The following is a 116160-nucleotide window of genomic DNA, read 5'->3' on the forward strand; positions in this document are numbered from 1 at the left end:
TGTACATTGATTGAATTATTGATTTCATGCTACAGAAAGATACATACTTTGCCAACCAGCATAATGTGATTTGCGGGCCTGATGTGGCTTGAAAGCCAACAATTTCAGACCGCTGTGTTAGGGAGAAACTAGGCCATCAAAGAAAGGCCATAACATATATGTAATGTATTGTCATAAAGTGTTTAATCTTAATTAAATGATAACACTTAGGCACTCACTTCGTAAAGGCTACAGACCTGGAAGTGAATGAACGAATGCAACAACCTCTGTCACTAACAAACACAGTCATGGGTTGTAACTCGATCATTCCCTCAAAAGGCACACTGGTAAATATACAAATAAGGCTTTACACCCTACAGTGTTTAAATATAATAAACTGTGAGAGTAAAAACTTTCAAAACTGTTATTTTAACACCAGTTAAGTTGTACTCATACATACATTATGATATAGTACAATGTACAATCTCAGAGTTCAATGTACACTGGTGATTTCGCTGTGTACAGTTAAATAATAACAATGTATGCCATTAAGCAGATTATTTTATCCAAAGTCACTTACAGTCATGCGTGCATACATTTTTCGTATGTATTGGTGGCCCCAGCTCTCACAAAAACATATTGTATATGGCAAACATGTACAAATTGGTGAAAGTCCACAAACACAAAAACATTGTGTTCACTCAGATTAACTCATTGAACTCTCCCTCTCATCAAGGGATTCTATGTTAATGATCGCATCTGTCAAATAATTGATATGGGTATGTCTGTTTACGTGTTTAAACAGAAACAATGTAAATGTTAACAAGCCCGCTAAAGTACACTGAGTGTACAAGACATTAGGAGCACCTTCCTAATATTGACTTGCCATTTTGCCCTCAGAATAGCCTTTAATTTGTCAGGGGATGGACTCTACAAGGTGTCGAAAGCATTCCACAGGGATGCTCGTCCATGTTGACTCCAGTGCTTCCCACAGTTGTGTCAAGTTGGCTGGATGTCCTTTGGATGGGGGACCATTCTTGAAACAAACTGTTGAGCGTGAAAATCCCAGCTGTAATATGTCACTTTTTGGGCGACCCGACAAAATTCACTATTCAGATATGTAAGTTATAGATGACACTCAAACCGGGGCACCCGAATCCTACTACCAAACCCTGTTCAAAGGCACTTAAATATTTTGTCTTGCCCATTCACCCTATGAATGGCACACATACACAATCCATGTCTCAATTCTCCCAAGGCTTCAAAGTCCTTATTTGACCTGTCTCTTCCCCTACATCTACACTGATTGAAGTGGATTTAACAAATTACATCAATAAGGGATCCTAGCTTTCACCTCGATTCACCTAGTCAGTTGATCTCAAGGAAAAAACAGCTGTTTCTAATGTTTTGTACACTTAAGTGGGCTCCTGAGCGGTGCAGCGGTCTAAGGCACTGCATCTCAGTGCAAGAGGTGTCTACAAATCCAGGCTGTATCACATCCGGCTGTGAATGGGAGTCCCATAGGGCGGTGCAAAATTGTCCCAGCGTTGCCAGGGTAGGCCGTCATTGTAAATAAGAATTTGTGCTTAACTGACTTGCCTAGTTAAAAAAAAAAGTGTATATTCTTTAATGATATTCTATCCCTGGAGGAGAGCCAGTTAGACATGGTGCTGACTGACCCAGCATGGGGGACTGGTATTTTGGTGGCTCATTATCTTCAGCTACCTCTAGTCTAAAATGTATGGTAGATAACAAGTGGAGAGGGACATTTCACCCTTGCACCATCCCCCATGTCTTATATTCCAATGACTGGATCATTGCTCTCACAAAAAAATGACTTTCACAGGTAGAATAAAGATCGAGTAAAGAATATGCTTTTCTATTTTCATTGGGAAGCTCAGGGTAGATTTTTAATTCAGCCACATTACCAAGATGTTTGTAATGGGTTTGTCCAACCAGGTGTGGAATTCAATGAGTTATTACAGGGGGCTGGTCTTTGACTCATGAGAGTTGACTTTGTGTTTGAGTTCCCTCGTCCCACCATGCCTAGTTGTATCTATAGAGGGTTCCAATTTTTTGGTAGGGTTCCAATTCTCCCTATCGTGTGGGGTAGAAAAAGCATCAGGCAGTTCTATACAGGCAATTCCGAGAGGGTTTCATTGACATGTTTGGACCAGCAAATCTTGTTGTATGACATTGTGAAATGTGTCTCCTATGTTAAACAATATTTTAATATCATACAACCATATTATATGATACATCCATCGTAATAATATACATCCATATTATAATCATGTTTACTCACTGAGTGTTGAGTAACCATCACTGTGACTTTAACAAATGGAAAGGAAATGATAAAAGCAGTACTTTGACCTTTACTTAACCCCTATAAACCAACATGCCACACAAAAGCCAAAGTGAGCTACACATTTGACATGTAAGTAACATTTCACTTCATCTTACCTCCAGACTGACTAAAGTAATAATAATTACATTAAGTTAATGGGCAAGGATGTAATGTATTGTGTTTACATACTGTATCAAAAGTGAATCTAAAAGTTTGACCTTTATTTAACTAGGCAAGTCTTAACAATGACGGCCTAGGATTAACTGCCTTGTTCAGGGGAAGAACAACAGATTTTTACGTTATCAGCTCAGGGATTTGATCTTGCAACCTTCCAGATACTAGTCCAACTCTCTAACCACTAAGTTACCAGCCTAGTGGTTAGAAAATAATAAAGTTTCATCTTCATTGTCTCAATCTCTCAAAGCCCTATAGAGAATTAATTACGCCCTATTGAGAACAGCTTTCATGGTCTTTCATGATTTGTATCACATCAATGGTCGCATACGCATATTTAGCAGATATTTTCGCGGGTGTATCGAAATGCTTGTACATAAATGAGAATATATAGTCAGCTAACTGACTATATGTCAATATCCGTTCAACGTGTCATACAAACTGAATATGATTTCCTAGCTCTGTTTGTTTTATATTTCAGATAATTGATTTCAGATAATTGATAATTGATAATTGATATTGGAAGCATGACTTGTGCCTATTTATAATGATGTTGATTGTGTCTGGTTCAGTTTGCCATGGTGGGATGTTGCTGGTCTTTCCCAGGGAGGGAAGTCAATGGGTTAACATGGACATTCTGATCAAGGCTCTTCACTCTCAGGGACACACCATCAGAGTGGTACCGAACGACAAAAAGTTGGTACATCAAACAAGAGTCATCCTACTACAGTTCTTTTACAATACCTGTCACTGATGCTATGGATTAGGAATTTGTAAAGCCAATCATAAAGAAAGTAATTGATATAGAGGGAGGAACAATCTTTGTATTAAACGTCATACATTTGCAAATGGTGCATTCAATATGGTTCATTAAAACTAAAAGAAGATTTACCTAGCTTTGGAAACCCTAGGAACCTCAACAGTTAACCAATCCTGTGAACGGGTTAGGCAACTCAAGTGTGTAAACTTCAACAGCGAAGTTAGATAAGATGGAAGTTTATGAAGTAGGGCTTTGTAAACATAAAGGGAGTAATGTAGAGATCTACAGGTCTTTAGCGACGTTCAGCCAACCTTGTGATACAGGATACAGGGATGAGTATCAAAACTGTCACCTGTAACAAAACAAAGCCCACTATGGTATATGGCATCTGAAGGTTTAAGAGTAGTAGCAGCTGCACTTTGATAAATAATATAACCATAATCAAGAACAGATCAAAGGATGACTAATGATCTGCTTCCTACTGCTTAGAGAAAGGCACCATCTGTTTCTGTAGAAAAAGCCAACTTTAAATCTTAACTTCTTAACAAGCTCATCTACCTGTGCCTTTTATGTCAAATCCATACATATCCAGGAACACATTAGATTGGAGAATGAGTGAACATGTAGTTCATCTGTAACATTCTTATGAGAGTTTAAAAACAACATGAAGGTGAAAGTCCAAACACAGGAACATTGATTCACTAAAAGGTTGACTGAATAACCTGCTTCCTACTGCTTCGAGAAAGACATCTGTTTCTGTAGAAAAGGCCAACTTTAAAACTTCTTAACCAGCTCATCTACTTATTTTTTTTAATGTCAAATCCATACATATCCAAATGCCTAAGTATTTATATCCGGGAACACATTAGATTGGAGAATGAGGGAACATGTAGTTCATCTGTAACATTCTTATGAGAGTTTAAAAACAACATGAAGGTGAAAGTCCACAAACACAGGAACATTGATTCACTCAGATGAGCTCAGTGAACTCTACCTCTGATTGTGGGATTTTCTGTTTATTGTTACAAGGTCTGTCAAATAATTGAGTAGGATAGGTCCATTTATATGTTTAAACAAAAACAAGGTCAATGTTAACAAGGCCACTCTAAAGTTTTGTCTCTAAGGCATCCTGTCCCTACAGGAGACCCAGTATGACCTGGTGCTTACTGACCCAGCATCGGGGACTGGTTTTTTGGTGGCTCACTATCTTCAGCTACCTCTAGTCTACAATGTAATGTGGGTAAACAGTGGAGAGGGACATTTAACTTTTGCGCCATCACCAATGTCGTACATTTCAATAACTTTATCAGGGCACTCAGACAAAATGACGTTCACAGAGAGAGAGAGTAAAGGATATGCTTTTATATTTGCTATTTACTGTTTACGACAGGTTGACTCTCCAGCCACATTACCAGGCTGTTTGTGACGAGTTTTTCCAACCAGGTTTGGACCTCTATGAGTTATTACAGGGGGCTGATCTATGGCGAGATGAGAGATGACTTTGTGTTTAAGCTCCCTCTCACCATGCATATTGTTATCTACATGACAAGGTTTCAATTTATCCAATTCTCCCTATCATGTGGGCAGACAAAAGCACTTGAATTTGGGGCGGCATTTTGACAATTGGCTGCGGTCCTCCTGCGCCCCTGATCTGTTATTACACCGCCTGCGGCACCCCAGCCACAAACTCATAGCCACCCCACACCATTCCACCCCAGCCACCCCACCCCTCCCTAAATTCACTCCCACTAGCTTGGTAGCTAGGGTGATGTGTGTGTTTATATGGGATGATCCAATTGTGAAACATTAATACAAATTAATCTGCCAATAAAATGATTGTATTTTTTGTCATGTTTGTGTGTGAAGAAGACGATTAATGTTAGCTAGCTACTACTAGTGGATATCATTTTAGTTTAAAGTAATCTATAGAGATTTGAAACAATTTTCTACCATGTCTAAGAGACACAAACTATCAGGAAGCGATTTTTTTAACAATGAGAAGAGAGGCACAATCTCTTAACCAAAGAAATTTGCTGGTGAAATGTATCCGCGTGCAGCAATGTCCATCAGCCGGTGAAGAAAATGACAAGCCTAGGAGGATAGGCCTTTCATTTACCGAGGACGAGCCCCAGTTCGCTGATTCTGGCAAACCGGAGGAGTCCGAGCCATGCACTTCCACCGATGATGAAAGCTCTCAAACAATGACGGCGAAGACCCTACTATCTTGGGCAACGAAAGTTTTCGGTGGCCCACTACAATAGGAGAATGGCGAACGGGGAGAGAGTGGAGAGACCAAGCCGTATCAATTCCAAGCAAAACGATGCAGCCTTCTGTTTTTGCTGCAAACTTTAATCACACGACTGCACATCTGCGCTGGTCAGGGATGGAAGCAGGGACTGGAACAATCTGTGCCACCTACTCAGCTTGCATGAGAAGTCGCATGAACACCTTGATAGTTTCCAGAGGTGGAAGGAGCTGGAGATCAGGCTGGTGTCCAAGCAAACTCAGATTATTTGATTCCAGGCCCATGGACAGAGACGGAGAGAAAACATCGCTGACTGCAATGCAGCACCACAGCAGTGGAAAGATGCCACTCTAGCTGGATATTAAATAAATACATGTTTGAAACTGATGTTGGACAATCAAATTCAACATGTAACTAAACGAAATTCGTTCCGGCTGGGTCATTGACATGAAGCTTATTTTACACTGCTCCAGCGAAACGAGGCCCGCCATGCAATTATGACAGCAGTTGTTTTCAAAGCTCAAATTATCTTACTCTGTTTTACGGTTCTACAGAAATATTAAAATATATGTCAAACACGTTATATAAAAGTGTTATTTTTATTGTAATTGTAACAATTATGGGGTCATGTTTGCTAACTTATTAACAATAAAAAACAGAAATACCTTATTCACATAGGTATTGATACCCTTTGCTGTGAGACTCAAAATTGAGCTCAGGTACATCCTATTTCCATTAATCATCCTTGAGATGTTTCTACAACTTTGAGTCCACCTGTGGTAAATCCAATTGATTGGACATGATTTGGAAGGCACACACCTGTCTGTATAAGGTCCCACAGTTGACAGTGCATGTCAGATCAAAAACCAAGTCATGAGGTCGAAGGAATTGTCTGTAAAGTGCAGAGACAAGATTGTGTCACGGCACAGATCTGGGGAAGGGTACCAAACAGCATTTGCAGCATTAAAGGTCTCCAAGAACACAGTGGCCTCCATCATTCTTAAATGGAAGAAGTTGAGAACCACCAAGACACTTCCTAGAGCTGGCCGCCCGGCCAAACTAAGCAATCGGGGGAGAAGGTCCTTGGTCAGGGAGGTGACCAAGAACCCGATGGTCGCTCTGACAAAGCTCTAGAGTTCCTCTGTGGAGATGGGAGATACAACAAATTGGAATTCATAACATATCATACACAAATTCGTAACATATCATCCGAATTGTAATTCATAACATATCATACGAAATGGAGGATGGACATCCACAAATGAATGCATGCCATACAAAACGTAACATATCATACGAAATGGATGATGGACATCCACAAATGAATGCATGCCATACAAAACGTAACATATGGACTGTCTTGGATTTATGTACAGAATAATACAACATGCTCTGAGACCAGGTTGCAGCCTGGGAAATCCCAGAACTGGTGCAACATCACTGGAACATTGCTAATGTGGAAATCAACCCGTCTGCCTAGGATGACTAAAATGATCCTGAATTAATCGTGAATATTGATGAGTAAGAAAGTTACACAGGGTCAAAGATCATACCTCCAGACATGCTAACCAATAACAGTGGAGGTCAGCATGTCTTAAGGGTATGATCTTGCATAAAGTATGTTATGTTGAACTGGGTGAATAGAATGTGAATAAGTCATCCAATATGCTGTAATAGAAATAAAGCCATGCACGTCAACAAAAAAATGTAGCTCCCTAATCTTAAACTGCATCAATGATTGCCAATATAGAACTAACTCATGTTTAAATCTACCCCACATGATAGGGAGAATTGGATAAATTGGAATCTTTCCATGTAGATAACATTATGCATAGTGGGAGGGAGCTTACACACAAAGTCATCTCTCATGAGCCATAGATCAGCCCCCTGTAATAACTCATAGAAGTCCAAACCTGGTTGGAAAAACTCATCACAAACAGCCTGGTAATGTGGCTGGAGAGTCAACCTGTCATAAACAGTAAATAGCAAATAGAAAAACATATTCTTACTCTCTCTCTGTGAAAGTCATTTTATATGAGTGCCCTGATAAAGTTATTGAAATGTACGGCATTGGTGATGGCGCAAAAGTTAAATGTCCCTCTCCACTGGTTATCCACCATACATTGTAGACTCAATTATTTTACAGACCTTGTAACCATGAACAGAAAATCTCTCAATGAGAGAGAGAGTTCAATAAACACATCTGAGTGAATCAATGTTCCTGTGTTTGTGGACTTTCACCTTCATGTTGTTTTTAAACTCTCATAATAATGTTACATATGAACTACATGTTCCCTCATTCTCCAATCTAATGTGTTCCCGGATATAAATACTTAGGCATTTGGATATGTATGGATTTGACATTAAAAAAAATAAGTAGATGAGCTGGTTAAGAAGTTTTAAAGTTGGCTTTTTCTACAGAAACAGATGTCTTTCTCGAAGCAGTAGGAAGCAGGTTATTCAGTCAACCTTTTAGTGAATCAATGTTCCTGTGTTTGGACTTTCACCTTCATGTTGTTTTTAAACTCTCATAAGAATGTTACAGATTAACTACATGTTCACTCATTCTCCAATCTAATGTGTTCCTGGATATGTATGGATTTGACATAAAAGGCACAGGTAGATGAGCTTGTTAAGAAGTTAAGATTTAAAGTTGGCTTTTTCTACAGAAACAGATGGTGCCTTTCTCTAAGCAGTAGGAAGCAGATCATTAGTCATCCTTTTATCTGTTCTTGATTATGGTGATATTATTTATCAAAGTGCAGCTGCTACTACTCTTAAACCTTCAGATGTCATATACCATAGTGCACTGCGTTTTGTTACAGGTGACAGTTTTGATACTCATCACTCTGTCCTGTATCACAAGGTTGGCTGAATGTCGCTAAAGACCTGTAGATCTCTACATTAGTCCCTTTATGTTTACAAAGCCCTACTTCATAAACTTCCATCTTATCTAACTTCGCTGTTGAAGTTTACACACCTGAGTTACCTAACCCGTTCACAGGATTGGTTAACTGTTGAGGTTCCTAGGGTCTCCAAAGCTAGGTAAATCTTCTTTTAGTTTTAATGAACCATATTGAATGCACCATTTGCAAATGTATGACGTTTAATACAAAGATTGTTCCTCCCTCTATATCAATTACTTTCTTTATGATTGGCTTTACAAATTCCTAATCCATAGCATCAGTGACAGGTATTGTAAAAGAACTGTAGTAGGATGACTCTTGTTTGATGTACCAACTTTTTGTCGTTCGATACCACTCTGATGGTGTGTCCCTGAGAGTGAAGAGCCTTGATCAGAATGTCCATGTTAACCCATTGACTTCCCTCCCTGGGAAAGACCAGCAACATCCCACCATGGCAAACTGAACCAGACACAATCAACATAATTATAAATAGGCACAAGTCATGCTTCCAATATCAATTATCAATTATCAATTATCTGAAATCAATTATCTGAAATATAAAACAAACAGAGCTAGGAAATCATATTCAGTTTGTATGACACGTTGAACGGATATTTACATATAGTCAGTTAGCTGACTATATATTCTCATTTATGTACAAGCATTTCGATACACCCGTGAAAATATCTGCTAAATATGCGTACGCGACCATTGATGTGATACAAATCATGAAAGACCATGAAAGCTGTTCTCAATATGGCGTAATTAATTCTCTATAGGGTTTTGAGATTGAGACAATGAAGATGAAACTCTATTCTTCATTTAGATTCACATTGATACAGTACGTAAACAATATCTCACAATACATTACATCTTTGCCTATGAACATTAACTTAACGTAATTATTATTACTTTAGTCAGTCTGGAGGTAAGATGAAGTGAAATGTTACTTACATGTCAAATGTGTAGCTCACTTTGGCTTTTGTGTGGAATGTTGGTTTATAAGCGTTAAGTAAATGTCAAAGTACTGCTTTTATGAGAACCTTTCCATTTGTAAAATTTACCAATGATTTTAGGCTTTTCTGAGGGCAAAAGGAGGGAAATATACTCTCTGTATTTCTAAGTGACCAAAAAACTAAGTGAGGCTTCCAAGCAGAGTCCTTTAGAGAAAAGTCAGACAATAGAAACCCTTCTTCTGCTCTATGCAGACCACCTTGGTTGGCTTATTTATTGCAGATCAATGCTGTCATTTTATAAGCATCAGTATGAAAATCCCTTCACATTCCTCCTCAGATCTCATATTACCTCTGAATTATCAACCCTTCTAGAATGAATGAAGAATGATGTTGTCGTTAAAGTCTGTATAAAGACAAACTGAAAGTTCTTTGTTGTTTTGAAATGACCTCCACAATAGATGTGGAAGAAATTAAAGAACAAACCAATGAGGGACAAAGTGTTTTTGGCAAACATCTAAGCTGCATGATATCTTTATTAAAAAACAGAGCTCCTTTAACGGTCTTCTGGAGAATCAACATCTACATCAGTTTAACTATTACACACAAAGAAAGCAGCCACACACAACTATAACAGCATTCATATTTAAAGTGCACATTTGGACTTTCCTATTCAAACCTTTGATTAAATGGGCTGAACAGTTAAAGTACAGTTGTAAGTTTAGCAAAATCTTCAAAAGCAAATAGATAAAACATCTGTCAACAATTCTGTATGTCTACATCAATGCCACATATATTTGTCATGTGAACAAAAAGTATAATGAGTGAGACAAGTAAAAACATATTGTTGTACCACACTGTGTACAGATGAAAGCCATAATCATTCCTCTTTCATTTTCAAACATGACCTGCAACAGAAACATCTGATAATGCCAATGAAAGCCAGCAGAGTAAATAACACAACAGTCAGTAAAAAGACCATTACATCTACAGAGTGGTACGAGTACCAGGGCATTCTGTAGGACTCTGTACGCAGGTGAGCAGCACCTTTGTGTCTCATGACAAACTCAATCCAGAAGAGGGCAGTGTCCAGGGGCTCCATTGGCACGTCCCTGTGTAGCCTGGAGAGTCTCTGCATGTTCGTCCTGTAGGATGGCTCATCCAGAACTTCCTGTAAGGCCTGGGAGAATATGTTTCTATCTAGTGTTGCTAAATCCACAACCTTTGCTACACCCTTCACTTTCATTCTAGAAAGATTGTCAGTTTGGTCGAACACCAGAGGAAGGCCTACTATTGGAACACTGTGGTAGATCGCCTCGAAGATCCCATTTGTTCCTCCGTGAGCTACAAACAGCCTTGTCATAGGGTGTCCTAAAAGATCATTCTGAGGCATCCAGTCAACTAGTAAGGTATTGTTGCCCAGAGTAGCTGGCCTGTCTCCTTTATACCTCCAGATTACCTTCTGAGGCAGTTGGGCAAAAGCAACAGCTATCTCATCAGCTATATCATGTGGAAGCTGCCCAATAAAAGTTCCCAAAGACATGATAATGACTCCATGCACCCCAGAACTCTGAACAAACTCCTCCAATTTTGGGGGAAGAGGCTTGGCAGGTTTACATTGGAACCCTCCAATATAGATAATGTTAGGCATGGTGGGACGAGGGAACTCAAACACAAAGTCAACTCTCATGAGCCATAAATCAGCAGCTTGAAACAATGAGAAGTAGTCGACCTCAGGACCAAAGTAACGACTAACTAGAGCAGAATAATGAGGTCTAATTGCCTGTCTGTACAGATACTGCCTGATGACATAAACAAGGAAGTTAAGGACACGCTCAAAAAAACTCATCTTGTCTGTTAACTCTGCAACAGGAAATGGAACATAAGATAGCGGAGAGGGAGCAATAACAAAATGACCCTCACCACCTATAGTCCATCTAACATTGTAAACAAGTGGCACATTTAAATAGTGCGCCAGCACAATGCCTCCCCCATTTAATGGGTCTGTCAGAACCAAGTCATACTTGGTTTCTCTAATAGACTGCATCAACTGTTTATTCTCTAACATTTTGATTATCATCTCACACACTTTGCGGTGAACTTCAAATAACCCGTCCTTCAACTCCATGTCCAAACTAAAACGAGTCCAAGCAGAGTTTCCCTCTCTCTTTATCTGTATTAGTCTTGACACAAATGAGCGAAAGAATTCCTCATCAGCTCCACCTGGAATATCAATTGTGATTGAACTGTAGTGAGGGGAGGTTTCCCTGATGTACCAGCTGTCTGATGGCCGTACTACTGACACACTGTGACCTCTTGAATGCAGCGCTTCAATAATGACCTTCATGTTGACCCAGTGGCTGCCGTCTTGAGGAAACACCAGGACTTTCCCACCATGGACAGCAGGAATAGAGAGGGTCAACAGGGTAACAATGAAGATACCAGGGAGACACATCTTCACTAGCTGCTTCACATAAGCATGCATCAATTTTACCTGAAATATACAAAAATAAGGTCAAATAAATCTAATGAAATTATGTTTTGACATGAGAAGAATTAAAACAGGCCTATGTTTTTTTTCTTTAGGCTACAAATAAGTACAAACACTGTCCACAATATGATTGGCCTACTTTAAAGTTTAGCCAAGTTATGTCAAAAGGTTGCTTACGTAATACAGTATAATCTTTGACTCTAAGAGAGAAATACTTTTGTTTTACATGAGAAAAATTAAAACAGGCTTGATTATGACGCCTAACTATATTTTTCGCTACAAATAAGTCTCTACACTATCCACAATATTGATACTTTAAAGTTGAAACATATTTTCATAACAAAAGGTTGATTACGTAATTCAGTATAATATTTCATTCTGAGAGAGAAATACTTTTTTCACCGATGTAAATGTCTCTTGAAGGTTAGGAAATTGTCAAATGCTGTAGATTTTGCCGAAGTGAAACCTATTTCACATCCTAATGTTAGGCTACACGTTAACATTGTATTATTGTAGCTCCGAATCAACAAGCTATCGTGAGTGTGAACAAACAACGTCACGACAAAATCCATGCATGCGGACCTAATTTAATTGAAGGCTTACGTTCCGGTTTTCATCCAAAGAACAAAGAATTTGAAATGAAGGCTATTTCAGAGCCAGTCTGTCTGTAAATCAGTTCGAAGGTATTTGTAATAATCTCGGAAATCAGAGAGGAAGATGCGAAATCAGTATAGTCTCTAGACATCCGCATTGGCTCCCACAATTTTCAAATGCTCCTTCTATTTCTGTTTTTCAAGACCGTAGACTTGTCAGCACATTGAATTGGTGCGTTCGAGCCGATCGCTTTTATCAAGTCGCTCACCGCCTTTCAAAGCTTATTGCGTAATGAATGGCAGTGTCGGTCCTGGACAAATCTGCCACTCCCCCTATTTTTTATCAGCTAATAGTTGGAGGAACAGAACATAACAGCAGCCCAATTAATAAGCCTATGCTACAAATTAAACACAGTTTTTAACACACCTGGTTAGTAGGCTGTATAATCAGTACAATGTCAATAACATAGCCTCATATTTTCAATCTGATTACATTGATAAAATCACCAATGCCCTAGACGTTCTGCCGCCCTAGGCGAGGCAAAAATAATTACAACTTAGACATTCTTCTGAAACTAAGCATGGCACTTTCAAAAGTTACCTTTCCTACCCAGACAGAGGCTCTACTGATGCAGAAAACGGTAAGCTTCAACTGCTGGTTACTAGGCCATTGTACAGTGGCTTGCGAAAGTTTTCACCCCCCTTGGAATTTTTCCAATTTTGTTGCCTTACAAAGTATTTACTTTTTCGTTTTTTGAAACAAACTAGAAATAAAACTTTCTTTCAAAAAAAACTTGAGCGCCCCTAATGGATTTAATGGTGCTCTTTGGGATGTTCAAAGTTTCTGATTCTATTTTATCCCCCAACCCTGATCTGTACTTCTCCACAACATTGTCCCTGACCTGTTTGGAGAGCTCCTTGGTCTTCATGGTGCCACTTGCTTGGTGGTGTCCCTTGCAAAGTGGTGTTGCAGACTGAGGCCTTTCAGAACAGGTGTGTATATATACTTAGATAATGTGACAGATCAGGTGACACTTAGATTGCACACAGGTGGACTTTATTTAACTAATTATGTGACTTCTGAAGGTAATTGATGGCACCAGATCTTATTTAGGGGCTTCATAGCAAAGGGGGTGAATACATATTCACACACCACTTTTCCATTTTTTTAGAATTATTTGAAACAAGTTATTTTTTCAATTTCACTTCACCAATTTAAACTATTTTGTGTATGTCCATTACATTAAATCCAAATTACAACCTATTTAAATTACAGGCTGTAATGCAACACAATAGGACAAACGCCAAGGGGGATGAATACTTTTGCAAGGCACTGTATAACCCAACAGAAGTGCTTCCCTAAAAGCTGCCTGCGTTTAAACAAACATCTTCTCTTTTCAGAAAGAGAAAAGCTCAATTAATAAAGATAGAATAGCAAAGTCTATTTTTTTATCTCCTCGAATATTATAGGCTGCAGTTTAGCTTCAGATTGTCATAGAGAGGAATCAATATATCACCATATGCATCGGAGTCACGTCTTTAGAACTTGTTTCTACCATAAGGCATCACCGAGTTAAGAATTGTTATAGAACGCTTGATATAATTTGGAATCGTTTTATGTATTTATTTCAAAATATAAAGCAAACAATATATATCATTTTCATTAACAAAGGGTATGTGATACCCTCACTCAACTCGAGCCCAAGTTTTAGTCAAACACACCAAGCCCTTCCCAGACACGGAGGTATTTAATCAGTGCATGCGACAGTATTTTAGTTTTTGGCTATACCGACATTGTAACGGCTTTCTTCGGTAGAAGGAGAGTCGGACCAAAATGTGGCGTGTAGATTGCGATCCATGTTTATTAAACTGAAGCAACATTAATCTAAATAGAAACACTACAAAACAATAAACGTAACGAAAACCGAAACAGCCTAATACTCGTGCACATAAACACAGAATACGGACACTAAGGACAATCACCCACGAAACACCCAAAGAATATGAATATGGCTGCCTAAATATGGTTCCCAATCAGAGACAACGATAAACACCTGCCTCTGATTGAGAACCACTTCAGACAGCCATAGACTTCACTAGAACACGCCACTAAGCTACAATCCCAACACACCACATACAAAAACCCATGCCACACCCTGGCCTGACCAAATAAATGAAAATAAACACAAAATACTTTGACCAGGGCGTGACAGAACCCCCCCCCCCCCCCCCCCAAGGTGCGGACTCCCGGACGCACACCAAAAACCATAGGGGAGGGTCCGGGTGGGCGTCTGTCCATGGTGGCGGCTCCGGCGCGGGACGTGGACCCCACTCTATCAAAGTCTTAGTCCCTCCTCCTCGCGTCCTTGGATAGTCCACCCTCGCCGCCGACCATGGCCTAGTAGTCCTCACCCAGAACCCCACTGGACTGAGGGACAGCTCGGGACTGAGGGGCAGCTCGGGACTGAGGGGCAGCTCGGGACTGAGGGGCAGCTCGGGACTGAGGGGCAGCTCGGCACTGAGAGGAAGCTCGGCACTGAGAGGAAGCTCAGGCAGGTAGTTGGATCTGACAGATCCTGGCTGGCTGGTGGTTCTGGCAGATCCTGGCTGACTGGCAGATCTGGAAGAGTCTGGCTGACTGGCAGATCTGGAAGAGTCTGGCTGACTGGCAGATCTGGAAGAGTCTGGCTGACTGGCAGATCTGGAAGAGTCTGGCTGACTGGCGGGATCTGGAAGAGTCTTGCTGACTGGCTGCTCTGGCTGCTCCATGCTGACTGGCTGCTCCATGCTGACTGGCAGCTCCATGCTGACTGGCTGCTCTGGCTGCTCCATGCTGACTGGCTGCTCTGGCTGCTCCATGCTGACTGGCTGCTCCATGCTGACTGGCAGCTCTGGCGGCATTCTGCAGACTGGCAGCTCTGGCGGCATCCTGCAGACTGGCAGCTCTGGCGGCATCCTGCAGACTGGCAGCTCTGGCGGCATCCTGCAGACTGGCAGCTCTGGCGGCATCCTGCAGACTGGCAGCTCTGGCGGCATCCTGCAGACTGGCAGCTCTGGCGGCATCCTGCAGACTGGCAGCTCTGGCGGCATCCTGCAGACTGGCAGCTCTGGCGGCATTCCTGCAGACTGGCAGCTCTGGCGGCATTCCTGCAGACTGGCAGCTCTTTGCAGACTGGCAGCTCTATGCAGACTGGCAGCTCTATGCAGACTGGCAGCTCTATGCAGACTGGCAGTTCTGAACAGGCGGGAGACTCCGGCAGCGCTGTATAGGCGGAAGGCTCTGGCAGCGCTAAACAGGCGGGAGACTCCGGCAGCGCTGAAAAGGAGGAAGGCTCCAACTGCGCTGAACAGGCGGGAGACTCCGGCAGCGCTGTAGAGGAGGAAGGCTCTGACAGCGCTAGATAGGCGGGAGACTCCGGCAGCGCTGAAAAGGAGGAAGGCTCCAACTGCGCTGAACAGGCGGGAGACTCCGGCAGCGCTGTAGAGGAGGAAGGCTCTGACAGCGCTAGATAGGTGGGAGACTCCGGCAGCGCTGAAGAGGAGGAAGGCTCTGGCAGCGCTGGACAGGCGAGGCGCACTGTAGGCCTGATGCGTGGTGCTGGCACTGGTGGTACTGGGCCGAGGACACGCACAGGAAGCCTGGTGCGGGGAGCTGCTACCGCAGGGCTGGGGTGTGGAGGTGGTACTGGGTAGACCGGACCGTGCAGGCGCACTGGAGCTCTTGAGCACTGCCCAACCTTACCCGGTTGAATGGTCCCGGTCGCCCTGCCAGTGCGGCGAGGTGGAATAGCCCGCACTGGGCTATGCAGGCGAACCGGAGACACAGTGCGCAAGGCTGGTGCCATGTAAGCCGGCCCAAGGAGACGCACTGGGGACCAGATGCGTAGAGCCGGCTTCATGGCACTTGGCTCGACGCTCACTCTAGCCCGGCCGATACGCGGAGCTGGAATGTACCGCACCGGGCTATGCACCCGCACTGGAGACACCGGGCGCACCACAGCATAACACGGTGCCTGCCCGGTCTCTCTAGCCCCCCGGTAAGCACAGGGAGTTTGCGCAGGTCTCCTACCTGGCGTAGCCATACTCCCTGTTAGCCCCCCCCCAAGAAATGTTTGGGGCTGACTTTCAGGCTTCCATCCGCTCTGCCGTGCTAGCGCCTCATAATGCCGCCTCTCCGCTTTCGCCGCCTCCAGCTCCTCTTTGGGGCGGCGATATTCTCCTGGCTGAACCCAGGGTCCTCTTCCGTCTAATTCGTCCTCCCAAGTCCATTTCTCCAAGTAGTGCAGCCTCTCCCACTGCTGCTGCTGCTCCTGCCTGTCACCACGCCGCTTGGTCCTGTTGTGGTGGGTGATTCTGTAACGGCTTTCTTCGGTAGAAGGAGAGTCGGACCAAAATGCGGCGTGTAGATTGCGATCCATGTTTATTAAACTGAAGCAACATGAATCTAAATACAAACACTACAAAACAATAAACGTAACGAAAACCGAAACAGCCTAATACTCGTGCACATAAACACAGAATACGGACACTAAGGACAATCACCCACGAAACACCCAAAGAATATGGCTGCCTAAATATGGTTCCCAATCAGAGACAACGATAAACACCTGCCTCTGATTGAGAACCACTTCAGACAGCCATAGACTTCACTAGAACACCTCACTAAGCTACAATCCCAACACACCACATACAAAAACCCATGCCACACCCTGGCCTGACCAAATAAATGAAAATAAACACAAAATACTTTGACCAGGGCGTGACAGACATCTATGGATTTGATAAGTGTGTCTGTCAAACAGGTAGACTTACCACTTATTTATTGGAAGATGAACAAATAAGCTCCAATTATATTTAACCCCATGCATCGGAGAGTTACAATGTTGCTATCACTATGCTACCTACTACCTATAGTAGAAAACGAGTTCCTTATTAATATCACACCGGTTATCACACATGGCACATCCCCATAATTGTTACAATTACAATAAAAAGAAAACTTTTATGTAACGTGTTTGACATATATTTTAATATTTCTGTAGAACCGTAAAACAGAGTAAGATCATTTGAGCTTTGGAAACAATTGCTGTCATAAATGCATGGCGGGCCTCGTTTCGCTGGAGCAGTGTAAAATAAGCTTCATGTCAATGACCCAGCCGGAACGAATTTCGTTTAGTTACATGTTGAATTTGATTGTTCAAAATCAGTTTCAAACATGTATTTATTTAATCTCCAGCTAGTGTCATCTTTCCACTGCTGTGGTGCTGCATTGCAGTCAGCGATGTTTTCTCTCCGTCTCTGTCCATGGTCCTGGAATCAAATCAGGAGGAGGCTAACACTGTAGCAAGAGGGGCACAGATAAGGTGCATCGCAGGACAGTGGTGCAGGAGGCTAACACATACTGTAGCAAGAGGGGCACAGATAAGGTGCATCGCAGGACAGTGGTGCAGGAGGCTAACACATACTGTAGCAAGAGGGGAACAAATAAGATGCATCGCAGGACAGTGGTGCAGGAGGCTAACACACTGTAGCAAGAGACCTGAAGTTTTAACATAGTTATAGTACTGGAAATAAAGTTGTTACACAAAGTGTTGTAACAAAATGTAACATAGTTAACCTGAAGTCATACATTGGTAAAGCTGAGTATAATTTATTGTTACCCTGCCAAAGAAGTCAGTTTGCTGCTCCAAAATCCACATAAATGCCAGACGGGACATTCCTGGGGCTGACACTTTCAGCTCCTTAAAAGAGCTGAACAGATCTACCTGGTATATGGTGTCACAGTTGACAGTGGCAGGCCAGTACCCATTCTTTATCAGATCTGCCAAGTTTGCTGTTACATTGCAGCAGGCACTGTGACATTGCATCGAGCTTGAGGAAAAAAATGTAGTCTGAATTAAGTTTGTTTTACATTGCATTGCTACATCACTGTTTGGTTCTTGTAGAAATTGCACATACCATTTATTACTACGAGGACTATATGTTTCCAGGGGCCAACATGGATGGTGCTTGTCAGGCAACCACATATCACCTCTGGTACATCCAATGGTAAGAAACAATCTAGGGACAATATTTATTTACAACAATATACAAGAATACATTTGAACTTTGATATAATACATTCAGCCGCAAAAAAAATGAAAACACACCCTGTTCATGAAGTGCATATTTGCCATCACTGTGGAGAGATATGGCTGTAGTTGGAGGAAGGGGCGTGTAGAACCCCTCGATGATGGACTGTCTGTTGTGCAGGGGGAACTTTGCATGTGTAGAGACATCGCTGTCTTCGCAGTAAAGCTGTTTCGGCAGACAGTCTCTACATCGCAGAGAATCTACCATCTCAGGCCTGGACTCCCTCCACCTATCCTGTGAGAGTTCCTTCCTCACACTCCAACTGTGCGATGCACCAGGCACAGTAGGATTTGAACACTCAGGGTCTTCTAAGTCAGCTAGGAGGATGTTAATTTCTCTATGAAGTATTGTTTTTTGAAAACACAAAAATGGGAAAAGGATTCAATTAAGAATATTATATAATGAATCTATTAAAACGCACACAGGGCTGTAAGTAGATGACAGCAAATATATCTCTGCACAATCTATGGCGTGACAAGCCAAAAACCTCAGTTTTGATTCTACAGTAAATTCAATTAGAGGGCAGACCAAAATGTTGAGTAAAGTCTAAATTGGAATATCAAACAATAGAACTTGATCCCATCGTCGAATAGAAATTCTGAATGTTTTTAAAACAGCAACAACACACTGAGTAAAAAACATTCTCTTTCCCTGACAGACTGACCAGGTGAAAGCTATAATCCCTTATTGATGTCACCTGTTTAATCCACTTCAGTGTAGATAAAAGGGAGGACACAGATTAAAGGAGGATGTTTAAGCCAAGAGACAATTGAGACATGGATTGTGTATGTGTGCCATTCAAAGGGTGACTGGGCAAGACAAAATATTTAAGTGCCTTTGAAAGGGGTATGGTAGTAGGTGCCAGGCACACCGGTTTGAGTGCGTCAAGAACTGTAACACTGCTGGGTTTTTCATGATCTACATTTACCCGTGTGTATCAAGAATGGTCCACCACCCAAAGGACATCCAGCCAACTTGACACGACTGTGGGAAGCATTTGAGTCAACATGGGCCAGCATCCCTGTGGAACACTTTCGACACCTTGTAGAGTCCATGCCCTGACGAATTGAGGTTGTTCTGAGGGCAAAAGGGAGTGCAACTCAATATTAGGAATATTTTGTACACTCAGTGTATTTTGACTACAGAGTAAACTCTCCTCAAAGGCAAATGCTTCCAGCTTCCACAATTACAGACAGTGGTTACAAAAGGAACGACTCTGTATAAACATTCCAATAGTGGATTTGAATGAATTCAACTAAGACTAATTCCATAATGTGGAATGGCAGATTGCTTCATATTAAAGGAAATGTGGAGGAAAAATCTCTGCCAGGATGTTGTTATTATACTCCCCTACAGAAGTATTTGGATGTTGTTATTGCCCTACAGAACTATATGGATGTTGTTATTACACTCCCCTACAGAAGTATTTGGATGTTGTTATTGCACTCCCCTACAGAACTATATGGATGTTGTTATTATACTCCCCTACAGAAGTATTTGGATGTTGTTATTGCACTCCCCTACAGAAGTATTTGGATGTTTCTTATTACACTCCCCTACAGAAGTATTTGGATGTTGTTATTACACTCCCCTACAGAAGTATTTGGATGTTGTTATTACACTCCCCTACAGAAGTATTTGGATGTTGTTATTGCACTCCCCTACAGAACTATATGGATGTTGTTATTACACTCCCCTACAGAAGTATTTGGATGTTGTTATTGCACTCCCCTACAGAAGTATTTGGATGTTGTTATTACACTCCCCTACAGAAGTATTTGGATGTTGTTATTACACTCCCCTACAGAAGTATTTGGATGTTGTTATTACACTCCCCTACAGAAGTGTTTGGATGTTGTTATTGCACTCCCCTACAGAAGTATTTGGATGTTGTTATTGCATTCCCCTACAGAAGTATTTGGATGTTGTTATTACACTCCCCTACAGAAGTATTTGGATGTTGTTATTACACTCCCCTACAGAAGTATTTGGATGTTGTTATTACACTCCCCTACAGAAGTATTTGGATGTTGTTATTACACTCCCCTACAGAAGTATTTGGATGTTGTTATTCCCCTACAGAACTATATGGATGTTGTTATTGCCCTCCCCTACAGAAGTATATGGATGTTGTTATTATACTACCCTACATAACTATATGGATGTTGTTATTACACTCCCCTACAGAAGTATATGGATGTTGTTATTACACTCCCCTACATAACTATTTGGTTGTTGTTATTGCACTCTCCTACAGAAGTATTTGGATGTTGTTATTGCCTTCCCCTACAGAAGTATTTGGATGTTGTTATTGCCCTCCCCTACAGAAGTATTTGGATGTTGTTATTACACTCCCCTACATAAGTATTTGGATGTTGTTATTGCCCTCGCCTACAGAAGTATTTGGATGTTGTTATTGCACTCCCCTACAGAAGTATTTGGATGTTGTTATTGCACTCCCCTACAGAAGTATTTGGATGTTGTTATTGCACTCCCCTACAGAAGTATTTGGATGTTGATATTGCACTCCCCTACGTAACTATTTGGATGCTGTTATTGCCCTCCCCTACAGAAGTATTTGGATGTTGTTATTGCACTCCCCTACAGAACTATTTGGATGTTGTTATTGCACTCCCCTACATAAGTATTTGGATGTTGTTATTGCCCTACAGAGAATTATTTGGATGTTGTTATTACACTCCCCTACAGAACTATATGGATGTTGTTATTACACTCCCCTACAGAAGTATTTGGATGTTGTTATTACACTCCCCTACAGAAGTATTTGGATGTTGTTATTGCACTCCCCTACAGAAGTATTTGGATGTTGTTATTACACTCACCTACAGAAGTATTTGGATGTTGTTATTATACTCCCCTACAGAAGTATATGGATGTTGTTATTACACTCCCCTACAGAACTATATGGATGTTGTTATTACACTCCCCTACAGAAGTATATGGATGTTGTTATTACACTCCCCTACAGAAGTATTTGGATGTTGTTATTGCACTCCCCTACAGAACTATATGGATGTTGTTATTACACTCCCCTACAGAAGTATTTGGATGTTGTTATTGCACTCCCCTACAGAAGTATTTGGATGTTGTTATTACACTCCCCTACAGAAGTATTTGGATGTTGTTATTGCCCTACAGAACTATATGGATGTTGTTATTGCCCTCCCCTACAGAAGTATATGGATGTTGTTATTACACTCCCCTACATAACTATTTGGATGTTGTTATTGCCCTCGCCTACAGAAGTATTTGGATGTTGTTATTGCACTCCCCTACAGAAGTATTTGGATGTTGTTATTGCACTCCCCTACAGAAGTATTTGGATGTTGTTATTGCACTCTCCTACAGAAGTATTTGGATGTTGTTATTGCACTCCCCTACGTAACTATTTGGATGCTGTTATTCCCCTCCCCTACAGAAGTATTTGGATGTTGTTATTGCACTCCCCTACAGAACTATTTGGATGTTGTTATTGCACTCCCCTACATAAGTATTTGGATGTTGTTATTGCCCTACAAATAACTATTTGGATGCTGTTATTGCCCTCCCCTACAGAAGTATTTGGATGTTGTTATTGCACTCCCCTACAGAACTATTTGGATGTTGTTATTGCACTCCCCTACATAAGTATTTGGATGTTGTTATTGCCCTACAGAGAAGTATTTGGATGTTGTTATTACACTCCCCTACAGAAGTATTTGGATGTTGTTATTACACTCCCCTACAGAAGTATTTGGATGTTGTTATTGCACTCCCCTACAGAACTATATGGATGTTGTTATTACACTCCCCTACAGAAGTATATGGATGTTGTTATTATACTCCCCTACAGAACTATATGGATGTTGTTATTACACTCCCCTACAGAAGTATTTGGATGTTGTTATTGCCCTACAGAAGTATATGGATGTTGTTATTACACTCACCTACAGAAGTATATGGATGTTGTTATTACACTCCCCTACAGAACTATATGGATGTTGTTATTACACTCCCCTACAGAAGTATTTGGATGTTGTTATTACACTCCCCTACAGAAGTATTTGGATGTTGTTATTACACTCCCCTACAGAAGTATTTGGATGTTGTTATTACACTCCCCTACAGAAGTATTTGGATGTTGTTATTGCACTCCCCTACAGAACTATATGGATGTTGTTATTACACTCCCCTACAGAAGTATTTGGATGTTGTTATTGCACTCCCCTACAGAAGTATTTGGATGTTGTTATTACACTCCCCTACAGAAGTATTTGGATGTTGTTATTACACTCCCCTACAGAAGTATTTGGATGTTGTTATTACACTCCCCTACAGAAGTATTTGGATGTTGTTATTGCACTCCCCTACAGAACTATATGGATGTTGTTATTACACTCCCCTACATAAGTTTTTGGATGTTGTTATTGCACTCCCCTACAGAAGTATTTGGATGTTGTTATTGCACTCCCCTACAGAAGTATTTGGATGTTGTTATTACACTCCCCTACAGAAGTATTTGGATGTTGTTATTACACTCCCCTACAGAAGTATTTGGATGTTGTTATTACACTCCCCTACAGAAGTATTTGGATGTTGTTATTGCACTCCCCTACAGAACTATATGGATGTTGTTATTACACTCCCCTACAGAAGTATTTGGATGTTGTTATTGCACTCCCCTACAGAAGTATTTGGATGTTGTTATTACACTCCCCTACAGAAGTATTTGGATGTTGTTATTACACTCCCCTACAGAAGTATTTGGATGTTGTTATTGCCCTAAAGAACTATATGGATGTTGTTATTGCCCTCCCCTACAGAAGTATATGGATGTTGTTATTATACTACCCTACATAACTATATGGATGTTGTTATTACACTCCCCTACAGAAGTATATGGATGTTGTTATTACACTCCCCTACAGAACTATTTGGATGTTGTTATTGCCCTCCCCTACAGAAGTATTTGGATGTTGTTATTACACTCCCCTACATAAGTATTTGGATGTTGTTATTGCCCTCGCCTACAGAAGTATTTGGATGTTGTTATTGCACTCCCCTACAGAAGTATTTGGATGTTGTTATTGCACTCCCCTACAGAAGTATTTGGATGTTGTTATTGCACTCCCCTACAGAAGTATTTGGATGTTGTTATTGCACTCCCCTACGTAACTATTTGGATGCTGTTATTGCCCTCCCCTACAGAAGTATTTGGATGTTGTTATTGCACTCCCCTACAGAACTATTTGGATGTTGTTATTGCACTCCCCTACATAAGTATTTGGATGTTGTTATTGCCCTACAGAGAATTATTTGGATGTTGTTATTACACTCCCCTACAGAACTATATGGATGTTGTTATTACACTCCCCTACAGAAGTATTTGGATGTTGTTATTACACTCCCCTACAGAAGTATTTGGATGTTGTTATTGCACTCCCCTACAGAAGTATTTGGATGTTGTTATTACACTCCCCTACAGAAGTATATGGATGTTGTTATTATACTACCCTACATAACTATATGGATGTTGTTATTACACTCCCCTACAGAAGTATATGGATGTTGTTATTACACTCCCCTACAGAAGTATTTGGATGTTGTTATTGCACTCCCCTACAGAACTATATGGATGTTGTTATTACACTCCCCTACAGAAGTATTTGGATGTTGTTATTGCACTCCCCTACAGAAGTATTTGGATGTTGTTATTACACTCCCCTACAGAAGTATTTGGATGTTGTTATTACACTCCCCTACAGAAGTATTTGGATGTTGTTATTGCCCTACAGAACTATATGGATGTTGTTATTGCCCTCCCCTACAGAAGTATATGGATGTTGTTATTATACTACCCTAAATAACTATATGGATGTTGTTATTGCACTCCCCTACAGAAGTATTTGGATGTTGTTATTACACTCCCCTACAGAAGTATTTGGATGTTGTTATTACACTCCCCTACAGAAGTATTTGGATGTTGTTATTGCCCTACAGAACTATATGGATGTTGTTATTGCCCTCCCCTACAGAAGTATATGGATGTTGTTATTATACTACCCTAAATAACTATATGGATGTTGTTATTACACTCCCGTACAGAAGTATATGGATGTTGTTATTACACTCCCCTACAGAACTATTTGGATGTTGTTATTGCACTCTCCTACAGAAGTATTTGGATGTTGTTATTGCCTTCCCCTACAGAAGTATTTGGATGTTGTTATTGCCCTCCCCTACAGAAGTATTTGGATGTTGTTATTACACTCCCCTACAGAAGTATTTGGATGTTGTTATTACACTCCCCTACAGAAGTATTTGGATGTTGTTATTGCACTCCCCTACAGAACTATATGGATGTTGTTATTACACTCCCCTACAGAAGTATATGGATGTTGTTATTATACTCCCCTACAGAACTATATGGATGTTGTTATTACACTCCCCTACAGAAGTATTTGGATGTTGTTATTGCCCTACAGAAGTATTTGGATGTTGTTATTACACTCCCCTACAGAAGTATTTGGATGTTGTTATTACACTCCCCTACAGAAGTATTTGGATGTTGTTATTGCACTCCCCTACAGAAGTATTTGGATGTTGTTATTGCACTCCCCTACAGAAGTATTTGGATGTTGTTATTGCACTCCCCTACAGAAGTATTTGGATGTTGTTATTGCACTCCCCTACAGAAGTATTTGGATGTTGTTATTGCACTCCCCTACGTAACTATTTGGATGCTGTTATTGCCCTCCCCTACAGAAGTATTTGGATGTTGTTATTGCACTCCCCTACAGAACTATTTGGTTGTTGTTATTGCACTCCCCTACATAAGTATTTGGATGTTGTTATTGCACTCCCCTACAGAGAAGTATTTGGATGTTGTTATTATACTCCCCTACAGAACTATATAGATGTTGTTATTACACTCCCCTACAGAACTATATGGATGTTGTTATTACACTCCCCTACAGAAGTATATGGATGTTGTTATTGTCCTACAGAAGTATATGGATGTTGTTATTATACTCCCCTACAGAACTATATGGATGTTGTTATTACACTCCCCTACAGAACTATATGGATGTTGTTATTACACTCCCCTACAGAAGTATATGGATGTTGTTATTGCCCTACAGAAGTATATGGATGTTGTTATTATACTCCCCTACAGAACTATATGGATGTTGTTCTTACACTCCCCTACAGAAGTATTTGGATGTTGTTATTACACTCCCCTACAGAAGTATATGGATGTTGTTATTGCACTCCCCTACAGAAGTATTTGGATGTTGTTATTGCACTCTCCTACAGAAGTATTTGGATGTTGTTATTGCCCTCCCCTACAGAAGTATTTGGATGTTGTTATTGCCCTCCCCTACAGAAGTATTTGGATGTTGTTATTACACTCCCCTACAGAAGTATTTGGATGTTGTTATTACACTCCCCTACAGAAGTATTTGGATGTTGTTATTACACTCCCCTACAGAAGTATATGGATGTTGTTATTACACTCCCCTACAGAACTATTTGGATGTTGTTATTGCACTCCCCTACAGAACTATATGGATGTTGTTATTGCACTCTCCTACAGAAGTATTTGGATGTTGTTATTGCACTCTCCTACAGAAGTATTTGGATGTTGTTATTGCCCTCGCCTACAGAAGTATTTGGATGTTGTTATTACACTCCCCTACAGAAGTATATGGATGTTGTTATTACACTACCCTGCAGAACTATTTGGATGTTGTTATTGCACTCCCCTACAGAAGTATTTGGATGTTGTTATTGCACTCTCCTACAGAAGTATTTGGATGTTGTTATTGCCCTCGCCTACAGAAGTATTTGGATGTTGTTATTGCACTCCCCTACAGAAGTATTTGGATGTTGTTATTGCACTCCCCTACAGAAGTATTTGGATGTTGTTATTGCCCTCCACCACAGAAGTATTTGGATGTTGTTATTGCCCTCCACCACAGAAGTATTTGGATGTTGTTATTGCCCTCCCCTACAGAAGTATTTGGATGTTGTTATTGCACTCCCCTACAGAAGTATTTGGATGTTGTTATTGCACTCCCCTACAGAAGTATTTGGATGTTGTTATTGCACTCCCCTACAGAAGTATTTGGATGTTGTTATTGCACTCCCCTACATAACTATTTGGATGCTGTTATTGCCCTCCCCTACAGAAGTATTTGGATGTTGTTATTGCACTCCCCTACAGAACTATTTGGATGTTGTTATTGCACTCCCCTACAGAAGTATTTGGATGTTGTTATTGCACTCCCCTACAGAAGTATTTGGATGTTGTTATTGCACTCTCCTACAGAAGTATTTGGATGTTGTTATTGCCCTCGCCTACAGAAGTATTTGGATGTTGTTATTACACTCCCCTACAGAAGTATATGGATGTTGTTATTACACTACCCTGCAGAACTATTTGGATGTTGTTATTGCACTCCCCTACAGAAGTATTTGGATGTTGTTATTGCACTCTCCTACAGAAGTATTTGGATGTTGTTATTGCCCTCGCCTACAGAAGTATTTGGATGTTGTTATTGCACTCCCCTACAGAAGTATTTGGATGTTGTTATTGCACTCCCCTACAGAAGTATTTGGATGTTGTTATTGCCCTCCATCACAGAAGTATTTGGATGTTGTTATTGCCCTCCACCACAGAAGTATTTGGATGTTGTTATTGCCCTCCCCTACAGAAGTATTTGGATGTTGTTATTGCACTCCCCTACAGAAGTATTTGGATGTTGTTATTGCACTCCCCTACAGAAGTATTTGGATGTTGTTATTGCACTCCCCTACAGAAGTATTTGGATGTTGTTATTGCACTCCCCTACATAACTATTTGGATGCTGTTATTGCCCTCCCCTACAGAAGTATTTGGATGTTGTTATTGCACTCCCCTACAGAACTATTTGGATGTTGTTATTGCACTCCCCTACAGAAGTATTTGGATGTTGTTATTGCACTCCCCTACAGAAGTATTTGGATGTTGTTATTGCCTTCCCCTACATAACTATTTGGATGCTGTTATTGCCCTCCCCTACATAAGTATTTGGATGTTGTTATTGCACTCCCCTACATAAGTATTTGGATGTTGTTATTGCACTCCCCTACAGAAGTATTTGGACAGTGATGCTAAAATGTTGAATTAGTCTCTATACTCTATGCATTTTCAATTGCTTTGTCGAGAAGCAACCTGTCACGCCCAGACCTGAGTATTCTTTGTTTTCTTTATTGTTTTGGTTAGGTCAGGGGGTGACATGGGTGATGTATGTATTTTTGTACTGTCTAGGGGTTTTGTAGGTTTATGGGGTTGTTTATCATGCAGGTGTTTATATATGTCTATGGTTGCCTAGATTGGTTCTCAATTAGAGGCAGGTGTTTATCGTTGTCTCTGATTGGGAACAATATTTAGGCAGCCATCTTCTTTGGGTATTTCGTGGGTTATTGTCTATGTCTAGTTGCCTGTGTATGCACATTTATAGTATAGCTTCACTTTCGTTTTGTTGTTTTGTAGTTTGTTTAGTGTCCGTCTTTATTAAAATATATACTATGTATTCTAATCACGCTGCGCTTTGGTCTCCTCTTTATGACGAACGTGACACAACCTGCAAGTAAGCATTTCGTTGGATCGTGTTACCATCAGTATCCTGTACATACGACTAATAAAACTTGACAAGTGCTTTCATTTCGAAACGGTAAATCAGAAATGTCTGAAAATACCCTGACATAAAAGGTGACATTCTGTACTGTAACCTCATATCAAACATTTGATCTCAAATCCGAAATTCTGGAGACTTGAGACACATCTAAAATGTTACATCGCTGTCAAAATAAAGATGAAGTGCAGTATAATTCAGTAACACCAAGATGACCCCAATTTTGAAAGTAAAACAATTTAAACATACCTATTTCTTCATCAATGTTTAAAACTGGAGTGGATTCCAATCCACTGGTCCTCCTCTCTAAAATAAGATATGCAAAAAAGGAAAGGATTAGACTTCAAGGGACATTCAGAAGTTGATAAAGCCATTTTTGGATTTATATTAATGATATATGGTTAAACCTATTATTTTAATAACATTGATGGTAAGTTATTGCAATAATAGCTCTGTCAATAAATTGAAAGTGGTTACATTTCGCCAACGCCATCACTCAGCTTTTAACCAAAACAGGGGAGGGGAGTGTGCTTTGTTATTGTTTCAACTACACATGACAGATTTAATAAAAATAGAATAAATTAATTACAAGGCCACTGAATAACAAGAAATTGTATAGATTAATATATTCAATATCTCATCAATACCTGATTCTTCCTCCTCTGTGACTGACCCAAAATGTTGCACTAGTCTGGCTCTTGATGTACTGGCCCTTGGAGCTGAAAAAATTGGTAGGTTTCTGTACCAAATATTAAGGTCTGCCTTTCTGATGTATCAAATACTTAGGTCATGCAATAAAATGCAAATGAATTACTTAAAAATCATACAATGTGATTTTCTGGATTTTTGTTTTAGATTCTGTCTCTCACAGTTGAAGTGTACCTATGATAAAAATTACAGACCTCTACATGCTTTGTAAGTAGGAAAACCTGCAAAACCGGCAGTGTATAAAATACTTGTTCTCCCCACTGTATGTGCTGTGGGTAGATGGTACTAGACCGGCCTATGGCACGGCAACAAACGTTTGATATGCCATGATACAGTATGTTTGAAAGGAAAAAGTCAGATCAGGGACCAATAAAATTAAACACCTAGAGGGCATGAAACTTACCAACAGAAATGGACGTAGTTGCCGTCCTGGTTTGAGGAATAATCTGCTTGGAAGCCTCACTTAGTTTTTTGGTCACTTAGAAATACAGAGAGTATATTTCCCTCCTTTTGCCCTCAGAAAAGCCTAAAATCATTGGTAAATTTAACAAATGGAAAGGTTCTCATAAAAGCAGTACTTTGACATTTACTTAACGCTTATAAACCAACATTCCACACAAAAGCCAAAGTGAGCTACATATTTTACATGTAAGTAACATTTCACTACATCTTACCTCCAGACTGAATAAGCTAATTATAATTACGTTAAGTTAATGTTCATAGGCAAGGATGTAATGTATTGTGAGATATTGTTTACATACTGTATCAAATGTGAATCTAAATGAAGAATAGAGTTTCATCTTCATTGTCTCAATCTCAAAACCCTATAGAGAATTAATTACGCCATATTGAGAACAGCTTTCATGGTCTTTCATGATTTGTATCACATCAATGGTCGCATACGCATATTTAGCAGATATTTTCGCGGGTGTATCGAAATGCTTGTACATAAATGAGAATATATAGTCAGCTAACTGACTATATGTCAATATCCGTTCAACGTGTCATACAAACTGAATATGATTTCCTAGCTCTGTTTGTTTATACTTCAGATAAATGATAACATACATTGGAAACATGACTTTGTGCCTATTTATAATTATGTTGATTACGTGTGTTTCAGTTTGCCATGGTGGGATGTTGCTGGTCTTTCCCGGGGATGGAAGTCACTGGGTTAACATGGACATTCTGATCAATGCTCTTCACTCTCAGGGACACACCAACAAAAAGTTGGTACATCAAACAAGAGTCGTCCTACTACAGTTCTATTATAATACCTGCGTTAGGGAGAAACTCAAAGTTTCTCAAAGAAAGGCCATAACATATATGTAATGTATTGTCATAAAGTGTTTAATCTTAATTAAATGATAACACTTAGGCACTCACTTCGTAAAGGCTACAGGCCTGGAAGTGAATGAACAATTGCAACAACCTATGTCACTAACAAACACAGTCCTGTACAAAACACCTTCCTAATATTGAGTTACCATTTTGTCCTCAGAATAGCCTCAATTTGTCAGGGGATGGACTCTACAAGGTGTCGAAAGCATTCCACAGGGATGCTCGTCCATGTTGACCCCAGTGCTTCCCACAGTTGTGTCAAGTTGGCTGCATGTCCTTTGGATGGGGGACCATTCTTGAAACAAACTGTTGAGCGTGAAAATCCCAGCTGTAATATGTCACTTTTTGGGCGACCCGACAAAATTCACAATTCAGATATGTAAGTTATAGATGACACTCAAACCGGGGCACCCGAATCCTACTACCATACCCCGTTCAAAGGCGCTTAAATCTTTTGTCTTGCCCATTCACCCTATGAATGGCACACATACACAATCCATGTCTCAATTCTCTCAAGGCTTCAAAGTCCTTATTTGACCTGCCTACATCTACACTGATTGAAGTGAATTTAACAAATTACATCAATAGTGGATCATAGCTTTCACCTCGATTCACCTGGTCAGTCTTTGTCAAGGAATCACCAGGTGTTTCTAATGTTTTGTGCACTTAAGTGGGCTCCTGAGTGGTGCAGCGTTCTAAGGCACTGCATCTCAGGGCAAGAGGTGTCACTATAGTCCCTGGTTCAAATCCAGGCTGTATCACATCTGGCTGGGATAAGGATTCCCATAGGCTGGTGCACAATTGTGCTAGGGTAGGCCGTCATTGTAAATGAGAATTTTTTCTTAACTGACTTGCCTAGTTAAAAAAATAAGAAGTGATATCCTATCCCTAGAGGAGAGCCAGTTAGACATGGTGCTTACTGACCCAGTGTAACGGCTTTCTTCTGCTGAAGGAGAGGAGGACCAAAAAGCAGCGTGGTTAGAGTTCAACATGTTTAATAAAGACCATACATGAGAACACTACAAAATACAAAACAACAAATGTAAAACCAGTCCTATCTGGTGCAATGACACAAAGACAGAAGACAAACACCCACAAAGTACCCACAGAATATGGCTGCCTAAATATGGTTCCCAGTCAGAGACAACGATAGACAGCTGCCTCTAATTGAGAACCAATCTAGGCAACCATAGACCTACAAACTACCTAGAAAAGAAACAGCCCCATAAACATACAAAAAACCCTAGACCAGACAAAACACGTAATTCCCGATGTCCCAGCCTGACCTAACCAAAAGAAAAAAGAAAACAAAGATAACTAAGGCCAGGGCATGACACCCAGCATGGGGGACTGGTATTTTGGTGGCTCATTATCTTCAGCTACCTCTAGTCTAAAATGTATGGTAGATAACAAGTGGAGAGGGACATTTCACCCTTGCACCATCCCCCATGTCTTATATTCCAATGACTGGATCATTGCTCTCACAAAAAAATGACTTTCACAGGTAGAATAAAGATCGAGTAAAGAATATGCTTTTCTATTTTCATTGGGAAGCTCAGGGTAGATTTTTAATTCAGCCACATTACCAAGATGTTTGTAATGGGTTTGTCCAACCAGGTGTGGAATTCAATGAGTTATTACAGGGGGCTGGTCTTTGACTCATGAGAGTTGACTTTGTGTTTGAGTTCCCTCGTCCCACCATGCCTAGTTGTATCTATAGAGGGTTCCAATTTATGGGAGGGTTACAATTCTCCCTATCGTGTGGGGTAGAAAAAGCATCAGGCAGTTCTATACAGGCAATTCCGAGAGGGTTTCATTGACATGTTTGGACCAGAAGATCTTGTTGTATGACATTGTGAAATGTGTCTGCTATGTTAAACAATATTTTAATATCATACATCCATCGTAATAACATACATCCATATTATAATCATGTTCACTCACTGAGTTTTGAGTAACCATCACTGTGACTTTAACAAATGGAAAGGAAATGATAAAAGCAGTACTTTGACCTTTACTTAACCCCTATAAACCAACAAGCCACACAAAAGCCAAAGTGAGCTACACATTTGACATGTAAGTAACATTTCACTACATCTTAACACCAGAATGAATAAGCTAATTATAATTACGTTAAGTTAATGTTCATAGGCAAGGATGTAATGTATTGTGAGATATTGTTTACATACTGTATCAAATGTGAATCTAAATGAAGAATAAAGTTTCATCTTCATTGTCTCAATCTCTCAAAACCCTATAGAGAATTAATTACGCCCTATTGAGAACAGCTTTCATGGTCTTTCATGATTTGTATCACATCAAACTGTATTTATTGTTCACATGCGCATATTTAGCAGATATTATCGCGGGTGTAGCGAAATGCTTGTGCATAAATGAGAATATATAGTCAGCTAACTGACTATATGTCAAAATCCGTTCAACGTGTCATACAAACTGAATATGATTTCCTAGCTCTGTTTGTTTATACTTCAGATAAATGATAACATACATTGGAAACATGACTTTGTGCCTATTCATAATTGTTTTAATTGTGTGTGGTTCAGTTTGCCATGGTGGGATGTTGCTGGTCTTTCCCAGGGAGGGAAGTCAATGGGTTAACATGGACATTCTGATCAAGGCTCTTCACTCTCAGGGACACACAGTCAGAGTGGTACGAACGACAAAAAGTTGGTACATCAAACAAGAGTCATCCTACTACAGTGATTTTACAATACCTGTCACTGATGCTATGGATGAGGAATTTGTAAAGCCAATCATAAAGAAAGTAATTGATATAGAGAGAAACAATCTCTGTATTAAACGTTATACATTTGCAAATGGTGCATTCAATATGGTTCATTAAAACTAAAAGCAGATTTACCTAGCTTTGGAAACCCTAGGAACCTCAACAGTTAACCAATCCTGTGAACGGGTTAGGCAACTCAGGTGTCTATTCTTCAACAGCGAAGTTAGATAAGATGGAAGTTTATGAAGTAGGGCTTTGTAAATATAAAGGGAGTAATGTAGAGATCTACGGGTCTTTAGCGACGTTCAGCCAACCTTGTGATACAGGATACAGGGATGAGTATCAAAACTGTCACCTGTAACAAAACAAAGCCCACTATGGTATATGGCATCTGAAGGTTTAAGAGTAGTAGCAGCTGCACTTTGATAAATAATATAACCATAATCAAGAACAGATCAAAGGATGACTAATGATCTGCTTCTTACTGCTTAGAGAAAGACACCATCTGTTTCTGTAGAATAGCCAACTTTGAAACTTCTTAACCAGCTCATCTACCTGTGCCTTTTATGTCAAATCCATACATATCCAGGAACACATTAGATTGGAGAATGAGTGAACATGTAGTTCATATGTAACATTCTTATGAGAGTCTAAAAACAACATGAAGGTGAAAGTCCAAACACAGGAACGAACATTGATTCACTCAGATGAGTTTACTGAACTCTCTCTCTTATTGAGAGATTTTCTGTTCATAGTTACAAGGTCTGTCAAACAATTGAGTCTACAATGTATGGTGGATAACCAGTGGAGAGGGACATTTAACTTTTGCGCCATCACCAATGCCGTACATTTCAATAACTTTATCAGGGCACTCAGACAAAATGACTTTCACAGAGAGAGAGTAAGAATATGTTTTTCTATTTGCTATTTACTGTTTATGACAGGTTGACTCTCCAGCCACATTACCAGGCTGTTTGTGATGAGTTTTTCCAACCAGGTTTGGACTTCTATGAGTTATTACAGGGGGCTGATCTATGGCTCATGAGAGATGACTTTGTGTGTAAGCTCCCTCCCACTATGCATTATGTTATCTATTTGGCAAGATTCCAATTTATCCAATTCTCCCTATCATGTGGGGTAGATTTAAACACGAGTTAGTTCTATATTGGCAATCATTGATGCAGTTTAAGATTAGGGAGCTACACTTTATTTCTATTACAGCATAATGGATGACTTATTCACATTCTATTCACCCAGTTCAACATAACATACTTTATGCTTAAAACATGCTGACCTCCACTGTTATTGGTTAGCATGTCTGGAGGTATGATCTTTGACCCTGTGTAACTTTCTTACTCATCAATATTCACGATTAATTCAGGATCATTTTAGTCATCCTAGGCAGACGGGTTGATTTCCACATTAGCAATGTTCCAGTGATGTTGCACCAGTTATGGGATTTCCCAGGCTGCAACCTGGTCTCAGAGCATGTTGTATTATTCTGTACATAAATCCAAGACAGTCCATTTAGTATGATATGTTACGTTTTGTATGGCATGCATTCATTTGTGGATGTCCATCATCCATTTCGTATGATATGTTATGAATTCCAATTCGGATGATATGTTACGAATTTGTCCAATATATTACAAGTTTGTAACCGTATGATATGTTACAAATTCCAATTTGTTGTATCTCCCATCTCAACAGAGGAACTCTAGAGCTTTGTCAGAGCGACCATCGGGTTCTTGGTCACCTCCCTGACCAAGGCCCTTCTCCCCCGATTGCTCAGTTTGGCCGGGCGGCCAGCTCTAGGAAGTGTCTTGGTGGTTCTAAACTTCTTCCATTTAAGAATGATGGAGCTCTCAAGGATGATTAATGGAAATAAGATGCACCTGAGCTCAATTTTGAGTCTCACAGCAAAGGGTATGAATTCTTATGTGAATAAGGTATTTCTGTTTTTTAGTGTTAATAAGTTAGCAAACATTTCTAAAAACCTGTTTTCACTTTGTTATTATGGGGTATTTTGTGTAGCTTGCTGAGTATTTATTATATTTAATCCATTTTAGAATAAGGCTTTTCTCCATCCTGTCACGACTCCTACCGAAGGTGGCTCCTCTCCCTGTTCGGGTGGTGCTCGGCGGTCGTCGTCACCGGCCTACTAGCTGCCACCGATCCCTTTTCCCTTTTCTGTTTGTTTTGTCTGTTTAGTTTCACCTGTTCCTTGTTGAGGTTGATTAGTTGGGCTCTTTAAGCCGGTAGGCTCGCCTGCTCTTTGTGCGGGCTTAACTATTTTTCCCACTGTGTTTCTTTGTGGCAGCAATACCAAGAAAGGCCAATAGGTGGCAATGGTACTGTACACTGTATATGGGTGCAGTTTTCATAAATACAATGAACATGGTGTGATCTCATCTAAAATAATCTCCATTGAGAACCATCATAAAGTTGGAACCCATCCAACTTGAAGGAGCTAGAGCAGTTTTGCCTTGACGAATGGGCAAAAATCACAGTGGCTAGATGTGCCAAACTTACAGAGACAAACCCTAAGAGACTTGCAGCTGTAATTGTTGCTAAAGGTGTCTCTACAAAGTATTGACTTTGGGGGGTGCATAGTTATGCACGCTCAAGTTTTCAGTTTTTTTGTCTTATTTCTTGTTTGCTTCACAATAAAAAATATTTTGCATCTTCAAATGATACGAACCCTCACCAAAAATCTATTTTAATTCCAGGTTGTAAGACAGCAAAATAGGAAAAATGTCAAGGGGGGTGAATACTTTTGCAAGCCACTGTACAACGGATGAGTAGCCAGCAGTTGAAGCTTACAGTTTTCTGCATCTGGGTAGGAAAAGTAACTTTTGAAAGTGCCATGGGAGAACCTTCCAGAAGGACAACTTAGTTGGTATCCGTATTGAATTGACCTTTTTATTTGACTTTTTCTGATACATTTATATAGTCATTAAATATGTGCTACTGTCCTGAGTCTACTACAATAGCTTGAAAAGAACAAAAAGCTACAAATAAGAACAATTATAAAAGCGAAATAACTACTTCAAGGAATAACCCAAATAAATCAACCAAAATATCCTTCAAAAATATGTATTTATTGTTCAGTCAGTGTCTCAACTCTTCAAACAGCAGCTATGGACAAGTATGTCACACAAAGTCTGCAATTTGAAATAAAATAACAAAATAAATAATTAGTAAGTGTACTGTCATGTACTAAAAACCACTAAACAAAATAACAAATATCTTACTATACAACAAGGGTTCTGAAACAGTGGTCCGTGGACCCCTAGGGGTCCCTGGTGTAATTGAAAGGGGTTCGTGAAATAAAAATGTGAATGTATTCAGCACCACAAGGATTCCAGTAACTTTACATATAATATAGAGGGGGTGGAGGTCTCGAGGACCGCTCAAAACCTTGCCTCAAAATATGCAGGGGTTCCTGTACCCAAAAAAGGTTGAGAACCACTACTATACACACTACTGAACAAAAGAATCAAACATATGTTTGTGGGTTTCAATGATCCAACAAATTGCTGGCAGATATTTTCCCTCTTGACTGTCCAGCCTGTCTTTATGTACATTACAGACAACTACACCGTTCAGTCTCTCTTGGCCCATGCTGGCCCGTAACCAAGTCTTTAAACTATGGAGTGCACTTAAACTCCTCTCAGCCTCACATGAAGACACTGGCACCACAAACCAAATTCTGATCAGCACCTCAACTTGGTCAACCAACCCCCGCACCTCCACTGGAAGCCTCCTGAGGACCTCTGCTGCCTCTCCACGGCTGCTATAGGGGTATTTGTTGCAAAAGAGAGGCAACTTCACTGAAAGAGAATCTATGTTCAACTTAGGGTACTAATCTAGAGACTCATCCAACTCCCCCGTAAGAAGCGCTCTTTCCAACTTTTGCAGGACATTTAGACTGTCCTCGTCAAAATGGTCACCAAACTGAACCTGCACACCATGCAACACTTAAAAGAATTATGCCCTATAGTGATCCACTGCTTTGCCAGCAAATCGTCTTGAGTGTGTCTCAATGGATTCATTGGAGTCAATCAATGCCGTTGCTTTCTCATACAGTGCAAGGTAGCTTTCGTCATTTCTGCTGTTTACCCCACGCGCTGGATAACTGGACACTGATTAGATTTAGCTGGTGTGCTGTTACAGTTACAAAGTGGCGGTGGGTTTGGCAGTTTTGATGGGCTGTGAATTTTACAATGGCTTTTCTCCACTTCCTAAATCCTGCACTAATGAAGGCTCTTTGGCCAAAAGATGGTTGGCTTGAAAACCCTTGGCTACAGTTAAAACACATTTATAATGTAGCCAGAGGAAATCACAAAACCATCTCTCTTGAAAGGTCAACACTCTGTTGGCAAGAGTTTGCAGATCTATAAATTGTGGGTGTGGCTGATATGGTTTTGTGCCATCACTGAGGTAACTGGACAATGCTGTGCCACTGTCCCCTATACTGATGCTGCTGGCAACAAGGTTGACACCTGGTCCTGCCGTGGCTGTGCCACTGTCCCCTATACTGGTGCTGCTGGCAACAAGGTTGACACCTGGTCCTGCCGTGGCTGTGCCACTGTCCCCTATACTGGTGCTGCTGGCAACAAAGTTGACACCTGGTCCTGCCGTGGCTGTGTCACTGTCACCTATACTGGTGCAGCTGGTAACAAGGGTGACACCTGGTCCTGCCGTGGCTGTGACACTGTCCCCTATACTGGTGCAGCTGGCAACAAGGTTGACACCTGGTCCTGCCGTGGCTGTGTCACTGTCCCCTATACTGGTGCTGCTGGCAACAAGGTTGACACCTGGTCCTGCCGTGGCTGTGCCACTGTCACCTATACTAGTGCTGCTGGCAACAAGGTTGACACCTGGTCCTGCCGTGGCTGTGCCACTGTCCCCTATACTAGTGCTGCTGGCAACAAGGTTGACACCTGGACCTGCCGTGGCTGTGACACTGTCCCCTATACTAGTGCTGCTGGCAACAAGGTTGACACCTGGTCCTGCCGTGGCTGTGTCACTGTCCCCTATACTGGTGCTGCTGGCAACAAGGTTGACACCTGGTCCTGCCGTGGCTGTGACACTGTCCCCTATACTGGTGCAGCTGGCAACAAGGGTGACACCTGGTCCTGCCGTGGCTGTGCCACTGTCCCCTATACTGGTGCAGCTGGCAACAAGGGTGACACCTGGTCCTGCCGTGGCTGTGACACTGTCCGCTATACTGGTGCAGCTGGCAACAAGGGTGACACCTGGTCCTGCCGTGGCTGTGCCACTGTCCCCTATACTGGTGCAGCTGGCAACAAGGGTGACACCTGGTCCTGCTGTGGCTGTGACACTGTCCTCTGAAGTCTCTCTCCCTGGCTCTTTCCCTTTCACCACCCTCACTGCCTCACAGTCTGTCTCCTAGAAATGAAATAAGGTGTTTGCCGTACTCCTACCTACCGGTACCAAAAACTACACAATTAATCACACCAGCAATACCATTGGCTTAAACAAATCTTAGTTCAGTCACCAGTTTAAGTTGAGAGTGGGGGGTATCCATGGCATTGTCTCTGCCAGTCTGTCCCTGCCCATCTGTCCCTGCCTATCAGTCCCTGCCAGTCTGTCCCTGCCCATCTGTCCCCAGCTCTGCTGTCTGTTGCCTGCTCTGCCTAATGACATCATTTTGAAACATTTCCATTTCACTTCTTTCTTATGAGCATTTTATCAACTAGTCTTTGAGATATTAGGCTACTAGGGTTCTTACCTTGCGTTTTGGTGTACTGAAAAAAATACTCTGATGTCTGTCTTTTTTTTCATTTTTCTACCTGGCTGGCTGGCTACACACACAGTGTGCAGGTTATTTACAGTAGGAGATGGGCATCTCATTTCTGTGGTGTTTGCTATATAATCTTTGCTATCGTCAGTTTACTCCAAGATCCGCACACAGGTACTTCAAAGTCAGTCCCCTAGCGACAATTTTAGCTTTTGCAATGAGACCATTACAGATATTTAAGACAACGGTAGAAAATAGTGTAGTGCAGTTCTGTTCAGTTTGGAGTTCAGTTTATCGCTAACCTTATCACAGGGACTTTGAAGCACTACAGCTGCATGCTGATCTTGGAATAAACAGACAATAGCAAAGATTCCATCTTTGACTACGCCACATAAAATGGAATAGGTACTATCTAGCTTGATAGTTAATGTTTGCATTAGTTTGCTCGCTAGCTCTGCAAATTCAGCTATTGTGTGTGTGTGAACCCTGCCAACACAAAACAACATCGCTATGGTGCGATTGACTGGATTAACCTCACGTTAGTTACGTGCATTGAATGCCTTTCAGACGGTAGACACGAACCCTCTGTTACCTTGCCAGCTAAGGAACACTACATTGCATTGCTAACTTCTCTCATTGACTCAAATTCAAATAGCTGCAAACACTGGTTGATGTTACTGTAGATAGCTAGCAAACTGTTGCTAACCGCTAGCTAACATAGAGAGTGACCTGCAATTTAATGTTGCTAACCGCTAGCTAACATAGAGAGTGACCTGTAATTTAATGTTGCTAACCGCTAGCTAACATAGAGAGTGACCTGTAATTTAATGTTGCTAACCGCTAGCTAACATAGAGAGTGACCTGTAATTTAATGTTGCTAACCGCTAGCTAACATAGAGAGTGACCTGTAATTTAATGTTTCTAACCACTAGCTAACATAGAGAGTGACCTGTAATTTAATGCAGCGATAATTAAAATTGGTGATGGTTATAAATGTGTTTTCTTGTATTGAGTGGTAGAAGTAAAGAAATGTCTAACATATCCTCTGTTTGAACTACTTACTGGATGTCAGCCACCAACGGCAGACAGACTGTCAGATTCCCACACATGCACAGTACCTGCATCTTGTGCCATTGCTCAGTGCTGGGAGGCAGTGGATCAAACCATTGTGAGGCAAAGGGCGGGGGTCTCATTATTTTGAAACTTAAAAACGCGCTATTAAGTGTCTATAACCAGCACAAGTGCTTTCATTGCGTATTATTGATATTATTGAAATTACAGTTATGTTTCCAGTGCTATATTGGGGGGGGGGGGGGGCAAATCATATTTTTCCCAGGATGGGGGAGGACGAGGGATTTCCGCCAATGCTAAAATGTAATTATTCTTGTCTAGCCTAGGGCGGCAGAACATCCAGGGCATTGGTGATTTTATTAATGTAATCAGATTGAAAATATTAGGCTATGTTATTGACATTGAACTGATAATATAGCCTACTAACCAGATGTGTTAAAAATGGTGTTTAATTTGTAGCATAGGCTTATTATTTGGACTGCTATTATGTTCTGTTCCTCCAACTTTTAGCTGATGAAAAATAGGGGGGGGGGGGGGGGGGACCGGACCGGTCCTGTCATTACGCAATACGCGTTGAAAGGTGGTGAGCGACTTGATAAAAGCGATCGGCTCGAACCCACCCATTCTATATGCTGACAAGTCTACGGTCTTGAAAAACAGAAATAGCAGGAGAATTTGAAAATTGTGGGAGCCAACGCGGATGTCTAGAGACTATACTGATTTCGCCTCTTCCTTTCTGATTTCCGAGATTATTACAAAAACTTTCGAACTGATTTATAGACAGACGGGCTCTGAAATAGCCTTCATTTCAAATTCTTTGTTCTTTGGATGAAAACCGGAACGTAAGCCTTCAATTAAATTAGGTCCGCATTAATTGATTCTGTCGTGACGTTGTTTGGATGAAAACCGGAACGTAAGCCTTCAATTAAATTAGGTCCGCATTAATTGATTCTGTCGTGACGTTGTTTGTTCACACTCACGATAGCTTGTTGATTCGGAGCTACTGCTAAATATAATACAATGTTAACGTGTAGTCTAACATTAGGATGTGAAATAGGTTTCACCTCGGCAAAATCTACAGAATTTGACTATTTCCTAACGTTCAAGAGACATTTATATCGGAAAAGAAAATAATTGATCTCTCAGAATGAAAGATTATATTGTATTACGTGATCAATCTTTTCTTATGAAAAGTTGTTTAAACTTGAAAGTATCAGTATTGTGGATAGTGTAGGGACTTATTTGTAGCGAAAAATATATAATTAAGCGGTCACAATCAAGCCTGTTTTAAAATTTTCTCATGTAAAAAAAGTATTTATGTGACAGAGTGAAATATTATACTGTATTACTTAATCAACCTTTTGACATAACTTGGCTAAACTTTAAAGTAGGTCAATCAATATTGTGGACAGTGTAGGAATTTATTTGTAGCCTAAAGAAAAAAAAACATAGGCCTGTTTTAATTATTCTTATGTCAAAACATAATTTTATTAGATTTATTTGACCTTATTTTTGTATATTTCAGGTAAAATTGATGCATGCTTATGTGAAGCAGCTAGTGAAGATGTGTCTCCCTGGTATCTTCATTGTTACCCTGTTGACCCTCTCTATTCCTGCTGTCCATGGTGGGAAAGTCCTGGTGTTTCCTCAAGACGGCAGCCACTGGGTCAACATGAAGATCATTATTGAAGCGCTGCATTCAAGAGGTCACAGTGTGTCAGTAGTACGGCCATCAGACAGCTGGTACATCAAGGAAACCTCCCCTCACTACAGTTCAATCACAATTGATATTCCAGGTGGAGCTGATGAGGAATTCTTTCGCTCATTTGTGTCAAGACTAATACAGATAAAGAGAGAGGGAAACTCTGCTTGGACTCGTTTTAGTTTGGACATGGAGTTGAAGGACGGGTTTTTTGAAATTCACCGCAAAGTGTGTGAGATGATAATCAAAATGTTAGAAAATAAACAGTTGATGCAGTCTATTAGAGAAACCAAGTATGACTTGGTTCTGACAGACCCATTAAATGGGGGAGGCATTGTGCTGGCGCACTATTTAAATGTGCCACTTGTTTTCAATGTTAGATGGACTATAGGTGGTGAGGGTCATTTTGTTATTGCTCCCTCTCCGCTATCTTATGTTCCAATTCCTGCTGCAGAGTTAACAGACAAGATGAGTTTTTTTCAGAGGGTTCGTAACTTCCTTGTTTATATCATCAGGCAGTATCTGTACAGACAGACAATGGGACCTCATTATTCTGCTTTAGTTAGTCGTTACTTTGGTCCTGAGGTCGACTACTTCTCATTGTTTCAAGCTGCTGATTTATGGCTCATGAGAGTTGACTTTGTGTTTGAGTTCCCTCGTCCCACCATGCCTAATGTTATATATATGGGAGGCTTCCAATGTAAACCTGCCAAGCCTCTTCCCCAAGAACTAGAGGAGTTTGTTCAGAGTTCTGGGGTACATGGAGTCATTATCATGTCTTTGGGGACTTTAATTGGGCAGCTTCCACATGATATAGCTGATGAGATAGCTGTTGCTTTTGCCCAACTGCCTCAGAAGGTAATCTGGAGGTATAAAGGAGACAGGCCAGCTACTCTGGGCAACAATACCTTACTAGTTGACTGGATGCCTCAGAATGATCTTTTAGGACACCCTAAGACAAGGCTGTTTGTAGCTCACGGAGGAACAAATGGGATTTTCGAGGCGATCTACCACGGTGTTCCAATAGTAGGCCTTCCTCTGGTGTTCGACCAAACTGACAATCTTTCTAGAATGAAAGTGAAGGGTGTAGCAATGGTTGTGGATTTAGCAACACTAGATAGAAACATATTCTCCCAGGCCTTACAGGAAGTTCTGGATGAGCCATCCTACAGGACGAACATGCAGAGACTCTCCAGGCTACACAGGGACGTGCCAATGGAGCCCCTGGACACTGCCCTCTTCTGGATTGAGTTTGTCATGAGACACAAAGGTGCTGCTCACCTGCGTACAGAGTCCTACAGAATGCCCTGGTACTCGTACCACTCTGTAGATGTAATGGTCTTTTTACTGACTGTTGTGTTATTTACTCTGCTGGCTTTCATTGGCATTATCAGATGTTTCTGTTGCAGGTCATGTTTGAAAATGAAAGAGGAATGATTATGGCTTTCATCTGTACACAGTGTGGTACAACAATATGTTTTTACTTGTCTCACTCATTATACTTTTTGTTCACATGACAAATATATGTGGCATTGATGTAGACATACAGTATTGTTGACAGATGTTTTATCTATTTGCTTTTGAAGATTTTGCTAAACTTACAACTGTACTTTAACTGTTCAGCCCATTTAATCAAAGGTTTGAATAGGAAAGTCCAAATGTGCACTTTAAAAATTAATGCTGTTATAGTTGTGTGTGGCTGCTTTCTTTGTGTGTAATAGTTAAACTGATGTAGATGTTGATTCTCCAGAAGACCGTTAAAGGAGCTCTGTTTTTTAATAAAGATATCATGCAGCTTAGATGTTTGCCAAAAACACTTTGTCCCTCATTGGTTTGTTCTTTAATTTCTTCCACATCTATTGTGGAGGTCATTTCAAAACAACAAAGAACTTTCAGTTTGTCTTTATACAGACTTTAACGACAACATCATTCTTCATTCATTCTGGAAGGGTTGATAATTCAGAGGTAATATAATCCTATGAGATCTGAGGAGGAATGTGAAGGGATTTTCATACTGATGCTTATAAAATGACAGCATTGATCTGCAATAAATAAGCCAACCAAGGTGGTCTGCATAGAGCAGAAGAAGGGTTTCTATTGTCTGACTTTTCTCTAAAGGACTCTGCTTGGAAGCCTCATTTAGATTTAGTTCACTCAGAAATACAGAGTGTATATTTCACTCCTTTTGCCCTCAGAACAGCCTAAATTCATTGGGGTATGGACTCTACAAGGTGTTGTAAGCATTCCACAGGGATGCTGGCCCATGTTGACTCCAATGCTTTCCATAGTTGTGTCAAGTCGGCTGGATGTCCTTTGGGTTGTGGACCATTCTTGATACATGGGAAACTGTTGGCTGTGAAAAAACCCAGCAACACTCATTGTATAATAGGACCTTAGCATTTTAAGCAATGCCAGTGGCGATTTCAGCATTTAAATGTTGGTGGGGTAAACTCCACTGTGGAAATGGGAGAACCTTCCAGAAGGACAACCATCTGCAGCACTCCACCAATTAGGCCTTTATGGAAGAGTGGCCAGATGGAAGTCACTCCTCCGTAAAAGGCATCACAGCCTGCTTGGATTTTGCCAAAATGCACCTAAAGACACTCGGACCATGAGAAACAAGATTATCTGGTCTGATGAAACCAAAATTGAACTCTTTGGCCTGAATGCCAAGCGTCACGTCTGGATGAAATCTGGCACCATCCCTATGGTGAAGAATAGTGGTGGCAACATCATGCTGTGGGGATGTTTTTCAGCGGCAGGGACTGGGAAACTAGTCAGGATCGAGGGTAAGATTAACGGAGCAAAGTACAGAGAGATCCTTGATGAAAACCTACTCCAGAGCGCTCAGGACCTCAGACTGGGTCGAAGGTTCACCTTCCAACAGGACAACGACCCTAAGCACACAGCCAAGACAACGCAGGAGTGGCTTTGGGACAAGTCTCTGAATGTCCTTGAGTGGCCCAGCCAGAGCCTGGACTTGAACCCAATCAAACATCTCTGGATAGATCTGAAAATAGCTGTACATCAACGCTCCCCATCCAAGAAGACTCAATGCTGTAATCGCTGCCAAAGGTGCTTCAACGTTCAAAGTACTGAGTTAAGGGTCTGAATATTTATGTAAATGTGTGTTTTTTAATGCATATTCAAACATTTCTAAAAACCTGTTATTGCTTTGTCATTATGGTGTATTGTGTGTTGATTGTGTGTTTAGAATAAGGCTGTAACATAACAAAATCTGGAAAAAGTCAAGGGGTCTGAATACTTTCCAAAGGTACAGTACCATACTCTGGAATTGTTATCTTCACATTGCCAAAACATCATCATCCCTCAACAACTTCAAGCGAAGACTGGGGGTCAGCCTGATGAACCAATCTACTCAGTAATCTCCTCCATATTGCCTAACTCTCATATAAGCCTTTGGGCTTCCAGCACCACCTGCACACTGTTCTTTTTTTATTGTTTTTTATCTGTATTGTTATCTATCACTTTTTTTCCATTGTGCAAATAAATGAAAGCACCAGTGGCCTCATGGTAACATCCATGAGCAGTTTCATTCCTGTCCTGCAGTTTACAAGGATTATCGTATCTTTGATGTGTCTGGGTGGTTTAATACATCATCCACAGCGTTACTATTAAAGAGATATTCAATCTCTGATTTGTTATTGTTACCCATCTACCAATCACTGCCCTTCATTATGAGGCTTTCGAAAAGCTCCCTGGTCTTTGTAGTTGAATCTGTGCTTGAAATTCAATTCTTGCCTGAGGGACCTTGCAGATGTTCTATGTATTATTTTATCTAACTTTTTATTTAATTAGGCAAGTTAATTAAGAACAAATTCTTATTTACAATGACTGCCTACCCTGGCCAAACCCTCCCCTAACCCGGACGACGCTGGGCCAATTGTGCACCGCCCTATGGGACTTCCAATCAAGGCCAGTTGTGATAAAGCCCGGGATCGAACCCGGGTCTGAAGTGACGCACTTCAATGCAGTGCCTTAGACCGCTGCGCCATTCAGAAGGCCCATGTATGGGGACAGAGGAAGTGTTAGTCATAGAAAAATCATGTCAACCCCTTTTAATATATGATTTGTTAAGACACGTTTTTACTCCTGAACTAATTTAGGCTTGCCTAAACAAAGAATACTGAATATTTATGCAACAACTATATTTTGGTCATGATTTTTTTTCTTTTTCCCCCCCACTTTGACATTACAGAGTATTTTGTGTGGATTGCTGACAAAAAAATATATTTAAATCCATTTTAATCCCACTTTAACACAGTAAAATGTGAGGGGTCTGAATACTTTTGCAAGGCACTGTATATAAATTTTAGGGCTGTCAGAGTTAACTTTTTGTAATTTTAGTGCACACATTGTTTTGGTTTGACATACCAATTTTTTCTTTCTTTTTTTCTTTTTTTAACACAAAACATTTTTGGGGGTCTTCATTCCAGGTTAGGGTTAGGCATAAGGTTATCAGTATGTATCAAATCAAATCAAATGTATTGGTCACATACACATATTTAGCAGATGTAATTGCGGGTGTGGCGAAATGCTTGTGTTCCTAGCTCCAACAGTGCAGTAGTTTCTAACAATTCACATTGGCATTGACTAAATACATTAGACTAGAATACAGTATATACATATGAGATGAGTAAAGCAGTATGTAAACATTATTAAAGTGGCCAGTGATTCCATGTCTATCTATATCGGGCAGCAGCCTCTAAGGTGCAGGGTTGTGTAGCTGGGTGGTAGCTGGCTAGTGATGGCTATTTAACAGTCTGATGGCCTTGAGATAGAAGCTGTTTTTCATTCTAGTGTACCTTGCCTTATGGATGATAGTGGGGTGAACAGGCTGTGGCTTGGGTGGATGATGTCCTTGATGATCTTTTTGGCATTCCTGTGACATCGGGTGCTGTAGGTGTCCTGGAGGGCAAGCAGTGTGCCCTCTGTGATGCGTTGGGCAGACCGTACCACTCTTTGGAGAGCCCTGCGGTTGCGAACGGTGCAGTTGCCGTACAAGGTGGTGATACAGCCAACAGGATGCTCTAAATTGTGCATCTGTAAAAGTTTCTGAGGGTCTTAGCAGCCAAGCCAGATTTCTTCAGCCTCCTGAGGTTGAAGAGGCGCTGATGCCTTCTTCATCACACTGTCTGTGTGGGTGGACCAATTCAGACTGTCAGTGATGTGTACGCCAAGGAACTTGAAGCTTTCCACCTTCTCCACTGCAGTCCCGTCGATGTGGATAGGGGCGTTCTCCCTCTGCCATTTTCTGAATTCCACGATCAGCTCCTTCGTTTTGTTGACATTGAGGGAGAGGTTATTTTCCTGGCACAACTCCGCCAGGGCCCTCCTCCCTGTAGGCTGTCTCGTCATTGTTGGTAATCAGGCCTACTACTGTTGTGTCGTCTGCAAACTTGATGATTGAGTTGGAGGCGTGCGTGGCCACGCAGTTATGGGTGAACAGGGAGTACAGGAGGAGGCTGAGCACGCACCCTTGTGAGGCCCCTGTGTTGATGATCAGCAAAGTGGAAGTGTTGTTTCCTACCTTCACCACCTCAGGCCAGCCCATCAGGAAGTCCAGGACCCAGTTTCACAGGGCGGGGTTCAGACCCAGGGCCCGAGCTTAATGATGAGCTTGGATGGTACTATGGCGTTGAAGGCTGAACTATAGTCAATGAACAGCATTCTGATGTAGATATTCCTCGTCCCGATGGGATAGGGCAGTGTGCAGTGCGATGGCGATTGCATCGTCTGTGGATCTATTGGGGCGGTAAGCAAATTGAAGTGGGTCTACGGTGTTAGGTAATGTAGAGGTGAGATTATCCTTAACTAGCCTCTCAAAGAACTTCATGATGGCAGAAGTGAGTGCTACGGGCGATAGTCATTTGGTTCAGTTACCTTTTTTTGGGTACAGGAACAATGGTGGACTTCTTTTAGCAAGTGGGGACAGCAGTCTGGGACAGGGCGAGATTGAATATGTCCCTAAACACTCCAGCCAGCTGGTGTGCGCATGCTCTGAGAACGCGGCTAGGGATACCGTCTGGGCTGGCAGCCTTGCGATGGTTAACAAGCTTAAATGTCTTACCCATGACGGCCACGGAGAACGAGAGCCCACAGTAATAGCCTCTGTCTGTAAGATTTCAAGTAGTTAGCACAACTACCTTACCATAAAGACAAAGAAATGAATGACACATTTCTTTGGGTTGTATACAACACAGACAGATGCGGTAAAATATATGGGCACTTTGCACAATTCATTATTCTAAAATAAATTGAAATAAAGAGAGCATCTCCAGTTTTAAGTATTCCATTTTCTTATTCTTCTACTTCTATGAGTTGATAAACAAACTAAAAGGGTGCATACTGCCACCAGTAGTGGGTTGTTTGAACAGGTATAAAGTCAAGGTTGGCGATTTACTGCCACCTGCAGTTATGGAACATTTTCTCACAAGTATAATTAATTGGCTGATCCCTCTTGATGACCTGGATTAAATTATGTGATCCTTCCTTACGCTTCAAACACACCGACTGCGTTTTGCATCACTGCTGCATAACATTTTGCGCAGCTAGGCAGGTACCTTTTGCAAATGGTCGCATGCGGTTGGACACATGGAGGAGAGAATCATTTTCGCAGTATCCTCAAAACCGTGTCTTTTTTGACACAACTGCCGACAGCTACAGGGACGTGAACACAAAACAATGCTGCTTGGAGACAAGTGTCCACGATAGTAGGATTGCCAGGTTAGTTTAGTAGTGAGCTTGTGCTAGATGTGGCTAGTTAGCGTTAGCTAGCTAGCTAACCTAGCCAATGAGGTGTGTGTGAAAGAAATAGTCAAATAAATTATGCTAGTTACTACCCCTGATAACTTTACCAAATAATAATGTTTGAAAGAGTGAGAGTGTGTATGCTATGTAAATAGTAATCGAAATGGTAGATACTACTGTACCCCTGATAATTTGGTCAGATAACTGTGTGTGTGTCTATGTGTACAGTAGGTGACATGTCCATGATAGCTATCTAATAACTATAGTTATGCTAGGTAATGGTTTGGCTTATCATGTTCATGTCTATGTAGAAGAAGACTGTAGGAGGAAGTGGAGAGGACTCGGGGACAGGTATCAGAGCGAGAGAAGGGCAGAGAAAGAGAAGAAGAGGTCTGGGTCAGCAGCTTCAGGCCAGCAGCCTTGGCGCTTCTGCCACATTCTTTATTTTCTGGATCCACAAGTGTTGTTGCCACCGGTGCATCAAGACCCTCAACGTCACCTACAAATGCGACCACCGGTGGAGTGAGACCCTCTACAACATCATCCACGAGTACGACCACTACCGGTGCAGCTATGGAAGATGATGAAATGGAGGAAGCACCTCTGGATCTAGGACCACCTGAGATTATTATGAACCTCACGGAAGTGACCACTGAGGACCTCGTTGAGCAGGATGTGGCCGTGGATAGAAACAGAGAGAGAATTGAAGAGGAACAATGTCACACCAGGTGTCATCAGAGGTACCAGCCCCCAGATCCACTCAACTCATTTCAGCAGAGGCTCCTCCAAGCCGTCGAGAGGGATGCAGCCCAACCTGACAGGAAGGGACCCTCTTTGCCATGAGCTTGGTGCCAACCCTGAGGAGGCTGCCTCAGCAAAGAGAAGCAAATGTATCAGCTGCTTTTTGAAGCCGAATTCAATGGTACGTTTTTTTTTCTCCACATCACAGGTAGTGTCATAAGTGTGCGACAGTGAAGTAAAGTAGGTCATTTTTACAGTATAGTCATGTAGGTTAATTGGTATTTCAGATCAAAGTATTAATATGAGGCAAATGTATAGCTGTTGTTTCTGGGTTAGAAAATATCCTAAAACAGTTTGCTATCGAAATATCTGCCTGTCATATTCATCTTTTGATCTGAAATACAAATTCCATGAGTAAACAGCAAGTATTACCAACTTTACCACACTGTTCCTATATTTATGCCACTAACTACACTATGCAAGCAGTATTTAGTTAACATAAATCTCACCTTTTATGGTGTCATATTATGTTAAGCTTGTATGTGTTGTTTTTCTCTCCCCTTTCAGAAATTGAGTCAATTTAGCCGACCAGCTCACAGGAAGGACAGGAAGAGGAGTTGTCTGGTTGTTGTTTTGACCTCCCTCATTGTACCTTTCTTTTCACACACGTCAGTTCCGTTTAAATTCAGTCAATTCATAAAGTAATTTGTTTAAGTCTTAGGATAGCATTCATTATTAGTGTTGCATAGATTTCTGAATTGAAACTCATACAGAGTTTTCACAGATGCTCTTGGTCTCTTACGAGACTAAAGGTCAATATATTTATTTCATTTAAAACCACTTGAAAACCAGGGTGTTGAATCTTTTTGTGAAGTTATGTTCCATCGACTGGTCCGTGACGTCCAGGGGCCATTTGTTTGTTTAGCTGTGTTATGGCTACATATTATTCCCTTTTTTTCAGAGACAGAGACACACACCTCTTCGTACCTCAGATCTCCAGTGCCCTGCCCTCTCTCTCTTTATGGCCATGTCTGCAGTTCCCCTACTACGTCTAGGCTTTATGAGTAGTCCCTGTATCGGTCTGCAGTTGTGCCATGCCAGGTGTGTATAATACTGATGTTAATGGGAGAGGGAAGGGGTTAAGGTGTGGTCTTTACTCCCAAATTGAAAAATGCAATTTTATGGACAACGGTGGATGGTTCTTAAAATAACCTTTTGTGTTATGGGGCTCTTCAAAGAGCCGTTTCACTCCACGGCATACTGCTATGGGACTTCACCTGCTGGCGATGAGAAGTAGGTGGTCAGCTTTCTCCATCACCTGGAGTGCCTGTCTGGGGGCGTTGTTGGCACATGCCCTGGTGACATCAGGAAGGTGACCATTTGGCGTGGCCATCTCCATCCGGAGCGGCTCCTGACCTCCGCAGGTAGTTGTGGAGAACACACGTGGCCTTCACGCAGGTATCGACATTTGAGGGGCTGTGATCAAGCACTTTCCGATACATTCTCCACCGGGCTGCCAGAATCCCAAAGGCGCATTCAACAACTAACCTTGCCCTGGACAGTCGTTTGTTAAAGATCCTTACAGGCTTTGGCAATGGCAGCTGGCGTCCAGCGTAGGGCCTCATGAGGTTGGGTCTTAGAGGGAAGGCCTCGTCGCCGACGAAGACGTGGGGAACAGGTCCCAGGTCTTCAGCCCCAGGGAGTGATGCACGTGGTGGAATCTCTAGGGTGCCATCCTGAAGTGCCTGGCCAAAGGCAGTCTCGGAGGGTCATACCATCACTTCCCTTGCCATAAGCACCAACATCGACAACATGGAAACAGTAGACGGCATCTACTACAGCCAAGAGTACAACTGAATATGTACCCTTGTAGTTGTAGAATTGCGAACTTGAGCACGGTGGAGCCTGGATTACTACATGTTTCCCGTCAATGGAGCCAAGACAGTTGGGGAAATTCCACCTCTCCAGGAACTTGGCAGCGATGGCCCTCCAGTCTTCCTCCTTGGGGACAGGCATGTATTCACCAACCAGACAGTCCCAAATGGCTTGTGCCACAGAGGGGACAATGCCTGCCACCGTGGACCGTCCAACTCGGAAGCTGAATCCTATGGTCCTGTAGGAGTCCCCTGTCGCCAAGAATCTAAAATATAATCCAAAGTAATGATCAATATTGTATATAACTTGAATTCCACCCACATATTATATCTACTCATATAGCTACCTCATTACTGTTTATTATGCTTTACTAATTATATTGTAATACTCATCAACCATCATTAACAATGCCTTGAAACAGTACAATTCAGTCTATGACTATATCAATAAACTGTAGTCCAGGCCAACTCTACTCTTAGAAAGAATGGTACTATCTACTTAAAATGGTTCTCTGGCTGTCCCCATAGGAGATACATTTTAGGTTCCAGGTAGTACCCCTTTTGGTTCCAAATAGAACCCTATTAGGTTCCATGTATTAAGTATTATACCTGGAACCTATGGAGAAAGCAGAAGGACACTTTTGGAACCTTTTTCTCTATGAGTGTATGTGAGTCCAATAAGAATGTAATGAATGACTGTAACTGTCTTGAACAACAATGGGTCCTGGAGAAGACTAGCCTACCTTCATCAGGGCAGAAGGCACCTTTCTTTTCATTTGGTAACATTGCATAATTAAAAAAGGATTATAAACCAACTTTGGGAAAAGTTATAGTCCCAATGAACATTCCGTAAAAGTACATCTGATGTCAAATAGGGACTATTAACTAGAGCCCTTTAGCTAGCTAGGTTGCACATAAAAACAACATCAAATATCAATCAATTATGGTATCAAATGCTTTAAAAATTTACTAGAATGTAGCTTACCGGAGACAAATCGCCAGGCGTTCAGCTGGGCTGATGGACTCCCGGTAATTGTTATCCATCCGGGTGATCCTGGCTCCAACCATCTGGAGCAGGTGATCGAACTGGCTTCGATCCAGACGAAAGTAACTTCGGAATTCCTCTCCAAACAGTCGAAGCTCTTAAATTAAGCTTCGAACACACCGACTGTGTCTTTGCGTTTTGATACACCAGAAGTACATTCACTTCCAATGGAACGCTGCATTTTCCTTGCAGCATTGCGTTGCATCAGGCAGTTGCAGTGCGTTCTGTGTAAATCGAATTTATGCACCAAATTGTATGCGTAGACTTGACAGAAAGTAGCAAAATATGAATGTAGATTTTTTTTTGCACACATATTCAGTAAAAATGTGCGATTACGTAAAAAGTTTGATTGCATAATTTCTTCACATTTTTTATTAATTTATTTGCCAAGTATATTATTTATTCGATGACATCCACACATTAATTGTGAGAGCCTATAATATAATTTCCCTCCAAAATGCAGTTTTGGAGCGAAATGCAATAATAAATAGTCAAGATAGCAGAGTAGGCTCTTTCAACAATGAGACCAACGTTGAGGAAGGTGGTCTTGATCGCGCTGTTGGACCGGGACCAGCCCCGCCGAAAGCGCAGGTCTGTGTGGGTCCAGAGATGGTTAAAGTCCCGAAAGCAGGCAGGGGAGTTCCACCTTCTATAAGGCTAAAGCAACCGACTGTAGACGAAAGACGCAGAGTGAAGTCAGGGAAGGTTAATCTGCAACAACTGAAAAATCGGACAGAAAAATAGCAAGGCGCAGATCAGCATGGCAGTTGCCATTATAAACGTTTTTCTTTATAATGTTGAAATAGAATGTCTCCAACCCCCATATCACAAATCGAAATCATATGTATGTACATTGTAGTCCTACAATGAATTGAGAGAGCCTCAAATATAATTATTTTGTATATACCCACTGTTTGGCATGAATAGCGGCAAAGTTGCCTGTTTTAGTCATGTCTTTGGTCACGTTTGCTGTGGGTCAAACAAAAACACCCCAATGAGTGGTTGATAATGGAGGCGATGGCTGTAGGATGAGGTTGGTGAAGAGTAACTGCAGAAACTTGCGGTCAAAACTTGTTATCCCTACAATGCAATAAGGCGGTGACCGACTTGACAAAAGTGATCAGCTCGAACGCGCCCATTCTCTATACCGACATGTGTCCTCTCTTGAAAAACCGGAGCGTTTGAAAATTGCGGATGGGGCAACACGGATGTCTAGAGACAATTCTCTCTCGGAGTGAAAGATTATACTGTATTCAACCTTTTGACATAACTTGACTAAACTTTAAAGTAGGCCAATCAATATTCTGTAGGGTGTAGACTTATTTGTAGCCTAAAGAAGAAAAAAATAGGCCTGTTTTAATTCTTCTCATGTCAAAACATAATTTCATTAGATTTATTTGACCTTATACAAAAATATTTCAGGTAAAATTGATGCATGCTTATGTGAAGCAGCTAGTGAAGATGTGTCTCCCTGGTATCTTCATTGTTACCCTGTTGACCCTCTCTATTCCTGCTGTCCATGGTGGGAAAGTCCTGGTGTTTCCTCAAGACGGCAGCCACTGGGTCAACATGAAGGTCATTATTGAAGCGCTGCATTCAAGAGGTCACAGTGTGTCAGTAGTACGGCCATCAGATAGCTGGTACATCAAAGAAACATCCTCTCACTACAGTTCAATCACAATTGATATTCCAGGTGTAGCTGATGAGGAATTATTTCGCTCATTTGTGTCAAGACTAATACAGATAAAGAGGGAGGGAAACTGTCAGCATATCGGACTGTTAGCTAATAGGCCTATTGGCCAATTTCTTGGGCCACTATACCTATTTTGCCAATTGGCCTGGGCCCTTTTACTCAACGAAGTCCTGCTTATCCATCACGACTGGACTACCGACGTTATCTGCCCAAGGTTTTATTTTCCAACAGGCCCCTCCGCCGCGACATCCACTGAATGCCCATCTACTAGCTTGCTAGCCGTGGCCCGCTAGCTGTCTTGAGCATATTGGACTGTTAGCTGAATAGATCCATTGGCCAATTTCTTGGGCCACAATACCTATTTTGCCAATTGAACTTGGACCCCTCTGCGACTCAGGCGAAACCTACTAATCCATCACGACTGGTCTATCAACGTCACCGCACGAGGCTAAAACAGACTTTCCTCCGTCGCAACGTCCCTCTAAGGCCCTTCTGCTAGTTTGCTATCCCCGGCCTGCTAGCTGTCTGAATCGCCGTGTCTCCAGCCAGCCCAACCACTCACTGGACCCCTATGATCACTCGGCTATACATGCCTCTCCCTAATATCAATATGCCTTGTCCATTATTGTCCTGGTTAGTGATTGTCTTATTTCACTGTAGAGCCTCTAGCCCTGCTCAATATGCCTTAACCAACCATTTAGTTCCACCTAAATGGTATGCGGTGATATCACCTGATTTAAACGTCTCTAGAGACAATATCTCTCCCATCATTACTCAATGCCTAGGTTTACCTCCAATGTACTCACATCCTACCATACCTTTGTCTGTACATTATGCCTTGAATCTATTCTATTGTGCCCAGAAACCTGCTCCTTTTACTCTCTGTTCCAAACGTACTAGACAACCAGTTCTTATAGCCTTTAGCTGTACCCTTATCCTACTCCACCTCTGTCCCTCTGGTGATGTAGATGTTAATCCAGGCCCTGCAGTGCCTAGCTCCACTCCGATTCCCCAGGTGCTCTCATTGTTGACTTCTGTAACCGTAAAAGCCTTGGTTTCAGGCACGTTAACATTAGAAGCCTCCTCCCTAAGTTTGTTTTATTCACTGCTTTAACACACTCTGCCAACCCAGAGGTCCTAGCCGTGTCTGAATCCTGGCTTAGGAAGACCACCAAAGACCCTGAAATTTCGATCCCTAACTATAACATTTTCCAACAAGATAGAACTGCCAAATGGAGCGGTGTTGCAATCTTCTGCAGAGATAGCCTGCAGACTTCTGTCTTACTACCCAAACAATTCGAGCTTCTACTTTTAAAAATCCACCTTTCCAGAAACAAGTCTCTCACTGTTGCCGCTCGCTATAGACCACCCTCTGCCCCCAGCTGTGCCCTGGACACCATATGTGAATTGATTGCCCCCCATCTATCTTCAGAGTTTGTGCTGCTAGGTGACCTAAACTTGGACATACTTAACACCCCGGCCATCCTACAATCTAAGCTTGATGCCCTCAATCTCACACAAATGATCAATGAACCCACCAGGTACAACTCCAAAACGGTAAACACAGGCACCCTCATAGATATCATCCTAACCAACTTGCACCCCAAATACACCTCTGCTGTTTTCAACCAATCTCAGCAATCACCGCCTCATTGCCTGCATCCGTAAAGGGTCTGCAGTCAAACGACCACCCCTCATCACTGTCAAATGCTCCCTAAAACACTTCAGTGAGCAGGCCTTTCTAATCGACCTGGCCCAGGTTTCCTGGAAGGATATTGACCTCATCCCGTCAGTAGAAGATTCCTGGTTATTCTTTAAAAGTGCCTTCCTCACCATCTTAAATAAGCATGCCCCATTCAAAAAATGTAGAACCAGGAACAGATATAGATAGCCCTTGGTTCTCTCCAGACCTGACTGCACTTGACCAGCAAAAAAACACCCTGTGGCGTTCTGCATTAGCATCGAATAGCCCCCGTGATATGCAACTTTTCAGGGAAGTTAGGAACCAATATACACAGGCAGTTAGGAAAGCGAAGGCTAGCTTTTTCAAGCAGAAATTTGCATCCTGTAGCACAAACTCAAAAAAGTTCTGGGACACTGTAAAGTCCATTCAGAATAAGAGCACCTCCTCCCAGCTGCCCACTGCACTGAGGCTAGGAAACACTGTCACCACTGATAAATCCACTATAATTGAGAATTTCAACAAGCATTGTTTTATGGCTGGCCATGCTTTCCACCTGGCTACCCCTACTCCGGTCAACAGCCCTGCACCCCCCACAGCAACTCGCCCAAGCCTCCCCCATTTCTCCTTCACCCAAGTCCAGATAGCTGATGTTCTGAAAGAGCTGCAAAATCTGGACCCCTACAAATCAGCCGGGCTAGACAATCTGGACCCTCTCCTTATAAAATGACCTGCCGAAATTGTTGCAACCCCTATTACTAACCTGTTCAACCTCTTTCTTTCGTATCGTCTGAGATTCCCAAAGATTTGAAAGCTGCCGCGGTCATCCCTCTCTTCAAAGGGGGAGACACTCTAGAACCAAACTGCTACAGACCTATATCTATCCTAACCTGCCTTTCTAAGGTCTTCGAAAGCCAAGTTAACAAACAGATTACCGACAATTTCGAATCCCACCGTACCTTCTCCGCTATGCAATCTGGTTTCAGAGCTGGTCATGGGTGCACCTCAGCCACACTCAAGGTCCTAAACGATATCATAACCGCCATCGATAAGAGACATTACTGTGCAGCTGTATTCATTGACCTGGCCAAGGCTTTCGACTCTGTCAATCACCACATTCTTATCGGCAGACTCAACAGCCTTGGTTTCTCAAATGATTACCTCGTCTGGTTCACCAACTACTTCTCTGATAGAGTTCAGTGTGTCAAATCGGAGGGCCTGTTGTCCGGACCTCTGGCAGTCTCTATGGGGGTGCCACATGGTTCAATTCTCGGGCCGACTCTCTTCTCTGTATACATCAATGATGTCGCTCTTGCTGCTGGTGATTCTCTGATCCACCTCTACGCAGACGACACCTCTACGCCTACCGATCCTCGACTTTGGCGATGTCATTTACAAACTAGCCTCCAACACTCTACGCAACAAATTGGATGCAGTCTCTCACAGTGCCATCCGTTTTGTCACCAAAGCCCCATATACTACCCACCACTGCGACCTGTGCAGTCTCGTTGGCTGGCCCTCGCTTCATACTCGTCGCCAAACCCACTGACTCCAGGTCATGTACAAGTCTCGGTAAAGCCCCGGCGTATCTCAGCTCACTGGTCACCATAGCAGCACGCACCCGTAGCACACGCTCCAGCAAGTATATCTCACTGGTCACCCCCAAAGCCAATTCTTACTTTGGCCCCCTTTCCTTCCAGTTCTCTGCTGCCAATGACTGGAACGAACTTCAAAAATCACTGAAGCTGGAGACTCATATCTCCCTCACTAGCTTTAAGCACCAGCTGTCAGAGCAGCTCACAGATCACTGCACCTGTACATAGCCCATCTGTAAATAACCCATCCCCATACTGTATTTATTTATCTTGCTCCTTTTCACCCCAGTATCTCTACTTGCACATTCATCTTCTGCACATCTACCATTCCAGTGTTTAATTGCTATATTGTAATTACTTCGCCACCATGGCCTATTTATTGCCTTACCTCCCTTATCCTACCTCATTTGCACATGCTGTATATAGACTTTTTCCACTGTATTATTGACTGTATGTTTGTTAATTCCATGTGTTGTTGTATGTGTCGAATTGCTTTGCTTTATCTTGGCCAGGTCGCAGTTGTAAACTTGTTCTCAACTAGCCTACCTGGTTAAATAATGGTGAAATACAATAAAATAAAATACAAATTTCATTGAGAAAGAAAACATTTAAATACATTATTTACTGGCAAGAGAGATTGATACCACTTGTTAGCATAATGGATAGTTGCCTACTTGACAGTGATGGATAATAGCGTTGTTTTATTACATCTGCAGCCAAAAACATTTCATATGTATTATATTTCATCATGTAAATGATGGCATAACTTCTGTTTTGATAGTAATAGTCATAATATTGTATTCTGCATGTGTTACAGAACTGTACAAAAGCCTGAGCTTTTTTCATTAAATAAATAATTTATGTTATAACAAATGCATTGTACAGACAGACCAGTTGTTACAATTTAATTTGTCCCTGGTTAAACCTAATATCCAGTGTTACACACGAGACGACACATAACACGACTCCTTTTCAACAGTGCTACATGTACATATTCTGCTTAGTATGAGAGATATCCCTTTTCTCTGAATAATGTCAACTACTGTATGTAGTTTAGCTGGGCCTGGGTTTGAGCCTGGAACTCAGTGGTCTGGGAGTGATGGGATGTGCCTCACAACAGAATGAGAAGGCCAGTCCAGAGAGGTACACCTCCCAGCCAGGGTAAAGACCAGTCCTTTAGTATATACCTGCAGATGGCCAGAATGGGAAACCATAGGAAGTGAAGTGCAGCGTAGCCCAGCCCAGCTGCAAAATGGCCGTCATTTACAGTACCAGACACAATTTTGGATACACCTACTCATTCAAGGGTTTTTCTTATTTTTTAAAAACTATTTTCTACATTGTAGAATAATAGCAAAGACATCAAAACTATGAAATAACAGATATGGAATCATGTAGTAACCAAAAAGTGTTAAACAAATCAAAATATATTTTAGATTCTTCAAAGTAGCCACCCTTTGCCTTGATGACAGCTTTGCACACTCTTGGCATTCTCTCAATCAGCTTCACCTGGAATGCTTTTCCAACAGTCTTTAAGGAGTTCCCACATATGCTAAGCACTTGTTAGCTGCTTTTGCTTCACTCTGTGGTCCAACTCATCCCAAACCATCTCAATTGGGTTGAGGTCGGGTGATTGTGGAGGCCAGGCCATCTGATGCAGCACTCCATCACTCTCCTTCTTGGTCAAATAGTTTTGAAATCTTCACTATTATTTTACAATGTAGAAAATATAAAAAAATAAGAAAAACCATGGAATGAGTAGGTATGTCCAAACTTTTGACTGGTACTGTACATTCTATTTGACCTAGAACTGGGTCTGAAATTAGTCAAAATGTCTTAAGTAGAAAATATACATGAGGTACTGACATCATGAAGCAACAAATTAAAACTGGCTCAACCAGTTAGTATAAAATTGCCTGTATGACTGTATAAACGTATATTTCATTGAAGGCAGGTCCATGACATGACAGTGTGTAAGTGGATCCCCACTGTTGCTGGGCCAAATGCGGTTGATGATAATGAAAGAAAAGCCTGCACATGGTATACACGTATGTTCATGGTTTACACGTATGTTGCTCTCATATACATTCCATGGGTGCCGCATGCAACCGTTTGTGGGCATTTCTGTCATTAGTTTCATGAAATGCACTCACTCTCTGAATGATGGGGTCATTGAAAATGCAAAAGGTAAATCCCAAAAATGGTAAAAGAAATCCCCCCCCCCCAAAAAAATCCTTATTTACAAATAGAAAGAGTACTTTCAAACGAAGCTGTCAATTCAGGTAATTTACAAAGTCTCTACACAAGGCATGGGCTATGGCAAGGGCCTCAGAGCCATCAGAACCATCTGAGAGCTGCCTCAGCGGGCAGGCCAGCCAGGTGAGAGGATGGGTGGGGTGGAGGAGCCTGTCCTCTCACGTTGTCCTGGTTCTCAGAGAGCTCATCCTGAGCACGGTGAGCTCTGCTACATCTGCATCCTGCATCTCAGACTCCTGCTGGCAGCTCTCTCTGATCACATACACTATGAGTCCCACACAGATGATTATGAGAAGAAATATACCTATAACCTGATATATCAGGGGGCAGAAATAAAGATTGAATAAGGTGAATAACATCCTAAATGTGACTGCAATGCATAGACTAGACATCTTTGTCATTGATAACCCACAACTCCGTCACTCCACATAGGTAGAGTGATTTGTAACAGGTAAGAGCTGTGCAGTAACATAAGGAGCTAGGGGCCATATGTATCAAGTGTTTCCAAGTAGGAGTGCTGACTTAGGATCAGTTTAGCCTTTTAGATCTTAATGAATAAGATTACATGGACGGGGGAACCTGATTCTAGATCAGCTCTCCCTCTCTGAATCGTTTGATACACATGGCCCCTAGCTCCTCATTCCACCTCATATAATGAAACATATGCATGTAACAATGTAGTATTTATGTGATATGCATGAAATGAGACTCACCTGAGACACAACAAATAGCTGCTGTGAGCGGAGCATTAGTTCTTGCGGTGTGACATCTCCCTCACTAGTTGGCTCACACCATTTCTGCGGTGCTGCTTTATCAACTATGACAAATCTGCCCTTCCAGTCTGTCATTGCACAAGCAAAGTACTGGCCATCGAGGAACAACAAGATCAGCCAGACGATTGCAGGAACAAAACTGGAAAAAGACACAGTCTTCTGGCACCATGTATCGCACCTGCATCCTTGAAAGATCAGCATCAACGTGAAGGCCATGACAGCAGGAATGATGAAGAAGGCAGATGAAAACACTCCGTTCCATTTAGGATTGCAAGGACACTCAAACTCCAGCTCCACCAGCTTCTCTAGTCCCATGAGGATAAATCCAAAAGCCACATTTGAGACCAGAGGACTGTTGCTAAGTTCATTTTTCAGTCTGGTAAGCCATTGTTGTCTACTATCCATACTAAATATACCAAAAAATGAGAGTAGTAGAGGTAAAAAGCCCAACAGAGGGTGTACCGTTGTGAACACATTGGCAACAGTTAAGTGATGCGTGATTAACAGTTCTAGGGGTAAGTTTTTCCCTCGGGCAAAATGCCACACTTCCTCTCTCATTGGTTTTGAACAAAGGAGGGTGTGTCATCGGCTCTGACCTTTCCCTAGCTGATTGGCTGGTGGGGGGTTTCAGATGGGGTTACATTTTAAACGTACTCTTCCACAGATAAACTAGAGGGAGGAGAGTAAAGTGGAGGGAAGTCCAGTTTGTTCTGCCATTGGGTGAGAAGACTAGCCATTTACAATACTTCTTCTAGCACACAAATACTCACAGTGCAATGGCTGGTGGATACTGTAGTGCGGCAGCAGTTGGCAGCAACTTTGGAATCAATTTCTCAGATACATTTGGCCACAGAAGCAGATTGTGGACAGTACTACTTAAAAAAGTGTCCCTCAAATAGATATTACATGTGTACTGTATACACACTGACTGAATGGGTTGCCATAGTCTGGCCTTTCATTTATCATAGTGTGTTTTCCACTTGTTTACAAAAAAAATCATTAATATATACCCATTCAGTATATTGATTTCCCCACTGCTAATGTTCACACAACACAATATACCCAGTATGATTCAGTTGAATTATGGCTTCTATAATGAACCACCAGATGTCGCCCATGTAACACCACTGCACAGCTCTGGAATACAGGGATTAATGGGAGGCCATGTTAGTTAGGGTCAGTCTAATTGATACACAGTCCAGTCCAGTCCAGTACAGTAACCAGGGTTCACTGTGTCCTGGGTTATGTCTTCTGGTGAAATTAGCTGCTATGTGTGGTTCATGGCAGGGTTGTTACCACCCAGTGACCTGTTTCCTATGTATTTACAGTATTATGATGGGGCATGGCATTTGGGAAGATTAAACCACAGCCTATAATTACTTACCCTCAGCCATGATTTACCTGAATTCCTTGCAATTATAGCAATTATCCGTGTCTCTATAATTGTAATTGGTCAAGAGGTCTACTTAGAGATAAACCACCTAAAGTGGCCACTTTCTTTCTCTGTGTGCGTATGTGTGTTTGCGCGCTCGCGTTGGTGGTTGCTCGCGTTTGTGGATGTGCGTCTTGCGATCAAGCTTTCCTGCGCCACATTTCGATGCTAAAATTCCATATGTCCATAGACTGTCTGTCAATAAAAACGATTGACTCAATAAATGTGCAAAGGTAATCAAATTGATATAGGCAATAATTCGCGCATGTTCAGAATGACTGTTTGTAAAATGTACACTTTTATTTTGGGCTCTGAAGCGCCTCGTTTCTATGATCGCCAATGCGCATCGGTCTGCGCATCTCTGATCCTTCGGAACTACAACCGTGGACGCTCGCACTGACATCGAAAGACCTCCTCCGCAATCCGACGAAGGAGGCTCCGTTTATGGCCCTACTACATCGGCATCCCTGACGGAACTATCGGCCTGTCCTGGAATATTCCTTGCTGCCTTCATTTCGTTATTTGCAGGAGGACTTTACCTTTATAGCCTTCGTAGATCATTCTAAAGAACTCCGCATCCCCTCTGCTATGCACTTTTAGACCAGATCTATAATTCCCGCGATCAATATCTCATCTCCCACAATCGCCTTGTCTCGTCCCTGCCTCGTCCTCTCTTCGAACCCCAAGAATGCAGCCTAATGCTGTAATGTTGGCTGTGGTCCTTTTTGGAAACTTGGTGCTGCATTACGTCTCGGCTCAAAACGGTAAGAATGAAGATGTGACCATGCCCGAGACTGTACACAATCGCAGTCAGACACAGTGTTTTGCTAATTGTTCCAATTAGGAGCCTACTGTGACTCGAGAACATGTATTTTATTACGATTTGAGGAAGGGGGCGTCTGTCATTTTACATAATGTCAAATATGAGGGGCATGGGTGCACTTACGCATCGCAATAAAGTGTTTATTTAGAACACATTTGTTTACATAACTCTGTTCACAGTATTTAGGGTGCTCATATTTTTTTAGACAATTTCCCTACGCACACGATTCTCACTTGTACAGATTAAGGAAATGGATTGAAACGAGATAAATATGCTATCGAAAACCAGAGCAAAATATGGTACTGCAAACCAGAGCATCGTTGTGTTTGCTTGGTGTTTCCTAATATAAACTCTATTAGCTATTTCGTTCTGTTTGGAGTTAGTATTGTATTATTATTATTTGATGGATACATTGGAATTCCTTAGTCTCCACGAAGTCAGCTGGATTTGAATGATTTGTCTTCATTGATAAATAGGTTACTGAATGCACAGATTGTTGACACTCTTTGATCGTAGCATATTTAGTGTTTGGGATGTAAGTATTGTTATGTTGTGAAGAAGAGCAGCGTAATGCATTCCTAGCGTAATGGACTGGACTGTTGAAGAACCTGCCAAACAGTCTGCACGATTCACGACTGTTAAACCCATAGTCTCTCTCTGGCTAAAACACAACAAACAAATCATCGGGCTTTCATATTAAAAAGGTCAACGTTACACTGGAATGTGTGTGTGTGTGTGTGTGTGTGTGTGTGTGTGTGTGTGTGTGTGTGTGTGCGTCACTTCTACATCTCATGTGAATTAATAGGCAACCATTGTCATTGATATCATTTTTAGTGACAGTGTTGATATTTGGAAAGGTCATTACTCGTTTTCTGCCCTCAAAATACAATCTGCCTTATTGTAAACAGCATCTTTTGTTTCCTGGAAATATTTAGACCCATTGGTTTCTCTCTGTGTGTCAGTGGAGTTGAGATTCTATTACATAATTGAGGCTTCTGAATCCCACTGTTGGCTCAAAGCAGAGTGTTGATAACCTCAACACATATACACAAGTTCCAACAAAACACATTTACACTATCTGTGTGTAGCCTACATGTTTGAAGGCTATAATATCTTGTCCCGCAATATGATGGATAACCTTTCAAATGATTATCACCAATTTGTTTCCATATTTTGTTGATTTCAATTGTCTCTCCATGGGCCATCCAAGTTTATGTCTTCCAGTCTTTGATGAACACACAGTCACAAGGGGCAGGATTGAGGGAGGCATCATTTGCTTGACATGAAGGATGTCTGAGCCTCCTCATCATTGCGTGCTAAGGGTTGCCTTCCCTGACATGCCCCTGATGGATGGCCAATCCCAGTGAATCACTTCTGCCACCCAGAGGGGGCACACCAATCAGACGCAGTCTCTACACAAACACATGTTCTCAGAGCTGAGCTACTACTAGCTATTGGTATATTTTATGACAATAATTGTTTCAATGACGAAACTTGCAATTTTGGATCGTGTTATAGGCCTATAGAAAGCTAATAAAAATCCACTAGTCTATTCCTGCAAGCACTGAATTTGTGTGATAACTACTTTGTTGAGGGAAAATCTACTTGCTACGATTGTGATATGTTGTTGTTTCACCTAAATATTTTAAGATTAATGCACAAATGTAAGTCGCTCCGGATAAGAGCGTCTGCTAAAGGACTGTTAGCACTGTGAATACAGAAAGATTGTAATATGAAATTGTACAGCAATAGTTGGACTTGTAACCGGAAGGTAGCAAGATCAAATCCCCAAGCTGACAAGATAAAAATCTGTCGTTCTGCCCCAGAACAAGGCAGTTAACCCACTGTTCCTATTGAATTGACTTTGTTTAAATGGAATTGACACCAACCCTGCTTACTACTAGTGTACAATGTGTAGTGTACCAAACATTAGGAATGCCTTCATAATATTGAGTTGCACCCCCTTTTGCCCTCAGAACAGCCTCAATTCATTGGGGTATGGACTCTACAAGGCTTGACATTTTTCCACAGGGATGCTGGCCCATGTTGACACCAATTCTTCCCACAGTTGTGTCAAGTTGGCTGGATGTCCTTAGGGTGGTGGACACACGGGAAATTATTGAGCGTGAAAATCCCAGTAGCGTTGCAGTTATTGGACACTCAAACCGGTGCACCTGGAACCTAATACCATACCCTGTTCAAAGGCACTTCAATATTTTGTCTTGCCCATTCACCCTCGGAATGGCACACAGACAATCCATGTCTCAAATGTCTCAAAGCTTAAAAATCCTTCTTTAATCTGTCTCCGCCCCTTCATCTACACTGATTGAAGTGTATATAACAAGTAACATCAATAAGGGATCATAGGTTTCACCTGGATTCACCTGGTCAGTCTGTCATGGAAAGAGCAGGTGTTCCTAATGTTTTGTACACTCAGTGTACATTAATTAATTGATCTGGTGGATGAATTATGTGTGCATGAGGACACGCTTTGATGGTCCCCATCCACAAAGTCAGATCTACGCCCTCTATTGTTTGGTAAAGCCCAAGTGAAGGCATTCCAGTCTTTGCCCAGTGTAGTGCCCACTCCCTGGATCTCATAGCGACACACAGGGCTCCCTCCACCATGGGCTCTGCTGCTGTGCTGAGACTCCCGGGGGGCTGTGGGAGACAGACTGGTGCTACCTTGTCACTCTGTGTCTGTCTGAGCCTCACTGTAACTGGTGAAGACTGATACAACTCTTTTCTTTATTAGCCTACTGATGTATTACAGTTTATTCAAGTGATATTGGATTTTAGACACTAGTGAGATACAGTTCTGAACCTAGATACTGTAAAACACATTTATGAGGCTGTTATATAAACACAGTAATCATATTTTAATGGATGGTATACTGATGCTATTTGGTCACACAAATATGGGTATACCCTCCAAACAAATTAATTCATATTTCACAGTCTGGATTTAGTGTGAGTGATGTAACGTGGCAGGCTTCACTATGTCACGTTTGATTTCCTCAGCAATATTTCAGATTCGGGGCAATGGCGTGTAAAGACGTGTAATTATAAGGGCACGGCATTTAATCACAGTACAGTATCTGTGAAGCAGTGGAGGGAGCTGAGCTGAGACTATTATACCTCTATATGCTTGGGGAGCCTGACCAACCATAGATGGCTGAGATTCAGCAACAGATACCTGGAGGACTGTAAATAGCATTGGGCCATTCTGCCGCCAGTCGCTATTTATAGAGGGGAGACACAGCACCCTGAGCACAGAGAACTGTGGCTTTAACATCCTTTTGCGAAAGTGAGTCCATTAACTCTTAATGGGTAGCAGCATCCCTGTGCACAGCTGCTTGGCTCTCTGAAGACTCACTAGATGCATGTGAACCATTTAAGCTCTTAATGGGCCTCGTTCTTTTATGCATGACGAATATGAAGAGGGGTTCTCTCCTGTCCCTAACCTGACGATGCTGCTTATGGCAATGCGCCATGGATAATCTCCCCCTAATGAACAATTGAACAGCCACAACAGCCGTAATCAAGTTCAGGACATTTGTGTATATAATATCTTTTTTTGAGTTGACATAGAATACAGACCACAATGTGAATTCCTTTGATGTGAGTTACCAATAGAATCATGAACCAAGTCAAGCATCAACTCAATGCTGCTCTAAATGCATCTGTTATTTTTCTATAAGATAGAGCTATGACTCATTATTTCTTCATGTAACACAGTATTAGTAGGTTTGTGTGGCTCAAAGCCACAGACAGACAGTTTATCGACACAGTCCCAGTTTCTATCACTAAACACGTTTCATGATCAAATCCCCTGAATCAGGGCCAGGCAACATTATAAAAATAAATCAAAAATGGCATATCTCTTACAATTAATAAGGGATTCAATCAATGTAACTGCAAGGTACAGAGTAGCTTGGTAATTGTGAGGTAATTAATTGTAAGTCCATGCTGTATCACTGCCCATGTTCTGAGTAGCAGAGGACACATCTGTGAGACCGGAAAATGTGCTGTGGGACGTAAGCCAGTTCTTTCACTGAGTCACACTAGCCCACTGTGAAACATGATACATACTGCACCGATGGCAACAGCATCAGGCACCCCACAGCCTCCAACACAGTACACACCAGACATACTGTAGCTACTGATGATGATACCCAAATGGAAGATGCTAGAGGGGATTTTAAACAAAATGGAGACTTAATGTTGATATGTGGTTGTGTGGAATATTCGTTCTGGGAGATTTGTTTGTGGTTACAATATGTGTTGTCACAGTGTGTCCAGTGAAGAAAACACCTAATTTGATAGTCATTGTCACAAACTGTTATGGTGACATGGATGAGTGTCAACTAGTCCTGTGGCATATGGTATCCTAACCATGCTAGCTTTGCACAGTGACAGAGGGCCTGGGTTGTCTGTCATCTTGACCCCTGAAAGGGTTAATCGGGGAGCAATGTTTGCTGGTTGAGGGGGATAAGCCCATTTCAACCGGGGATGGGGGGGTGGGGGGATTTAACTCTCATGAAAGCTGTGGCTCCCCTCTATGACCTGAATGGCTGTCCCTGAGTAGTTACAGTAAGATGGCAGAAGTCACCTACTCCCTCTCATCTCAGCTGCTGTTGCTAACTGCCATTTATCCACAACACCACTCTAATGCATGCAGGCATCAAGGTTTATTGTTGATTTGTTCAAACAAATGAGGAAATCTATACCCGCCCACCCATCGATGTGTTAAGAGCAGCTCAGAAACAAATACATCATCCTTCAACCCACAGCAGTGACTTATTTACAACTGTCAGAGCAGGAGGCTTTGTGAAACCTTGGGCAATCGGCCAAGTGTAACACCTCTTAACCAGATGCTGGAAGCCAGCTTAGTTGGCACTCCTACAAAAGTCAGATATACTGGCTAAGACAATGGAGCATCACACCACAGTACACTGATACTACAGCTACAGTGCCTTGCAAAAGTCTTCATCCCCCTTTGCGTTTGTCCTATTTTGTTGCATTACAACCTGTAATTTAAATGTATTTTTAATTGGATTCCATGTGAATTTGAAATTGGTGAAGTGAAATGAAAAAAATTACTTGTTTCTAAAAATAAAAAAAATCTTGGAAAAGTGGTGTGTGCATATGTATTCACCCCCTTTGCTATGAAGCCCCGCAAATCTGGTGCAACAAATTACCTTCAAAAGTCACATAATTAGTTAAATAAAGTCAACCTGTGTGCAATCTAAGTGTCACATGATCTGTCACATTATCTCAGAATATATACACACACCTGTTCTGAAAGGCCCCAGAAACTGCAACACCACCAAGCAAGCGGCACCATGAAGACCAAGGAGCTCTCCAAAAAGGTCAGGTACATAGTTGTGGAGAAGTACAGATCAGGGTTGGATTATAAAAAAATATCCAAAACTTTGAACATCCCACGGAGCACCATTAAATCCATTATAAAATAAAATGGAAAGAATATGGCACCACACCAAACCTGCCAAGAGAGGTCCGCCCACCAAAACTCACGGACCAGGCATGGAGGGCATTAATCAGAGCGGCAACAAAGAGACCAAAGATAACCCTGACGGAGCTGCAAAGAGCCACAGCGGAGATTGGAGTATCTGTCCATAGGACCACTTTTTAAACCGTACACTCCACAGAGCTAGGCTTTACGGAAGAGTGGACAGAAAAAAGCTTGAAGAAAAAAATAAGCCAAAAGGCAGACTCCCCAAACATATGGAAGAAGGTACTCTGGTCAGATGAGACTAAAATTGAGCTTTTTGGCCATCAAGGAAAACGCTATGTCTGGCGCAAACCCAACACCTCTCATCACCCCGAGAATACCATCACAGTGAAGCATGGTGGTGGCAGCATCATGCTGTGGGGATGTTTTTCATCGGCAGGGACTGGGAAACTGGTCAGAATTGAAGGAACGATGGATGGCGCTAAATACAGGGAAATTCTTGAGGGAAACCTCTTTCAGTCTTCCAGAGATTTGAGACTGGGACAGAGGTTCACCTTCCAGCAGGACAATGACCCTAAGCATACTGCTAAAGCAACAGTTGAGTGGTTTAAGGGGAAACATTTAAATGTCTTGGAATGGCCTAGTCAAAGCCCAGACCTCAATCCAACTGAGAATCTGTGGTATGACTTAAAGATTGCTGTACACCAGCGGAACCCATCCAACTTGAAGGAGCTGGAGCAGTTTTGCCTTGAAGAATGGGCAAAAATCCCAGTGGCTAGATGTGCCAAGCTTATAGAGACATACCCCAAGAGACTTGCAGTTGTAATTGCTGCAAAAGGTGTCTCTACAAAGTATTGACTTAGGGGGGTGAATAGTTATGCACGCTCAAGTTTTCTTGTCTTATTTCTTGTTTGTTTCACAATAAAAAATATTTTGCATCTTCAAAGTGGTAGGCATGTTGTGTAAATCAAATGATACAAACCCCACAAAAATCAATTTTAATTCCAGGTTGTAAGCCAACAAAATAGGAAAAACACCAGTACACAGAGGTGACACTCATATCTCCATTCCCAAACATAAATAAATGCCCTGCACGTAGCCAGTGCAGTGGCCCTTGGGGTTATCTAGCTGCGGTCTGTCTGTGTTGTGGGACTGGGAGGCAGGTTACAGGCGGTTGACTCAGAGCCACTGCCTGCCTGCCTGGTGATGTGTGCTCTGCAGTCCTCAGGGAAGAGAGCTCCCCAACTCACTCAGTTGGCCGAGCACATGTGTGATGGGCCACCACACAGACTCAGAGGGGATCTATTCACCACAGTATACTCTATATGATGCTATATAACATTATAATGAAGTGCCTCGCAGAATAAACAGAGATTAATGGATGCTTGTGACTCATTGTGCTGTAAATGAATCCCTCCTCATTATGGTATCATTTCATTCAGATCACCTATGTAATTGTGGTAGTATCCCTTTAGCAACATTACAGGCTACTCTCTTCTATGAAAACCTCCTTGTCCTCTTCACTTTCTGTTGCCCTCCAAAAGAGTTGAGGATGAGAGGCCGGTCCAGTTCTTTGATCTCAGCGGATGCTTTAGTTCAGAGGCAGCCTGAGCAGAGTCAGTGGGCGTCCAGGCTGGGCTTTACCCTCTGTGATGATGGGGGGTGGAGGTTCAAGCTAGATGGACCCAGATGTTTCAGGAGAAAGACACAAGCACTAATTACTCTGCATGTATCTGGGCTTCAGGCAAGATGGCACAAGGTCTGTTTAGGCTCTGGTCTGTGTAAATCAAGACAGGCTGGATCATGTCCACAGCCAAATCATTTACCCTTTTCCTATTGCTTTATTATTTACAGCTGCCTGTGACTCACTTCTAACTGTTGCTGCCAGGGTATGGTACGGTATGATCCCACCCATGTATTGTTCCGTCTCTGGAATATCTTGCTCTGGGTGGACCAGACCAAAGAGTATTTGGCTTCAGTTGTGTACAGAACATATTGTCTCTAGCTGTGGAAACACAGTGGTGTTTGACCTAAAATTGAAAATTATAGCCTACAATATAAACTCAGTCTCTTGGTTACAAACTGATACAGCACACAGTACATTATTTGCCCAAAACCAAAACGCAAAGTATCTAGGTTAAATTGCAATAATGAAATGTTATGCACAGCTCATTTTAACCCAGTACTGACAGCTATGCGTAGGCGCCTAGTAACCTCCCCCCACTACTAACCTCCCCCCACTAGGCAGCTAGTAACCTCCGCCCACTAGGCAGCTAGTAACCTCTGCCCACTAGGCAGCTAGTAACCTCCCCACACTAGTAACCTCCCCCCACTAGGCTGCTAGTAATCTCCGCCCACTAGGCAGCTAGTAACCTCCCCACACTAGTAACTTCCCCCTACTAGGCAGAAAGTAACCTCCGCCCACTTGGCAGCTAGTAACTTCTCCCCACTAGTAACCTCCCCCCACTAGGCTGCTAGTAATCTCCGCCCACTAGGCAGCTAGTAACCTCCCCACACTAGTAACTTCCCCCTACTAGGCAGAAAGTAACCTCCGCCCACTTGGCAGCTAGTAACCTCTCCCCACTAGTAACCTCCCCCCACTAGTAACCTCCCTCCACTAGGCAGCTAGTAAACTCCACCTACTAGGCAGCTATTAACCTCCCCCCACTAGGCAGCACTAGGCAGCTAGTAACCTCCCCCCACTAGTAACTTGCCCCCACTAGGCAGCTAGTTACCTCCCCCCACAATTAACCTCCCCCCACTAGTAAACTTCCCCCACTAGGCAGCTAGTAACTTCCGCCCACTAGGCAGCTAGTAACCTCCCCCCACTAGTAACCTGCCCCCACTAGGCAGCTAGTAACCTCCCCCCACAATTAACCTCCCCCCACTAGTAAACTTCCCCCACTAGGCAGCTAGTAATCTCCCCCCACTAGGCAGCTATTAACCTCCCCCACTAGGCATCTAGTAACCTCCCCCCACTAGTAACCTCCCCCCACTAGGCAGCTATTCACCTCCACCCACTAGGCAGCTAGTAACCTCCCCCCACTAGTAACCTGCCCCAACTAGGCAGCTAGTAACCTCCCCCCACAATTAACCTCCCCCCACTAGTAAACTTCCCCCACTAGGCAGCTAGTAACTTCCGCCCACTAGGCAGCTAGTAACCTCCCCCCACTAGGCAGCTATTAACCTCCGCCCACTAGGCAGCTAGTAACCTCCCTCCACTAGTAACCTCCCCCCACTAGTATCCTCCCCCCACTAGTAAACTCCCCCCACTTGTAACCTCCCCCTTACTAGGCAGCTAGTAACCTCACCCCACTAGTAATCTCCCCTCACAAGGCAGCTAGTAACCTCCCCCCACTAGTATCCTTCCCCCACTAGTAAACTCCCCGTACTAGGCAGCTAGTAACCTCCCCCCACCAAGGCAGCTAGTAATCTCCACCCACTAGGCAGCTAGTGACCTCCCCCCACTAGGCATCTAGTAACCTCCCCCCACTAGTAAACTCTCCCCACTAGTAACCTCTCCCTACTAATAACCTCCCCCCACTAGGCAGCTAGTATCTCCCCCCACTAGTAACCTCCCCCCACTAGGCATCTAGTAACCTCCCCCCACTAGTAACCTCCCCCCACTAGGCAGCTAGTAATCTCCCCCCACTAGTTATCTCCCCCCACTAGGCAACTAGTAACCTCCCCCCACTAGTAACCTCCCTCCACTAGGCAGCTAGTAAACTCCACCTACTAGGCAGCTAGTAACCTCCCCCCACTAGGCAGCTAGTAACCTCCCCCCACTAGTAACCTCCCCCCACTAGTTATCTCCCCCCACTAGGCAGCTAGTAACCTCCCCCTACTAGGCAGCTAGTAACCTACCCCCACTAGGCAGCTAGTAACCTCCCCCACTAGGCAGCTAGTAACCTCCCCCCCACTAGTAACCTCTCCCCACTAGGCAGATAGTAACCTCCCCCACTAGGCAGCTAGTAACATCCCCCCACTAGTAACCTCCCCCCACTCGTAACCTCTCCCCACTAGGCAGCTAGTAACCTCCCCCCACTAGTAACCTTCCCCCACTAGTAACCTCCCCCCACTAGGCAGCTAGTAACTTCCACCCACTAGGCAGCTAGTAACCTCCCCCACTAGGCAGCTAGTAACCTCCCCCCACTAGGCAGCTAGTAACCTACCCCCACTAGGCAGCTAGTAACCTCCCCCACTAGGCAGCTAGTAACCTCCCCCCACTAGTAACCTCCCCCCACTCGTAACCTCTCCCCACTAGGCAGCTAGTAACCTCCCCCCACTAGTAACCTTCCCCCACTAGTAACCTCCCCCCACTAGGCAGCTAGTAACTTCCGCCCACTAGGCAGCTAGTAACCTCCCCCCACTAGGCAGCTATTAACCTCCCCCCACTAGGCAGCTAGTAACCTCCCCCCACTAGTAACCTCCCCCCACTAGGCAGCTAGTAATCTCCCCCCACTAGTTATCTCCCCCTACTAGGCAGCTAGTAACCTCCCCCCACTAGGCAGCTAGTAAACTTCACCTACTAGGCAGCTAGTAACCTCCCCCCACTAGGCAGCTAGTAACCTCCCCCCACTAGTAACCTCCCCCCACTAGGCAGCTAGTAACCTCCCCCCACTAGTAACCTTCCCCCACTAGTAACCTCCCCCCACTAGGCAGCTAGTAACCTCCCCCCACTAGGCAGCTAGTAACCTACCCCCACTAGGCAGCTAGTAACCTCCCCCACTAGGCAGCTAGTAACCTACCCCCACTAGGCAGCTAGTAACCTCCCCCACTAGGCAGCTAGTAACCTCCCCCCACTAGTAACCTCCCCCCACTCGTAACCTCTCCCCACTAGGCAGCTAGTAACCTCCCCCCACTAGTAACCTTCCCCCACTAGTAACCTCCCCCCACTAGGCAGCTAGTAACTTCCGCCCACTAGGCAGCTAGTAACCTCCCCCCACTAGGCAGCTATTAACCTCCGCCCACTAGGCAGCTAGTAACCTCCCCCCACTAGTAACCTCCCCCCACTAGGCAGCTAGTAATCTCCCCCCACTAGTTATCTCCCCCTACTAGGCAGCTAGTAACCTCCCCCCACTAGGCAGCTAGTAACCTCCCCCCACTAGGCAGCTAGTAACCTCCCCCCACTAGGCAGCTAGTAACCTCCCCCCACTAGTAACCTCCCCCCACTAGTAATCTCCCCCCACTAGGCAGCTAGTAACCTCCCCCCACTAGTAACCTTCCCCCACTAGTAACCTCCCCCCACTAGGCAGCTAGTAACCTCCACCCACTAGACAGCTAGTAACCTCCCCCACTAGGCAGCTAGTAACCTCCCCCCACTAGGCAGCTAGTAACCTACCCCCACTAGGCAGCTAGTAACCTCCCCCACTAGGCAGCTAGTAACCTACCCCCACTAGGCAGCTAGTAACCTCCCCCCACTAGTAACCTCCCCCCACTCGTAACCTCCCCCCACTCGTAACCTCTCCCCACTAGGCAGCTAGTAACCTCCCCCCACTAGTAACCTTCCCCCACTAGTAACCTCCCCCCACTAGGCAGCTAGTAACCTCCGCCCACTAGGCAGCTAGTAACCTCCCCCCACTAGGCAGCTATTAACCTCCGCCCACTAGGCAGCTAGTAACCTCCCCCCACTAGTAACCTCCCCCCACTAGGCAGCTAGTAATCTCCCCCCACTAGTTATCTCCCCCTACTAGGCAGCTAGTAACCTCCCCCCACTAGGCAGCTAGTAAACTCCACCTACTAGGCAGCTAGTAACCTCCCCCCACTAGGCAGCTAGTAACCTCCCCCCACTAGTAACCTCCCCCCACTAGTAACCTCCCCCCACTAGTAACCTTCCCCCACTAGTAACCTCCCCCCACTAGGCAGCTAGTAACCTCCACCCACTAGACAGCTAGTAACCTCCCCCACTAGGCAGCTAGTAACCTCCCCCCACTAGGCAGCTAGTAACCTACCCCCACTAGGCAGCTAGTATCTCCCCCACTAGGCAGCTAGTAACCTCCCCCCACTAGTAACCTCCCCCCACTCGTAACCTCTCCCCACTAGGCAGCTAGTAACCTCCCCCCACTAGTAACCTTTCCCCACTAGTAACCTCCCCCCACTAGGCAGCTAGTAACTTCCACCCACTAGGCAGCTAGTAACCTCCCCCACTAGTTATCTCCCCCCACTAGGCAGCTAGTAACCTCCCCCACTAGGCAGCTAGTAACATCCCCCCACTTGTAATCTCCCCCCACTAGTAACATCCCCCCACTAGTAATCTCCCCCCACTAGTAACCTCCCACCACTAGTCAGCTAGTATCCTCCCCCACTTGGCAGCTAGTAATCTCCCCCCACTAGTAACCTCCCCCACTAGGCAGCTAGTAACCTCCTCCCACTAGGCAGCTAGTAACCTCCCCCCACTAGGCAGCTAGTAACCTCCCCCCACTAGGCAGCTTATCTGCTCATGTGCTGATGATACAGTACATTACTGTTGAGCAGGTAGGTTGGGCTGTTCTGGGAGGGCCTGTAATCTGTTGTAGTAAGACACACGACTCTAGCGCCACAGAGAGACCGCCTGCTCTGCTATCTCTTCCAGGCTCTCTCGTCTTCAGCATAGTCAGAGTTAGGGTTAGGGTGTGGCAGCCTTTTCTGTGATTCATCTGAGGACACATGGCGTAGAACCAGCAGTCAACGGAGGCCTTGCAACAGGAACCCTAAGGCACAGCCCAGGTGATTTGGCATCAGATTGATGAGTGCATTGGTTCTGTGCTAGAATGGCCTTGCAAAAGGAGCCCTAAGGCACAGCCCAGGTGATTTGGCTTCAGATAGATGAGTGCATTGGCTCTGTGCTAGAATGGCCTTGCAACAGGAACCCTAAGGCACAGCCCAGGTGATGAGTGCATTAGGTCTGTGCTAGAATGCTGGCATATGGTTGTAGGGGCTGACCACTGCTGTGTAGCGGTAGTATGATTCATGTAATGAGAATGGCGTACGCGCACACACACAGTGAAGATGATTCTGTGACTTTTAAGTCCAGCTGATAGTGAACCACAGGATGGATGACCTCTTAAGCTTTAAAGGGCCTCGTTCTTTATGCATGAGGAATATGAAGAGGGCTTCTATCCTGTCCCTAACCTGAAGATGGGTGGCAGGTAGCCTAGTGGTTAGAGTGTTGGGCCAGTAACCGAAAGGTTGCTGGATCGAATCCCTGAGCTGACAAGGTAAAAATCTGTCATTCTGCCCCTGAACAAGGCAGTTAACCCACTGTTCCCCTGTAGGCTGTCAAGGTTACTAACTCCAGCATTTTGACATATACAATCAGATTGAAAACAGACAGAATGTTTGTCTTGCTGTAGAAGAATAAAGAACTACAGTAATAGCCATCAGGCACGGGGTTCAAAGCACATGCAACGTCTGCTGTTTCAGCTTCTATGTATTTCAACACCTTTATGATTCCTGACTGAGTCAGTTATGTTCCGAACCAGATTGGCTGTTAGAGTAGTTTCCTATTTCAGTTCTCATTTGACCAAAATAAATCAAAATGGCCTGTACATAAGGTTCTCATCATGGCTTCATAGGGATTGATGGAAATTATACTCAGCCAGTGTTACAAGTAGTCACATGACTTTCCATCGGCTCAAGCAGTGCCCTTTGACATAACTGTCACATCACGCAACATGAGTTTCCTTAATGTGGCAAACCAACTAAACACCTCGGTAAACAGAGAGCTTTGTAATCAGTTGCCATTTCAATCTAACATCAAAGAGGTACAAGAAAGCAAAGGCTTCCTATTATGCAATATCTGTTCAGAAACTCACAGGGGTGTAGTTATGTGTGTTTCAGTGACTGTCTGATATAATATTAAATCTATTTATGTGGTTTGTAATCTCTGCATGCCATGTAAAGGTTGACAGATAGGAAGAAAACATAACTTATTGATTAGATGAAGAAACATGTTTTGACTAAGTTGTCCATAATATGTTCTACTGCATGTCAGTTTGCTATGTTCTACTGCATGTCAGTTTGCTATGTTCTACTGCATGTCAGTTTGCTATGTTCTACTGCATGTCAGTTTGCTATGTTCTACTGCATGTCAGTTTGCTATGTTCTACGTTAGTAGTTTCACATCTTTATACATTTCACAATGGTGTGAGTAGTCAACATGTTTTGCACTGTAAATCCATTTTATTTGTTTGTCTACACAGAAAATATATAACTCTGCTGAATTCCACTGCTAAAATTAAATGTTTTGATTATTCTGACCATAATGGAAAGCACAGCTATTTATTTTCAGCCATTTGAGTACTGTAGGAAATGAAAATCATCCTAAACCCTGGTGAGATCCCACAGGTGGTTGATGACAGAGACTGTGATTGGTTGGCTGTGACCTCAGCTGAAGGTCGTGTGGCCATGATTGGTTCAGGGATAATAGAGTAACATTGGATAGTGTATACATTGGGTTTCAGGGGCCATTAACCTGTTTCTCATTCACACAAATCTCTTACTATTTTATAAACTGTCTTTCTTATACTCAACCACCCACTTTAAGCTTTGTAGCTTGCTTTTTTATTGATTTGCCTTTAATCATCCTCTTCTTTTGTTTCCAACTGATCCCTGTTTGATTTGCTCCTACCTCCATCCCCTGGTCTCTCCATCCCCTCCCACTTCCACTCTAACCCTTCTTCCACCCCCCTCCCCTCCTCCCCAATAAACTTTTCCTCTCCAGCTGGGTTTGTGAAGTCGCCAATGTCTGAGACTAAGCTCACGCTGGACACCTTTGAGCTGTACTGCGATGTGGTCGGTAACCCCACCCCCGAGATCCAGTGGTGGTACGCCGAGATCAACCGCGTCGACTCCTTCAAGCAGCTGTGGGACGGTGCCCGCAAGCGCCGCGTGTCCATCAACACGGCCTACGGCAACAACGGGGTGAGCGTGCTGGGCATCACGCGCCTCACGCTGGAGGACTCCGGGACCTACGAGTGCCGGGCCAGCAACGACCCGCGGCGCAACGACCTGCGCCAAAATCCCGCCATCACCTGGATCCGAGCCCAGGCCACCATTTCGGTGCTGCAGAGTGAGTGGTCTATGTCCTGTAGTACCTAGCTGGTGAACAAACTAACAATCCCCTGCCTGTCCCACCACCCCACTCCGTTAAAAAAAACTGAGTTCACACCTCCACCACAGCTGTCCCTGGCAAAGACAGAAATAAAACAAAACACCAACCACCACCTTGTTATTTGTTCATTTCAAAGACTTGTCTTTGTTTTATTTCTGTATAAGAAATTGGAAGACATTGTATTTTATATTCTCCTAGAAGTACTGCCTTTTGTGTTTTTGTTCTATTATGTTGATAGCTCCTATTTGTTCCCTCCTCCCCCTGCAGAATTTGAGGATTCAAATCAAACTTTATTTGTCACATGCGCCGAATACAACAAGTGTAGATCTTACCGTGAAATGCCTACTTACAAGCCCTTAACCAACAGTGCAGTTCAAGAAGAGTTAAGAAAATATTTACCAAATAGACTAAAGTTTTTAAAAAATAATAAAAAAGTAACACAATAAAAATAACAATAACGAGGCTATATACAGGGGATACCGGTACCGAGCCAGTATGCGAGGGTACAGGTTAGTTGAGGTAATTTGTACATGTAGGTAGGGGTGAAGTGACTGCATAGATAATAAACAACGAATAGCAGCAGTGTACAAAAGGGAGGGGATGGCGCTAATGTAAATAGTCCGGTGGCGATTTTATTAATTGTTCAGCAGTCTGGGGGTAGAAGCTGTTGAGGAGCCTCTTGGTCTTAGACTTCGGTACCGCTTGCCGTGCGGTAGCAGAGAAAATAGTCTATAACTTGGGTGACTGGAGTCTCTGACAATTTTATGGGCTTTCCTTTGACACCGCCTATTATATAGGTCCTGGATGGCAGGAAGTTTGCGCTCCAGTGATGTACTGGGCCGTAAGCACTACCCTCTGTAGCGCCTTACGGTCAGATCTAGAGCAGTTACCATACCATGCGGCCACGCAACTGGTCAGGATGCTCTCGATGGTGCAGCTGTAAAACCTTTTGAGGATCTGGGGACCCATGCCAAATTTTTTCAGTCTCCTGAAGAGGAAAAGGTTTTGCCGTGCCCTCTTCACCAGTGTCAGGACCATGATAGTTTGTTGGTGATGTAGACACCAAGGAACTTGAAACTCTCGACCCGCTCCACTACAGCCCCGTCGATGTTAAATGGGGGCCTGTTCGGCCCGCCTTTTCCTGTAGTCCACAATCAGCTCCTTTGTCTTGCTCACATTGAGGGAGAGGTTGTTGTCCTGGCACCACACTGCCAGTTCTCTGACCTCCTTCCTATAGGCTGTCTTATTAGTTGTCGGTGATCAGGCCTACCACTGATATGTTGTCAGCAAACTTAATGATGGTGTTGGAGTCATGTTTGGCCACGCAGTCGTGGGTGAACAGGAAGTACCGGAGGGGAATAAGTACACACCCCTGAGGGGCCCTAGTGTTAAGGATCAGCGTGGCAGACGTATTGTTGCCTACCCTTACCACCTGGGGGGCCAGGATCCAGTTGCAGAGGAAGGTGTTAAGTTCCAGAGTCCTTACTGATGAGCTTTGTGGGCACTATGGTGTTGAACGCTGAGCTGTAGTCAATGAACAGCATTCACACATAGGTGTACCTTTTGTCCAGGTGGGAAAGGGCAGTGTGGAGTGCGATTGATATTGCGTCATCTGTGGATCTGTTGGGGCGGTATGCAAATTGGAGTGGGTCTAGGGTTTCCCGGGATAAGAGTGTTGATGTGAGCCATGACCAGCCTTTCAAAGCACTTCATGGCTACCGATGTGAGTGCTACGGAGCAGTAATCATTTAGGCAGTTTACCTTCGCTTCCTTGGGCACAGGGACTATGATGGTCTGCTTGAAACATGTAGGTATTACAGACTCGGTCAGGGAGAGGTTTAAAATGTCAGTGAAGTCACTTGACAGTTGGTCCGCTAATGCTTTGAGTACAAGTCCTGGTATTCCGTCTGGCCCATCGGCTTTGTGAATGTTGACCTGTTTAAAAGTCTTGCTCACATCGGCTACCGAGAGCGTTAACACCCAGTCATTCAGAACAGATGGTTCTCTCGTGCATGCTTCAGTGTTGCTTGCCTTGAAGCGAGCATAAAAGGCATTTAGCTCGTCTGGTAGCCTCGCGCCACTGGGCAGCTCGTGTCTGGGTTTCCCTTTGTAGTCCGTAATAGTTTTCAAGCCCTGCTACATCCGACGAACGTCAGAGTCGGTGTAGTACGATTCAATCTTAATCCTGTATTGACGCTTTGCCTGTTTGATGGTTTGTCTGAGGGCATAGCGGGATTTCTTATAAGCGTCCGGATTAGTCTCTCGCTCCATGAAAGCGGCAGCTCTAGCCTTTAGCTCAATGCGGATGTTGCCTGTAATCCATGGCTTCTGGTTGGGATATGTACGTACGGTCACTGTGGGGACAACGTCGTCGAGGCACTTATTGATGAAGTCGATGACTGAGGTGGTATAGTCCTCAATGCCATGGGATGAATCCCAAAACATATTCCAGTCTGTGCTAGCAAAACAGTCCTGTAGTGTAGCATCCGCGTCATCTGACCACTTCCGGATAGAGCGAGTCACTGGTACTTCCTGCTTTAGTTTTTGCTTGTAAGCAGGAATCAGGAGGAGAAATATGGTCAAATGGAGGGCGGGGGAATGCTTTGTATGCATCTCTGTGTGTGGAGTACAGGTGGTCTAGGATTTTTTCCCCTCTGGTTGTACACGTGACATACTGGTAAAAATGTGGTAAAACTGATTTAAGTTTGCCTGCATTAAAGTCTCCGGCCACTAGGAGCGCCGCTTCTGGGTGAGCATTTTCTTGTTTGCTTATGGCCTTATAGAGTTGGTTGAGAGCGGTCTTAGTGCCAGCTTTGTTCTGTGGTGGTAAATAGACGGCTACGAATAATATAGATGAGAACTCTCTTGGTAGATAGTGTGGTCTACAGCTTATCATAAGGTACTCTACCTCAGGCGAGCAATACCTCGAGAGTTTTTTAATACAGCTGCACCAGCTGACATTGCGCACCAGTTGTTATTGACAAATAGACACACACCCCGACCCCTCGTCTTAACAGACGTAGCTTATCTGTTCTGCCGGTGCATGGAAAACCCTACCAGGTCTATATAATCTGTATCATCGTTCAGCCACGTCTCGGTGAAACATAAGATATTACAGTTTTTAATGTCCCGTTGGTAGGATAATCTTAATCGTAGGTCATCAATTGCATTTTCCAATGATAGCAAGAAGAACGGATGGCAGTGGGAGTTTACTCTCTTGCCCGCGGATTCTCAGAAGGCAGACCGATCTGCGTCTTTTCTTCAAGCAAATTACAGGGATATGGGCCTGTTCCAGTGAAAGCAGGATATCCTTCTTGTCGAACTCGTTAAAGGAAAAGGTTTCTTCCAGTCTGTGGTGAGTAATCGCTGTTCTGAAGCCCAGAAGTTATTTTTCGGTCATAAGAGGCGGTAGCAGCAAAATTATGTACAAAGTAAGCTCAAAAATAAGTTACACAAAATGCAAAAAAATGAACAAAATAGCACAATTGGTTGGGAGAATGTAAAACGTCACCCATGTTCTTCGGCTCCATCTTCTATCTTGACACAACTCTCAGAATTCTGTAGATTTCCTGCCTCTCCCAAAGCCCTGAGCGTTTTGTTGTAGATCACCACAAACCCAGAAACCTCCCCAGTCTCTGTCCACCTACTCCCGCTTTCCTCCCACACCAACCTCTCCTTCTCCACATACAGCCCATCCTGGCCGTCCTGGCCCTCTCCTCTGTCTCATGTGTCCTTCGACAGTTGTCTCGTTTCTTTCCCTATTCTCAAAAAAAATCCTAATCTCATCCATTTATTTCTGTATTTCTTTTGTGGTGTGTGTTTTTCTGTTGAGTTGCGTGGGTTGTTTTATTCACTTCAAAGCCCGGTGTAATTCTGCCCTGTCTGCACCATGTAGCCTAGGCATCGCAACGCTTTGGAGTTGTGCCGCTTATTTTAGTGGGGAAGGGGTAGATGGGACGTAAGAAGACAAGGAGGGAGCTGTCCAGGTGTAAAGCGTGACCTTGTTTTAAACACATGACTCACCCTAATCCAATTAAGGACAGAACACAGTGATTTTCTTAAATGTATTTTTTTCCTTTCTAGATTTGAGAGAGCTGGTTTCATTGCTGCAGCAGACAGACTCTCTCTGGAGTCGCCTGTGTACTGTATGACCTTGTACCTACTTAGCCATTATTAAGTGTTTGAGCATGAATCAGTAATGACATTATATCCTCTACCCTCTCTGCTGTATTGCATACAGACATTCAAACACACTGAATGTCAACTGGACCCTTTAAATGAGCGCATGATGCAGTGAGTGCCCAGCCCATTGGAGCACAGAGAGATGTGGAATGTTGTTAGTCACAGCCATGCAGCCAGAAACTCTTAGAGTTTTACTACAGGAGTCAGCTCCTTCATCTCCTGAGCATTAGCTACTGAACTGTCTGTAGTACACAGTGTTTATCGTGCTGTTGGACTACTGTCTGACTGCAAGGGCTGCATGTGCACACTCTCCTAATCTCACACCCATTATACTACACTCCGCCAGCTGGCTTGAGACGTGTACAGTCGGCCGACAGTAGATATCTGAGTTTACTGGTGGTAGAAATGTGTCCGTCATCAAGCTAACATGAAGTTGCTCAATCCAATGTTTTCTTATTTAAAAAGACACATTCATTCCAAAAGGATCTGTACGTGTTCCAATAATTGAGTCAGACCTTTTGTCATCCAATATATTCTGTCATTACTGAGTGCCAACGTTCTTGTTATAGACTTGTAATAATATGTGTATATAACATGTATACAACAGGCTATACACACTGAACCAAAGGAGACGATAATGTATAGTTCTTCGGGAAGGTTTTCAAATATGTGCTAGTCTTGTTTTAACCCTTTAATTTGTGATTGGAATGGATCTCAAGGTCTACGCACAAAGTCAAGGCCGTTTTTTAAAATTAACTTAATATTGTTACTAAATTTGTAATAAACTCCTTAGTTTAGGTTACAATTGAATCAACTGTGTATTTAATTGCACTAAATTAACTCATCTATACAGGCCTCAGTGTGATTTGGTTTAGATCCCTTCCCAACCTGTGTTGTGTTCTAGCTGATAGCTGCTCTGTTTATTGCGGGGGGGGGGGGGGGGGGGGTTGGCTCAACATACCAATCAAGTGGGCAAACATCCTCCTTCTGTCAGCAAGAAATATACATTACTGGCACAATCCTCTAGGACTGTATGCAGGTCATAATGTAATAAAATGTACTACACTGTTATGAGTGGGTAACAGTATCAATGTAATGATGCTTTTACAATCCTAGACACAGAGGTGGCCACGTGGTCAGTGCCTGTGTGCTGTGCATGACATCACTGATTCATTCTCTTTTTGAGCAGGTGTCCTACAAATGACCTTCTTCTGAGCTGAGGAAACCTCCCACGGAAAACAATGTGCTTTTATTGCCTAATGCAAATTTCTTGAAATAACTATTTCTGTGTAGTCTGTGTATATTCCCAGGATGCCACACTATGTGGGCTGAGAGGCCTGTATAGGGGTTCTGAAGCAGAGAGAGAGGAGGGGAGACAGAGAGAGAGAGCGCAAGAGAGCAATAGAGGGAGAGAGCCATAGAGTGAGAGAGAGGGAAAGGGCAGGAGGGGGAGAGAGAGCAATAGAGTGACAGAAAGAGAGAGAGAGAGGGAGGGGGAGAGAGCAATAGAGTGAGAGATAGAGAGAGGGGAAAAGAAAGAGGAGAGCAATAGTGAGAGATTTCCCTCTAGCTATTGGGTATACAGAACTGCAGGAGTAGGTGCTGCCATGAATGCTAATATAAGTCACAAGCCAGAGCCCAGAGACTTCCCCTCCCCTCCTCCACTAGGAGGTTTGTAGTAGCAGCCAATAGGAAGATTATTATGCTCCTCCCCCTTCTCCTCCCTCCTCTAGACCGGGGTTGCGTGGTTGCCAAAGCTGGCCCATCGTGGGGGAGGGAGGTAGTGAGGGGAGCTTCCTCACTACCCAAGGCTGCCTGCCTGCGCTCTCTGATGACACATCCTGCTTGAGCCTCCCTCTATGTCCTTGAGAAATGGACCCTTGGGTTGGTTGCTCTGTTAACAAATACACTAAATGATTATACTAGTAAAGAGCTAGTGGTTGTTATAGTGTAGTGCAGCAGTAGTCAAGCCGTTGTTCAGCTCATCTTTGTTTGCCACGATTATATACTTTGTCCTCTTCTGTTTAGCTATTGTTTTTTTCTTCCACCCGATAGTTTTGCTGAAGATTAAACCTTATTCATTTCCTTGCTTTGGTTTGAATGACAGGACAGCAGTTATTTGGAAGTCAGTGATTGGACATGTAAAAATGTATGTTGTTCAAATTTCCTTTATACATTCAACCTCATATTTGTATAATCTCATGATAATTTCAAGGTTACATCACTCTTTTCGTATCCAAGTGCCTTCCTGAATCAATTTGTACTGTTTAAAGAACCTTGTTGCTGTCAATATCAAATTGAGTGCTACTGTATGAATTAGGCATAATGATAATACAGTCAGGTTCAGGAAGTTATCAAGTGCCAGTGGTTCCAAACCAAAGATGCTTTGGTGCTGGTCATCACCTTAACGATCATTACTTCCACAAACCCAGGTAGTCTAGCGGGTAAGCGTGTTGGGCCAGTAACCCAAATCCCTAAAACGACTAGTTGAAAAATCTGTCAAGGTGCCTTATTTGCACCTGTAAGTTGCTCTGGATAAGAGCGGCTGCTAAAATGTAAATGTAGTGTCATTATGATTATCTATCATCTCAAAATGGGCGCGGGAACAAGAGGTACTAGGCCTGAGACTAATCATCATTCTAATTTTACAGACTTCATTTTGTGAGAATATTTTAAGTGAGTTTTTTTAAGCCCATCTATTGTACGGTAAGAACAGAACCAAAGACAGATACAGGGTTTAGTGTTGCAGGTATTTTCCTGCCGCTCCATGTTGTGTTTCTTTATGTATTTGTGTTGTTGTTGTCTTCTGTTCCGGCCCCAACTCCCACGCACGTCCCCCACCCAGTCTGTGTGTGGGGAACAGTCAGTACAGTTACAGTTCTGCTATAGTGTTGAGCCCCAATTCAATGATAAGGGGTTGCTGTCTCTCTGTGTGTTTCAGAGCCCAAGATCAATGCGTCAGATCAGATCATCCTGCCCTCGGAGACCAAAGGGCCCCCTGTCACCCTGCAGTGTAGCCTGACCAACGCCCACGAAGGCCAACAAGAGAGCTTCTGGATGAAGAACGGAGTGGAGATCGCAGACACACGGAACGAGCAGAAGAACACAGAGTACATGTGAGTCCTTACTTATTCTGTAGTTCTCTTACTAGAGCATTCAACAAAGCCTTTCTAATTGTCACACAGACTATCAACACTTAGACCAATCACCCTGAGATGGAAATAAGAGCCATGTTGCCAAGTCCTTTAGTGAAAACAGTTGTTGGGCAGCTCCATCCCTTGCAGGGCATAGCCATCAGAGCAGCCTCTGAGCTTAGAGCAGAGCAACCAGTTCCTGTACTGCACAACACCCCCATAGACATCTCCCAGACTCTCCCCAGCCAGGCGCGGACGGCTACATGAGGAGACCACTGGGCAGCTCCTTTCCTGTCACATTACATTTCAGTACGCTATTAATGGCTGACCCCAGAACAGACAGCCCCGTCCTAACCTCTCCTCTCTCCTGGCTGCCTAAAACACAGCGCAGTGCTAACAATGTACGCTAAGGACTTCCACACAACATGCATCATTGGGTGATGTACAGTGATAGACAACAGAATTAGATATTTTTTTATTTTTGACTGAGCTCAAGTTATGGAGTAACTGGTATTTTGTGGTTTGTTGCAGAATCAAGAAACCAAGGTCAGACGACTCAGGGGAGTACATGTGTGTTTACACGTTTGAAATGGCTCCCAACGCCAACGCCACTATTGAGGTAAAAGGTAAGACTCCGACCACCTGATCTCACTCACGGTATAAACAAATGACAGATACTCTGTTGATTTTTATAATTCATCAATACTGTCACTTTCATTTGACCCTCTGCCATACCTAAGAGAGAGATACAGTTCTCCTATGAGGGATCTGATGGATAAGACAATCTAGAGCTACTTCCTGTGAACAGATCCCCTTCCAGTGACAGACGTTGAGATGTTGGTCCGGTGATGTGTTTTGGTGTTGACAGGCTGGTCTCTGGAGGCTGCTGTCACTCATTGAGAGGACAGGGCAGGACAGGCCAGCTGAAGGGAGGGACAGAGTCCTGTCTTCTCTGCTCTCTCTGTACACTCGATTCACACAGACTTCCTTCAGGCTACTGTCTCCTCTGTAGACACTGGTCAACAGTGATTTACTTGATTTATTCGTCAGATTATTATTAAGATTTTGCACCAGTTACCACATATAATTGGCACAGGACCAAGGGTATCGTATTTGTGTCGCATTTGTTATATTTTTAAGGGTAACTGACGATAATTAGTGATAATGTGTCAAATAATGTGGCTTATTCTGTACCATATATGTTGGATAACATCGTTTCACATTTGAAAGCACATATTCATAATTGTTAGGATCATTCATTGACGTGAAAGACGCTTATAGAAAAACTAAAACCATAGCGAGATAGAAGTTGACAGCTCACCCTTCAAGTGGAATAAGGGATTTTACTCTGGGTGAGAAAGGACTTGCAAAACCCTGTTCTAGAGAAGCTTGCCTGCACGTACAGTGTTAAGCCAATTTGTTGTGACATTGCTATGGTTGTGCATAGTGAGCTTGCCATTGACTGTTATGCCTGCCTGGCTGTATTAAGCGCTAGCTGCCTGCGTGGTTGGTTGGTTGCGTAACGCGTGTGATGACCGTGTATGCTCTGCAGCTCTGCTGCTTCCTCCACCCTGAGATGACAGGCCTCATCTCCAATCAAACCTCAGCGTCTTGACCCTAGGGCCGTGTGAAGGGAGGTAGGCAGGCAGCCAGGCAGCCAGGGAGGCTTGCTGCCCCTGGCTGTTAGAGCCTGTACAACACACCGTTTCCTGGACATACAAACACCATGGCAGCACTGCCTCTCAACATTATTGTTTACTGACTGGGAGTATTAACTGAATTGTTGACAGACGCTGTTAGTCGTATTTTGGATGCTAATGTCTTGGTTTAGAGGAAGCACTGGCACGACAATCATTTTTGAGATAGATTTAGATACATTTGCAAGCTTTCCTGTTAATTATTACAGTTAAGGACCGATTGAGGAATAGACTCAATAAAAGCTACAGCGAATGATCATTCTAAGCAGAAATACATGAAAGTTGTGACCAACTGCATCCAATTAGTCTTGCCCTGCCTTATACAAGGGCACTGAGTCCCATACCATTAAACCCATACTCGGTCGTACCACCAGGTCCCATACATTAAGCATGGTAGAGGGGCCGAGCCTGTGTGCTCTCTGCTCCTGGCAGCCGAGCTCTGAGCTCCCCCCAGCTGCAGTGTCCTTGGCGCTCCCATCTCTCCAGCTCTCAGCTCAGAGCAAGGCAACAGATGGAGGCTTGTGTGATGGTGGTGTGGGATTAAGGTTCAGAATCCGCTCCCAGCCATTTGTAATGGCAGGACTTTGTTGTCCACGATGATACAGTAAGCTGCTGTCCTGAGCATGCATATTTTGCGCATCCCAATTATCCTTCGTATTTTTATATATCCGATTTTGTTGTGTGCTATCTACGCATTTTTTAAAGAGATAATTCCACATGCCCTGATGATTGAATCAAATCAATTATGAATTTTGCAGATCTAGATTTCTTTCAAATTCCTATTATTTGTCAAACGCACAGTAAGGGCCACAGGATAATGTGTCATATAATTCTTTATACCATGACATTGTTGAATACTTGTTTCTGATTGGCTTGAAGGGCATTTTAGCGCATGCATTATTTCTCTATAAAGTACAGTATATTTGCACGGTAGAATTCAATGGCTATAGTGTTTGAGCTGCTTTTGAAAGCAAAAGTCGAATTGAAAACATTATTGGCATCGTTTCATTCCATTTTTACAATAGTAAGCTAGGACTGAATGTTTGGTTAGTAAACTTGCAAGCTGCTCCAGTGGATGTTGAACACATTTCTACCTGTAAATTAACACATTTCTAGCAGTAAATGTGTTAAATTATAGCCATGGTATGCAAGGGATAATCAACTCGTGGCTCTATGCTTTCTCTGTAAAATAATTCAACTTTGTTAGTTCCACTCCACACGATCATCACATTTGAGCTCAAATGCTCTTTAAATTCAGTGGAGAGATGGGAGGTATCAAAAACAGTAAATAGAAATGGGACCTAATCGCCTCTTCCAGATAGACCGCCAGAAGTTGTCTCTTTCTCTATATATTTCTGACACACAGGCAGACAGACACATCCACACAGCAGCACTGTAGATCAGTAATCACACAAGCTGTTGGGGGTGTGAAATGGAAGATTTCTGCCTGTTTTGGCACCACTCAGAGGGCAGTCAGTCTCCATGCTGTCAGTCAGTCACAGTGGAAGTGAGCTGGGGATAACGAAGACAGAGATAAACGTGGCCCCTCCCCCACTAGCCAGCGAGCACGTGTGCACCATAGTTACAGTAGGAAGGATGATGTCACTTTGAGCTCAAGCCACTGCTGCTCAATCATCCTCCATGACAACGGCCGCTGCAGCGCTGCAGAAAACGCTGCAGCACCAGGCCAGCCTCTCCCCTGATCCTGCTTAATTGCATGGAAGGAATTACCGTAATTTCAAGGATTAGCAAAAGGCTGTGGCAGTTGTCTACCGGCTCCAGAGCCGAGTTAAACAGAGGATTCTGCCTGAAAACCCAGGGTGTCGCTGGGTTGGAGAATCTCACCTTTGAGAAAGTCTGTCACTTGTTGACTATGAACTGAAACTCTGCAAGATATGTAGGCCTACACCATCAAAGGGCATACTTGGAAGTAAGCCACAGCAAACCATGAGCTCTACCTTTTAAAGAAACTTGAAAATGGAATAAAGCAGCTAAATGTGTCCCTGCCTCGATCACTGTTGTGATAAAGCATTGATTCCAGTGTAAGTCCCTCTTCAGGGAAGTCAGGGCCTCAGCTAAATCATGGAACAATTCCCCAAATCCTTTCTTAATTTACCATCACTTTCATGTACATCTTAATGTTAGTTACCATAATCAAAATGGGTCCCGACAGACTTGACTATATCATCTGATGTCTTGTTATTAAGAGAAGCCGATGAGGAACGACTTTGACACAAACATAGAACGTCTTGCATAAAATGTTAGAATTTTTATTCAAATGCATTTCACTCCCTTTTCCCCTTGTTTTAGCGGCACCTGAGATCACGGGCCACAAGCGCAGTGACAATAAGAACGAGGGGCAGAGTGCTCTGTTGTACTGTAAGTCTGTGGGCTACCCCTTTCCCATCTGGACATGGCGTAAACTGGATGGCTCAAACTACATGGTACGTGTCCTCTTCCTTGGCTCTATTATAACTCATGCTAGATCAGGGGAACCCAAACTTTCTTAGCCCACGACCCCATTTTGATATCTGAAAATGTTCGCGATCCCAACCATGTGAAAATAATTATGTTATTAACAGCCAATGTTTACTTTTTTATTTGGGGCTTTGGCAGTCAATTGAAAAGCATTCAACAGTAGTTCTGATTGACGGTGAGTTGAGAAGACATACTTTTAATGTGGGGCTATGACAATCAATTGCAAATTAGTCTGACATAATGTATCTTATCTCACCACCACTAATGATATGGGTGTGCTTAATGAATGTTGTGTCGGAGCTTCTCAAAGTCAGGGGGCGTGGTCGACCGTGCGCACCTCATATCTGCTGTCACATCCAACCTGGATCAATATTTGGTTATAATGCAGACGAGAGCACTGATGGTGGTTTCAAAACAACTGGGAAAATACGAGGTCGAATCAGGACGGAAATTTGGACCCGAGTTCCCGAGTTCGAGTTGGATGATCGTTCAAAATTATTTTTCCCAGTCGGAGCTCGGTTTTTTCCCCGAATTCCCAGTTGCCTTGAATGCACTGAAGTCGGAAGTCAGAGATTTCCGAGTTCCCAGTTGTTTTGAACGCGGCATTAATGCTCAGTGGAGACGGCAGAGTATTATTCCCTTTGAGTAAGGAACCAAAACTCCTCCTCAGTGACCGTGAATGCATTCGGTCACGACAACTCGATCAGCTGTTCGATATCACACCAGCATGTCAACTGAGCCAGAATCACAGTCAAACGGATTAGGAAGTAGGTCCGAAAGTGCTCTTCCAAGCATTGAAGGTGAGTAGTCATCACTCATGTGGGACACTTACTGATGCTGTTTTCTGTTACACACATGCACAGCGAAGGGAAGGGGGCATGGTTTGTGTTTGAAAGACTCTCTCTCCAATAAGAATTATTTCCTCTGAATCCACTGATTTGGTCACTCATCTGTAGAAGGATTTTGTATTTCCCCTGCATGCTTGCGTTCAGTTTGGTCAGTTTCCCAAATATGTCTGTTACATAGGCAAGGAGACACATTTTCTTTTCATTACACATAAAGTCAACCAATTCTGTTTTTTGTTGTTGTGAATGACAATTGCTCTTCTCTCAATGCAAAGAAAAAAGTTCAACCACCAAGCCTCGTGTGAAATAGAACCCTGTAATGCTCTGATCCCATATCTCCACATAGTTTAGCGAACAGGTGTGCGCGCAGTGGATGTGGTTTGATGTATACTGAACAAAAATCTAAATGCAACATGTAAAGTGTTGGTCCCATGTTTCATTAGCTGAAATAAAAGACAATGTCCATACGCACAAAAAGTGTATTTCTCTCAAATGCAGAGATAATCCATCCACCTGACAGGTGTGGCATATCAATAAGTTGATTAAACTACATGATCATTACACATGTGCACCTTGTGCCGGGGACAATAAAAGGCCACTCTAAAATGTGCAGTTTTCTCACACAACATGCCACAGATGGATGTCTCATGTTTTGAGGGAGCGTACAATTGGCATGCTGATGTACAGTAACAGTGTTGCTTCTGTCCCTCTCCTCACCCCTACTTGGGCTTGAACCAGGGACCCTCTGCACACATCAACAACTGCCTCCCACGTAGCATCGTAACCTATTGCTCCACAAAGGTTACGGCCCTTGCCATACAATGCGTCCATATGGCAGAGGGAGACACATTCATAACTAGAGTGCAGAGGCCTGCCCTCCGTCCCGCCATAGATTGAGCCCCATCTGTGCAAAAGCCCACCATTCGATCCCATGGAATCTGTTTTTTGTCAATATAGCCAAGCAGCACGCTGAACATCCTCTGTGCTGTTTCATGCTCGGAAATCGTGAGACAGAACAATATGTCCTTGTGAATAGCATCCCCTGACGCGAACAAAACTCATGCATGGCCATCTCGGCCCTCACAGCTAGCGTCCATTTAGAGAGCATTAGCTGGGGAGTTTGAGTTGTTCAGTCAGTATTCTCTTAATGGCTAGCAAAAGCATAAATTCTTTAGCAGTGTTATCTGACAAAGGTAATGATGTGAGTTTCTGTGCCTCTGCCTCCCCACGCATTGTTTTCACCTTATCAATTGCGGCCAGTAATATCAAAGTCTTTGCAATAGTGTGTGGTTTCATAGCATAGAGGGCCTAGTCATTCACCGTGGGAATGATTCAGGTGCAACGGTCAAGTGCACTCTTTTCCCATGATCTAAGGGGGCTTTCTGGTTGAATTTTAGATTGGAATCTTTTTAATTTAGATTAAGGTTAACCACATTACAATGATTTTGAGATACAAAGATGATATTATAAAATACATATATTTTTTGGTACATTTTTTCCCGCATTTTTTTAAATCTCCCTCGACCCCATTTTCATATCAGGTGACCCCGCATGGACCCTAGTTTGGGAACCACTGTGCTAAACTACTGTGATCACTGTCTGGAATGTGATCGTAAAATTGTCTGTAACATAGAAATAATTGATATGCTAATTTACCCTCCTCCTCTAGGAAATCGACAACTCCTCTGGTCGCTTCTTCATCACCAACAAAGACAACTACACAGAGCTGAACATCGTCAACCTGAACCGCACCTCGGACCCTGGTGAATACCAGTGCAACGCTACCAACCACATTGGCACCAAGTCCATGTCGTCCATCCTGCGGGTGCGCAGCCACCTGGCACCCCTCTGGCCCTTCCTGGGGGTGCTAGCGGAGATCATCATCCTGGTGGTCATCATCGTAGTGTATGAAAAACGCAAGAGGCCAGACGATGTGTTGGACGGTAAGACAACGTTAAATCTAGTATTATATTGTATCTCTTTGGGGAGACAAGACAACCTCTCGCCATGTTGTCATCGTCAGGCCTGTTTGATTATAATACTGGTCAGCGTTACTGGATGCTCTCATTGAAATGACTGTATAGTATGTAAAAGGGTTCTCGATCTCACCTGAAAGGGACCAACATGCTAGCAGCGGCAGGGGAGTATGTACTGATTCAAGCAGTGCTTGTGGCCATGGGGTAAAATCAGGGAGGAAGAGGGAATTATGACCCAGGAAATAGGTTGCTGTTCCTGGAACAATACAAAGACATTCTCACTCCAGTTAAACAATGATTCAAATATCTGATTATGGGGCTGCACTCGGCTAGAAGTTCAACAGCCATCAAGAACCAATTCAAACAGGGTTCCTCTACTATCAGCACACACATTTATTACACTGTTACCAAGTGAACATGTTGCGGAGGCTATAAACACGGTGCTGAATATTCATGACGCTGACTCTGCTGTGTTAGCAGTAGCAGCGGAGACCCACTGTGAATAATTGACCTCTGTCGGGGGACACGCTCCCTGGATGCTCCGTCAGTACTGAGAAGGGAGACAGAGACACCGCTGGCTGTCACACAGCGCAGCGCCACACATTAGCTGCATAATAATATGACCTTTAGAGATACTCCACATTAGTAAACCAGGAGGGGGTCCACAGCTAACCTTTTAAATGAAAGAGTTGAAGTGCCGTTGCGGTCTCGCTAATGATGATAACCAGGGACCATTTTATCACCCATCTGGAGAACTGATCAATTCATTTCATTGACAATAATTTGAGACAGGGAATCAGGGGAAGTTTGATGTGTTATTTTGGCTTTGTCCTACAAGTTCTGCCTATGGCTGAGGGCTTAAAGTAGAGAATCAAAAATCCCTGTTACCTACTCCAATCAAAGCCCTTCACATCCACAGGTAAGTTAACCTCAAAGTTGCCTACGTTGGTAACTACTAACTATTTACTACTTTTACAGAGTAATATCTGTCCTAATAACAAAACCACTTGATAACATACAATAATATAAACTGTTAAAGCTAGGTTTAAAAGTGTCCAAGTCAAACAAAGGCATAATAATTTGAGTGTAGAGTCAAAGCCAAAAAGGCCGTTGAGGCTTCACCCACCCATGGTTCTATCAACTTTATTCAGGATATCAGGAAGATATGAATTAATTGGTTACTGACTTCTTTCCCCCTTTCTCCAAATGGCATCAATATCTAAACGGTTGGTAAGTGAGAGATCTTGCATGTTTTCAGAGAATGATTTTTTTGATTTGATCCGTTTCTACTACAGACCATCCAGACGACCATGTCAACACCCGTCTATCAGATTATTTGACTACAAGTTGTTTGGCGTCTTTGCATAGACAATATATATGTTGAAATTATGTATTTCTTCCATTCATATTCATTTCCATTAAGAGGGGCCAACGCAGTTTGACCTGTTTTCTCCTGTATAGGTGGTGGTCTCTGATGTTTAAAACATATATTGCTATCAGCCTACTGAAATGCACTGCTATGTTTATAGCTGTATACATTTTATACCAGTCTTCTTCACTCGTCTTATATAGGAGTGTTCAATCACTCAAACCGCCCCACACACGAGGAGAGATAGTATGCACTCTAGGTTCCCCAAGGCACTGATATACTGTAGATGCTATCATAAAAAAAAACAAAGACTGGGTAGATTAAAAAGATAAATTATGCATACTCCTATTTCTGAAGTCTGAATTGTGTATGCACTGTATAATCCTTCCCATGATGGTTTCAGCGTTAAATATTGTTACACTGCAGTACACGATTAAACAGAAATGATGTAAAGTCACCAATAAAGTAAGCATTGGCTTTGTGTACAGTGTGAAGACAGTGTAGTGCTTTGACAAACACCAACCAATCTCCTGCACCCGTAGGCAAGGCCTCTAGTTTGGCAAGGGTTTATGTACTGGAGGAGGGGGAGAGAGAAACTCACTTTGGTGTAGAACGGGTTGGCAACAGCGTGATATTTTGTTTGCCCCCCAACGAGTAGATGAAGGTAGATTATCTGCCATATTCATATCAAGTGAATCAGAGATGCAGAACACTGCATCACTTGTGCTAATAGCCAGCTCTGAAATCTCCTTTTAGTATCCTCTATCCCCAAGAGCTTTGTTATATGTAGGTGTACATTATGAATTCTGTCTTCATGATGGCTAAATTGTGTATCAACAATGATAAATGCACTGCCAAGTGATCCAAAGCAAAGGTTGAGCTTTTTTGGAGAGCAAATACATTTTTAAGAACCTGTTGTGAGGGATCCACTTACTTTTAGTGTGTGGGATCATTAGGGAACAACCAGGAAAAATGACACTAGGCAAAATGTAGGACGGCAGGTAGCCTAGCGTTTAAGAGCGTGAAGCCGTTAACCAAAAGGTTGCTGGTTCGAATCCCTGAGCTGACTAGGTGAAAAGTCACTCTGGATAAGCGTGTCTGCTAAATGACTAAACTGTAAAAATGTAACGGAGAGCATATCAACCCATTGGCATACAATAATAACTTTCTGAATACATTGATCTTACCCTGGCTATACTCTTAATATTCTCCACACTGTAAAAGTCAGGGTTTTTGTTTGTTTGCAATTTCATGACTTGAATCACATATTCTAAATATTATCTTCATCTGGATAACTCTGCACCCAGGGGCTAGTTGTAAGTGAACTCAGATGGTAGTGTAAGGGTGGGAAAAGGTGGGGATTGGGCACGTACAAACAGACGTGCCCCCTCTGTCCCTAAGACTGTTTCACAGGCAGCCATGCTGTCCCGTCTCACATTGTGACCACCATACCCCCCATTTAACTGCCAATGGCATGCTGCTGCTTTCTGGGCCCGTATTCATAAAGCGTCTCATAGTTTAGTGCTGATCTAGGATCAGGTCACCCCTTTCTATATAATCTTATGGATTATGATCTAAAAGGCTCAACTGATCCTACATCAGCACTTCTACTCTGAAATGGTTACGTGCCCCAGATCTCTGGTTGCATGCTACTGAACACACTTTCACTCTCCATGCATACTATACTGACCTACTGACCCATTCTTTCTTGTGTGTGGTCAAACACATGCCACTGTGGCACCTTGAAAGAGTGGTTATCTGTACTAACTAGCTAATCACTAATGTGCGATGATGTCCACTGACACTGCATGCTGCTGTGTAATTCAACTCTACACTAAAAACGTTATTCTACTAAAACAATTTTTTTTTTGCTCATTTATGTACACGTAAAGCCTGCTTTCACAACTCAGAGCTTTTATTGTCAGACTCTGTCAAATTAAAAATGCAGACCTGGAGACTTAAAAAAGTTCACTTTATTCCTATAACTTCGGCATTCTGTAATGACAACTGGAACTTGGAAACAACCCATGCAAAAGACCCATACCGCGGGATCCACAAGGGAACTTGAAGAAAACCGGAACATTGAAGATGTTAACATCAGTTGCAAATTTGCAATAGTTCACACTGACGTGATGTGACTAACTTTTAAACTGCTAGTCATGTAACAATCATTTAATTGAATCCATTTGATATTTAATTACAGTTAAGATGTCAACATCAACATTTGAAAGAAAATATGGGAGCAGTGTGTTGGACACTTCTGAGGGACGACCATGTTGTCTAATATTCCATTGTTTTTGTGCTCTTTCCCCTCTTCTCTCCCCTTGTGACGAAGATGATGAGCCAGCCGCACCAACGTAAGTATGATAAATATTCTGTTCTCTCGAGACTACAATAAAAACAATATACATACAGTACATTCGAAAAGTATTCAGACCTCTTGACTTTCCCCACATTTTTCTACATTACAGCCTTATTCTAAAATTGAACCACACACAATGCCCCATAATGACAAAGTAAAAACAGCTTTTTATACATTTTTGCAAATGTATAAAAAGAAAACAACTGAAATATCACATAGGTATTCAGACCCTTTACTCAGTACATTGTAGAAGCACCTTTGGCAGCGATTACAGCCTTGAGTCTTCTTGGCACACCTGTATTTGGGGAGTTTCTCCCATTCTTCTCTGCAGATCCTCTCAAGCTCTGTCAGGTTGGATGGGGAGCGTTGCTGCACAGCTATTTTTTAGGTCTCTACAGAGATGTTCTATCGGGTTCAAGTCTGGGCTCTGGCTGGGCCACTCAAGGATATTCAGAGATTTGTCCCAAAGCCACTCCTGTGTTGTCATGGCTGTGTGCTTAGGGTCGTTGTCCTGTTGGAAGATGAACCTTTGCCCCCAGTCTGAGATCCTGAGCAGGTTTTCATCAAGGATCTCTCTGTACTTTGCTTCGTTCATCTTTCCCTCGATCCTGACTAGTCTCCCAGTCCCTGCCGCTGAAAAACATACCCACAGCATAATGCTGCCACCACAATGTTTCACCGTAGGGATGGTGCCAGTTTTCCTCCAGACGTGACGCTTGGCATTCAGGCCAAAGAGTTCAATCTAACATCAGACCAGATAATTTTGTTTCTCATGGTCAGAGTCCTTTAGGTGCCTCTTAGCAAACTCCAAGCGAGCTGTCGTGCATTTTTACTGAGAAGTGGCTTCCATCTGGCCACTCTACCATAAAAGCCTGATTGGTGGAGTGCTGCAGAGATGGCTGTCCTTCTGGAAGGTTCTCCCATCTCCGGAGGAACATCGGGTTCTTGGTCACCTCCCTGACCAAGGCCCTTCTCTCCCGGTTGCCCAGTTTGGCCTGGCGGCCAGCTCTAGGAAGAATCTTGGTGATTCCAAACTTCTTCAATTTAAAAATGATGGAGGCCAGCCACTGCTGTTGTTGGGGACCTTCAATGCTTTTACATTTTTTTTTTATCCTTCCCAAATCTGTGCAGACACAATCCTGTCTCTGAGCTCTAAGGACAATTCCTTTGACCTCATGGCTTGGTTTTTGCTCTGACATGCACTGTGGGATCTCAAATAGACAGGTGTGTGCCTTTCCAAATCATGTCCAATCAATTTAATTTACCACAGATGGACTCCAATCAAGTTGTAGAAACATCTCAAGGATAATCAATGGAAACAGGATGCACCTGAGCTCAATTTCGAGACTCATACAAATGGTTTGAAAACTTATTTACATAAGGTATTTCTGTTTTACAACAATTTCTAAAAACCTGTTTTTCCTTTGTCATGATGGGGTATTGTGTGTAGATTGATGAGGGGAAAAAATTATTGAATACATTTTACAATAGGTCTGTAAAGTAACAAAATGTGGAAAAAAGGGGTCTGAATACTTTACGAATCCGTATATACAGGTGAAGTCAGAAGTTTACATACACTTAGGTTGGAGTCATTAAAACTAGTTTTTCAACCACTCTACAAATGTCTTGTTAACAAACTATAGTTTGGGCAAGTTGGTTAGGACATCTACTTTGTGCATTGACAAGTAATTTTTCCAACAATTGTTTACAGACAGATTATTTCACTTACAATTCACTGTATCACAATTCCAGTGGGTCAGAAGTTTACATACACTAAGTTGACTGTGCCTTTAAACAGGTTGGAAAATTGCAAAAAATGATGTTATCAAATCAAATGTATTTATAAAGCCCTTCTTACATCAGCTGATATCTCAAAGTGCTGTACAGAAAACCAGCCTAAAACCCCAAACAGCAAGCAATGTAGGTGTAGAAGCACGGTGGCTAGGAAAAACTCCCATGAAAGGCCAAAACCCAGGAAGAAACCTAGAGAGGAACCAGGCTATGAGGGGTGGCCAGTCCTCTTCTGGCTGTGCCGGGTGGAGATTATAACCGAACATGGCCAAGATGTTCAAATGTTCATAAATGACCAGCATGGTCAAATAATAATAATCACAGTAGTTGTCGAGGGTGCAGCAAGTCAGCACCTCAGGAGTAAATGTCAGTTGGCATTTCATACCCATTTATTAAGAGTATCTATACCGCTCCTGCTGTCTCTAGAGAGTTAAAAACAGCAGGTCTGGGACAGGTAGCACGTCCGGTGAACAGGTTCCATAGCCGCAGGCAGAACAGTTGAAACTGGAGCAGCAGCACGGCCAGGTGGACTGGGGACAGCAAGGAGTCATCATGCCAGGTAGTCCTGAGGCATGGTCCTAGGGCTCATGTCCTCCGAAAGAGAGAAAGAGAGAAGACAGGAGAAGATAAGACAGGAGAAGTACTCCAGATATAACAAACTGACCCTAGCCCCCTGACACAAACTACTGCAGCATAAATACTGGAGGCTGAGACAGGAGGGGTCAGGAGACACTGTGGCCCCATCCGATGATACCCCCGGACAGGGCCAAACAGGAAGGATATAACCCCACCCACTTTGCCAAAGCACAGCCCCCACACCACTAGAGGGATATCTTCAACCACCAACTTACCATCCTGAGACAAGGCCGAGAGTATAGCCCACAAAGATCTCCGCCACGGCACAACCCAAGGGGGGGCGCCAACCCAGACAGGAAGATCAGGAAGATGTTGTTGCCATAGAAAACGCAATAGTTCCCCAGGCAGGCATATTGACTACAATCAGAGACCGAATAAACACATGGCTGAAATTAAAGTATAGAAGGAGATGAAGGAGGATCTTGTAATGGGCATGGTTGGAGAAGTCAGAACTCTGTGATTGAGTTTCAATTTCCCTGGCTGCTCCAAAGCCTTTGCTATTTAATATTGTCATAATACGCACAGGCAGAGACAGCAAGGGCAGTTCGTTGCTCCAGAGCCTTTCCGTTCACCTTCACACTCCTGGGCCAGACTACACTCAATCATATGACCCACTGAAGAGATGAGTCTTCAGTAAAGACTTAAAGGTTGAGACCGAGTCTGCGTCTCTCACATGGGTAGGCAGACCATTCCATAAAAATGGAGCTCTATAGGAGAAAGCTGTGCCTCCAGCTGTTTGCTTAGAAATTCTAGGGACAATTAGGAGGCCTGCGTCTTGTGACCGTAGCGTACGTGTAGGTATGTACGGCAGGACCAAACCGGAAAGATAGGTGGGAGCAAGCCCATGTAATGCTTTGTAGGTTAGCAGTAAAAACCTTGAAATCAGCCCTTGCTTTAACAGGAAGCCAGTGTAGGGAGGCTAGCACTGGAGTAATATGATATTTTTTCGGGGTTCTAGTCAGGATTCTAGCAGCCGTATGTCATGGCTTTAGAAGCTTCTGGTAGACTAATTGACATCATTTCAATCAAGTGGAGGTGTATTTCAAGGCCTACCTTCAAACTCAGTGCCTCTTTGCTTGACATCATGGAAAAATCCAAAGAAATCAGCCAAGACCTCACGAAAACAATTGTAGACCTCCATAAGTCTGGTTCATCCTTAGGATCAATTTCCAAATGAATGAAGGTACCACGTTCATCTGTACAAACAATAGTATGCAAGTATAAACACCATGGGACCACGCAGCCGTCATACCGCTCAGGAAGGAGACGTGTTCTGTCTCCTAGAGATGAATTAACTTTGGTGTGAAAGTGCAATTCAATCCCAGAACAACAGCAAAGGACATTGTGAAGATGCTGGAGGAAACAGGTACAAAAGTATCTACATCCACAGTAAAACAAGTCCTATATCGACATAACCTGAAAGGCCGCTCAGCAAGGAAGAAGCCACTGCTCCAAAACCACCATAAAAAAAGCCAGACCACGGTTTGCAACTGCAAACCGTGGTCCTTCTATTCTGGTTATAGCCCATTTTCACTGTTCTGTGAAGGGTGTAGTACATAGCATAGCACGATATCTTCAGTTTCTTGGCAATTTCTCCCATGCAATAGCCTTCATTTCTCAGAACAAGAATAGACTGATGAGTTTTAGAAAGTTATTTGTTTTTGGCCATTTGAGCCTCTAATCAAACATACAAATGCCGATGCTCCAGATATTCAACAAGTCTTTAAGAAGGACAGTTTTATTGCTTGTTTAATCAGCACAAACGTTTTCACCTGTGCTAATATAATTGCAAAACTGTTTTCTAATGATTAAAAGGGCTGCAATCCCGTTAACGGGATGATATGACAACAGCCAGTGAAAGTGCAGGGCGCCAAATTCAAAACAACAGAAATCTCATAATTAAAATTCCTCAAACATACATGTATCTTGTACCGTTTTAAAGGTAATCTTGTTGTTAATCTCACCACAGTGTCCGATTTCAAATAGGCTTTACAGCGAAAGCACCACAAACGATTATGTTAGGTGACCACCAACTCACAGAAAAATTCTGCCATTTTTCCAGCCAAAGAGAGGAGTCACAAAAAGCACAAATAGAGATAAAATTAATCACTAACCTTTGTTGATCTTCATCAGATGACACTCATAGGACTTCATGTTACACAATACATGTATGTTTTGTTTGATAAAGTTCATATTTATATTTTAAAAAATCTCAGTATACATTGACGCTACGCTATTGAACCTACGTTCACTAGTTCCAAAAACATCCCGTGATATTGCAGAGAGCCACATCATTTTACAGAAAAATTAATTATAAATGTCGATAAATACAATTGTTAGACATGGAAATATAGATATACCTCTCCTTAATGCAACAGCTGTGTCAGATTTCAAAAAAACTTTAAGGAAAAAGCAAACCATGCAATAATCTGAGACGGCGCTCAGAAAATAAATAAAATTATCCGCCATGTTGAACAGAAATCAGAAATCACATTATAAATATTCCCTTACCTTTGACGATCTTCATCAGAATGCACTCCCAGGAATCCTAGTTCCACAATAAATGCTTGATTTGTTCGATAATGTCCATTATATATGTCCAAGTAGCTACTTTTGTTAGCACGTTTAGTACGCAAATCAACACTCGTGCAGGTCCATCCGAACGTCGGACCTAAACTTCCAAAAGTTATATTACAGGTCGAAGAAACTTGTCAAACAAAGTATAGAATCAATCTTTAGGATGTTGTTATCATAAATCTTCAATAAAGTTCCAACCGGAGAATTCCTATGTCTGTAGAGAAGCCATGGAACGCAGGTCGCTATCATGTGAAATGCGCGTGACCAGGACCTGGCTCTCTGCTAGACCACTGACTCAAAGAGCTCCCATCCGGCTCCACCACACAGTAGAAGCCTCATTCAAGTTTCTAAAGACGGTTGACATCGAGTGGAAGCCCTAGGAAGTGCAACTTTATCCATATCCCACTGTGTATTCAATAGGGGCTGGGTTGAAAATCGACCAACCTCAGATTTCTCACTTCCTGTTTGGATTTCTTCTCAGGTTTTTGCCTGCCATATGAGTTCTGTTATACTCACAGACATCATTCAAACAGTTTTAGAAACTTCAGAGTGTTTTCTATCCAATACCAATAATACTATGCATATATTAGGAACTGGGACTAAGGAGCAGGCTGTTTACCATGGGGCACCTTTCATCCAAGCTACTCAATACTGCCCCTACAGCCATAAGAAGTTAAATCGCTTTTTATTATTATAAACTTGGATTAGCTAACACAACGTGTCATTGGAACACAGGAGTGATGGTTGCTGATAATGGGCCTCTGTACGCCTATGTAGATATTCCATTAAAAGAATCTGCCGTTTCCAGCTACAATAATAATTTACAACATTAACAATGTCTACACTGTATTTCTGATTAATTTGATGTTATTTTAATGGACAAAAAATTTGCTTTTCTTTCAAAAACAAGGACATTTCTAAGTGACCCCAAACTTTTGAACGGTAGTGTACTTATCATAATTTCCCCCTGGAACTGACTAAACTCATGGTATTTCTTCACTAGGAAAACAAATTCGACAAACAACCACAAAGACAAAAACGTGCGCCAGAGGAATACGAAATGAGAAGCTACTCGTTACAGTGAGTATTCTGGCCTTTAGAAAAAGGAATCTAAGGCATATGGAAGTCAACATTGAACTAAGTGATATACTGTAGGAATGTGATCATGTGCACAGGGTATACTAATTCCTTCCTCCCCCTGATTTTCATTAACAGATGACTAACTGCATATCTTGACCACATGAAGGTATCTGAGGAGAGGCAATTTTTAATGAAGCATATCTCGTCTCTCTCTTATGAGAAAAAACAATAACAGCGTAACACTGGCAGAAAAGAACAAGATGGCTGTCTTAAGCATGCCTTATTCAGTCTTACATGAACAGTCCTGGACGGAGAGATGACTAATTCCATCACGAAAGGTGTGCACATCTTTTTTTTGTGTGCCGTTTGATGTCTCTTTTATTCATTTTATCATGTCCTCCAACAAGAGGTGATCCTTTTTGTATTACATATCATGTAAAACGCATGCAAATTATTACGCAATAGGATGCCCAGAATAGACTTTGTTGTTTTCCCTCATGTCTGTGTGGCTATTTTGCATCCAAAGGAATTATGTTTTTTTATGAAATTGTCCTGAACTGAAAAATACTGTTATATTCTTAAATAACTTTGTACAGCTGATTCATTGTCATTAAACTATGTTTGATTTAGTGAAAAGAAAGTCCACTCTTAACAGCCATTATAGTGAAAATGTGATGCAAGGGATTCAAAGTCTGGCAGTATTTACTTGAAAATGAATATAGAAAATGACTACTATATATCTATCTAGTTATAAATAAAATTACAATTAAGTGTTTATTTTTCAGAGTAATTTAGGATGTCTTGTATATGTTGAGGTACGAGTGTTCAAACAATAGCAAATACTGTATGTGAAGAAAAAAAGACATTTTATATTTCCCAACTTAATTCATTCATTTTTATTTTTCTGAAATTGTACAGCATGGCTATTATCCTATGCAATATGTATTCATATCTAGATATATTGGGGGTAGTTTGTTTTTCTCAGTGAAGCTTTAATATTGTGGGATCACTTGGAAGCTGGTATAGCAAAATGCACTGCTGTAGCTGCATGACTCCTGTCCTATAAATACAGTGTATCCATGTGTATTGCAGTGCAAATGGACCGACATTAGGCTGGAAATGGAAGGAGCTACGGTATCTCTAGCCACGATAAAACATCAGACCAATAACATACGAGACCAATACATTTTTGAAAATAAAAGGCTCCAAAATATATTTTGTTTCTTTGCCTCGAAAATCCTTTCTAGAAACCGCAACATTTGTGCCGGTTTAAATATCCTCCTACAACACAATGGTCACTATGTTCCAGCACACATTTACAAAATCAGCAGCATGAAGAACAACACATCCCCCAACCCACCTCCCACATGTGTACCGTGTGTAGTGAGTTGACCTGTCTCTCTCTGGCTGTTTGTGTTGATGAGCTTCAGCTCCTCAGTCCTGGAGCACTCTCCTCAGCTCCCCCTCCACCTCCTCCACCAAGGCAGGGAAGCTGGGGTCCAAGAGACACAGGCGGACAAAGGGCTCCAGCTCCCCACGGGACAGAGCACTGTGGCGGTACACCAGGGGCAAGGACAGACCATGCTCGCCCAGGAAGTGCTGAGAAAAAAATAGATAGACCAGGGACCTGTTCATTTCTTTGTATACAATTAAAACCATGATATTGGCTAACTATAATCTCCCAAGTCAGTTAGGTGTTCATTATTTCATTGGCCTACCCTGCACTTCAGTAGTGGCGGGGAATAACTACAACCCCATGAAGTGTAGGTTACATTCAAGCTCAGTGGGTGAGAGTAGTAATGTTAAATAGCTACTATTTATTCACCTTGCGCAATTGTCAAACTCCATCAAGTGATCATTACATGAATCATCACCCTCAGCATTCATCAGTCATCTATCTAATCACTGTGTTGTGTCAGTACCAACCTACCTGGGTAAGACGTTTGATGGATAAAGAGCCCTGGACGACCTCCGGTTCAGTAGCCATATCCTCCCCAGCACCCGCCTGATGACAAGGTTAAAAGAGATGATACTAATGCCACAGGACTTTACAGGGCAACACACCAAGGGAGGTTAAGCTGCATCATAGCTGTATCCTTTATTGAATGATTTCCCTCAGTCATCATGGTTCATTCATCCTCACTGACAGCTTTTTCAAATGTGTGTGATGGTGTTTATTGTTGGTTTCATTTCTCCCCCTTCTGCGTGGGGAGGTTAAGGATGAACATATTTCACATTGTCATTGATTCATACATAAAATCCATATTAACCTAGTTGGTTCCAGGGCCATTCAGTATTAAACAAGCTATATTGTTTTCATGCCTGTAAATAGCACCATCTAGTGGGTGATTCTTACTGTAACAACAGCAACTTTAATACCTTAACTATAGTTTGCCTCATACATTATGAAGAATAACATTCTTAAAATAAGAACAGCTTTAAAGGTGAAAAAAACAAACATGCAATGCACTCACTTCAATTAGATAATGTATTGCAGGAGCTGTTCCAATTCAGATGTTCCAAAATACATGTTGTCAGTGTGTATGTGTTGTTGAGTACCTGTTGATTCTGTGCAGTGGTCTTGGTAGGGGGCTGATTGGGTGTTGGGGGGCAGCTGAGTGGTGGTGGTGGGGGCCCCCTCTGTGTGGTGACAGGCAGGTACTCCTTCAGTCTGAGTACTGCACTGCTACACTCCTCCAGGGCCTCAGCCCTGCTGCCACTGAACTGCATCCTGATCAGACGGCTCTCCCCCTGCATATACACAGCATTGTTTCGTTTGAGAGCTAGCCAATATCTCCTCTTCGAATGCTACTAAGACAATCTTAACAAGCTTGACACGCCACTTACAATTCATCAGTGGCACTTATCTAGAACACTTATTTAGCCTACATATCACTCACAAGCCAGGCCCTTGGCAGAACATGGGCAACCAAAGCACTGCTTACAGCCAGCTAGTTGTTCCAAGACTGGTAAAATGCATCGTGTCAGGCCTCAGATCCCCTTAAATCAGGCCATTTAATGACCAATTACACTGTTGTCTCAGCACAGCCACCCCTGCCAAACATCAGGTCTGCCACGCTCATGTCAGTGTGAAATCTGGCTATGGTAAATAAAGCTGCCACTATACAAATTGCTGAGGAAATTACAGACTAAAATTACGGTGTTGCCTTGTAGTCAACATTAGCCTAAGTTTCATATAAAACTAGGTGCTAGAATAATAATACAATTTGGTATGTAGACTCTTGTATACTTTAGCTAGCTACTATTTAAAAATTGGTGTTGTTTCTTAAAGCAAATAAAGGCTTTCGCAACCCACCTTAACAGTCAGACGGAACAGCAGGGTATCTGATTTCTGCTGAACTTTGAGGTAGCTTGGAGCATCAAGTAAGGAAAACCCATCCTGAAAAATATGGAATCACAACAATCAGACAGACTAACAATTGTAAACAAACAACAGTCAAAAGTCATAGTAGTAAAACCAAAGTCATATTGGATAGGGCACACAGCTAATCCTCATGTCTTCAATGAGACATACAAATCCATTTAATAGTATCAGACGGAGCATGCAGCAATCACAGCTCTACTTTTGGTTAGCAGGATCTCAAATGATCTGAAATGACATAAGTACGCCTGCAGGGGGCTCTATTGACTCAGGAACCCATCCAGACCCTGTGACCAGCATCATGCCATCAGAATGTCTTTGGAAAGATAACTTCCATCTCAAACAACCAGCTGTTGGAGGCTGAATGTTGTTGAACTAAATATTAGTTTTGATTGAGTCATAAGGTCTGTTCGAATACTCATACAAACCGTACTATTTGTGACGTGAATTGAGTATATAAACTCAGCAAAAAAATAAACGTCACTTTTTCTTTCAACAATAATTTGTAAAAATCCAAATAAAAAAGAATGCGTTTAAACACCGTTTCCCATGCTGGTTCAATGAGCCATAAACAATTAATGAACATACACCTGTGGAACGGTTGTTAACGTTAAGACACTAACAGCTTATAGACGGTAGGCAATTAAGGTCACAGTTATGAAAACTTCGTACACTAAAGTGGCCTTTCTACTGACTCTGAAAAACACCAAAAGAAAGATGCCCAGGGTCCCTACTCAACTGCGTGAACATGCCTTAGGCATGCTGCAAGGAGGCATGAAGACTGCAGAAGTGGCCAGGGCAATAAATTGCAATGTCCGTACTGTGAGACACCTAAGACAGTGCTACAGGGAGACAGGACACACAGCTGATTGTCCTCGCAGTGGCAGACCACGTGTAACAACACCTGCAAAGGATCGGTACATTCGAACATCACACCTGCGGGACAGGTACAGGATGGCAACAACAACTGCTCGAGTTCCACCAGGAACACACAATCCCTCCATCAGTGCTCAGACTGTCCGCAATAGGCTGACAAGAGGCTGGATTGAGGGCTTGTAGGCCTGTTGTAAGGCAGGTCATCACCAGACATCACCGAAAAAAATGTTGCCTGTGGGCACAAACCCACCGTCCCTGGACCAGACAGCACTGGCAAAAAGTGCTCTTCACTGACAAGTTGCAGTTTTGTCTCACCAGGGGTGATGGTCGGATTCGCAGATTGATTTGGAAGTGGAGGGTCCATCATGGTCTGGGACAGTGTGTCACAGCATCATCGGACTGAGCTTGTTATCATTGCAGGCAATCTCAACGCTGTGCGTTACAGGGAAGACATCCTTCTCCCTCATTTGGTACCCTTCCTGCAGGCTCATCCTGACATGACCCTCCAGACTGACAATGCCACCAGCCATACTGCTTGTTCTGTGCATGATTTCCTTCAAGACAGGAATGTCAGTGTTCTGCCATGGCCAGCGAAGAGCCCGGATCTCAATCCCATTGAGCACGTCTGGGACCGATTGGATCAGAGGGTGAGGGCTAGGGCCATTCCATTGGGTCAGAAGTTTACATACACTCAATTAGTATTTGGCAGCATTGCCTTTACATTGTTTAACTTGGGTCAAACGTTTTGGGTAGCGTTCCACAAGATTCCCACAATGAGTTGGGTGAATTTTGGCCCATTCTTCCTGACAGAGCTGGTCTAACAGTCAGGTTTGTAGGCCTCTTTGCTCGCACACGCTTTTTACGTTCTGCTCACACATTTTCTATAGGATTGAGGTCAGGGCTTTGTAATGGCCACTCCAATACCTTGACTTTGTTGCCCTTAAGACATTTTGTCACAACTTTGAAAATGTGCTTGGGGTCATTGTCCATTTGGAAGAACCATTTGTGACCAAGCTTTAACTTCCTGACTGATGTCTTGAGATGTTGCTTCAATATATCCACATAATTGTCCTCCCTATGATGCCATCCATTTTGTGAAGTGCACCAGTCCCTTCTGCAACAAAACACCCCCACAACATGATGCTGCCACCCCAGTGCTTCACGGTTGGGATGGTGTTCTTCGGCTTGCAAGCCGAACATAATGATGGTCATTATGGCCAAACAGCTCTATTTTTGTTTCATCAGACCAGAGGACATTTCTCCATAAACTACAATCTTTGTCCCCTTGTGCAGTTGCAAACCGTAGTCTGGCTTTTTTATGGCGGTTTTGGAGCACTGGCTTCTTCCTTGCTGAATGGCCTTTCAGGTTATGTCGATATAGGACTCGTTTTGCTGTGAATATAGTTACTTTTGTACCTGTTTCCTCCAGCATCTTCACAAGGTCCTTTGCTGTTGTTCTGGGATTGATTTGCACTTTTCGCACCAAAGTCCGTTGATCTCTAGGGGACAGAAATCATTTCCTTCCTGAGCGGAATGACGGCTGCGTCGTCCCATGGTGTTTATACTTGCATACTATTGTTTGTACAGATGAACGTGGTACTTTCAGGCGTTTGGAAATTGCTCCCAAGGATGAACCAGACTTGCGGAGGTCTACCATTTTTTTCTTAGGTCTTGGCTGATTTCTTTTGATTTTCCAATGATATCAAGCAAAGAGGCAGAGTTTGAAGGTAGGCCTTGAAATACATCCATAGGTACACCTCCAATTGACTCAAATTATGTCAATTAGCCTATCAGAAGCTTCTAAAGCCATGAAATAATTTTCTGTAATTTTCGAAGATGTTTAAAGGCACGGTCAATTTAGTGTGTGTAAACTTCTGACCTACTGGAATTGTGATACAGTGAATTATAAGTGAAATAATCTATCTGTAAACAATTGTTGGAAAAATTACTTTTGTCATGCACAAAGTAGATGTCCTAACCGACTTGCCAAAACTATAGTTTGTTAACAAGAAACTTATGGAGTGGTTGAAAAAAGTGTATGTAAACTTCTGACTTCAACTGTACCTAACGTTAGTTGGCTACTAATACATCGAACTTGCCAGGCAGTATTATTAACTATCTGCTATCTAACTAACTACCCAACGTTTATTGACTTGATCATTTACATAATTCTTAGCTAAGTGGCATGGACATTGTTCATTCTGGCTATCTACTCCGATTTCAGAGCACTCTCGCGCAGAATAACTGATGAATTCACGAATGCTCAACACCCGTTGAATATGGCCGGTGTCAGTAAACGTCAGCAAAAGAAAGCATAAATATATTGTTGCCAGCAGCAGTTACAGTCACCAACACTCTAGATAACATGAAAACAGCATAATCAGCTCTGCTAGGGCAAGTAAAATGGTCAGAGTGAGGTGTTCTCTCAGTCTCATTTGTGTCTGGAAGTAGCTAGCCAACGTTAGCTTGGGTGCTTGACTGCCTTTGAACACTCGGATCAACCCTACTCCTCGGCCAGAGCGTCCAGTGTGCGCTCTGAACGCGCCAAACTTATGAACGGACAATCTGACAATTTGGATTTACAAACACACAGAGCACACTCTGGCACTCCAAATTGAATTTACGAACACAACCGAAATCGTAAAATGTTTAGCTAGTCAGTTCTTATGCTAACAAGCTAGCAAGAGGTTGCATAGCAACAGCATCAACTTCAGGTAGACAGGCGAAGCTCTAGTACGCTCAACTGAAACAATACGGTTTGTTTACAGTATACTAAAATGAACTAATAGTATATAGTATGTAGTAAATACTCATTAAGTATGTAGTATACAGTATGTTAGTATGGGTATTCGAACACAGCTAAAGTCTGTTGAGTAGAAATCTCTCCATGATTAGGCTACAATGAATAAAAACAGGTGTTAGTTTAGTTCCAAGTATGAATCAGAAGCTTTTCTAACCAAGTGAAAAATGACACTTTCCTGAATACTTTCAGATGTCATCTGACACCTTACAATTTATAACTATTTAACATCAACTAAAGTACAAATCTATTTAAACACTATTCTGTTTAGTAGTTTCTTCAGCATTGGAATTTGCGTTGAAATGTACCAGGGAAATATAGGTCAATAATACCTGCTGTGTTGACAGGAGACAGTAGTTGTGTTTTGCACATTATTAATGATAGAAAATGTGTTGGACCTTGTCCTGAGCACGGGGAAATGCTAGCTTTATGACAGGATATTTGGAATAACATTTTACCATAGCAACATATCCTTCTTAGTGATATAGATACTGCAAGTTATGTTTCTCCATTTCAAATGGACTTCAGCACATTGGAGGGATGGATACTCTACTCAGCTCTGTTACATAAAACATTACACTTCAGCTCCGTACTTCCAGATTCAAAACAGATTTCAATTTTCCTACTCCGCTGAGATGTTCTGAAGGGATTACATCAAATTTGTATTTTTAGTTGAAAATTATCATATCAGGAAGGCATCACATTACATAATTTCAACAAGACTTGTCAAGTCATTCTGAGGCATAGCCAATCGTTTTCTGAGTCAGGTTGAGAGGTTCCATTTTCTATAATCCCAATCCCCTCCTTCCTCCAAATACTGAGAGAAAGACCCTATTAAACCATATCTTAGAATCAGGAGTAATCTGGATGATGATTACACTCAATAACCCTCTCTCTCCTCCAGCATGGTGCATCCTAATATGGCATCATCATTCAGTTGGGACTCCCCTGGCATCAGCCACCGTGTATTACTGTAAACTCCCTTTATTGAAAGATACTCAAGAGCGTTAAGATTAAGGGCGCCAATCTATCAATGACCGCTATCCCCTTTTGTCAGAGAGCACTTTGTGTCCTGACCTGAATAAGCATGTAGCCTTGCCTGGCACCCTGGCTCAGCAAGATGGCTGTAGCCACTTTCCATCCATCACTTGATGTGGCTTAGCGCAGCTATGGCCATTGTGCTTCTACAGCAATTTCTGCTGAGTCTCTCAGCTGCACACAGAGTCTGGCAGTGAACCTTGAGAAGACACAGGATAAACTGCACACTAACACAGGCACTAACCACACTAGCCTAGTGGTTAGAGCGTTGGACTTGTAACTGAAAGTTTGCAAGATCAAGCTGACAAGATAAAAATCTGTCCTTCTGCCCCTGAACAAGGCAGTTAACCCACTGTTCCTAGGCTGTCATTGAAAATAAGATTTTATTCTTAACTGACTTGCCTGTAAAATAAATCAAATAGAAAGTACAACAGCAACATAGCTGGTGTTCAGTACTTGTTTTCGTTCCCTGAGCGTGAAGAACCCAGCAACGTTGCAGTTCTTGACACACTCAAACTGGTGCACCTGGCACCTACTACTATAACCCATTCAAAGACACTGCAATCTTTTGTCGTGCCCATTCACCCTCTGAATGGCACACACACACACAATTAATGTCTCAAGGCTTAAGAATCCTTCTTTAACCTGTCTCTTTCCCTTTATCTACACTGATTGAAGTGGATTTAACATGTGACATAAATAAGTGTTGATAGCTTTCAACTGGATTCACCTGGTAAGTATGTCATGGAAAGAACAGGTGTTCCTAATTTTTTGTACAGTCAGTGTAATTAGGCCAACAGGTTGGACAATAACAGTTATTATGTCTATGGAGTGTACATTTGGCAATCATTTGGTATATAATAATGAGTTATTGAATATATTGGGGGAATTTTAATTTGTATTTGATCTTATTTGGATACATTGATATTTGGCCTAGAGATGTGGATGTGTGAAATGTGCAAGTGTAACCGATGTGAAATGGCTAGCTATCTAGCGGTGGTGCGCGCTAACAGCGCTTCAATCGGGTGACGTCACTTCAATCGAGCTCTGAGACCTGAAGTAGAAGTTCCCCTTGATCTAAATAGGCTGTGGCTTTTGTGGCGCGATGGGTAACTACGCTTCGTGGGTGTCACTATGTGTGCAGAGGATCCTTGGTTCGAGCCCAGGTAGGGTAGAGGAAAGGAAGCTATACTGTTACACGAGTCCAGCTCAAAGACGGTAAAAACTAGATTCAGATCCATCCAGGAATTACTTTACTTTTTGACATCAAAGGACATATAATGTAGTTAGACCTCAACTCACTTACCAGAAGATCGTGGCCTTGGGACACCAACATATGACCAGATTCCACAATGGTGAGCACCAATTCACCCGCGCTTTCACTGGGCTCAAACATCTAGAGAAGTTTCAAGACACATTTTCAACATCTACAGCTGGATGATTCACAATCACATCTGAGGCAAGTTCTTTCACTAACCATAATGTAAAGTGTAGGCCTATAAGTCTTTTATTTACTAATGTAGTAAACTAGTCTACATTTGTAAACAACGTTTGGTTAGCCTATCTAGCATGTGGCATTAGGTAGCTAACTTTAGCTAGCGTCATCCACTACAACACAGACGTTGGACAAAATTCACGACTAGACAACTTCATGTCACCTTCCATGGATTACCGCCGTCTTCTTTGGTCCCAGGCAAAAAACGTCCAAAGCGTTTCAACGTCCATATAGATTTATGTACAGTTGCCATTTGTAAAAACAATTCTAATAATAATATATATATATATATATATATCTCAGAAGAGCTATATATCAGAAATCACGAGTCACGCCTGTAGATTGGGTTTCTGTGTGCGCGCATGCGCTGGGTTCTGGCTGGGGATGCTAGAAGTGCGACTTTTTTTGTGCTTGCCTATCACACATGTTGCACCTACTCAACTCTAACCTAATCCCCAGGCTCAATTGCTCAACCTTTGATTCGTTTAGTGATGTGTTAGCGGTGCTGGGTTAGAATAGAGACCACGTTTACATGCGCACAGTATTCATAGCGCATACACCGCTTACGTGTTTACATGCACCTTTGATATCCCGCTCACGTGCATCTCTGTACCCATGAATAAACAGAATATTCCCCATTTAAATGTATATAGAATAGTAACTGAAATATGGACACTGACTGTAGGCCAATAACCTCTCACAAATATAATATTAACTCATGCAGAATTATGCATTTCTTGCAGTAAAATTATACAACAAATGTTAATTTAGTCTCAGGAACAGGAGTGGAGAAATATGATTTCTTTCTTTCAGCCTCTCTTTAGAAAATGTGAATGAGCATGTCATGTAATGTGTTATGTGTTATACAAGCAGTATTTCACCAGTGGTGGTTGCTGATGTTTAAGATAAGGTAGGCCAATTATTTTTTTATGAGCATGGCCTTATTTCTATTACAGCATATTGGATGACTGTAATTCATATTCCATTCACCCAGCTCAATGTAACATCGATAGGTTTAGGCTACTACATGATCCTCAAATTTTCCCAAAACCAATAATGAGGTTGCTAAAACCTAGCCTACGAATGAAAGTTTACAACGTAGGTGCACAGGTCGAGAGAAAAATGTGAGTAATAGAGGTGACAGTGACACATTCAGTACCGCCTTGCACACTCTTGCCTGCATCTAGCTGATATAGGGTGTAATCATTAGTCCACCAGTTGGAAACAAGCGTTTCTATTGGATAAATTCAAATATGTTTATCCCTGTTTCGTTCTGTTTGCTTCTGTTGAAGAAACGTCAATCAACAGAATCGGGGGAATGAATACACCCTTGATCACACGCAAACACAGTTCACTTTCACAGCAGCCACATACAAACAGCATGAACATTTTGATCGTTGTATAATTCCTTTTCGCATCTACACGCTTTCCTCCTCCCACCTTTTCCGTTAGCTTCTGGATTTCAGTACACAACACATCAGCTGTCTGTGACCAGGCAAAAAAAACTTTCCAAGCCAAACCTTCCTATCATAACTGCTAACCGCTACACACAGCCTACATCGTTGTCACCATATTAGCTAACAACATTAGAAATGTCATAGTCAATATAGCCTCTAGAACTAACGTGTTAGTAAACACGCTACAATCATGCAGTACAGTGTACAGTCAGCAAGAAGTTACACCCAGTAGCAATCATTTAATAAAACCAAAAGCTTACCTTGGTCTTGGAAGAGTTCAAGTGTTGGATAGCCATAGCCAGATAGCTAACATAGTATTCCTCTGTTTGGTCCCGGGTGTTTTAGTAGGCTAAACTAGCTAGCTAAATGAAAGTGAAAGTTGAAAAAAAAAATTATAGTTATTTCTCTCTCTCTCTCTCTCTCTCTCTCTCTCTCTCTCTTGCTTTTCCTTCATTTTTAAATAAATACATTTCTTCAAAACTGTTCAACTATTGACTATCTTTGAGTCAACTACTCACCACATGTTATACACTGCAGTCCTAGCTAGCTGTAGCTTATGCTTTTAGTACCAGATGTATTCTCTTTTCCTTTCATTGGGTGGACAACATTGCAGTTCATGCTGCAAGAACTCTGATAGGTTGTCCTCCAGAAATTGTCATAATTGCTGTGTAAGTCTATGGAAGGGGGTGAGAACCATGAGCCTCCTTGGTTTTGTATTTAAGTCAATGTACCCAGAGGAGGACGGAAAATGGTGGTGCTACCCTCAGAGTGCTGTTGAGCCTACTGTAGACCTTCATTGCAAAACGGTTTGTTTTAATTATTTATTTGGTGACGTGAATATATTTAGTATAGGCCTAGTTTTAGGCCCCCAATTTTTTTTGTGTGTTTCACTTTATATATATATATATATATATATATATATATATATATTTATTTATTTATTTATTTATTTATTTATTTATTTATTTTCCCCCCTTTTTTCCACCAATTCCGTGGTATTCAATTGGTAGTTACAGTCTTGTCCCATCACCGCAACTCCCGTATGGACTCAGGAGGTCGAGAGCTGTGCGTTCTCTGAAACACAACCCAGCCAAGCCGCACTGCTTCTTGACACACTGCTTGCTTAACCCGGAAGCCAGCCGCACCAATGTGTCGGAGGAAACACCGTACACCTGGTCTACCGTGTCAGCGTACATTGCGCCCGGTCCGCCATAGGAGGCGCTAGTGCGCAATGGGACAAGAATATCCCTGTCGGCCAAACCCTCCCCTAACCCAGACAACGCTGGGCCAATTGTGCACTGCCCCATGGGTCTCCCGGTCGTGGCCCGCTGCGACAGAGCCTGGACTCAAACCAGGATCTCTAGTGGCACAGACCGTAGACCACTCAGGAGGCACTATATTTATTTTGATGAAATTCACTGAGGAGGATCGTCCTCAACTTCCTCCTCTGAGGAGCTTTAACTGATTTTCAACCACATAAAATATGCACCCAAGACGAACTGAAGTCTTATCAGAAACTTGTTTCATGGTTTTCTCAGCTTTTCATTTCCTTAAAACCGGTCAAACTGATGACATTTGGATATTTTCCACAGGACCAATCTTTCCACTGTTTTAGAATTATTGCGTTTTCTTCCCGGTCCCTAAACAAAACAGACAACTTTACCATTGTTACCTAGATTACTAATGCATTCATTCTATCGATGTAAGACATTATTCTGCTGAGCACTACTTTATTTAGTCTTCTGGGGCAACAAGTTATGACAGAAGAGAAGCTGCATGTATCTTAACTATAGTTGACATAGCAAATGTCGAACAAAATGTCTGAAATTATAATATGGCCTACCAAATGTTGGAAATTATAAGCAGAAACATGTCTAAATTAGGGGTGAAAGTAGCCAGTAGGCTATAAGGTCCAGTGCGGAGTATCAGCAAAATAAATAATTATTATTTGAAGTGATTTGTTTGACAATCAGATTAAAACATCATCACACTACACCATGATATGTAAAACTGAGCCTGTGCAGACTGAGAAAAACAACAGTAAAGGGGATAAGATGTTTACATGCCTCAGTATCCCGTCTAAGATCTGCATATCCCAGGCATCTTATCCGAGTTTCTCATACCCGGGATACAAGATTTTTCGGGTTATTGTAAACGGAATATGATGTTTATGTGTCAACTAAAAAAATGAATAGTTCAGTATCCCGAATAATAACGGGATATTGGTGTGCATGTGAACGTGGTCAGTGTAGTGTACAGATGTAGGATCTTAATTTGAGCCATGTTTGCTGTATCAGGAAAATAATCCTGGAAATGTGAATTATATGTGGATTACAATGAAATTACATTTTTTGTAGGGGTTAATAAATTTTTCATAAGGAAAAATCAAGTCTGAAATTTCAAGGTGGAAATTACAAACTTCATAAGCCTTTTTAAACCTCAAATACAAGTTTTACATTTCCTGCATTACATCATTAGGCTATATATTAGGCTATAGGCTAAAAACGGTATAATGGGTCTGCACTGAAAAAGTCACATAACGCTTACTTAATTTTTTAGGTTTATTTATTATTTTTACTGCATCAGGGATAGCGTACACAGACGTTTCGGCTTGCAGTCTTCTTCAGTGTGTAGGTAGAAAATGTTTTATTCAAAACCGTGTTTGTAGGGAAAAACCGATGAGCAGCAGGTGCTTTTAATCAGGGTTGCCACTCATCTGCCAATCAGGGATGTGGCTTTTCTGATCTACCTGTATACCACAACGAAATTCAGAATTATTGGGTATGGGATCGGCCACGAAGGGCAATTGAGGGCATCAGGCGTGAACCATTCATGAATCAATTGCCTTAGGTGTCGGCTCACTTGGATACATTATATCATTTCATGAAATGGCTTACCACAGCCTATATCCTTTTTTAACATTCATTAAGTTGATTTCATTTGTATCATGTAGGCATTGTTTAAGTTGAGCAAAATAGACAAAAAATACATCTCTATAACCCTTTAACCATGTATATTTCATATACATTTTGAAAAAACGTGGACATGTTTGGTCTGTGAAAGTTATCTTGATAAATCACCTGTGCTGTATGGCATTAAATTAGTGCAGCAGTTTCCCTTACCAGCTGATCATTCTACCACAGCTGCTGTCTGTATATCCTACAACCTGATGAACAAAAGCATGAAGAATGGCATAGTAGCGTAAGTATCACCTTTGGACACGCATAGCCTGGGCTGGCATAAAACAATCCCGAGGGGATATACTGTTGAAGTCGGAAGTTTACATTCACTTAGGTTGGAGTCATTAAAACACATTTTTCAAACACTCCACAAATTTCTTGTTAAAATAAACTATAGATTTGGCAAGTTGGTTAGGACATCTACTTTGTGCATAACACAAGTAATTTTTCCAACAATTGTTTACAGACAGATTACTTCACTTATAATTCACTGTATCACAATTCCAGTGGGTCAGAAGTTTACAAACACTGAGTTGACTGTGCTTTTAAACAGCTTGGAAAATGATGTCATGGCTTTAGATAGACTAATTGGCATCATTTGAATCAGTTGGAGGTGTACCTGTGGATGTATTTCAATACCTACCTTCAAACTCAGTGCCTCTTTGCTTGACATCATGGGAAAATCAAAAGAAATCTGCCAAGATCTCAGAAAAAATGGTAGACCTCCACAAGTCTGGTTAATCCTTTGGAGCAATTTCCAAATGCCTGAAGGTACCACGTTCATCTGTACAAACAATAGTATGCAAGTATAAACACCATGGGACCACGTGGCCGTCATACCGCTCAGGAAGGAGACGCGTTCTGTCTCCTAGAGATGAACGTACTTTGGTGTGAAATCCCAGAACAACAGCAAAGGACCATGTGAAGATGCTGGAGGAAACAGGTACAAAAGTATCTATATCCACAGTAAAACGAGTCCTATATCTACATAACCTGAAAGACCGCTCAGCAAGGAAGAAGCCACTGCTCCAAAACCGCCATAAAAAAAACAGACTACGGTTTGCAACTGCACATGGGGACAAAGATCGTAGTTTTTGGAGAAATGTCCTCTGGTCTGATGAAACAAAAATAGAACTGTTTGGCCATTATGACCATCGTTATGTTTGGAGAAAAAAGGGG

At 42.5% G+C, this 116160-nt stretch overlaps 3 protein-coding genes and 3 pseudogenes across 11 annotated transcripts; 3 read left to right on the top strand and 3 right to left on the bottom strand.

Annotated features, from left to right (window-relative positions):
- Window positions 1-9906: 9906 nt before the first annotated feature.
- On the bottom strand, window positions 9907-12679 carry LOC139384743 (UDP-glucuronosyltransferase 2C1 pseudogene; annotated as a pseudogene).
- A 19687-nt stretch (window positions 12680-32366) lies between these two features.
- Window positions 32367-43409, top strand: LOC139384376 (UDP-glucuronosyltransferase 2C1-like). 8 transcript variants are annotated; one of them, XM_071129117.1, is made up of 3 exons: window positions 32406-32980; window positions 34766-34981; window positions 41419-43409. In XM_071129117.1, exon 3 carries the CDS (start codon window positions 41428-41430, stop codon window positions 43030-43032), a length of 1605 nt encoding a protein of 534 aa, XP_070985218.1. In that variant the 5' UTR covers window positions 32406-32980; window positions 34766-34981; window positions 41419-41427; the 3' UTR covers window positions 43033-43409. The 8 variants fall into 8 exon arrangements, with proteins under 8 accessions (XP_070985221.1, XP_070985215.1, XP_070985216.1 ...); XM_071129120.1 differs by lacking the exons at window positions 32406-32980; window positions 34766-34981 and adding an exon at window positions 32367-32385; XM_071129114.1 differs by lacking the exon at window positions 34766-34981 and having other exon boundaries at window positions 32405-32980.
- A 4801-nt stretch (window positions 43410-48210) lies between these two features.
- Window positions 48211-49691, top strand: LOC139384552 (uncharacterized; annotated as a pseudogene).
- A 661-nt stretch (window positions 49692-50352) lies between these two features.
- LOC139384553 (uncharacterized) lies at window positions 50353-60339 on the bottom strand (annotated as a pseudogene).
- Window positions 60340-61819: 1480 nt separating this feature from the next.
- Window positions 61820-102186, top strand: LOC139384741 (neuroplastin-like). 2 transcript variants are annotated; one of them, XM_071129608.1, is made up of 9 exons: window positions 61820-62220; window positions 76457-76804; window positions 83970-84144; window positions 84694-84788; window positions 88170-88303; window positions 90852-91125; window positions 94863-94884; window positions 100897-100973; window positions 101109-102186. In XM_071129608.1, the coding sequence occupies exons 1-8, from the start codon at window positions 62145-62147 to the stop codon at window positions 100955-100957; spliced, it is 1185 nt and encodes a 394-aa protein (XP_070985709.1). In that variant the 5' UTR covers window positions 61820-62144; the 3' UTR covers window positions 100958-100973; window positions 101109-102186. The 2 variants fall into 2 exon arrangements, with proteins under 2 accessions (XP_070985709.1, XP_070985710.1); XM_071129609.1 differs by lacking the exon at window positions 76457-76804 and having other exon boundaries at window positions 61828-62220.
- Window positions 102187-102328: 142 nt separating this feature from the next.
- On the bottom strand, window positions 102329-110817 carry LOC139384742 (REC114 meiotic recombination protein). The gene is made up of 6 exons (XM_071129610.1): window positions 110728-110817; window positions 110376-110465; window positions 104290-104373; window positions 103533-103724; window positions 102904-102978; window positions 102329-102572 (listed from the first exon to the last, which is right to left on the bottom strand). Exons 1-6 carry the CDS (start codon window positions 110815-110817, stop codon window positions 102408-102410), a joined length of 696 nt encoding a protein of 231 aa, XP_070985711.1. The 3' UTR covers window positions 102329-102407.
- Between the last annotated feature and the right edge of the window lie 5343 nt (window positions 110818-116160).

Source organism: Oncorhynchus clarkii, chromosome 26 (assembly GCF_045791955.1).
Source record: "Oncorhynchus clarkii lewisi isolate Uvic-CL-2024 chromosome 26, UVic_Ocla_1.0, whole genome shotgun sequence".
Lineage (NCBI taxonomy): Eukaryota > Metazoa > Chordata > Actinopteri > Salmoniformes > Salmonidae > Oncorhynchus > Oncorhynchus clarkii.

Coding starts and splice junctions, on each gene's coding strand:
- LOC139384376 (XM_071129114.1), top strand. CDS start 32,807: ATGATAACATACATTGGAAACATGACTTTGTGCCTATTCATAATTGTT. Junction 32,981..41,418: donor AGGGACACACAGTCAGAGTG/GTACGAACGACA, acceptor TGTATATTTCAG/GTAAAATTGATGCATGCTTA.
- LOC139384742 (XM_071129610.1), bottom strand. CDS start 110,817: ATGGCAACTGTACATAAATCTATATGGACGTTGAAACGCTTTGGACGT. Junction 104,374..110,375: donor CCCAAGGCCACGATCTTCTG/GTAAGTGAGTTG, acceptor CATATTTTTCAG/GATGGGTTTTCCTTACTTGA. Junction 103,725..104,289: donor TGTTCCGTCTGACTGTTAAG/GTGGGTTGCGAA, acceptor GTGTATATGCAG/GGGGAGAGCCGTCTGATCAG.
- LOC139384741 (XM_071129608.1), top strand. CDS start 62,145: ATGCAGCCTAATGCTGTAATGTTGGCTGTGGTCCTTTTTGGAAACTTG. Junction 76,805..83,969: donor CACCATTTCGGTGCTGCAGA/GTGAGTGGTCTA, acceptor TGTGTGTTTCAG/AGCCCAAGATCAATGCGTCA. Junction 84,789..88,169: donor CGCCACTATTGAGGTAAAAG/GTAAGACTCCGA, acceptor CCCTTGTTTTAG/CGGCACCTGAGATCACGGGC.